Source organism: Tenrec ecaudatus, chromosome 6 (genome assembly GCF_050624435.1).
Source record: "Tenrec ecaudatus isolate mTenEca1 chromosome 6, mTenEca1.hap1, whole genome shotgun sequence".
Classification (NCBI taxonomy): Eukaryota; Metazoa; Chordata; class Mammalia; order Afrosoricida; family Tenrecidae; genus Tenrec; species Tenrec ecaudatus.
The window spans coordinates 84001461-84141230 of record NC_134535.1 but is presented as its reverse complement, the minus strand read 5'-3'; the positions used below and the strand labels follow the sequence as shown (position 1 = coordinate 84141230).

Here is a 139770-nt window from a genome sequence, read left to right as displayed (position 1 = left end):
CATCCTTCTCCTCCTCCTCTTCCTCCTCCTGGGCTTCACAGCACCTGGGGGTGAGGGCAGGACAGAGACCCAACTGGGCCAACCCTGGGTGCCAGCCCTGCCACCCCTTTGCCGGGGGAAGTTTTTAATTAACAGTGTGTAATCTGATCTGGGCCTTCTCCCCGCTGGGCACTGCCTTCAATCAGCGGAGCCATCTGCAATTGCAATTCATAATTCTCCAGAAAAGGAGGGGGGCTCAGGCCGGGTGCCCTGGTGATTAATACAATTAGCCTTTTATGTTGATGATTGTCTTAGCAGGAGCAGATGAGGCCAAGTGCTTGGGGCCTGGGCTCTGGCTTCCCAGTTGGCTGGCATGTAGCCCCTCTCCGCCCCACACCCGTTTCCTTTAACCTGCTACCCCCAGGCAGGAGGAGGTCAGACCTGCTTTCCCAGGGCCAGATGGGAGAGAGCAAGGTCAAGACCAGGAGCTAGAGACCCTCACTTCCCAAAGGCGATCACATGGACCCAAAGGATCCTGTGCACCCACAATAGAGAGACAACAGGAGCCTAAGGTGAGTTACAAGGGTCGGAGGAGCTTAAATGCAGGCTCACACGTGTGTGTATGAGCTGTGTGAACTTGAGCGAGTTAGTCTAGCGGTCTGAGCTTCACATGCCTCACTGGAGTGTGGGGCGATGCACGCACACTCCCCATGGGCTTGTGCGCTACCATCAGTGGCATCACTGAGGTAGACTGCCATCCCTCTGCCAAGGAGGCAGCTGCCCCCCTGCCGCTTCCAATGAGGCTCAGGCTATTACTAAAGAAGTGATCCCATCCTTCCTAGGGTTGGGGGGATTGGGGTCCTAGAGGAAAAGAGGCGCTAAGGCCCAGACACAAAGAAAGGGGGGCTTCTCAGAACACAGGAAGCGGGGCACTGCAGGAGTAATAACAGTAGGGAGACATTCGGGAAATGAGGGCAGGGGTGGAGGACGAGGAGAGAGGATCAGGACTTCCAGGACTCGGAGGTGGCTGGCTTTCCCAGGAAGCTGAAGCCCTTAGCAGAACTGAAGGTTTTCAGAGGTAGCACTGAACAGAAGCACTGACATCATCCAGGGACTAGTGAGGCCAGGTGGTCTCCAACAAGCTGTTGGGGGTGGGAGTGGGGGGTTTAATGGGTGGCAGATTCACTCTTTGTAGTGATTCTACAGTGCTGTCCCTTCACAACCTGGAGCGGTTCCTGACCATTTGGGGGACAGGCTGCGAAAGAAAAGAGGTCCATTATCAAGAGAGACTTTGCCCTACAGTGAAGGAACACCAGGCCCCAGCAATGCTGGAGAAGGCAGGCAGGCAGGGAGGCAGGCAGGGAGGAGGGAGGAGGGAGAAAAGAAGTTAAGGGCTAACCAAAATGAAGCTTTGGCCACTCTGGGCAGCTGTGGCAGGGGGTTAGCAAAGCCAAGATGTGTAATCACCTCTCAGGGAGAGGCCACACAGAGCATGAATCCTCTCCCCCTCCCCCCGCCCCCTGCTGCAGAGGGGAGGCAAGGAGGGTGGGGGCGGAAGAGGCAGGGCATTAATGAACAGGCTGCAGGGAAAGCTTCAGAGCTCAGAGCAACTAGAAACAGCTACTGGCAGTCAGAATGGGAAAGGGCAGAGCCCGAGGCAGGGACCTACCCCGGTGGGCAGATGGAACAAGGCCCAGACTGGCAGGCCGGAGCCCAGCCTGGGTCAGAGAAGAGCCAGGATAGCAGTCAGGAGGCTTCAGCTCTAGAACAGGCTGGGCTCCTCGACCCCCAAGATTCCGGGTCCTCTGACTATCTCGCTCACCCTTAGGGGACAGTTCAGATGTCACCACCACCCGAGGGGAGGCTCCCGATGATGCCTCCTGGGAGCTCCCACGGCACGCTGCGCCCGTCCCAGTCCTGGCGCTGAGCTCCGGACTTCACTCTGAGCACTTCTCTCCACCACAGCCCGTGACCCAGCCAACTTCTGGGGACAGAAGCTTCCTTAACTTCTACCTGTCCCACGAGTTAACGCCTTCCTTTGTCCCCAAGCCATGACCTTCTACCTGCAAGGGAGAACTCGCTGGTGTCTCTGGTGAATCAATGGGACAAAGCAAGGCTCTCAACTCTCCCAGCTGCCTGCCCAGAGGGACCGTCTGCCACCTGTCTTCTGTGGTATTCCAGCAAGCACCCTGACTGCTTCACTCCTAGTCTGTCATTCAGAACCGATACCTGACCTGTTAGCGGAGCACCACTGATTCACAAGACTTTGTCCTTCTTTGCATCAGAGGTTCACAGGTCACGGCCCTTGGAGGCAAGCCTGGGGCCAGTTTCGGGCCCATTGCATACATGGCTTGGGCAGAGCGTTGGTCTGAGCCTTGGTTCCCTGCTCTGCCTGCATTGCAGTTTCCCCAGGACCTGCAGGCGGGGGTGCATGTGGCACAGGGACTCCCTGACCCCGCAGGCTCTGGGACGGCCACATCTGGTCCAGCCCACAGTCTCTCTGATATGGGCAGCAGATACTCTGGGTGTTGATTCGCAGACACACACACCCCACTGCTTTCTGAGACAGGCACCGCGTTATGTTTGAGACGCCACTGACTTGATGCCCCGATTCTCAGATGCTAAGAAGTAGGCAGCAGCATCCTCGGAGCCACAACTCCATGGATCGTGTCTGGCTCTTCTGGGCCTTGCGGTTTTCTGCCTCAGGCAGCGTGCAGCTTTTCTATCGCACACTGGTCACTTGTCACGGACAATGGCTGGCTTCCTTTTCTGACAGGTTCCCGCCTCACACAGGTCCTCGCTTCTGCAGGCTAGGTTGCATTTTTTTTTCTTCTCCAAAGTGTTTCTTACAATCAATCAAATGACCTTCACATCTGAAGACTTTCTGGATTGAATTTTCACACTGGGAGCTCTCCAGTCTTCTTACAACCGGAGGGGATCCCGTGGCCCTGAGTGCTCTCCACGTCCGGTTTGCAGCAACGCCTGCTTCCGAGTGTCCAGGTCACCCCTCCCCTCCCGGTGATGCACACCTCCTGACCCCTGAGTCAGGAATATAGCCTACTGGTGGGAGGGCCATCCGGGGGGGGGGGGGAACCCCGCTTCCTCTCCTCATGGAAGCAAAACAAAAAGCACAACCTGGCCAGGTTTGGGGGAGGGATTTGGGAGATAACGGCCTGGCCCTCTAGTATCCAACCACTTCCCAGCCCACCAGGCTATCATCCGTCCGTCCGAGCCTGCAGGCAGTGTCACGAGAAGATGCAGCGATTAGTCATTTCCTCCTAATCGGGCTAAGAGAGCTCCTCCGTTAAACTGCGGACTGCAGGCAGTTCCCGGTCAAGCAAAGCAGCTGGAAAAGGCTTAGCCCTTTAATGCCAGCAGCTGCATCTCCACAGTGCGGCTGCTCGGCTGAGGGGCTGGACTCTGTCCAGAAGCATGAGGCGTTTAGCCCCAGTCAATGTGTATTAGCCTGGGAGGAGAGAGCAGTCAGCTCTGGGGAAGAGGGGAGGAGGTTCATTTAAGCACCTCCACCCCTAGGCTTTGCTTTTCCCTAAGGAAGAAAATTCCCAGCCCCTTTGCTCCCCTAACCTCTGAAGGAACTGTGGCGCTCAGAGGCAGTAAACCACTTCCCTGTGGCAGGCGCGACTCCGTCCTCAACACTCGCCTACGGAAAGATGCACTTGTTTAAGTTTTGACAACAAAAAGGCTGGCCACTAACCTACCACCAGTCATCCTCCTCTTCCATGAGCTGACTCCTCCCTGCCCCCCACCCCACCCAAGGGCTAAAGCAGCGTTCTTCTGATGGCTGGTGGAGAGTGCTAAGCTCCGGGGTTGGTGAGGGGAAGGCTGCACAGCCCTCGGAGAGCGCTGGCATGGAGCGGACTGCTGAAGAGAGATCACTCAAAGACTTCTTACTCAGAGCCAGATGGCGAGCATGAGACAGGGCGAGAGCTAATGCCACTCAGGGGGAAAGCCAATAAACTAATCCGCTGACACGTTTCTAGGAGCAGGCTGATGGCCTTGGCTCAGACTCGTCTGTTCTTGGCTTTGGGCTTCGGTGCACTCAGGATGCACACGGGCGGCCCAAGAACACACTGGAACCGCCTGGGACGTACACACACAAGAAAACAGCCCAGGCCCACCAAGTCTCCACAGGACAACCCGGGCCATTCAGAAACCCTGTCCCAAATGCCTTCCCCAGCCGGCTGGGCCTCCCTGCTCTTTCTGGATCATCTGTTGAGGGAATGATTTCAATTAGTAGTTGCTCCTGGAGGAGGGAAATACTGACTTTCTTAGCCCACGGAATGTAAACTGTTGACTGAGTCTGATAAACGGACGAAGATTCCGTGGTGTGTAGCAGAGCTCAAGTAAAGCAGATCACTCACTTGCTTACTGCCAGTTCTAGATGCCCTTCCTCCCCTTCAGAGCGGTGCCTAAGGACACCTCCGCCAGCACTGTGGCAGCCGTGCTCTAGGCAGGATGGGCCGTGCAGTAGTGGGGAGAACTCGTGACTTGTAAATAGTCCTCTCTCTCTCAACAACTTTATTCACTTTGTAGCTGGTCACTGCAAAAGAACAACGATCCTTTCTTGTGTGGGATTCAAACAACGCTGGCTCAAGGCTGTGTACCAGGTAGCATTTAGATACCTAATGACGCATTAACGGCGAAGACACTGGGGATAGCAAAGCACTGGGGTTGAGCTTCAAGACTAGGAGCTGTAATTCCCAGGTTTGAATCCTAGCTAAGCGACCTACCCTACCTGGGTGTGGGAGCTGGAGTCGAATCACTCATCTGAAATAACATCATTTCCCCCCAAACAGCTCACGTGAGTGTGGTAAGATCAAATAAGATGATAAATGAAGACAACACACATTGAAAATCACCTGTTACACTGCCTCAAGGCTTTGATTCCTAATTCCGTCTGAAATGACGAAAGACATTACCAGGCAAGCGCTTCACAAGCAGCCTGTGTCTGTTTACATGGTGTCCAATTTTGCGGGCTGGGGGCGGAATGCTGTCGAAGAACAATGCGCCTAAAGGCAAGCCGGCTGGCGGCGAGGAGGGAAAAATCCAGGGAGATGAAAGGGAAGTGCCTGCACAGCAGCCCGAGGGGCCCAGGGCTGCAGAAGACAAAGCTCCCCACAAGGTCATTCCTGGCAATGTCAAGCTGCCTTCTGTCTGACTTCATGAACAGAAACCATCAACAAACACAGCTCTGAGAACCAGTATAAATGGCACTAGTTAGGGACTTCTGGCCTGGCTCCTTCACTATTTACAAAATATGCATTACAGGGATTTAAAAGAAAAAAGTCTGAGGTTGTGACCATTTTCCACACCCTGTTTACATTGAAAGCACAGGACAAGCATGCCTCAGCTCTGCCCGCTGCCAAGCGTTTCGCAACAGTGGCTGAAATCCAAGTCTTCCCCCAGTCTGTCATGGGAAAATGGACGGTGGGAGCAGAGGCTGAACTTTAGTCGGCCTTCTCTTCAGATGGAGACTCCCACGACTGCTCCGACTGATTAAGGAAACCAGGCACAGCAGAGGGTCTTGCAAGTGCTCTCTTCCACAGAAAATGCTATGGCCCATCGGCATACGCAAGGGTGCCCTGGTGGCACCGTGGGTCAAGCATCTGGCCTGTTAACTTGGAGAAAGATAAGGCATTCTCCCCTCATAAAGATGTATGGTGTAGAAGTCCCATGAGCCAGCTCTCCTCTGTTCTACAGGGTTACTGTTAGAATCAATTTGAAGACAGTGTTGTTCCTTTTTTAATGTGTATGTGTGCACATCCAAGGGACTTGAAAAAGCTCTTGGAAAAAGTCATTTTCCCATGAACTTTTGAAGGTCCCATCATGTGAGATAAAGTATATATGTATACACACACACACACACACACACACACAAAATCTGAAGCTTGCCACCTTAAAAAGCAAAACAAGAAGCCTACTATCTGTTCCTCCACATTCTTAGGCAGTTCGACAACCTAAGCACACATCTAAGGATATAAACCCGTGATCTGAAATGTAAACCCACCTAATGCACAAGTTAAAAAAAAATACACAACCCCTTTTAATGCCACGAATAGGTTCATAGTTAAAAATATGCCTAAACTCAATTACCTTTTTACCTAAGATACAAAAATCTCACAGCCACTTCCTAAAGATATACTCTGCTCGCTCTCCTCTCTCTCTGCAAGCAATGAATTCTGCTTCCTGGGGAAGGGAAGAGATCGCTAAACACCTAACAATAAACACAAGTTGTTGCTGCTGAATCAAACCATGAAATGCTCGCTCAGTCATGTAAATAAACCTCAAACTCGAGTCTTCCACAGATTTGATGGAGAACAAGAAAGGCAAATGCAATGGAAAGATCCAGGTTATCAGCAACTGCTATAGGAGAGTTAAAACATGGTATCGATGTGGGGGCAGAGGCAGTATCCACAAGGGTCAGGAGCTGGTGGGGTGACAGTCACTCCAAATCCCTGGACCCCTTTCCACAGATTTCATGTCAGGGAAGCAAAATTTAATCAAGACAGCCCCGCAAAAGTCAAGCTGTTCCACATGAAGTACCATTAGAGAAGCTGAAGGCAGGTACATATTTCCCTTAGCTAATCTCAGAAGCGTTTTCAGGGCTAAGGTCTCTTGGTCTAGCCCCAAAGCTGCGCAAACGTCTGCCAGCATTTGGCACACAGGACCTTCTCCTGTTTTCCTTAACAGGCCATCAGTTCCTACACAGGGTAGGCTTGCCCTCACTAGCGTGACACATCCATTTACTTCCTCTGCATTAGTGACTTCAAATGCACCTTGGAGACATGCTACAGAAGAGCGAGTGTGGCGCCAGTCCAACACTAGGCTTACAAAGACATGAGAGGGCATCTGGACAGTTTTTAAAAGACCCCAAAACCCAAGGAGGCAGTGTGTGTGTGTGTGTGTGTGTGTGTGTGTGTGTAGGGGGGGTTGGGGGAGGGCAGGGAGTGGTGAGGGGAGATGGGACCCATTTGCTGTCCATTTGCTGAGGCAGCTGGGACCTGCTGTGAGAGCTGCCACCTCCTGGGAAAAAAGCCAATAGGTTGCCTCTGCTCCACAGTTACATATTAAGCCTGCAACTGTTTATGTTCAATCTCAAGATACATTCTGTTCACCAGCTTCAGAGTTGCAAGTGCAGGTGCCCTCCGTTAATTATCCCAGCTCTCTCCAGAGTCGCTTCCAGTAGTGAAGGATCTTCCAGGAGGGCTTCAGATTGGTCCGGTCCACAGCCCTGCTGAGAATGTCCCTTCCTACCCGATACACTGAATCAAAAGTTACGTTTTAACAACATCCCCAGGTGAGATTTCTGTGTACACAAGAATATAGATTCTCAGGCATTCATATTCCCGTTCCAAGTGGTCAGCTAGCCAGAGTTAATTTTTCATCAATCTGTACCATTTGAGTTCCAAGACTTGTTTAAGAAGTTTGCCTTCACTTGTTCGAACAAGACGGTGGGTCATAAGACAAAGCTGTCCTCCCCTTTAGATCATGAAAGAGACTGAATAAGATATGAAACCGACAGTCTCTCTGGGTGGTAATAAGGTTGGGTGGGTGCAACCAAACCCAACTCATTGCCACCAAGTCAGTTCCAACTCATGGGGACTCTACAGGAGGAGCAGAATGGTCCCCTCGGGTTCCAGAGGTGTAAATTACACAGGAGCCGACCGCCACAGCTTTCTCCCGAGGAGGAGCTGCTAGGTTTGAACTGCTGGCCTTGCCAGCCAAAGGATGAGAGAGTGATTTACTTGAAACACCTGATGAAGGAAAACATTTTCTAAAAGGCATAGGTAGGTTACTTCTCAAGACAAGGAAAACAACCTCACACTCATTTTGAAAAAGCTATTTATTTTCTCTCCAAATATGTGTTTTACAGACAAAAGTCAATAATGGGTCAGAAACGTTTTATAGAAGAGATCATCTTTACAGACATCATGGGACTAAGCAGCAGCTCACATTGATAGACATGTCTGTGGCTGTGTGCCGGGGGAAGAATTCCAAAACCAAAGTGCACGACAGGGCGGCTGTGGCTTTCCGTGCCACCTTCCCTTACAGCCTACTTTTCATGGTTGGTTGAGATGCCACAATGACCTTGGAAAGTAGAGCTCCACTGGACAAGGTAAGGGTGAAGTGGGGTCAAGCATTGGAATGAATTCAAATTTAGAACAAACTAGATTCAACCTCAACCAAACCCAATGTCCAGTCTGAGACTTATCAGAAATAAATACAAGTTTTAGTATCACATTTACAAGGCCTGTGGCTATTAAAACTACTAAAAGCTAAATTAAAGCCAAGCAGACTACCATCAACAGTTCCAGCCTGGCCCTTTTTGTGAAGCCTCCACTCAAAGTGAGAGAAGGGGAACTGGTGAGTCCTAAGAGAGAGCTGTCCTTCATCCTCTGTCCAACCCTTTCTTTCTACTGCCCTCCCTCCGCCCACCCTGAGACAACAAATCTCTTTACCAAAGAGGTCGGGTTTGTGTCAGAGTCTCGTGGAAATTAGTTCGAAATGACATTCCATGAGCAGCAATTGACTTTAAGCCAAAAGACATTTCCCACCACCCCTCTGGCCCCTCCAGTTAGAATCACAATGAATCCCACACTACCCCTCTCACGCCTGCAGATATCTTCCACCTAAAAGCTTGAAGCAACCAGCATAGGTGTTGATATGTTCCTTGAGGAGGAGAGGGAGCTATATATAGTTTGAATAAAACCCCCATGCACAATTAAACTTGATTAAAAGCTCGGCGAATGCTAAAAGTAGTAATAAGTATAGGAGGCTGCAGAGCAGAGAGTACAGGTGCACCCTGTCTTGCAGTCAGTAAACACTGCGGACGTCACAGGCAGACACGACTTCACTTAAGCATTGGAGAAGCAAAGAAGTTGCCTTGTCGTCCAAGATTGGTGGCAGACTTGCTTTTGGTCCCGAATCTACAGAAAAAGAGCATGAAGTGGACAAGTGCTCTATATAAACTGGTGAGCAGTCAACAGCAATTACAACATGGCATGCTACAGCCAACCGGAAGAAGAAACTCACATGTTCTGCTATGTGGAAGGGTCACTTGAAATGAAGAAGGGGAAATCGTAAAGACCTTTTAGATCAGAGGCTCTCAATCTGTGGGTCGCAACCCCCTTGGAGGTCAAACGACCCTTTCACAGGAGTCGCCTGATTCACAATAGTAGCAAAATTACAGTGATGAAACAGCAACAGAAACAATGTTATGGTTGGTGGGGGGGGGGGGTCACCACCACACAAGGAACTGTATTAAAGAGTCACGGCATTAGGAAGGTGGAGAACCAGTTTTAGGTTGGTTTTTTTTTAAAGGATCCTTAAGGTTCTAGGTTGCCTTTTCCAGTGTGGTTTCTAGCTAAGATCTATACCAATATCTCTTTCAGGAAGTGTCCAGGGCTTGTCCATACCTGGGAGTGCTCTTGGTGAGGGTGGAGCGCACTCTCTGTGACAGGGAGCTAGAGGAAGGTGTCTTGAGGAGCTGGTGCTCAGGAGTGGTCACAGGCCCCAGGAAACTCACTGCAATGAAAATTTACAAATATATTTAGAAGCAAAAAGGAGAAGAAATATATTTAGCAGGGAAGCAGGAAATGTAGCCAGCTTTAAGCTGGGTCCCTGTGAGGCACCCAGAGGTCATGCAGAGACCCCAGAGCATTTCTGTGTCATCGTTATAACAGATCAGGACAATATTTGAACCACACAGGCCACGCAGCAACAAAGAGTTGAGATGTAGCCATCAGCTAAATATGCTCCAGGTCACCCTCCAACCAATACAAAGTGACATCCCAATATTTGATTTTTACCTGTGCTAGAATAAACAATATGCTCCTCAGAAAAATAAGTTTCAACAATGAACGAATGAACAGGCTTTTAATTTAGTGCCACTGAGGCTAAAATGAAAACAACCTGGTCGTGCATTACTGATGGTAACATCAACTGGCAAAAGCCTTGGGGGGAAAAAAAAAATCAAGCGACAATAAAAATATTCAAGTCCTTTCTAATTCAGCCATTCACTTTTAGAAGTTAATTATTAAGGGGAAAATAACTATATACATATAATGTTGACCACAGCATTATTTATATAAAAAAGGGGGCTAATAGTAAATTAAATTCCAGCTTGCAGCCATAAAAATGCTAACATATAGTAACAAAGAAAACATTCTCAAAATATACTAAGTGAAACAAAAACAAATTGTATCTAAACTATTATGACATTTGTATAATATCACATAGGCAAAAAGAAGAGAACTTGGAAGGGAAAAGTCAAAAATTTCCTTTATGTTAGGACTTTGCAAAAAATTCATTTTTTCAATCAAAGAATATGAATTTCAAACAGTCCTAACAAAGGCAGGTCATGGGCTCGTGCCTGAAACTAGAGGGGGCGTTCGTAACCTATGAAGCATCCCAAGGCCTTACCTTTAACGTCTGGTGTCTGTGGGGTCGAGAAGGCATTTGAGTTTTCAATGACGTGCATGGGATCGATGTTCTCTTGCTCTACCATCATGAACTGACTCCAATATTCCAGTGGCAGTGCAAGCAGGCGCTCTATCACCTGAAAGTCACCAGATTTATTAGCTTATCTTCCAAGGCTCAGCTCAGGCTTATTTCCCAGCATTCCCTCCACATGATCCCATCGACAGATAAATCTTAGCCCCAACTTACCTTACTACTTGGGGGCTTTAAAAAATGTGTGGGAACGTTCCAATAAATTTTAATTTCATTATTCCAAGAGTTTTTTGAAGCCCCTTTGAATGCAAACCACATATATTCATTCACCCTTGCTTACCTTGGGTTGACGCTTGATGTCCTGTAACATTGTCACTGGGTCTGGGTTGGGCACAGCATGGGCAACTATTGTAGGGCCGAAGACTTTAGCCAGATTGGCAATATCCATTTTAGTGGTTGGGCTCTGAGCCACTCTAAGCAAAGAGCATTAAATTAGAAGGCTCCTCTCCGGCTTAAATATTTCTACAAGAAAGTCAGTCTCTCATACTTCCACCTGACACCCAGTCCACCACGCTCTTCTCCTTAGAAAATTCTCTACTCCCAGAAACAACTTTCTGCTGCACTTACCTCTGCAAGTGAATCATGAGGAAAGCTAATGTGTCCCTGTTGGCTTGGGGCAGTTCACTCACAGCCTGGTACATGGCAGCCACGCTGTTGTCCTCATCTGTGATTTCTGTAAATGAAAAGAAAGCACCAACAGGCCTAGACTGCTTTCCCTTAACAGCAGGCTTCCAGCTATCGACCACAAAGCTTCATCTATACAGTAAGCTTCTGAAACGCCTGATTAGGTTCATGTCTGCATCAGACCCTTCTTTCATTAACACGCAGGACACTGGCCAACAACTCAATATTAGAAGTCAGAACTTAAAAAAAACAAAAAAAAACCCCAGCTCTGCAGCTAGGAAGCAGCAAGACACAACACATGTGTTTGGAAGCAACATACAACTGCAATGACGATTATCCAGAAGGTATTCATTCATTTGAAAAACGCATGTGAGGGCCTACTGTGTACCAAGCATTATTCTAAGTGCTGGGAATAAAGCAAAATTAACCCAGTCTGCCTCATGGAACACACATTCTGCTGGAAGAATGAGTGAAAACTAGAAAATAAATGCCTCTCAGATGGTGCTACGTATGAAAAGGGAACCAGGTGGCCAGGAGAGGTGTTTTAAGGCCACGATTCTTGGGGAGACATGTGAAAAGTAAAGCAGAAGACCACACAAGTCTCTACGCGCACCCCTGGGTGCGCGGTAGGGCAGGCCTGCCAAGTTCTAGGAGCTGCAGTCTTATAGTACAACTGGAGAGGGAGGAAGAAGGGAAGGCTGTGGACTGAAATTATGTTGGTACTGTCACCAGGAACAGCTTCACGGAGGGTCTTTCGGGTCACCATATAAAACATGCCTCCTACTCTGAAGTGACGAGAAGCCACTGGGGGATACTAAGGAGAGAAGGAACGTTATCTAATTTAAAAGGATGGCGCCAGAGCGTCTTTGTGAGGAACATATTGTAGAGGGCTATACTCAAAAGTCAGAAATGAGTTAGCAGGTTCTTACAATACGTTGGTGTGAGCCAGTAAAAGTGGTAGAAAGTATGACAAAGCAAATTTGAAGATACACATTAGAAGACTGCTGACAAGATTTATCAATGGGTTAGAAATGGGGTGTGAAGAAAAGGAGCAGAGGATGCAGCTAAATTCAGAACTTGAGAATTCACCAAACAAACAAACAACCACAAAACTTCATGAGAAATCCGTTTAGATGAAGAGAAGCAGCAGGGGAACAATGTATATAGTTTCGGGCATGGTACTAAGCACAGTACAGTGCCCATGGGCCTTGCACTCCACCATTACCGGCTGCTTCCATAAAGGTCTTGTTTAGCCGAAAGGTCAGCAGGGGTTCTTTGAGGTTGCGCAGGAAGTCTTTCAGGAGGCTGCAGATGGCATGGATGTCGTCCACTTTGCTGAGGAGGGGGACACTTTTCACCCGCAGGAATTTCTCTTTCAGCTCTTTAACGGTCCGGTCACAGCCGGAGATCCTGTACAGACCTGTCTGTTATCAAGAGGACATTTTCATTTAAGAACCTCCGAATTATGAACACAAACAATAGATCCTCCTCCTGGAGCTGATTCTTACCTCAGTCAGTCCTCTCTGCTCAATCTCATTTATGCAATGGACAACAATGGAAGGGATCATTGGAGAAGTCTGGGACACAAAATCTGCCAGCATTCCCTGAGAGGGGAAGAATTTAGAAGTATTATTAATACCACTTATACCAACTAAGCCCTCAAGATTGGGTTATTTATTCCTGAAAATCGAAAAACTCCGCTAAAAGTTCGACAAAGTAGCCCCCATGGCACCGTGGGTTAGGTGCCAGGCTGTTAACCACCAGCTGAACCACAGAAGCTCCTCAGGAGAAAGAGCGGTCTGCGCTTGTCCATAGTTACATCTCAAAAACCCCGAGTCAGACTGCCAACTCTGTGACACTGGGTTCTTCTCTAAAGGAGACGATGAGGACATGTAAAGAAACCAATCTCTAGACAAGGGGTCCTCAAACTTTTTAAATGGGGAGCTAGTTCACTGTCCCTCAGACCCGTTGGAGGGCCAGACTATAGTTTAAAAAAACGAAACAAACTATGAACAAATTCCTATGCACACTGCACATATCTTATTTTGAAGTAAAAAACAAAACGGGGCAAAACCACCTGGAGGGTCAGATCAATGTCCTCATCGGGCTGCATGTGGCCTGCGGGCCATAGTTTGAGGACACCTGCTCTAGACTAATGTGAGGGCTAGGACATCATGGATGTAGTTAAACGCCCATTCTCAAAGCATGTACAAGAGAGCTTCCAAAGTTCACAGTAAGATGGAATTAAAAGATAATGGCATTTCCCCACCATCTTTCTGAAGCTCCCGTTGAATAACAGAGACTCTCAAATTGTTCTCTCTCCACACCAGGTCTGATTGGTGGTCACACATACCACCCGTGCATGAGCAAGCACCAAGACCACCAGCTACAACTCTACCTCCCTTCTCGAGAAAAAGCAGCAGCAAAGAGCAAGTAATAAATAGTGAGATTACAGGTATCACCTTTAATACAACTGGTTTATTACTCTAAAAAAGGAAACTTTTCACTTTAGTTATTTTAGTAAGAAAAATTATTTAACACACTTCACAGTTGATCACGAAACAAACCAACCTATAGGGGAGAACGTCATGGTACAGGAAAGTTCATTTTACACACACACGATGAAGATTGGGGGAAAGAATGTATTTTTTATTATTGTTTTTTGCTGAGGGTTGGTGTCAGCAGTCATTTTATTTTGAATATTACTAATGTAATTTGTGAGACAAAATAGTTCTTAAAGGAGTTAAATGATTTTCAGGAATAACCAACCTAATCTTTAAAGCTAAGTATAGAATATCTTTAACATTTAAAAAAAAGGAATATTCACAGGTGAAATTATATGGTGATTGGACTCTGTGCCACAATAATACACTAGTCGAGGTTGGGAGAAAGATGGGTATCAAGATTGGGCTGGAGTTAGTACTTGTTGAAGTTGGGTGACAGGGACCAGCAGTTAATTACACTTTTCACTGCATTTCTGTATATGCTTTGAATTTCCTTAAAGAGAGTACGATGGGACAGTAAAGGAAGGGAGGGTGAGGAGTTTGGAACTGTTATTAAACAGAGAAAAAATCCAGACAGAACCCAGTGCGTTAAGCCTCGGCCTACTAACTATAAGGTCAATGACTCAAACACATCCGCTGCTCTGTGGGAGAAAAAGCTGAGGCCGTCTGCTCCAGTAAAGCTTTAGCCCTGGCAACCAGAGGGCACATTTATTTCTACGCTGTCTCACAGGGGCCTACACGTTGAAATCGACTCCTTTGAGAGCCTAAAGAAGCCACAGCAGGAGGAGGGCTCCTCCAAGTCCTACCTCTCCGATCTTGACAGGTGTTCCCATCAGGGTAGGAATGCAGGGAAGGGGACAGCGGTCCCGACATTCTGGATGAGACACCACTCGACAGTCTCGACACTTCAGGGATAACTTGCCAAATTTTATCCGCTTTCCACAGGGAACACAAGATTCTGGTTTGATAACCTAAGGATAAAACAGGGCCAAAGGAAGAGAGTGGTGGGAATTTACCATGGTCACTGCCTTACAACTGTCATTCCGATGACTCCGCAAGATGATTCTGATGGAAGTTGAATACCTCAACTGCTTGAATTTTTATTGTCATTGCCTTTCCTCATTAGTACCAGCATCAGTGGCCGAGCAATAGAGATGAAGCCATTCACAACTATCGAGCACATGCACAGTTCAGTTGTAGTAAGAGTTCCACACTGTCCAACTTTCTGTTTTGTCTCCTGACTGACCTCATTGTTGCACAGCATCACGGGTTCACAATTTGAACAGTAAGCTGCGAAATCACGTGTCTGCGAGTGAACATCTGTGAAGGATAGCGTCAGCAAACCTCACCCAGCAACCCTGTGTGCACTGCATATTAGGGACAGTAAGGTGTTTAAAAAGTAAAGGAGGGGCCATGTCCAAGTGTAGTTTGCCACAACGCAACTACACCATTTTCTTCATTTAAGATAAAAAAATGGATGCACAAAGAGATTTAATAGCATGCCTAAAATCCTCCAATTAGAAGGCAGCAGTGTAGGGTAGTAAAACTTCCCAACAAGGACTCAGGAAAGCTGGATATTAAATCTGCTGCTCACTTTCATAGGACTCAGACAAGCCAGGATGCTGGTTGATACACTCAGCCCTGTCAGGTTTTGATGAGGAAATCGATTGATACAGAGTGAAAACATTTAAAGAATCTAAGAGGCTGTGTTCTAGCATAAAAATTTAAGCATGAATCACTAAAAAGCACAAATTCTTCTGAAATATTGCTTTTTAAAATATTATTCATAGAGTAAAAGATAGAAACTTACTGTCACCTGCAGTTACCCTTGGAAAATGAACTAGGACAGGGAGAAAAATGTTTTCCACATCTACCTTTATAACACTAGATTACTTAAATGTGTTCCTAATGTATATTGCTTTTGTTATTAAAAATTTTTAGTGATCAATGATTCACGAGGGTGGGATGGGGTGAGGGGGTGGGCAAGGGGTAAAAAGAGGAGCTGATACCAAGGGCTCAAGTAGAAAGAAAATATTTCGGAAATGTTGATGGCAACATATGTACAAGTGTGCTAAATACAACTGAATAATGGATTGTTTTAAGAATACCCCAATATGATTGATAAATAAACAAAAATTAAAAATAAAATTTAAAAAATTGTGTCCAAAAGAAAAAGGAGCCAAAGGAGGTTGTGTTAACAAACCCAAGGTCAAGGGAACAACAAGTGATCCAAATCCATGGTGAGGAGGGTGTAGGAGGCCTGGTAGGGCGTGATCAAGGGTAATATAACCGAGAGGAATTACTGTAACCCAAATGAAGGCTGAGCATGATAGTGGGACAAGAGGAAAGTAAAAGGAAAGAGAGGAAAGAGGTAGGTCGCAAAGGGCATTTATAGAGGTCTAAATAAAGGCATGTACATATGTAAATATATTTATATGAAGGTGGGAAAATAGATTTATGTGCATATATTTATAGGTTTAGTATTAAGGTAGCAGATGGACATTGGGCCTCCACTCAAACACTCCCTCAATGCAAGAATACTTTGCTCTATTAAACAGGCATTCCATGATGCTCACCTTCCCGACACAATTGCTGAAGACAATGCCGGTACATAAGCAAATGTGGTGAAGAAAGCTGATGGAGCCCGGCTATCAAATGATATAGCATCTGGGATCTTAAAGGCTTGAAGGTAAACAAGCAGCCATCTAGCTCAGAAGCAACAAAGCCCACATGGAAGAAGCACACCAGCCTGTGATCACAAGGTGCCGAAGGGATCACAGAACAAAAAATCATTTATCATTGTGAATGAAGGGGAGTGCGGAGTCGGGACCCAAAGCCCATCTGTAGGCAACTGGACATCCCCTTACGGAAAGGTCATGGGGAGGAGACAAGCCAGTCAGGGTGCAGGGTAGCAATGATGAAACATACAACTTTCCTCTAGTTCCTAAATGCTTCCTCCCCATCCACTATCATGATCCCAATTCTACCTTACAAATCTGGCTAGACCAGAGATGTACACTGGTACATATAGGAACTGGAAACACAGGGAATCCATGACGGATGATCCCTTCAGGACCAGTGGTAAGAGTGGCGATACCGGAAGGGTGGAGGAAAGGTGGGTGTAGAGAGGAGGAACTGATTACAAGGATCTACATATAACCTCCTCCCTGGGGGGTGGACAAAAGAAAAGTGGGTGAAGGGAGATGCTGGATAGTGTAAGATATGACAAAATAATAATTTATAAATTATCAAAGGTCCATGAGGGAGGGAGAGCATGGAGGAAGGGGGAAAATGAGGAGCTGATGCCAGGGACTTACATGGAGAGCAAATATTTTGAGAATGATGAGGGTAACAAATGTACAAATGTACTTTGTACAATGGATTGTAATAAGAGTTGTATGAGCCCCCCATAAAATGATTAAAAACAGAAGTGAAAAGAGCCTTCCTAGATTTACCGTCTTGGAGACAAAGTCATGCAAGCGCATTCCTCCATTACTCTGGGGAGTGCTGGCACTGTCTGTCTCGGTTCTGGGCTCCGGCGGCCGGCTGCTCAGGGTGGAGTCACTATTCCAAGGTTGTAAAGCACCTAAAAATCAAGGAGCCTTAAGCTTTGTGACTCAAGCATTGGGTTCCTTCTGAATCCTAACCCATATTTTAATCAATAGATAGCAATGTTTGTATGACCATAACCAAAGGTAAGTAACAATAACCATGCAAAAAAAACAAAACAAAAACCTAGGAGTTTCATAATACGTTACTACATAAGTAAAGCCAAAGATATCAATTCCAAGGTAAAGCATGACACAAATAGTTCTCAGGTCCTTACTAAACAGGTGAAAGAAGCTACTTAACATGTGAGAGAAACTAATATATACGATACCCGGATCCTTCTTTATTTCTTCCCTCCCCTCCCCTCCCCCATCCTTCTTTCTAAGAAACCAATTCTCCCAAATTTCACCAATTGTTGTACACAAGCAATTAACACAAAGCCAACAGACCTGTTTTCCTTCGGCTCCTGGTCCAATAGGGCACAGTCTCAATAGTAGACACAGCTTCAATAGGCCCACCATCATTGGGAACAGTTACTGTAGTCTTTGCAACTATGGAGTCATTCCCCTGAAACAAAAGTAGCCACAAAGGGCAAGCAAACATCAAGAATCAAATGTCTTCCTCCATTACCAGGTATGTTGGAATGGTCAGGACTTAGGACGTACAGGGATAATTTTTATTTAAACGATTGCCAAAAATTCATATAAACCTTTATTAAACAAATGATCACAATGTGATGCTATTGTTTCTCAGCATAGCCTTCATCTAGATCTATACACTTCTGAATGCAGTGTTTCCACATCCCTAATTCTTCCCAGAAGAATTCTGTGCTTTTCAAAATGGCAGTTGTGGCATCCTTGGAGGCGGACTCAAATCTCCTAGGACAGTCCTTGCTGAGTTCTAGTGAGTTAGTATGGCCCTTCTAGTCATAATTCCTTATGTGACATATAACAGTTCTGGGCTTGACACATCTGTGGCTGTGCTCCCATTTCGGAGGGCATTCTCTACTACACTAGTGGCCAAGATCGCAGTGGGATAAAACTCCGCCTTAGCTCAGGGTGCCACTTAACACACCATCCTTTCTTTTCCTTGAATGGGGACTATGCACTGGTGCCCCACACAGCTCTAACACACATCACCTCACCTCTATTTCCTGACTGAGCTGTGGGAGAAGCAAGAGGATCTGCTGTGACTTTGGGGCATTTTTTGGTTTCTGGCTCTGGACTCCGCCCGCATTTCGCTTGCCTCCACCCGAGTTTCAGATTTGGGATTGCAGAACACTCCCACCCCACGTGAGCTGTTGCCTTAGTTTCCTGTTGCTGTAGGATGCTCCAACAAATTGCAAACTCCAGGGGTGTAAGGGACTACACACACTTAAGGGAGCGGGGAGGGGCCGCGGATAGAGCCAAATGCCATCTCCGAAGAGTTGGATGTTTGGGACATCTTTCACCTCGAGCTCTTTGGGACTAAGCAGGTATTACCTTTCCTTAAAGAACTTATTTCCGAGGGAGGGAGGGTGGAAGGGGGAACTCATTACCAGGATCTACATACAACCTCCTCCCTGGGGACAGACAAAAGCCGGTGAAGGGAGACGTTGGACAGTATAAACTATGACAAAATAATAATTTATAAATTATCAAGGGTTCACGGGACGGGGGTTGCAGTGAGGGAGGGGAAAAAATGAGGAGCTGGTGCCAGGGGTTTCGTGGAGAGCAAATGTTTTGAGAATGATGAGGGCAATGAATGTACAAATGTGCTTTACACAATGGATGTCTGTACGGATTGTGATAAGAGTTGTAAGTGCCCCTAATAAAATGATTAAAAAAAGAAATTATTTCCATACTACTCTCAAAGAATGAAAAAAAGTGCATTGTTGTGATGGAAAAACAAATCCCCCTTTCTCACCAATGCAATTCATTTGCCTAAAACTTCTTCCTAATAAGCCTCTAAACAGCCTTTTGAGAAAATAATATCTAAGTTTCCCTTTGGTAGTTCCCCAAAGCAGTTGCCATAACCTTGTTAGCTGACGTCTCTGCCTTGACTTGAACTGGCCCAGCAGATCCCTCAGAAGCCAGTGTTTCATGGGACCTTTTGGTTTCCTTTCCTTCAGGCACCTTACCGAGCCTAAGTCAAGTGTATTACTTAGAGAACTTGCCTACCGGCACCCACTGATTGCAGAGGCATGTTTAACAAGGTTTTGCTTGAAATAAACTGTGCAAGTATGAGCCAGAACTCTGGTAGCAGTACTTTCTGTCTTGCCCTTCGTACATACAAACAACCTAAGAACCAAACATAAAGCCAACAGATGTTTACATGGTCAGAGTAATTTCATGCGTTATAAATGAAGAGCATACTACTACATAGAAAACTCTCCCCAAAGAGCTCTCCCAAAAGAACACTGTGAGGCCACTAATCTCAGCTGTGTGCAACAACAGACTTCTCTCCCCAGATGTCTGACTCGTCTCACCTGGTCTACAGTGGAACCAATGGAACGAGTTTTCTTTACAGGTCCAGGTGGGCCGTCAACAAACTGTCGGCTATTAGAGCGCTAGAAAGGGGACACAAGCAATGATTTTAGTGCCAAGTAGAAGACATGAAGAACCTAAGACAAAATTATCCCACCAGGCAATTGAGTATGCAAGTCCCAGTGACCGGGACAAGAGCAATGTGCTCTCTTCTATATTGCCTATTTCCGTAGAAAGTTTAAGTTATGCCAACCCAAAAATGCCCCCAGTGCCCAAAAGAAATGAAGCAGCAAATGTAGATGACAGCACTAGAGAAGCAGAGCTGTCATCCTACCTAAGGACATGAAGTCTTTGGAAACACATTGTGCACCCTCAACATGCACACAGATCTCTGTAGATCCCGTTATGCACACATTTCATCTGAAGCTTACATTAGAGCACAAAAGTCTTGCATAAAAATTCCTATGACAACACAAAACAAACTTAAATATATCCTTTCTGGTGTAAGGATGAATTGAGATGCAGCGCAGACCAGTAAAATAGGGCAGACTCCTTTCTAGGACCCTGTATCAAGTTACTACCTCAATCTTCCCACCAATATCTACCCACCACGCATTAATGGATTAATTCATGACATTATGTCAAACAATAATAGCTAAAACAACACGTCAGGAACATGGTATCCCAGCAACATTTCCAGAGAAAATGCTTTTATTGTTACTTTGTAAATAAATGATCAAAACCAACCTACCCTTTTTTGTCTTTTCTTCAGTTTGAAAGTCTTCACCAAAGAAGAATCCCAATCCTGTTGACAATTACATCGTATTAATTTCTCTCTTTGTCTAAACTTGTCCTGAATGTTGTATAAATTTACAAGTAACTTCTTTCAAGGCTTCTTGAGTCAGGTTACCTAACTTACAATTTGGGGGAAGTGGGGACAGATCTCAAATGTTGTAGCTATAAAGCTTTAGAAAGTTAACATGCTTTCTTTCAAAAATTGAAGCTATTATAATAGAATCATGAATCAATACTACAGAGGCAAGGAAAGGTTAAAGAATCATCTTGTGCCGTGATTAGATCTAGTGCCTGGTCCCTTATTTCTGGTTATTTTTGCAATTAGCTTTAGAACTTACAGAATGTTAGGTGTGATTCCTGCCCTCAAGGGACTGCTACTATCTAATAAAATGGTCTGTGCAATGTTACCACATAAACAGTTCTATTTTAAAGTTTTATGTCTCTCAACCATTCCGCTTCTCTAGGCCCTGAAAAACCGATGTTCACTACTGAAGAATTGTCTTGCCGCTGCAAATGGGAACCAGAAAAGAATAGCCTTTATCATCACATATTCAATAGCCTACCATACGTCTTAGCTAGAGCTAAACAGAAGGAAAAAAGAAAAGAAATCAAAGGTATCCATATTGACAAAGAAGACGCAAAACTCTATTTGCAAATGATATGATTCTACATCTTAAAAACCCCAAAGAGTCAACAAGAAAACTGTTGGAACTGATCGAAAGACCCAGCAACACTGCACAGTATCAGATCAACATACAAAAGTCAATCAGATTCCTGTATAATAAAGAGCTCTGAGCCAATCCACACAGAAGGCCACATGGTCGGCCCCACTATGAGATACAACATCCCTCACTGACCCATACATAACCCTACAGGGAACAACACTGGAGACACAGTGTAGGAATTCCACCCCATCTGATCCCACCACACCGAGGCAAAACACTAAGAACATGCAACAGAACAGCAAGGGGAACAGAGCAACGACGTCCCCCAGGGAATACCCCATCAGACTCAACTGGAAAAGGTCAACAAACAATCCTTGAACTAACTACAAGCTTTTCCTTTTTGTTGTTGTTGTGTTGTGTGTTTTTGTTATTGTGGTTTTTTTGTCATTGGCTTTTTGTTGTTTTGTTTTTTTCTTTTGTTGCTTGGTTTTGCTCTGTCATGTTTTTGTGCATGTTATTATCTCCGCAGGTCTGTCTAAATAAGATAGGCTGGATGAACAATCTGGAGGAGAAAACAATGGGACTGACAGTTGGGGACGGGGGCATGGGAGAGGGGAAGGGGGGTAAAGGATGTGGTGTTAACAAACCCAGGGACAAGGGAACAAGTGATCCAAATCCATGGTGAGGAGGGTGTAGGAGGCCTGGTTGGACGTGGTCAAGGGTAATGTAACTGAGAGGAAGTACTAAAACCCAAATGAAGGCTGAGCATGATATTGGGACAAGAGGAAAGTCAAAGGAAAAAGAGGAAAGAGCTAGGAGGCAAAGGGCATTGATAGAGGTCTAAATACTGGCATGTACATATGAGGATGGGGAAATAGATCTATGTGCATATATTTATAGGTTTATAAGTATTAAGGTAGCAGATGGACATTGGGCCTCCACTCAAACACTCCCTCAATGCAAGAATATTTTGTTCTATTAAATTGGCATTCCATGATGCTCAGCTATCCGACACAATCACTGAAGACAATGCTGGGACATAAGCAAGTGAGCTGAAGAAAGCTGATAGAGCCCAGCTATCAAAAGATATAGCGTCTAGGCTCTTAAAGACTTGAAGGTAAACAAGCGGCCATCTAGCTCAGAAGCAACAAAGCCCACATGGAAGATACACACCAGCCTATGTGATCACAAGGTGTCAAAGAGATCAGGTATCAGGCATCACAGAACAAAAAAGTCCTATCATTGTGAATGAGGGGGGCGTGCAGAGTGGGAATCCAAAGCCCATCTGTAGGCAACTGGACATCCCTTAACGGAAGGATGTCGGGGAGGAGACAAGTCAGTGAGGGTACAGTGTAGCAATGATGAAACGTACAACTTTCCTCTAGTTCCTAAATGCTTCTTCCCCACCCACTATCATGATCCGGGAGAGTGGAGGGAGGGTGGGGTAGAAAGGGGGAACTGATTACAGGGATCTACATGTTACCTCCTCCCTGGGGGACGGACAACAGAAAAGGGAGGGAAGGGAGATGTCGGACAGTGTAAGATATGACAAAATAATAATTTATAAATTATCAAGGGTTCATGAGGGAAGGGGGGACCAAAGAGGGAGGGAGAAAATTGAGGAGCTGATGCCAGGGGCTTAAGTGGAGAGCAAATGTTTTGAGAATGATGAAGGTAACATATGTACAAATATGCTTTACACAATGAATGTATGTATGGATTGTGATAAGAGTTGTATGAGCCCCAAATAAAATGATTAAAAAATAAAAGAGCTCTGAAAAGGAAATCTAGAAAGCAATAGCATTCACAAAAGAATAGTTAGGAATAAGTCTAACCAGAAGAAAAAAACACGTACACACACACACAAACCCACTAATACAAGTCACCAAGAGACCTACATAAATGGAAGAAGGTACCACGTTCATGGACAGAACTTAACATTGTGAACATGTCAATATTAACCAAAGCTATATACAGGCGTAATGTAATCCAAACTAGATACCAGCATCATTCTTTAAAGAGATGGAAAAACTAATTATCAACTTTGTTATGGAAAGGAAAGAAGCCCTGGGTAAGCAAAGCAGTACTAAATAAGGAGAACAAACTAGGAAGCTTCTCAAAGTTCCTGATCTCAAAATCTATACTAGATAGCCCAGTAGTCAAAACAGCCTGGTACAAGAGAGATACACAGGCTAATGGAACAGGATCGAGAACCCAGAAATCCATCCAGCTTCAGACAACTAATTTTTGAAAAAGGATTGAAATGTAGTACCGTATATACTTGAATATAAACCGACCCGAGTATAAGCCGAGGTACCTAATTATTACTCGGGAAACCAGAAAAACTGATTGACTCGAATATAAGCCTAGGGTGGGAAATGCAGGATGTGAATTAACACAAAGACCAGAGGGGAGAGACTGAGCGCAGCCACAGACGCATCTTACCAGTTCAGCTGCCGCGTAAATGAATCACTACGGGTGCTAGGACCAATTGGTGCCGTCCACATCATAGGAAGGCTCTGATTGGTTAGATGTGAATAAGCAAACATTCAAAGTCCTGCAGTGTCAGCGGGACTTTGAATGAACAGCGGAGGAACAGCAATCACCCGCAAGATGTCACACCTTGCTGGGGTACCAATGACCCGTGTATAAGCCGAATATACGGTAAATGAAGAGATTGTCCATTTAAAAACAGTACAGACAAAACAGAATTTCCATTTGCAGAAGAATGAATCAGAACCTATACCACACTCCATATATAAAATGAACTCAATATGGATTAAAGACTTAAGTGAAGACCATAGAACTGTATAGATCATCAATGAAAAAAATAAGACAAACTTAATGGTCCTACGACATGGCATAAACACAGTATCAAACTTATTGGAAAACACACAGAAGATAGAACAGATGCCTGGGATCTCCTAAAATTAAGACAATTACGTACAAAAGATTTTATCAAAGGGGTAAAAAGAAAACTCACAGACTGGGGAAAAGAGTTTGGCAATGACAGAGTAGACAAAAGGATTTGTAATCCCTAAAGTCTATTTTAAAAACTTCAACAATCCCAGGGGGACGAATATCAGAAAAATGGGTGAGGGGTGACAGAGAACAATTTAAGATATGGAAAAAAATAATCTGTAATTTATCAAGGGTTTGTGAAGGAGGGTAGGTATGGGAGGGAGAGGGGAGAAATGGGGAATTGATTATCAGGGCCTCAAATGGGAAGAGAATGCTTTGCAAATGATTATGGTGACATGTGCAAATGTGCTTGACACACTGGAAGAATGTAGGGATTGTGATAAGAGATGTAAGAGCCCCCAATAAAAGTATTTTAAAAAACCAAAAAAAACTTCAACAAGATGAATAGCCTAATTTTAAAATGCGCAGAGAATATGGACAGTTGACTAAAAGACATCCAAGTAACCAACAAACATGGAGAAATGCTCATGATCACTAGTCATCTGAGAGAGACAAATCAAAGCAATTATGAGAAACCATCTCACCCCAAAATTGATAGCAAAGTTCAAGAAAGCAGTAACAACAAATGCTGGAGTGGGTATGGAGAGACTGGAACCCCATCTGCTGGCAGGGCTGTAAAACAATACAACCACGGTGGAAAGTGGTATGGTGGTTCCTCACACAACTGACAGTAACTGAGCAATGGTGCTACTCGGCATATATCCTACAGAAATTCTAAAACACTTAACATGGACAGACATATGCAAACTCATGTTTATAGCAGCACTATTCACAAACAGCACAAAGATGGAAACCTAAATGCCTACTGGTGGAAGAATGAATAAACAAACCTTGGGACATACACACAATAATAAACTACAGATACTACAGACCATTAAGGAACAATGATGAAACTCTGAAGCACCTCATAGCATAAATGGATTTGGAGGATAGTATGTAGAGTGAAGTTAGTTAAACCCAAAAGAGCAAATATTTATGAAAACCACTGTTATAATTTTTTTTTAATCAAGAAAATTTTCATACCAAAAGAAGTAGACTTTGATGGTTCATTGTGGATGGACTGGTGGTTTTGAGCCTCAGCCCTCAGCCCACGAGGCCACCAGAACTCTCTTATTACAAAAAGGTGCTATCTCATTTTTATGCTTATGAAATAGCAATTATTTCTCTAAGTCAAACATTGAATTTGGACAGAAGAAAACCCTACTCGTACATAACAATTAGATGGCTACTTGTTTTGCCATCATTAGAAAAGTAACCACCAAAAACCCCTATTAACCTACTGGTTTATTTGTTACACAAAGCAATGAACCGCCAATGTCTTGATTATCTAGAAATACCACACCACAAATGGGTGGCTTCAACAAAGAGAAATTTAATCTGTCCCAGGTTAGAAGGCTAGAAGTCCAAATTCAGAGTTCCTACTCAAAGGTAAAGATAAAGGTTTTTCTCTCTGATCAGCTGATTGTATCAGATCCTATCATGGGAGGTCAATTACAGCATTATTTAATGGCCAAATCAGACCATTATACACTTCCCAAGCCAGCGAAAATCATGGCCCCACTGAACAGACAGATATTTTGGGAGGAAACAAATCAATCCATGACAACCAGTCCCTTGAATATCAAAGATTGAAATATCAGGAGATGTCCCATTATGTGGAGATCTCACCTTCAGTTAAGAGAAATGTACTGCCCCATAAATGTAGAGTAACACAGCAATCATTTTCAGTTAAAGCAACATGTAGGCCTAAAACTCTCATCACAGTCTTCTGGTTAAAGTCACAGGGGAAACTTCTAATTGTGAATTACGTCTAAGTTTCAAAGGACCAAACTAAATCAGAAATAAGGCACAAGTCCATTCACCCAAAGAGCCGAAAACAAACTGCCTAGATACAGTCTTGCTAATTCTTTGATTGCCTTTTTGTTAAGTCAAGAAGTAATCAATTAGTACATGCAGCTTGGAGGTACTTTAAAGTAACCTCATGACAAATAATGGGTTCTATATTCATACTTCTAGAAATGAAATCGATTGGCCAGTCTCATACAGCTTGTATACACTTATTTTTTTAAGTGCTAGGCCAAAATCTATAACATATTGAGTATTAAAAGCAACAAGATGTTCAGAAGAAATGTTCCTAAGGGAGCAAAGGTGAAAATAGTAGGTAATTCCCAGAGATCAAATGTCCATTACCAGAGATTCATCAGTCTTGTCAAAGCTGATATCTGATAAAATGGAACCAGATTCATCAATGGTCGACAGTCTAGATGAACGAAACAATACAGTATTAGACACAGAAGAACGTTTTAAGACCCACCAACAGTCAGAATAAGTCCTGCCAGTCAAGTAACTAGTAACTTCAGAACAGTATTTCCTTCATGAGAATCACCCATGCAAACCCCAGCTGAGATGAGTTGCTTCCACGGCGTCCATGGGGGAGGGTGTGTGTGTGCCCTGGCACACATAGAGCCCAGCTGCTGCATAACGGAAGCCTTGTTAACAGTAGTTGAAAGTTACAGTTGGGTACAGGTGCTAATCTCTGCTGAGCCTGTGCAATAGGCTACTAAAAATTCACAAGGTAGAGGAGTGAAGTTCCATTTGATCCCACTGTGGATGCTGTCTGCGACAGAGTATCAGCAAGTATTGGCTTTTTTCAAAATTACATATGCTCATACATCTTCTTAGGTATAAAGATTCCCCATAAAACAACCAGGTGGCAAGGTAAACTGCCCTAAGAGTGCTGACCTTTCCCTACTTACTGTATTAGGGGGTTAAATTCAAAGGCTGGTTGAGGCCGCTTTAAAAAATTATGCAGTGGAACCAAAATTATTGTCTGGTTTTGGTCACAGAAGCTTTTCTCAACTATAAGAAGCTACAAGAGCTCTCTGGAGAGTAAACATGGGAAGTACTGCTGAACTGCCACTTTCACCTTTGGGTTTCCTAGCAATATGCAGGTTTACTTAGTGATGTGCAAGGTAGCACTCACATCCAAGTTTTACCCAGGATGAAACAACTTCCTACGGGGGGAAAAAAAATTAAAATAAGAAGGTCTCTGTGTCTTTATTTCCAACCCTTCCCCCAAAGTCTTTCTGCCTTATTCAGCACACATTTCAGAAGCAGTATTTTTCAGAGTTCAGATAACATGAACTTCTGACAGCTGTGTTGCTCACAAGATCAGATAACAACAGATGCAGTTCCCCACCTTTTGTTCCCGGCATTGCCATTGGATGGTTGGCCCCTGTTGAGAAAAGCCAGAGCTGATTTTTGCTCCTCACTTAGTTGAATGCTGCCAGATGTATCACACATGAGCATCTCTCGAATCAGCTGAATCTGTCGTTCCTATGGACGACAGCAGGGTAAAACATCATAACTAGCCAGGGAAGAGAGTTTCACCTCAAATTTATGGGACAGGCAGACCAGAAGACATTAAAATACAGCATTATGCAAATGGGCCTTCAAGAAGACTGCTACACCAATAGCATATTAATTCACATCAAGCCCAGATTGTGCCTCTGATTTCTGACTGGTGAAAATGAACTCCAATTAGAATAGTGGGGTTTCTGCCATAAGATTTCTAAATCGATCTGCTAGCCCAAGAGGCAAGGAATGCAAAATGAGAGCATCAAATAGATTCTGTGTAACAAAAACACTTTAGTGTCATTTTATCAGGACAATTATTGGCTTCTCCTATGGCTCAACGCAGCCACCCACCTGTCTAAATGGAGGAGCAAAATGAATTAAAATGGATACAAAACTGCAACATACTAGAACCAGACAATATGTGCTTACTGGGACACCTAACACTGTACCAAGATGGATTAGTCCCTCCTAGCAAAGGCTTCCCTTTGCACCATGACTTACACCAGTGTATCAAAGTGATGGTGTACTATGTCAGTCATTGCGTTCCACTGGTGGAATACATCTAGCCCTTTACACTGAATTGGAGAGGGCTGAGGCGAGATTTAGGCGTTGTCAAGGCTGATCAATAACAGACTACCAGCTGTTGACAAGAGAGGAGGAGATTCTGAGTAGCACTTAGAGTCAACAATGGAGAATGGTCAGTATCTGGGACAGGTCAAGTACACAGCATTTCTCTGCCTTCCCTCCAATTTTAATTTTTTAAATTCTCACTTGAAATCCTGCCTATTAAGTATTATTTTTAAGCTTAAGGAAAAGAAAAGGAATTTTACACTTTGAAGAACAGGATTCCTAGAGTAGGATTTCAACGTCAATAAGTTGTCAATGGGTAAGTAGCTTTCAGTTCTTCGATGTGAGAGAAGAGACCCGGACAGATCTGGCGTCTCCCTCTCCCACCATCACACAGAAAACATTACACACCAGCTTCTCACAGTCAGCCTCAGCTCGCTGCCTCCGTTTGATCTCTACGTCCACCTGATTGCGTGCATGCTTCAGCTTAACATCCAGAGCGCTTCGCTCAGTCTCCGCTTTCATCAAAAGATCCTTGTATTTCCCCAGCTCTTGGTCTGTTCTCTGCCATTTCTTACGAAAATCCTCAAAGTCCTTTGCCAATTGGATGAATTCTGAGGAGAGAAGGAAACTTTAATAAATTCAAGTACCAAAATGAGTCTAAATGCTCTAACAAACGAGTCCTATGGTTAGCTTTACTCCCAAGACAGAAGACTGGCTGAACGATAGGCAAATTCAACTGAAAACAATCAGGAGCAGACCCTGGGACCCTGGATATATATTCATCACTCCAGATGAGGGTTTTGTAGAGAAGAATTTCAGCTTCAATGGGCCACTTATTTTTGGCTTAGCCAGTGGCATCTGCTATGAAATAAGTAACTCATTAGTCACCTGGCTCCAGATGTAACGCCAACACTGAAAGCTCCTGAACAGAAGGCAATCAAAGAAGGGTACCTTTGGGGCAGCTGTCACGCACCAGGACAGTTACAGCTATAAAACAAAAGCCGCCTCCTTCACAGTCATGCATTGCTGCGCCAGAGAGATGTTAAACAGCAAATTCAAATGTAACTGCTGTAGTATGCTCCAGTAGATGTGGATTAATATTATAGATGTCTAGGCTTGCAATTCCATCCAGCTACATAATTATACAAATATTGATTTGAAAGTAAAGAGCCAATTTGCTTCTGCTGTTTAACACTGCCCAAAGGGTATGTAAACATTCCAGTTGGAAAGACACAGAAAGAGAAGATACCAGCTTTTGGTGAATCACTGATGACAGAGTTTGAACTCTTTTGAAAGTCTGCAAGAGAAACCATGGCTTGCTTCCCAGACAGAACTTTCTTATTGCTTGCTATTGGCTAAGACTGCTTTTCTACAACATATTTGCAAAAGCACCTCACAATTTTCTAGATAACCTCAATCTATCTTTAAGCATCACTCCCCACTAGCATCATGGAAAAGGTTCCAACGTGTACATCTGCTGTTGGTCAAACTAACCCAATTCACAGCTGCAACTAGGCCAACTTCATACAAAGCTTGCAAAGTCTTAGGTATTAAGGGCATTTCCCCACTTGAATTTAACCTAAGAATATGGGAAATAATTAACACAGTGTGCTTAAGACATTTTTCAATTTAACTAAATTTTAAACTTATAAATTAGTATACAAATTCATTCTTGATTTCTTGAGAAATTAAGTCTTACATAAAATACAAGTTTTTAGCAAGCAAGGACATTGTGACCTAGTTACGTTGTATCTCAAACCTCAAACAAAATGTTACTATAATTCAAATAGGCTTAAGTGATATGCTGGTTTATTTAATAGTTTGGAACACATTATCAGATTTCTTGTTTTCCTTTCAAAGAAATAAACAATATATCCCCTATGAACTTAACAATTTCAGTAGGGGAAATTTTAAAGTAACCAGTCACAAGAGCTGGTTACTTGGATATTTCTTTTTTTACTTGGATGTTTCACTGGCATTTCCATCAAAGTATTCTTCAGATATTGGAATATGTCATTTCAAAAAATAAAGAACACATAAGAAATACATTTTCAACTAACCCAGCCTTAAAAACTTTCTAGCTCCACACTGTGGCAATTAAGTGATATTTCTAGTTAAAGTGTTGCACATACTCAAATATTTTCTGAATTGATAAACAGTAAAATCATCTATCTAATTTTGTTGCTTGTTTTTTAGAAAGAGATACTCCATTTGGGGAAGTCTTAATTTGAGTTATTATTCTTATTCATTGCTAATTGGCACACAGTAAAGGTAGACACAAACTGTTCCAATATGAAACTCAAAACTAATTAATCCATTTCAAAGAGAAAATTTCTATTTTAATAAACAAATGATTTAATTACTGGTTAAGTTTATGTTAGACCAAAACCAGCATTTGCATATCTGCTTATTATTTTTACATATAACTCTATTATAAACAAGTTTTTAGTATTGGGTCATTTTTATATCAGTTTGTAGCTAACAATCTAGCATGGTATGCTCAAAATACTTATTAAATTCAAGTAAAATACATGCATATACATATATGGCAGGGCTTCAAAAAGTTGGTGGGAAAACTCCATTCTCTTTTTATTCTATTCTTTCACATACTTGTTGAAGACACTTCACAAATTATTAGACCAAAAAATAAAAGATGTCTATCAAAAAAGAAGGGAAATTGCCCTGAAGCAGAGAAAAACACTTATTTATTTAAATCCTAAATAGATAATGTAATTCCAGAACCCTCTTTTGTTCAGTTTATTCACCCTAGGGCCTTTGCACAGGCTCCCCCACCCCACCTTTGTTTTCCTCACTACCCTCTAGCTAACATTCATAAAGGCAGAGAACCTTTTTGTTCTTTTCTCTCAAGTACCCTGCATCTAGCCTAGCATGTGACAGCCACTCAATATTTGCTGAATGAGTGATTGCCATTCAAATTCAAACTCCATGTATCCAAGCCCATCTCACCAATCTAATCTCAGCTCCCCTGACTATACAGTAAGACCCTCTCTCTGGTCATACCAGTTGGTCCCTGTGATCATTTTTGCCTTCTGACTTGTGATCAAGGTATGCATTCTAATTGGAATACCTTACCTCCTCACCTATTCTTCTTTATGTATCCATTTTTCAATTCTATATGCTCCAAGTTCTTTCCTAATTAGTTTGGACCACATTCTTTCTAGATTTCACAAAAGCACGTACTTTGAAATTAGTATTATTTTATGCTTCATGACAGTGAAGTCTGTCTCCAAAGCTTAAATACTAGTCTTCCTAAAACAAGGGACACAGAACATATACTTTAATATTTCCTGCTGTACATAGCATAACACAAACCTAGAATAGTGTTGATACACAAAAGGCATCTGATATTATTCCTAACTTATATATCATAATAAAAAGTTTAAGTAACTTAAGAAATATAGAAAACAAATATCATATAGTTGAAGAAAACAAATTTAACAAAATAGTTCTATTAAAGTAATTTTGTTTTAACATTAAATTTCACTCTGACATTTCAGTAACCTTAGACTTAATTTAAAAACAAAGCAAGACACTATTGCTGAAGACAAATGGGCATATAAGCAAATTGGTGAAGAAAGCTGATGGTGCCCGGCTATCAAGAGATAGCATCTGAGGTCTTACAGGCTTGAAGGTAAACAAGCAGCCATCTAGCTCAGAAGAAACAAAGCCCACACGGAAGAAGCACACCAGCCTGTGTTGAAGGGATCAGGTATCAGGAATCACAGAACAAAAATATATCATTGTGAATGAAGGGGAGTACAGAGTGGGGACCCAAAGCCCATCTGTAGGCAACTGGACATCCCCTTACAGAAGGGTCATGGGGAGGAGATGAGTCAGTCAGGGTACAGTGTAGCAATGATGAAACATACAACTTTCCTAGTTCTTAAATGCTTCCTCCCCTTCACTATAACGATCCCAATTCTATCTTACAAATCCAGTTAAACCAGAGGATGTACACTGGTACAGATAGGAACTGGAAACAGGGAATCCAGGACAGATGATCCCTTCAGGACCAGTGGTGAGAGTGGCAATACCAGGAGGGTGAAGGGAAGGTGGGGTAGAAAGAGGGAACCGATTACAAGGACCTACATAACCTCCTCTCTGGGGGACGGACAACAGAAAAGTGGGTAAAGGGATAGGTCAGAGAATGTAAGATATGACAAAATAATAATAATTTATAAATTATCAAGGGTTCATGAGGGAGGGGAAAAATGAGGAGCTGATACCAAGGGCTCAAGTAGAAAGCAGATGTTTTGAGAATGATGAGGGCAACAAATGTACAAACGTGCTTGATACAATGGATGTATGTATTGTGATGAGTTGTATGAGCCCCCAATAAAGTGATTAAAGAAAAAAATAAGTGAACAATAAGAATAAAGTTATGATGAAAGGCAAAAATGAAAGCCAAGGTGCAGCTATTGGTTTCTCCCTGTCACAAGGAAAGAAGAGTGATGAAAATCAAAGACACATGCAAACAATTAGCCCAGTGACTAATGAATGGGCTGTGCCAACTCCAGTCTTTCCATGACCCCGAAGTCAGAAGATCAAGATGGTGCCTGGCTACCACTACCAACTGCTCTGAAAGGGATCACATTAGAAGATCCTGGATAGATTGGTGGGAAACGTACGAGGCCAAAATCAAAACTAAAAAAGATCAGGTTTACTTATTAAACAGAGACTGGTGGAACAACTGAGACTATGGTCCTTAATCACTCTTCAGGTCTGCAAATTAACTCACCTCTGTGACTTACTTTTCAGTCCAACAAAAGACAGAGAACAATAACATTAGTGAGGTATATACACCTTAGAATAAACAACCTTCTGAAATCAAAGGTGCAGCATGTAGGAACAATCAGAAGAATTATGGAAAAGGGGCGGGGCGGGGAGAAACAGGACACAAAGGGAAAGAAGTAGGGGGAATGCTACATTGTAGGGTGGCAGCAATCAAAAAATCAAAATTCAGTGTCCAATGGAAAACTGATCCGTTCTGTGAACTTTCACCCAACTCACAATAATTCTCTTTGTTGCTTTTTAAAGGCATTTGGGATATTAAGGCATGTGAAGAATTCTTTCTAAGGGGAGGATAGACACTGGAGTCTAGAATTTAGAAAACATTGAGCGATTTTAATTTCTTAAATGCAAGCATTTCAAGTTAGAAACTAGGGGGGAATGTAATACAGCTCTAATTTTACAATAGAAAGCAACAGACAGAATTTGCTTAATAGAAGTTTGCTTATAAAATAAGGATATCTACAAAAATAAGAATCTTGTCTTTTTATACACCATGACTTCCAAAAGTATTTTCACAACTAATATTTTGTTTTATCCCTAAATCCTCATAGCACACCCACAAAGAGACTTTTAAATTTCTATTTTACAGATGGAGAAATAGGCACAGAAATAGTAGTTAAAAGCCAGCATTCTTACTTAGACTTCAAACCTCCGATGCTTCCCACATCTATTAGCTGCCTCCTCCTAGTGCTCTTATCACAATCTCTTCCACCCATTTTCCATAATCCTTCCAAAATTCCACCATAATCCCAATTAAGGCTTTTCCTGCTTCTTCCCTGAGCTACTGGGAACTATGCTCCAGTTGTCCAGTCTCTACTTCTACTGCAGCCTACACCTCTGCCAAGTTAATCTTCCAAAAACCCAGCTCTGGTTATACGTCACTCCAAAATGATACGTTCAAGTCCTAACCACCAGTGTGAATATGACTGTGAACTGTGGATGTGACCTTTATATGGAAATAGAATTTTGCAGATGTAGCCAAGTTAACATAATATTTAAATATATGGTATTATATAGGAGAGTAAGGTGGGCCTTAAGTCAGTCTGACTGGTAGAAACGAAAAGACAGGCAGAAGAAAGTCATGTGAAAACAGAGGCAGAGATTAAGGAAATTACCAGAAGCTAGGAGAGAGGCCCGAAAACAGACTATCACTGGGAGCCTTCCAGAAAGACCCAACCTGGTCAACAGATTGATTTTAGACTTCTAGTCTTCAGAATTATGACAGGATACATTTGTTACAATACTTTGTTACAACAGCCCTGGGAAACTAATATACCTCCCTCCCCGTATTTCCTACTCCCCTCAAACAAACTCTTGTCTCCACTCCTATTCTTTCCAGATCTAAACTGTCTTCTCATCTCTGCCTGTCTGGATCCTACCCTTCAGTCTAAGGTTCAACGCAAGCCCAACTTTTCCATCTATTTATCCTGTTCCCTCAACTCACTGCCACTGAGTCGATTCCTGCTAATAGCAACCCTACAGGACAGGGTACAACTGTCCCTGTGGGTTTCTGAGACTAACTCTTTACAGGAATAGAATATCTCATCTTTCTCTCTCGAAGCAGCTGGTGGTTTTGAACTGCTGACATTGAAGCCCAATGCTTAACCACTATGCCACTAGAGCTCCTCCAGCATGTGCTAGAAGCTGACAGGGTCTCACTAAATATTTGATTTTTAAGATCTCTAATCCAATACCCTTCCCACTGGACTCTGGAGTAATTCATCTTCTGAAATGATGTGACCTCAAAAGAGAAGTCTAATTAGTATGCCAGGATGGTTACTGAGATGATAGGGTCATGCAGCAGCTATTAGAGAGAGAAAATAGAATATTGTTTTGAAAGGCCTGCAAGTGGATAAGAGCTATTAAAAACATCAATCAAATTAAAGAAAATATTGAACAATGTAAGACACCACACTAAGCACTATAGAGATAAAAATTTTAAAGCATAGTTCTTATATTACTTTTATAAATGAGAGTGAGGATGATGAGAGCAAAATTTACAAAATTGGGTATCAATAAAAATCTGAAATAGAAGAGTGGCAACACAAAGAAAAACTGGGATAGAATAATTCTCAGATCATAGGTCTTAGATCTTGCTTAATCTCCTTCCCTTTATCAGCATCACCTCCTTTTCCGCCCCAATCTCAGTCCTTTCTAACTGCTCATCCATTTTCTGAAGCAGGTGAAAAGTACATGACTGGGCCCTCCTTCAAAATGAAATGCCATTTTTCCTTTCTTCAATTAAAAATGTTTCCTAACATTTTAGGGAAAGCCCAGGATGAAACATAGGCAACTACTATCCTAAAGAAAAAAGCAATGCCATTAAAAATGCAATAGATTTCACCCTGTTTATGTACAAAAATGAAATTGGCAATGAATGCTAGTATTCGGTGGAAAGAGAACCTTGATAATGAAAAAAGTCTAGGTATGATCCATTTAAGGGCAAGTGTAGAAAAAGAGGAATCAAAAACAGAAAAAGAGGAATCATTTAGTGTAAGTATCTATTAATAAGCTTTGGCCATGGATAAGTGACCATGATTTTTCTGTTTTCTTCTCTTTCCCTTTATTTTAAAGATAACCCCACTGAAGACCTATTTTCAAATGGGAATACATCTAAGCTTTATAGAAATCCCAATCTGTTCTCTTTGCACAGGCCAGCTCAGAATGACTTACGGAGTTCATTTCCTTCACTGAGAATCTCCACCCGGTGTACAAGCTGCTCAAACAGATTCCGCAAATTCAGCATTGTAGACTCCATCTTTCTGCCAAGAAATCAAATACACATTAGGGGTCCTGCCCCCCCCGCCCCCACCCCCACCAAAACACACAAGAGATTCAGCAGCAGACCAGAACAGTCACTGGTGACAAACATCTGGACTCCTCCCTTTGTAGCTATTATCATGAGTTTCAAGCCAACAATTGAGGCTTTGTGTGATACTTATTATAACAACAAATTTATTATGTTGAGGGCTTATTTGAAAAGTATTTCACAGATCTCTGAATATACTACTTGGCCTCCACTGCAATCACCCTGGGTCGGAGAAGCAAACACTCAGGAACATGCATATCATTTGATTACTAGATAATCAACTACAAAATATGGTTCTTAGTCAAGCCTCTTGACTAATAAAAGACTTCTGCCACTTTAATCCTGGACTTTGATGACTTTCCATGTACCTTAAAAGCTTTATTTTTATTTCATTTTTAGCTAGTGCCCCTGTTGCAACTCCCTTTTAAAACGCAGGACATGGTCAGCACATTTTCTACCAACGGCACAGATGACGTCACACAAGTGATTAAGTGGGGAAATCGCCAGCTCAGCAGCACAAGAATTATTTCTGTAATGCAGGGCTCTCTGCTGGACTGTGTGCAGGGGCTAGGTCTAATAAATTTATACTAAGTATAGGCAAAGGATTATGTTGTACCCACACTCTGGCATCAGAGAGACAATACGCCACCTTCACAGTTAGAAGGGCAAAGGAAAAATCATTTGCTACTGTGTTCTGTATAGTGAATTTCAGGCTTCATCTTTTCCCCAAAGACCTGCTGATATTACATTAAAAACGGTCTTCTTACAGGCAGTTTGGTTCCAAATGAGACTTTAACTGGGAATACTTTGAGGAAATAAGATCTTCGTTCAACAGTCAGGAAAAAACAGCATCAACTGTACAGTATAAAAATTATCTCAAGGAAATAAAATTAAAAATCAAATTTCATTTGAATATTTAAATGTCCTCAGAAATACCACTAAAGGATTCTTCTTATGTTCCTACTAAATGTCCTTTCAACTTTCTAGTCCAGGTCTTTATTTTCTGCACCTAAATAAATTTTAAGAATTATTTTATGGAGGTTCTGTGATTTCACAATATTTATAAGATTATATCCTAAATTGTGAAGGCATGAAAGGGACTGGGGAGGACGGGGGACAACAAAGCACAAAGAAATATATATGAACATAGAGATATTTTCCATTAAATGCTATACGATTACTCATTCGTACTTCTCTGATAACCACGCTAAGAGCAAAAACGCTTCCAATTCCCAGTCTGGATGCAATATATACCTGAATCAGGGCCGGAAACCAAGATTTCCAAATGGTAATGTATCTGTTCCAAGCTACATAATCACAGCAAGCTGCTAAGCAACCAGACCAACAAATGTATTACAAGGCTCTTTCTCTAAACTAAGAACCAAACTAAAAGAATTGCATTAAAACCAGGAGGAAGGAATCTGAAATCATGGACTTATGGCTATAAGACAAGACCAGCAAGCAGACACAAGTGCTTCAGGGCAAACGCTGGAGCAGGGCCTTCAGGAGTAGATCCAAATGATTGATTTCCTTTGGATTCCATTAGAAATGGTAGCCACTTATCAGTAATTTTAACCTAACATTTTAGCACTTATCTGAATATTCTAAAACTATACAACAGTGAGCTCATTCAAAGGAAAGTGTCTATTCCTAGAAAAGGGACTTTTCATTATGCAATTAAAATACTGAAAACTAATGGCTAAAAAAGGGATTTTCTAGAGGGTTTTCATGTCTTAAATGATAAAACTACCTGATCCTTGTCTCCCTAACAACCCTCATGTATTTTCTCAAGTTCCTCTTTTTCTTTTCATTTTTCCTTTGTGTGCATCATTCCTTAGAGTTGGTAAAAGGGAGAGGCACTCTTCTGAAAAGGCTAAAGACACGGAGAACCTACACTGGGGAGATGAACCAGGAGAGAGGAGGGAGAGGAGAAACTCTTTACCATGGTAACTAGTATTTCATACAACCGCCAGCTACACTGTTCTAGCACAGTACAGAATACCCAGGAGATAGCTGTTCAGCTGAACTCCTAAGGGATTAACAAAGAGGCAACCCTTAATTCTGTCAGATCTCCAGTCTCTCCACATTTAGTGTTAGAAATAGCTTACTCCTTTTTCTTTATTCTTGCCTCTCAACACTACACATTCCTCAAAGCTCCACCCTCTATTCTCCAAAGACCGCATCACATTAGCCCAGTGGTTCTCCACCTTCCTAATGCGGAGACCCTTTCATATACTTCCTCATGCTGTGGGGATCCCCAACCATAACATTATTTTTGTTGCTACTTCCTAACTGTAGTTTTGCTACTGTTATGAATCAGGCAACCCCTATGAAAGGGTCATTCGACCCCTAAAAGGGTCATGACCCACAGATTGAGAGCCCCTGCTCTAGACCATTATCTCTCCAGCTCTACCTCTAAGCTGACAGCTCCAGCTCTCAACTTGTTGGCTTCCCTAGATGTGTGCTTGGTTTTGAAACATTTCTCTACACTTGACCCTAAATCAACCACCCTACCACAAAACTGATTTGATTTCCTTATTTCTATCATTGTCTCAATCATTCAGTTCCAGATCTCAGAGCTATCATCCTCCCTTTCCTACAAGCACAGTCATCAAATCGGTAGGCGCATCTCTCTTTGTATATTACACCCTCTCATCACTTGCAGGTTTGTCATCCCTACAGTCTGTCCCCCACTGCTTTACTCAGCTGGCCCTCAGGTGCATATACATAGCGCTCTCATTTCACTTCACCCTATGCCCTAGGCTGACTGTAAATTCTTGAGAGAAACCTTACATTTAGCACTACTTAAGACATGTAAATACATACCACACAAAATACATATTTGATAAATGAAGAGAAACACGAACACACACAAACCCATGATGTTTATAGTCAAAAGAATGTCCATTCTATGAATGGCCATGTGCAGTATGGAGTTTGGGGGGAAAAAAGAAAAGGGGGGAGTACAAAGGGGGTAAGTAGAGGACAAAAGTCCTAGATAAAGCTTTAGCCCTTCTATTTCCCAGCAGTACAAACGAGTAAATTACTTATATTCAGGAATCTATTAAAAAGTAAACAACACTGTTGTATTTCCCTCAAATATTATGAAGTTAATGTAGATGCAAATGTTGTTTACATTAAACATTATAAAAATATAAAGGGAACTGTGGTATACAGAAAGATTTCTCCCAAGTTGTCTCCCCCAAATATATGCCAAACCCAAAATGCTGCTTGCTACATGGTAAATGAGTATGCATTAGGAGGTCAATGAAAGTCGATCAGAGGTTATTCTCCTTAAGGGTATCAGCCCTATAGAGCAACCAGCCTGTATAGTCTGACTCACCCTAAGCAGGGCCTACTCCCTTTTGATATTGTTCCCTTGAAGGAGTGCCCAAAGGCAAGTCCAGGACCACTCAAGATTGACTAAGGTTAGGCTACTCTATTGAGTCTAGGGTCCGCCCATCTTGCCACATATGTATACCCCCATTCCCTCCCTTTACTGTTACACATACACCCTAGGTCATCCCCCTCCTATTGCTTGTATTGCCTATGTTACAACCCCTCCCTATGACATAGATCATTATCTGTAATCAGGGGCTTGCAAAGCCCCAAAGATATATAAACTCTGGTTAGAAATAAAACCCGAGGAGAGCTCTCTCCTGCCCTCTCGTCTCCCACCTCCACGTGTACCACAAAGAGGAGTTGAGATGAGCATGCTACCATGAAATGTGTCTGAAGTCTTTATTTTACTCTCTCCCATCTCTCCCATTTCTCTATGACCTTACTAGGATCTTTATATATCTTAACTGTACAGTTGCACCTACCGAACCCATTAGTTGTGGGAGCGCTGGCTACCCCCACAGGGAACCTTGGTGGTGTTGTTTGATAAACATTAGACTTCTAAGTCCAAGATCAGTGGTTCAAATGCACCAATCACTCCAAGGGAGAAAGACGAGGCTCTATATACAACTGCAGAAACCCTATATAACGTTGCTATGAGTTGGAATGACTCAATGGCAGTTGGTTTTGGTTTTCTGTAAATGAGCCCTGGTGACTTGGTCAGGTAAGCATTGGACTGCTAACCAAAAGTTCAAATCCACCAGCTGCATCATAGAAGATGAGGCAATCATCTCCTGCTATATACACTAGTAAATAGTCTTGGAAACTCACAGGGGCAGTTCTACTCTGTCCTATAGCGTCACTAAGAATTGACATCAACTTGATGGCAGTGAGTTTGACTTTGGTTATTATTAGAGTGGGGAGAAAATGTGGAGGTTTGGGGGTAAATATTACTTACATTTAGAACCCTTGTTGGGTGTTATCAATTGTGACTCAGAGCCACCCTCCAGACAGAACAGAAATGCCCAGAGGGAATTCTTGGCTGTCATCTTTAGGAAGGCACATCACCAGGTCTCTCTCTCTTTCTCTCTCTCTCTCTCTCTCTCTCTCTCTCTCTCTCTCTCTCTCTCTCTCTCTCTCTCTCTTAGTTACTTAGCCATTACGCCACCAGGGCTCCCCTCACCCCCCCCCCCACACACACATCCTAGAACAACCCAACCAAGCCCAATGTACTGCTAACAAGTCAGTTCTACCTCAGACCAAGCTGTCAGGCCGGACTAGAACTGCTCCTTTGGGTTTCCAAGACTATAAATCTTTACCAGAGCAGACAGCCTACCTTTCTCCCACGATTTTGAACCACCAACCATGCAGTAGCAGGCCAACAATTAACCCATTATATCAGGATTCCTTGGATCCTAAAACAGTGATTCTCAAATTCAGTTTTTCCCCTTAGGCTGTCTAGCCTGTTTCCATATAAGATTAACACTAAATTCAAAATTTTAGATTTTTTTTTTTTGGTTTTAAAAAATCATTTTATTGGGGGCTTGTACAATTCTTTTTTTTTTAACAATTTATTGGGGCTCATACAATTCTTTTCTTTTTTTTAACAATTTATTGGGGCTGATACAATTCTTTTCACAGTTCATACATATACATACATCAATTGTATAAAGCATATCTGTACAGTCTTTGCCCTAATCATTTTTTTCTCTTTTCTTCTTTTACATTTTATTAGGGACTCCAACAACTCTTACCACAATCCATACATATACATACATCAATTGTATAAAGCACACCCATACATTCCCTGTCCCAATCATTCTCAAGGCATTTGCTCTCCACTTAAGCCCCTTGCATCAGGTCCTCTTTTTTTTCCCCAAAAAATTTTAGATTTTTTTAAACATCACTATTTATATTAGAAATATTTACTTGATATCTTCAAAGGAATTCAGGCAATAAATTAGAAACTTCACATATATTTCTTCTTTAAATAAATTTTAATGACTTATACATCTTCATTTTACAAACAAAAGACAATGAAGGAAGGGTCAGAGGCTTCAAATGACTAACAAATACTGAGTTCACATGCAAACCCAGGTCTGAATGCATGGCCTATGTTCTTTCCACTCCAACACACTGAAGAGATCATGTTACACACACACACACACACACACACACATATTTTAATCAAGAAGATGAAAACTAACTGTCAACTGTATAAGGACACAAGACCTAGCTACACAAGCACTACTGAAGAGGATAAAGTAGGAGGTATCACACTTGCTGATCTTGCCAGGAAAGCCAAAGATGTACAAGGCTGGTACACTAACAGGCACACAGACCAGTGGAACAGAATTGAGAATTCAGAAATAATTTCATTTACTTATGAACAGCTTATCTTCCATGAAATTCATTAAAGGTGGAAGTGATCATCTCTTTTTCTTTTTAACCATTTTATTGGAGGCCCTTACAGATCTTTATAATAATCTACACATCGGGGACGGGGCCTTTTGTTTGGAGCAGCTGCGGGGGGGGGGGGGAGAGAATAATCTATACATCCATTGTGCCAAGCACATTTGTATATACATTATGTTGCTAAAAACATTTTCTTTCTACTTGAGCCCTTGCTATCAGCTCCTCTTTTTCCCCTCCCCCTCCCATCTTCCTACCCTCATAACCCCTTGATAAATGATAAATTATTATTATTTTCTTATCTTAGACCATCTATCTCCCTTCACCCATGTTTCTGTTGCGCATCAAGGGGGAAGAGGGAAATATGTCCATCAGATCATCATAATCTGTTCCCTTTTCTCCCCCCACCCTCATGGTCTCACTACTTCATTATTGTTCCTGAGGGGTTTATCTGTCCTGGATTCCATGTGTCGAGAGCTCTTTTCTGTACCAGGGTACATGCTCTAGTCTAGCAGGTTTGTAAGGTAGAACTGGGGTCATGATAGCAGGGGGGACAGGGGTGGGGGAAGCATTAAAAAGCCAGAGGAATGTTGCATGTTTGTTGGTGCTACACTTCACCCTGACTGGCTCATCCCTTCCTTGTAAACCCTCTGTGAGGGGATGTTCAATTGTCTACAGATGGGCTTTGGGTCTCCACTCCACCCACCTCGTTTGCATCCATCAATATGAATGTTTTGGGTCTTCTGATGCCTGATATCTGATGCTGTTGACACCTCAAGATCACACAAGCTGGTATGCTCCTTCCACTTGGGCTTAGTTGCTTCCTAGCTAGGTGGCCGTTTTGTTTAATTGCAAGCCTTTAAAATTCCAGATGCATATCATTTAATAGCTAGGCACCATCAACTTTCTTCACCACATTTCCTTATGCACCCATTTTGTTTTCAGCAATGGTGTTGGGAAGGTGAGCGTCACAGAATGCCAGGTTATTAGAACAAAGTGTTCTGAAAAAAAAGTGTTCTGTATTGAAGGAGTACTTGAAAAGAAGCCCAATGTCCATCTGCTACCTTAATACTTTTTAACAAATAAAATGCAACTCACTACCATAGAGTGATTCCAGCAAAGGTGACCCTATAGGGTAGAGTTAGAACTGTCCCTATGGGTTTCCAAAACTATAACTCTTTACAGGAGGCTCAACTCGTTCCTATGGAGCACAGATGGTTTTGAGCTGCTGACTGGGCAGTAGCAGCCTAAAACAACCACTACACCACCAAGATCCATACCGTACACCATCAAGGTCAAGGTGGCTCAAAGGTCTAAATATGAAACTTACAACTATGAGGGGCTTCAAAATGAGATATTATATGATCCAGCAATCCCATCACTACACATACATCCCAGAAAAATAAGTCATGACACAAATAGATATATGCACATTTGTGTTCACCATCGTACGATTCACAATAGAAAAAAGATAGAAACAACCTAAGTGTCCAGCAGTGGAGGAATGTATAAACAAATTATGGTACATAAATACAACGGAATACTACCCAACACTAAACACCTCCTAATATGGATGAACCTGGAAGACATTATGCTGATGGAAATAAGGCATTCACAAAAGGACAAATAATGAGACCACTACTAAAAAAGTCAAAAGAAAATTACAGAAAGTAATATTCCTTGATGGTTACCAGGGATAGGGGGGAGAAAGGAAAATCACTACCCAGATGCAAATATGCATAACTTGGGTAAAGGGAAAGGTAACATTCAACAGAGGGGGTTCAGCCCAACATGACCAAGGTAAGGGAAGACCCTGGGAGGTATGCAAGAGTAAAAGGCAACAACTCTAAATACTATTTATTACATATATAATCCTGCAGTAACAGAAACAACAAGCAATCGTTTACAAGTGGATACACAGGTAGATACGTAAACTGAGCATGTGTGGGATGGCATATGGAAGTATACCCAGGAACATATACAGATTTGCCAAGGGCTATTTCTACACCCACTTGTATGAGTTGCAAGTACGTCCAAATGTAGTAGACCATACAGAGGCAAAGTTATGCAAACTTCTTAGCCTTAACCAAACGCCATGAGGGACTGAGTCACTAGGATTGAGAGCTTAGGACCATAGTGTTGGGGCACATCTAAATCAACTTGCATAATGCAATCTATAAAGACAATGTTCTACAGCCTACTTTGCTAATAACTGGGGTCTTAAAAACTTGTGAATGGCCCCATGTGAGATACAACTATTGATTGGTCCTTTCCCATTCTGTGCAAAGTAAAGAAAATCAAAGGTTCAATTAAACAATCGAAAGGGCTAATGAACCACAAGAACCACAGCCTCCACTAGCCTAATGCCAGAAGAACTAGATGGTGCCCAGCGACGAACAGTGTCCTAACCTCTTTGATTAGGAACACAATAGAGTCCTGGACAAAAGGGGGAAAAATATAGAACAGAATTCAAGAATCATAAAAAAAGACTAGACTTACTGGTATGGAATAAGCTGGTGGAGCCCCCAAGATTACAGCCCTTAGATACCTACCCTTCCAAGATAGAACTGACCAAAGATCACCTTTTGGTCAACGGTAGACAGGCCTATACAGTGAACATTAGCAGCTGTGAGAAACATGTTCCTCAGGATAAAAGAACCATACAAGACCAAGAGCATAGCATTTGCCCAAATACAAAGGTGAGAGCCAGGAAAAACCAGAAAAGATGAGTGAATGGAAGCAAGGAAGAGTACTGTCACATTAAGGGGATTGCAACTAATGTCATGAAACAACATGTGAATTGAGGAATGGGAGACGAATGGGAAACTAATCTGCTCTGTGAACTTTCACCCACAGCACAATACAAAATTCATAACTCATTGCACATTCTCAGACCCCTTCTCCACATAACCCAAAGAGCAATGCGTATTAAATTCAGACAAGAAGAATCAAGAAAATAGCAAAATTTGAACAGATCTTGCCTATTAAACAAGTTCCTAGGTCAGGGGTCCTCAAACTTTTTAAACAGGGGGCCAGTTCACTGTCCCTCAGACCCGCTGGAAGGACAGACTATAGTTTTTTTTTAAATTATGAACAAATTCCTGTGCACACTGCACACACCTTATTTTGAAGTAAAAAATCAAACGGGGCAAAAACCCCCGGTGGGCCAGAAAATGTCCTCGGCGGGCGATAGTTTGAAGACCCCTGCCCTAGGTAGTACCATTTGTATTCAACTGTCTAGTGGCTCACAGCCACCCAGAAGTACACAGAAAAAAGATCTGGCAATCTGCCTCTGTTAAAATTACAGCAAAGACAGAGGGATGGATGGATTGTGATTATAGAAGCCACCAATAAAATGATTTTTAAAAAAAGATTACAGCAAAGAAAACTCAATGGAGTTTTATGACACCTGAGATTGTCAAGAGTCAGAATCTACTTGACAACAATTAACAAGCTCTGAAACAGGGAGTTCTGGAATGTGGCTGGTTGATTCTTAAAAAGTAATTCTAACACAGGTTTGCTTAGAGCTACACTTGCTAAATATAATCATCTTCTCTATATGCTGGAGGACCATATATTTTTATTAACACGCTACAAAATTGAGTCTCGGGAGTTATTTATAGATGACTATCTTTCAGCATCAGTACCAACGCTGCCATCTCAGCCAAATTATAACTCAAAATGCTAAGATTTACTCATCCTATTCAATGTCAATTGAAAATAGTCTTAATATTCCTGGTGGGCCACGTTTTCATCCTCTTGAATACTGGTATTTCTCTCCCTGTCCCACCCACCCCCTTTTTTTTTTAGCTCTACAGCTAGGAGATACACTAATGTGAAAGGAAAGAAAAACAAAGTCATATTGTAGCACATTGCTTTGCAGCTGTAAAACAGCTGCCACTTCTCACAATGGAGGCTGCTGCCTTTCAGGGAAGCTGGAATGATCCCTATGTGTAGCGATGAAATCCGTTTGTGAAGCCCTTTAAACAAAAAGGTGCTAGGAAATCTCAGCAGTTATTGATGCGGAGCCCTAGAGGTGGGAAGTCACTATGTTACAGATTCCCGATCTGTGAGTATCCCTAAGGGAGCAATCTGGCACCACGATGAAAGCATCTCAGCTTGATGTGATTGCTTTGAGCCCCCAATTTAATTTCAATCACCCAGCCAAGAGACAGACATCGTCCTTCAGAATAACAGACTATTACAGCTCTTACAGCAGGGTATCCTGGGAAAAGTCTCTAACCCTTCTCCCCCGCCCCCTACAAACAACATTATTAAGAGACCTACACATCAGGTTTTTTAAGATGCATCAAGGGTGTTAAATATTGTAAGAGAAACCAAAAGACAGGGTTGTTTGGTTTTTTTTCAAGAAAGAGCTTTAATGAAAAACATTCTCACAAACATTGCTAAATCTGGAGATTCCTAAGAAGTCAACAATATGGGTTCTCTGCTGCCAGGGAAAACCATTCCAAAAGACAATCCCAATACGACAACATTCTTTCACATGAAAGCATTTCAGGACAATTACTCTCCCCAAATGCCCAGCTTCTGCTCCACCATATCGAAAGCTTCTACACAACTGGCAGGCAGAAGGAACCTCTTGAAACCAAATGTTCTTATGAGCACATCAATTACAGAAAGAGTAAACAGAGCATCCTCAGTCCAACACGAACGGTTAAAATTAGGGAAGAGCGGATTTTTCAGAAAACAATTGCCAGTTCCCATACTAAACTCTTTCTTCCCTCTGTGAATTCTTCCCACTCTGAAGTCTCCCATCCTCCAAACCCCAAAACCAAACTGACTGCCCTCTAATCCTTTGCAACTCAGAGTGACCCAATATACGGTTTCCAAGATTGCCAATCTTTAGGGGAGCAAACAGCCTCCTCTTTCTCCCACAGAGAAAGGTGGGTTTGCACTGCCAACCGTGCAGTTAACACCACAATGCCTAACCCACAGCGCCACTAGGGTTCCTTCCTAAGGTTTACTATAAATCCAACCAATTCACTGAAGCCTTCCCTACCAGTTCAGCCCAAATGAATTCTTATGACCTACAACACTCATTTGGCAAATAAAACACTACCTTCTGTTTTCCATGTCAAAAAACCTTTTTTAGAGTGTAAGCAAACCCACTTGCACACCTCTTCCTAATCCTCTAATGTCCATGGTGGTCTCATATTTTATCAGGTTGGAATCATATTATATAGCTTTATGCTTTATTATTTTTCTAATCATGTTTCCATTAAAACCCCAAAAGTTGATGGCCTATGATTTGCTTAGCCGTTCTCATCTTCAGACGGTAAAGTCACTTCCAATTTTGTAGTTCCTCTTCCTGGACTCTTGTGCATGATCACTGCCTCATCTCCGTAAGGCTACTTGTCCAGTGTGGTCTTTCCTTGCCTCTTTTATCGCAGCCTTTCCCTCAAACACTTCTCTGCTTTATTTTGCTCCAAAGCACTTTTCTCCATCTAACACTTGAAGAGAGCTTCAAAAAGCTCATGGAAAAATGAAGTTAAAAGACAATAGAAGTTTTCCATGAAATTGTTCCCTCATAGTACATGGGTATTTACCTATTTTCTGTCTTCTCACTTGAGTTTCTGTTCCAAAAAGACAAAGATTTGTGTGTTCGGTTCATTGCTGAGCCCCCAGTGTCTGGTATAGTGCCTGATACTTGGTAGAGATTTAGTATTTAAGCAATTAATTCAAAAATTCCTGCAGCGAGTTTTTATAGGTAGGAACCTATTTTTCATCAGGTGACTGCTTTATGATAAATTTCCACTGACATCAAGTATCTCCACCCATAGCAACCAAACTTAGGGTTTCCACATATTTACAGGTGCAGACAGCCTCATCTCTCTCCCCTTGGGCAGATGGTGGGTTTGAACCTCCCACCTTCAAGTTAGCAATCCAATACCTAGCCCACAGCGCCACCAGAACTCCTCAGCATTATCATAGTAGAGAGTAAAAACACTTTCTGGCTCTTGATAAATATTGTTAACATATTTTCTCCACCTTATCTAAGCCTACCAGATTCGTCACATTCAAGTATCTGTTTCGTAAGTTCTCTCACCCCAGCATATACTGCAAACTCCTTTGGCCTCCACCCGGGGGGGGGGGGGGGGAGTTGTCCTAGATCAATGCTTTGCACGTTATTAAATACCTGTTGAGTGATTCACTATAGAAAAGGCGCTTTCCCAAACACCTCAATAATTCCAAAGGCTCAATTACCTACACGTATTAAAGAGAACGAAAATGCCATTCCTTTGCTTTAAAAAAAAAAGTCTTATCTATCCACCCGCCGGCCCCACCTGCTACTCGACTCTCTTCTACTACGGAAACCCAGGGGCGAGGAGCGCACGTGAAAATGTGCTGGGAACTCTAAAGACCCCGAAGTTAAGGCTAGGACCTGCAGCTTAAACTGGGGATGAAGACAACCCGTCACTGCCACGGTCAACGGCCAGCCCACCTAGACACACAGCCCAGAGGGGAGTCCCCCGGGAGGTCGCCGCGGCCCCTCACCGACCGGACGCTGACGTTCCGAGAAAGCCCCACTCATTCCCCAACTCGTTATCTAAGCGACAGCCACCTTTGCGGGGCGGCTTCGGTCCTGGTCCTGCACACCACCTCAGAAAGCAGCCCCGGCTTTCCCAGAAACACGGCGGCCCAGGAAGAAGCCCCCGGCCCTCCCCGCCGCCATCCCAGGCCGCCCCGGCTCCAGCAAAGCCCCCGCGGAGAGGTTCGAGCTGCCGGCCTTCTGACCAGGACCCCGCAGTGGTCAAAGGTTACGCTCTCGGAACTCGCCCTCCTACCACAAATCCAGTGCGAAACACACCTGTTCTCCGCAGCCCCCAGCTGTCCCTTCGCCGGGGTCCGCCAGGCCCCACCTGGGGGGCCTTCCACTTTGCCGCGCCTCACCCAACGGCAAAGCAGGACCGCGCCGCCAGCTCCGGTTTGAAATCCTGCACCAACCAATCACAGAGAAGCTTGTTCCGCCTACGCTCTCTTTACGCCGTGACGCCCGCTCCAAGGCTACGGAAGCGGGCCGAGACATTCGAGAAGGCACATGCGCATTCTCGCAGAGAGACGCCAGCAAGGGAGCCATGTTTACTGAGGTCAATCATTTCCCGGCGCCCTTTCCTGAAGTCATTCATGATGCCATGTTGACTAAGGGCAAGTGAGACTTCTTGAGGGAAGCAAACGAATCCTGGTCTCACTACCTCCCCCATTCAGGGAAATATGGCTTTTGGAAAGAGTGTGAAAAAAATTCCAGGTGATAAAACCGCGGTCACTCTCAGCGGGAGCCATATTTACTGAACCGTTTTGGAATAAATGGGTTTTGGAGTTTTTCGTACCCTAGTGAATTTACTCCTCAATCAGTGACTACTTACAGTTTGAAAACATGGCTAGGGCATCCCAAAAGCCCTGGAAGGCACACCACTGGCGTGTTTGGTTGCTGTCAAACAGTTGATGGTCTGCACCTCACCCAGCGACTCTGCTGCAAAAAGACCGGGCAATCTAGGTCCTACAGATGACAGCCAAGAACACCCAGGGGCAGTTCTCTGTGATACGGGGGTCAGTCGCTAGGAGTCGGAATTGACTCAGTGGGTACCCAACAAGAGCATACAAGAAACAATGGGGTTCAATCAGAGCTTTTATAATCAGAAAACTTGACTCCGTTTTTACAAATACTGAGAACTTCTTGTCTGACAGGCAGACCCCAGGACCAGATAGATGCGTGTTCACTTTTTAACTCTCTGTACCAACCTCCTTCGGCTGCAAAACAGAAGTAACACCATCCCCGTCTCACAGGTTGACTCTGAGATCCAGCTAGATAGTACGGCTGGCAGTACTCTGTAAACTGTAACGTAGTTATTAATATTACTAGAAAAGGGAGCAACAAAGGGAATATTATTACCTGTACATATATTATTCCATTTAATTCTCCTAACGAAGCTCCAGGACAGAAAAGTTCACTGCATTATCCTGTGCAGCTTTGGACACCGATAGGAAGGAAGTAGCAGAACACAGGTATATGTAAAGAGCTTCAGGAGCACAGAGAGAAAGCAATTAATTCTATCTGGGGAGTGGACACGTTAGAAATGCCCACAGAGACTGATATCTGAGCTGGGCACCAGTAGGAATTTACCAGATAGAAAGTGTCGGGGGGGGGGGGGGGGGATTGCTAACAATCGGAAAATCATGTGATCAGAAAACCTCTGAGGAATGGGGCAGGTGAATGTTTAATAAATAAACAAGCAGCCTGGTGAAGGTTTTCAGCTGTGAGCAAATGCTCAGGTGAGGGGGTTCAGCGGATGTGAGACTCCTTTTGACAGCTTTGACCTGAAGAGTGGAAGGAGAAATTAGCAATGATGGTTAGGCTAAGAAGGGATTGGACTTTATCCTGTAGAATACACAGTAGGATACACAGTCTTTTTACACTGAAGACTGGCTGGACCAGATTTGCATTTGAGATAGGTCTTATGCTTAGGCAGCATGGACAGGGATCTGGAGAAGGAAAATGTGAAGGCAGACTCACGACCATAAAGACAGAGAGAGGGTGAATTGGGCCAGTGGCAGAGAGGAAGGAGACAGGCAGACAAGACTCTTTCAGTTCATCAAATCTAGTGGATGACGTTAAACAAGCCGCCATCTTGCTCAGAAGCAACAAAGCCCACATGGAAAAAGTACACCAGCCTGTGTGATTAGAAGGTGTCAAAAGGATCAGGTAGCAGGCATAAAAGAACAAAAAATAATATCATTGTGAATGAGGAGAAGTGCAGATTGGAGACCCAAGACCCATCTGTAGGCAACTGGACATCCCCTTAAAGAAGAGTCATGGGGAGGCGATGTCAGGGTACAATGTAGCAACGATGAAACATACAACTTTCCTCTAGTTCTTTAATGTTTCCTCCCCTACCCCCACTATCATGATTCCAATTCTACCTTACAAATCCGGCTAGACCAAAGGATGTACACTGGTACAGATAGGAACTGGAAACACAGGGAATCCAGGACAGATGATCCCTTCAGGACCAGTTGTGAGAGTGGCGATACCGGGAGGGTGGAGGGAGGATAGGGTGGAAAGGGGGAACCGATTACAAGGATCTACATATAACCTCCTCCCTGGGGGATAGACAACAGAAAAGTGGGTGGAGGGAGACATCGGACAGTGTAAGACATGACAAAATAATAATAATTTATAAATTATCCAGGGTTCACGAGGAGAGGGAGGGAAGGGAAAATGAGCTGATACCAAGGGCAGAAAACAGAAAGCAAATGTTTTGAGAATGATGATGGCAACAAATGTACAAATGTGCTTGACACAATGGATGTATGCATGGATTGTGATAAGGGTTGTATGAGCCTCCAATAAAATGATTATCAATCAATAAATAAATAAATCCCTGATAGATGGGGGGGGCGGGGAAATCTAGTGGATGTATTTACTGATTGAATGTTGGTGATGAGGGAGAAAAGGCGCCTCCTCCTCTCCCTCACATTCCATATCCAATTCCTGGGTCCTCATTGCAGTGACACGGGCAGTCCTGGTGGTCTAGTAGTTAAATGCTAATCTGCTAACTGAAAAATCAGCAGTTCCACCTACCAACAGCTCCATAGAGGAAAATAGTGGCCGTCAGTTTCCATACAGATGTCAGCGCTCAAAAATCAAACTCACTGCCACGAAGTCCATGCCAACTCATCTCGACCCTATAGGACAGGTCAGAACTGCCCCCGTGAATCCCCAAGGTGGTAACTCTTCACAGGGGTGCAAAGACCAGGCTTTCTCCAGAGGAGTAAGTGGTGACCTTGGACCTTTGAACTGCAGATGTTTCAGATCCCAGACCATGGAGTAACCACAGCCTTGAAAATCCCACCGGGCAGTGCTCTCTTCCCACTCCGGGTCAGAATGGGCCTACAACAACTCGAAGAACTCTTGTAGGCACCCACTGCGTCCTCCTTATTGCCACCAACCCCCCCTCAAAAAAAAAAAGCAATGTCTAATCCACAGCACCCCAGGGCTCCTCATTGCCACCACCCCAGTCCCATTCAGTAGTCCAAGCCACAAGTAAAATTGTTCACCTCTCCCATGCATTCTTTCCACCTTGAGCAATTATTTAAACATGCAAGTCTAATCATGCTTTGTCCTGGCTGAAAATCCCATGACTTCAACCTGCCTCTGGGAGGAGAACCTACATTCTTAGCAAAATTCTTCCTGGAGCTTGTTGGCGCCTCCAGGCACACTTCCTGCACCTCTGGCTTTTGCAGTTTCTCCACAGCGTCCAGTTCCCACCCGAGCCCTTACCTTTCCTGCTCCATCTGCCCCAGCCCTCCTCCCCCAACTCTTTTCCCCTTCCCTCGGCTGTTTCACTCATCCTTCTTGTTGTTAGGGGTTGCCATGTTGGTTCCCAACAGCTGAATGAAACACAACCTTGCTAGCTGAAAGTGAGGATGACCTGACGCACATGCTGATACAGATTATACATGAGCCAGTCAGGGTGCGATGTAGCAACGATGAAACATACAACTTTCCTCTAGTTCCTAAATGCTTCCTCCCCACCACTATCATGATCCCAATTCTACCTTACAAATCCTGCTAGACCAGAGGATGCACACTGGTGCAGATAGGAACTGGAAACACGGGGAATCCAGGATGGATGATCCCTTCAGGACTAGTGGTGTGAGTGGCGATACTGGGAGGGTAGAGGGAGGGTGGGTTGGAAAGGGGGAACCGATTACAAGGATCTACATGTGACCTCCTCCCTGGGGGACGGACAACAGAAAAATGATTGGAGGGGGACATTGGACAGGGCAAGATATAATAAAATAATAATTTATAAATTATCAATGCCTCATGAGGGAGGGGAGAGCAGGGAGGGAGGGGGAAAAATGAGGACCTGATGCCAGGGGCTTAAGTGGAGAGCAAATGTTTTGAGAATGATGAGGGCAATTAATGTACAAATGTGCTTTACACAATTGATGTATGTATGGATTGTGATAAGAATTGTATGAGCCCCTAATAAAATGATTTTTAAAAATCAGGGCTTGTAGCTTTCAGTATGGATTACAACTCAATGTCAAGAAGACCAAAATCCTCTCAAGAATGTGGCATCAGGATTGGAGGAAGACTTATTCTAGCATACCTCTGATTTATTAGTTCCAAGTGCATTTCTAAATTTTATCTGTAGACTGCAGTAACAATTTTCACTTTTGAAATTGAAAAATAGTAATTCTATATACATATATGAGTTTTTATATGTATATACACATACATATATGTAATTTTAAATTTCAATGTTCTTTGGAGACATTACTTTATCAGAAAAGTAGCAATTTGCCTGGAGATGATATAGCCACTGTCAGTTATGCTATTTAAGAGAATGTTTGTGTTATGATCAGAAAATTTCCATTGAAAATTTGCGTTATTTTAAACAGAATATTTTTATTTATTAATTATAACTTGATCCTTCCTGTTGGATGATGTTGAAAGATTTTTTCCACAGGTAATTCTGATATGCAAACAGGCTTAGGCCCCACTGGCCTTCCACTGCCCCTCATCCAAACCCCACCATACACACACACACACACCTGCCCACCTCATCAAACTAACCTTAAATAAGGGACATTCCCTGTGTGGCAGTTATATAATCTGGTGTCAACTTGAGATTATTAAGAGTGAAGGGGTGGAGTTTAGCCTGTCAATCAGGTCCCAGCTTGATGACCTCATTTGGAGGCACTTCGAAGTTAAATAGCTCGCTGGAGGCAGGACACACAGATTCTCCCTGTGAGACATTCCTGTTGCAAGCCACATGGAGCTACGCTAATGCAGCCAGAGCCTTGGAGCTGGAGGAGCCACGTGGAGACCCACGCCAGCTCTAAGATGCTGCCACCGCCACTGGATCCACAAGACTTTCCACCCACTGGCCTGTGATCGTCCTGCACTCAGCATCATTGCATGTGCTGCATGAGTCTGAAGAGGAATTTACAGACTAGTTTTGAACCTATGGGCTAATACTGGATTTATGGACTTGATCTGGACTGGGCTGGAAAGTTTTCTTAATGTACAATGGCTCTTGGATATAAAGTTCTCTCTTACGCACATAGGAATCTGCCTGGATTTGTTGCTCTAGTCAACCCAGACTAACACATCCTGCCTGCACTTTTCTCAGGGGTCGCTTTGGGTTCAAGGTGTTTGAAACTGTGGGGAGACAACCTTCAAAGAGGAAAAAATTGGCTGATTCGGAAAACTACACACCAGCCATCCACTGGCTGCTGGGTCCTCAAAGTCTGCCAAAGAGCGGGACTCCAGAGTGAGCAGACAGACCCGAGTGAACTCTCTCTCAGCTTCCTCCCTGTCCACACAGCCTCCCCTGGGCTTCTGATCCCAGGAGTGCTCGGCCCCGAGTAATGGAACTTACTGCAGAGAATTCAAAGGAAGATTGTGGATACAAAGTTCTCTTCCTCACTCACTTTGCTATTATCCCAGACGCTCATAAACATCCTCTCCCTGGATTCTCCAACCACGGTGTAGGATAGGAAAGGCATTATTTATTCTAGTCCCCCAGGGAAGGATAGGTTCAGCTGAGGCTTCCCTTCTAATTGACCGATGAGGAAGCTGCTCTCAGAGAAGAAAAATGACTTGTCTAAAGGGAGCCCTTCTGGTGTAGTGGGTCACCAGCTGGTCTAACTTTAAGGTCGGCGGTTAGAAACCACCAGCTACTCCACGGGAGAAAGATGAGGCTTTCTACTCCTGTAAACAGTTACAGCATCAGAAACCCTTTCTTATAAGGTCGCTATGAGTGGGAATGGGCTCACGGCAGCGCGTGGGGAAAGTCTGGGTGTGGGGCGGGGGCTTGAAGAGGAGCTGATCGCTTCTCTGTGCTCGTGTCTTTTCCTGTTCTTTGGATACTGCTTCGCCTCCTGTCCCTTTGGAAGCCGCTCTGGGCATGGTTTACCCACAGCCAACTGGCAAGAGGGCAGGATTGGGGCTCCCTGCATCTTCTGCGATAGTTCTTTCCCAGCGCCCCTCTCCCCCCAACACCACATGCCTCAGTTCATTACTTGGAATGAACTTCCTATAGGGGCTTCTACCATCACATGAGGTGGTACTCACGCGGACGCAAACTCACTGTCATGCCGTTGACTCTTAATGGCCCTCTAGGGCCTAGAGTTTAGGACCACCCCGTGGGTTTCCAAGACTCTAATTCTCATCTTTCATGTCATTCAGCAACTTAATAAAATAAGGGTATTTATTTGCCTTCCAAAAAGAAAGGACGTATCATCTTTCTCCAATGGAGTGACTGGTGGTTTGGAACTCCAGACCTTGTGGTTAGTACACGTAACCCACTATGCCACCAGGGCTCCTACATGGGATGTCACACTGCCGTCGAGTCAATGCTGTGAGCCAAAAATGTATGTACAAAGCAGGGTGCACCCCTCCAAACATCTGACACCTGTCTGAAATCTTTAGTGTGGCTGTACAGCATAGACAACTAGCCAACAGTCCAATCCAAACTCTGCTTTGCAAGACCAGTTCTTCATTTTCATGGAAGACGGACTTTTTTTTTAAAGACCGGCTCTGGAGAGGTGATGTTCCCCATGTGGCATAGGCCCTTCTCATGCCTCAGGTGACTTTCCCTTCCAGTTTGGGGGAAGATTACAGTTGGAGAAAATTGTATCTAGAGACATTTCAGGCCCAAAGAGGGCATTCGATGTGAAGGTTGTGGACGAGAGACTTGGGTCAGGGCTCTTAACTAAAAAACTCCCTGCCATCAAGCCGATTCCCACCTCTAGTGACCCAAAAGACACGGTTTCTGAGTCTGTAACTCTTCACAGGTGGAGAAAGCCTCGTCTTTCCCCCCACAGAGTGGCTGGTGGCTTCCAACCCTCGAGCTTAAGGTTGGCAGCCCGACTCATACCCCACAGGGCCTCCAGGGTTCCTATGAGCAGGGCAGCAATGCCAGCTGGGATGTGGAGGTCTCTGTGGAGGCCACGGAGTTGCAGGAGCAGGGATGGGCAGGTGGGAACGTCAGGCAGGCACTAAAAGGGGGCTGCAGGAGAAGAAAGCCCTGCCGTCAGGGAAGGGTTCTCCAAGAACAAGTTTGGGTTTTAACTTGCTGTAAGATCCCTCACAGGTAGGTGGCTTTGGAAACTGCGGTCAGTGGCACCCGGGGCAAGGGCCTTACGTGCCACGTCTCAGAAAGGCCTCTGCTCACCGCAGGCACAGCAGCTCCGATGCTGACAGTCCCTGTCTGTGTAGCAAATCCCCATCCTGAATTCATACTTGGGTGCAGCCCTCTGCGCGCATTCGAACACCTCCCTTCCCCTGGCTGGGCTTCAGTCTCTTCATTTACAACAGGCGTGCTGGTGTCTTCTCCTCCCCTGACTACAGAGACCTGGGGTGCTTGTCAAAGAGGACAAGAGAGTCGCCTTTGGCCTGGACGAGCACTCTGTGTGTAACTGATTTACCCGTGTCTGGTTGCCGGAGGGGAGAGGGAGCAGATAAAGACACAAGAGCAGATAAAGACACAAGAAAAGAGTTTCCATGGCTTGATCCAGAATTCAGTCATTATGTATTTTCTCAATCAAAAGATACTAACAAATACCCCTCCTGCTGTGTCAGAGCTGGGGAAATTGTTTACTCCCCCGTCCCCGAATTAAACATGTTGGACGGGGCTGGTCTAAATATCTCCTGAAACTCCTGTAAGCTGTCATCCTACACACTCACCAAACTCCAGCTGCCGGAGAGTCCATGCCAACCCAAGTTGGCCCCATGTGTGTGCCAGAGAAGCGGGCGCCCCAGGACCTCCAGTGGCTGATGTTTCAGAAGTCAGGTCTTCCCGGCCTTTCTTCCGAGCTGCCTTTGAGAGGTGGCAAATGCAAAACCCACTGCCATCGAGTCCTCATTCTGACTCAGCGCGCCCTTGTAGGACTGGGTCGAATTGCCCCCTGTGAGTTTCCAAGTCTATAACTCTTGATGCGCATAGAAAGGCCCCATCCGTCTTTCTTCCATGGGTGTGTGGTGGAGTAAAGTTTCTTAATATGGCTCTTCTGTTCATATCCCACCCAGCTGCTTCATGGGAGCAAGAGCAGGCTTTCTACTCCCATAAAGAGTTACAGTCTCTGAAACTCACAGGGACAGTTCTACCCTGCTCAATGGCAGGGAGTTCCACCGAGGTCTTTGTAACGCCCATCAAATCATTGGGAGGGATTATGCAAATAAGCATGTCACTCCCCAGGCCACAAGGATAGAGAACTCCCAGGACCATTGGAAGAAGTACCACCAGTGCAGCATCTGTCCGGAATCTCTCTGAAGCAGTGGAGTCTGAGACCACAGGTGTCAGAGGATGGAGACAAGGAGCAGAGGAGCAGCACTGAGACTGTGAGGCCTTGAGGTGGAGCACAGGGGGGGCTTCCTGGCCCACTGAGATTGAGGCCACGTGGACCAATGCCTACTTCCTGTTGACCAGTCCAGCCTGTGGTAACCTATGAACTCCTCTCCTACCATCCAAACTCCCGGCCATCGAGTCAATTCTGACTCATGGCCACCCTGTATGGGAGGGCTGAACTGCCCTGTGGGTTTCCGAGACCAACTCTTGACAGGAGCAGAAAACCTCATCTTCCTCCCTCAGAGAGGCTGGTGATCTCCAACTGCTGACCTCCTAGTCAGCAGCCCAACAGGTAACCACTGTGCCACCAGGATTCCCTGAGCTCGCTAATGCTGCTGTTAGGTGCCATCCAGTGGTTCCGACCCATAGGAACCCCCCCTGCCCTAGAGAAGGAAGCGCTTCCTGCGCCATCCTCCCATTTGTTCCCAGGCTTGAGCCCAGCTCCTGGGGGGGGGGGCCTTCCTCTCTTTTGATGCCCCTCCACTTTACAGGCATGAAGTCCTTCTCCAGGGACCATCTGTCCCAACGACATGTCCAACACATGTAAGATGAAGTATCCCCATCCTTGCCTCTAGGGAGCCTTGTGGTCATATTTCTTCCGGGACCGTCTTGTTTGTCCTTTGGATAGTCCGGGCCACTTTCAACATTCTCTGCCAGCACCTCGATTCAAATGCGAACTCTCCTCAGAAACGCCGTGATTGTGAGTCGTGTCTGCGAGTTCGGTGCGTCTGTTGCGGTTAATTACAGGATCCGGCATAGATGCCGAGTGCCGTGGGAGGCAGCATGGAGTCGGACTAGGGAAAGATGGATGGAGGTGGAAGCATGTCTGACCCCCGTCTCCTGGCACAGGGAAGCCAGAAGAGGTCAGAGGTGGCCCTCCGTCGCACTATTTTCTCAGGTAGACTCTAAAGTTGAAGAGTCTGAACTTGAGGAACAGAGCTCATTAACCATTAATACTTCCCAGGGACTCAACAGAGCCATAGGACACGTGAGCCCTTGGAAGCTGAGGGTCCTGGGCAAGAAGACTGATCTAAACAGGGCAAGGGGTAGAGCCAAGCTTCTGCTCGTGGGACTGAGATCTCAAACACCCAAGGCTCTCTAAGGGAGTTGATGTCCAGCGTGAGGGTGATAGGCGACCTTCCCCGAGTCACTCAGCACTGTGGACACCCAGCTACCTCTGCGCTACTGAGTGGGAAATCCTTCATTCGGTTAGACCTCGAGTTCCGGCTCCAGACCTGCCACATAGAACATTTCTCAGATGCCACCTGACTGCCCATCAACAAGCAAGAAGCACTAAGAGGAGAAAGGGCACCTCACAGGGTAAACGGCGCCCATGTGCACGGTGGGCTTTCAGGGACTGGTTGGAGCCTGTGGAGTCAGGGAAGTAGGCTTGGAGGTGGAGCTGAGAACAAAGGAAAGGGACAGGGACTGTCACTCAAAGCAGGGAGCTCAATCTGCAAGGGGGTGATCATGAGAAGACCTTGGCTGACATTCCAGGCCTGTCTTGCCTGGTAGCAGTGGGCCGTACCCAGAGGCCAAGGTCAGAAGGGCCAGCAGGAGAAGCCAGGACCCTCCTCTCATCCCTCCTCCCTGCTGAACTAACCTTCCTTCCTTCCTTCCCTCCTGTTTCTGTTTACAGCATCTTGTTGTGCTTTAGGCAATCGTTTACATAACAAATTCATTTCCTACACAAGTCATTCTAGATTCTGGTTTCTGTCCCCACTAAGTGTCAGCACCCTCCCTTATCCTCCATGGGCTCTCCGTTTCCATTCATCTGGTCTCCTGGTTCCTTCCTGTGTCCTCAGCTTTGCTTTTGCTCTTTGGTTCCCAGTAGTGAATGGTGGTGTTTGTTTTGTGGGCCTGACTAGTACTTGGCTGCTAGGTGACCTCAGGGATGCCTTCAATGTCAAGAAAGAAGGTTTTCTCAGAGGGATCGCCTGGGGTGGGGTGGGGGGATTTCTCTCTTCTCTCTCCCACCAGTAAGTCTGGTCTTAAAAAAATTTTTTTTTCTTTTTTTGGCTTTGAATTTTGTTCTATATTTTCTTTTCTTTTTTAAAAAGATAATTTTATTGGGGGCTCTCACAGCTGTTGTAACAATCCATCCATCAATTGTATCAGCATGTTTGTACATATGTTGCCATCATCATTTTCAAAACATTTACTTTCTATTTGAGCCCTTGGTATCAGCTCCTCTTTTTTCCTTCTTTCCCCCTCTCCCACCCTTGTAACCCCTTGGTAAATTATATATTATTATTATTTTCATATCTTACACCTGCTGCTGTCTCCCTCACCCAGGTTTTTATTGTTCACCCCCCTTCTTTTTTTATTTTTAATCCATCCTAACGGGGACCTTCTACTGAGGTCTAGGTAGGAGCAACTAACTAGGTGCCATCTAATGCAGGAACCCTGGTGCTGTGGTGGTTACACAAGGTCAGCAGTTTGAAACCACCAGCCACTCCTGGAAAGAAAGATGAGGCTTTCTGCCCCTGAAGAGCAAGTCTCAGAAATTCACAGGGGCAGTTCCACCTTGCCCTACAGGATCTCTATGAATTGAATCGACTCGATGGCCCCGTTGTTGCTTTAACTGGGACCTTCTACTGAGATCTCGGTAGGAGTAGCCAGGCACCTGCTCTCAGCCCAGCACCCGTCTGAAGCTTGCGAAGAGGCCTGGGAGCTCACTGGCAGAGAAAACCAGAGGATACATACAGGTCGCCCAAGCCGCTGGGAGCACAGGCAGCTCCCTCAGAGCCCCAGAGAGGACAGGGAGACCAACAGGCAGGCTGGCCAACATGAAGGTGCGGGCACCCCCTGTCTTCCTGTGCTCAACAGACCCGCCTCCTACATTTGGGATCTGGGCTCTGATACAGGGCAGGCACAGGGCCCTGGTGACACCACAGTTAAGTGCTCCGGTGCTTACGGTGCAAGCTTGGCACTTGGCATCCTCCCAGCCGCTCCCCAGGAAAAAGGCCTGCCAAGCTGCTTCTGTAAATATGACAGCCTAGGAAACCCTGCGGGGCAGCGCTCCTCTGCCGCTTGGTTCTCAATGAGGTGAGAAATCCACTGAAGGGCATCCGCCAACACAAGGCGAGGACACACACACACACACACACACACACACACACACACACACACACGGGCTCTGACCCCTGTCTGCCCTGCAGAAGCCTGTCTTCCCTGTCAGCTCCTGGGGGCCTATACCTCATTACCCACCACGCTGCTTTTCCCCTCTGCCTTCACAGGGCCACGCTCTGTCATGGGCTGCAGAGGGGCTGACCTCCCAGAGACCAGACCCACCATCACTACCACCAGGCTCTTTCAGCCTCCTCAAGACAAGGCCTGCTGGAGGCTGAGGTACCAGCAGCTGCCCCCTCTAGGCCCACCCCCCTCAGCTCCTTCCCACCAGGGAGTTCCTCCTGCTCTGCTGCCTCCCCCCACCCCCCACGCTGCCTTCAAGCCTGGGAGGGAGGGCACAGTGGAGCCCATCCTGGCAAAATGAGAAAAGATTAGAGCAATACATTTGCTGTCAATGGCAATAAGGCTGTGTGAGCAGGGAGGAGGACGATTTGATTTCAGGCTCTCTGGGGCTCTTGATGGAAGAGCACTGGCAGCCGACAGCCCCGGGCCTGGTGGAGTGGGGAGGGCTGGTCCCAGCGCCAGCCAACTGGGGACCCTGGAGTCCCAGCCCTCCCATCTCCAGATCGACCCTGTCCTCAGTCCTCCGCAGTCACCCGCAGGCTTTCAACTCCCCCACCCCCGCCCTCCCCCAACTCCCTTCCTCTCTTCGTTTCTCCCCCTCCACCGCCAAACTTGTTTCCTGCAGCAGTTTTCTGCCCTGTGCAGGGTGATGGAGCACAAAGAACACTGCTCTGGGGGCTGGAGGGGCCTGGGTTCTAACCCCCTACTGCTTCAGAGCACTGAGGGGCTATGCACAAGTGGAGGGGGGGGCTCTCAGAGCCTTGGGGCAGCAGGTGTGGGGAGAACAGGCCATGTGGCATCCCTGGGGCCTGGGCGCAGCTCAGCCCTGCTCCTGGGAAACATCACTTAACCTCCCTGCGCTCCTGTTTATTCGACTCTAAAATGAGGGTGAAGCAAATAGCAAGGCCCATGTCCTCCAATGGCGGTGAGTCCCAGCAAAGCTATAACCAAGCTCGAGGAGAACATTGTCCCCTTCCCACCAGGGCACTGGGCTGGGTACGGGTGAGTTCTTGGTCTCTGGAGCCAGTGTTGAAGGGAGCAACCATTAGCCTTCCTCTGACCAGTCCTGAAGGACATTCTGGAGGGAGAGGTTTTAGAGGCAACTGGCCACCCTGGTATCCTCTCAAACTCCTCCTACCCTCATGCCCACTTCTGAACATCGCCCCTGCAGGTGTGCCACAGGGTGGGAATGGCAGCGCTGGACCCAGAGGAAAACATTTCTCCCCAGCCTCTCAGAGAATGGGCAAGATGCTGGGGAGGATGAGCCACCCTGGGCCAGACCACCCAGCAGCTTCAGTGTTTTCCAAATAGTACAATACTGCCTGCTGGGGGCGCCGGAACATGGGCGGGGGGTGCGCGTGCGCACGCACAAAGGCAGATACCTACACTTTATGCGCTGGTGACAGTCTTAGAAACCCACAGGGACAGCTATGGGCTGTCGTATAGACATTGTTCATTGCCAGGGGAGTGCCGGGTCATTTTTTTTCTCTGCAAAGGGGTTGGTATGTGGATGAATTTTGGAACCTAGGATACACAGTATCTGGTCTGTAACTGCCAAAAGACAGGAAGAGTAGTGGGGGGCAAGAAAGGGCATCAAAGAACTTGCTCATTGTTACCAGGTAGAAGGAATTCAGGCTAGCCTATCCCATCACTGCACACCTCCTCCTGCTGCAGTACTGAACTCAAAGGCTCTAGTGGTAAATGTGGCCAATCTTTTTTTTTTTTTCATTTTATTGGGGGCTCGTGCAGTTCTTATTACAATCCATCCATGCATCCATTGTGTCAAGCACATTTGTACATTTGTTGCCCTCATTATTTTCAAAACATTTACTGTTTACTTGAGCCCTTGGTATTAGCACCTCATTCCCCCCCTTCCTTCCTCATGAACCCTTGATAATTTATAAATTATTATTTTTTCATGTCTTACACTGACTGATGTCTCCCTTCATCCACTTTTCTGTTGTCCGTCCCCCTGGGAGGGGATTATATGTAGATCCTTGTGATCAGTTGGTTCCCCCTTTCTCCTCCCACCTTCCCCTTCCCCTCCTGAGTGGCCAATCTACCTACTGTCGTTACCCTGTCAGACACTTGACCTGCCCACTGGGTTTCTGAGACTGTACTCTTCATAGAAACCCACTGCCACATGTGGGTTTAAATCACAGGTAGCTGGTACCTGAACCATTGAGCCACCAGGGCTCCTAGGCAGATTAAAATCTCTTTTAACCATTGTTTTCCCATGTTGTAGAGAGTCACTACTTGACTCCCGTAATTTAGAGACTGTATTGTGCACCAGACCTCCGTGAAGAAGCCCTGCCGGCAGACTGGTTAAGCATTCAGGTGCTGACACCCACTCCACAGCTCTGCAGAAGAGAGACCTGGTGACCTGCGCCTATAAAAACTTCACTGGGAATCGGAGACCTGCTTGATGGCACCGTCTGTCAGTACCTCCAAGGGCGCCTGTGCCCACGCCAGCTTCCTTTCCCATGGCGCCCCTCCCAGCCAGAAGACCTCACGCATCTGAAGAAGCATCCAGCTAGCTGGTGTCTTCTTCCTCTTGACCCTCTGCCCACCCAGGTCTAACCAATCTCTCAAGGCCTGGATTTGAGGCTACCTCCTCCAGGAAGCTTTCTTACCACCCTAACCCACAATGGCAATAAGTAACCATTAGCCTTTTGGTTTGGTTTGTAAATGTTATTGTGGATGTGTGTGTGTGTGTGTGGGTGTGGGTGTGGATGTGTGTATGGGTGTGTGGGTGTGGGTGTGTGTGGGTATGTGGGTGTGTGTGTGTCTGTGGGTATGGATTGTGTGTGTGTGTGTGTGTGGGGGTGTGGGGGTGTGTGTGTGTCTGTGTGTGTGTCTGTGTGTGTGGATGTGTGTGTGGATGTGGGTATGTGGGTGTGTGTGTGTCTGTGGGTGTGGATTGTGTGTGTGGGAGGGTGTGTGTGGGTGTGGGTGTGTGTGGGTGTGGATGTGTGTGGGTGTGTGGGGGGGGTGAGTGTGGATGTGTGTGTGTGTGTCTGTAGGTGTGGATGTGTGTGTGTGTGTGGGGGTGTGTGTGTGTGTGGGTATGTGTGTGTGTGTCTGTGGGTGTGGATTGTGTATGTGTGTGTGTGTGGGTGGGTGTGGGTGTGTATGGGTGTGGGTGGGTGTGTGGGTGTGGGTGGGTGTGGGTGGGGGTGTGGGTGTGGGTGGGTGTGGGTGTGTGTGGGTATGTGGGCGTGTGTGGGTATGTGGGTGTGTGTGTGTCTGTGGGTGTGGATTGTGTGTATGTGTGTGTGTGTGTGTGGGAGTGTGTGTGTGTGGGTGTGTGGATGTGTGTGTGTGTGGGTGTGGGTGTGTGTGTGTGGATGTGTGTGTGTCTGTGGGTGTGGATGTGTGTGTGTGTGTATGTGTGTGTGTGTGGGTGTGTGTGGGTGTGGGTGTGCCCTGAAGGCATAGTAGGTTACGTGTTGGGCTGCTGTGTCAGTCCGTGTAGACTAGAGAAACAAATTCACAGACACTCATATGTATGAGAAAGAGCTTTATAGAAAGGAGCAATTGTATCTTGAGAAAACATCCCAGCCCAGTCCAGATCAATCCATAAGTCCGATATTAGCCCATAGGTCCGATACTGGCCCATAAATTCCTCTTTAGACTCATGTAGCATCTGGATGATGCCAAATGCAGGAAGATCACAGGCTAGTGGGGAGAAGGTCTTGTGGATCCAGTGGCAGTGGAAGCATCTCAACGCTGGTGCGGGTCTCCACACGTCTCCTCCAGCTCTCAGAGTGCCTCAATAGCAGGAAAGGGAAGGCAGAGAGAGTGGGTCTGGCCTCCAGTGAGCTATTTATCTCCATCGCGCCTCCAAATGAGGTCATCAAGCTGCGAGCTGATTGACAGGCTAGACTCTACCCCTTCACTCAAGTTGACGGAAGATTATGCAACTGACACAGCTGCTAACTGCAAGGTCAGAAGTTTGAAATCACCAGCTGTTCTGCAGAAGACAGATGAGGCTCTCTACTCACATCAAGAGTTGCATCTCAGAAACCCAAAGCAGCAGTTCTACCGTGTCCTATAGGGTCACCAGGAGTTGGAAAGGACTTGATGGCAGTGAGTTTATTATATGTGTGTACATATATTACCTATTAATATGTACCTATTAATTAATACCTGACCCATATCGTGGTATTTTCCAAAGTGCACCTTAGAGGCAAGGCTGGCAAGACTGTCTTCCACTCTTCGGGGATGTTGTCAGGAGAGAGCAGTCCCTGGAGAAGGACGTCCTTCTTGGTGAAGTGGACGGGCAACGAGGACAAGGAGATGGCCTTCGTGAAATGGGTGGGCACAGTGGCTTTTTACAAGGGACTCCAACCTAAGAACCATTGTGAGGATGGGGCAGGACTGACTGCTGGTGATTCCGATGGACATGTGGCCGGTGTCAGGCACAACTTACTGCATGGTGCTCGACAACAACGTGTGTGTGTAGCAAAATGTTGGTTATTTTAACCTTTTGTGAAAAAAAAACGTTTTACATTTTAGCCATTTTTCACGCTTGCAGGTGAGCAACAGCAATTACACGGACCCTTCTGAGCAGCCGTTTTCATGGCCTTCTCTCCCTACGCAGGAACTCAGAACTCGTTCAGCAATCGCTCCCAAATGCCCTTCTTCTCAGCTCAGGTAACCACTAATACACGCTTTCCATATAGATTTGTCTAGCATAGTGGTGACACCTTGAGCTCCCACCTACAAGGTCAGCAGTTTGATTGAACCTACCCACTCCACCCCACCCCACCCGCTCCTTGGGAAAAGACGAGGCTTCCTTCCCCCTTACTCAGTTATAGTCTTGGAAACATGGGGACGGTTCGACACTGTCCTCTCAGGTCACTATAAGTCACAATTAACTTGATGGCAGTGGGTGATTCTCACCCCCCACCCCCCATGGATAGGCGCCTTGGTGGCAGAGTGAGTTGTGCGTGGGTGATACCACCACGAGACCACCAGGTAGTTCAAAGCTACGAGCAGCACCATGGGGGAAAGATGAGGCTTTCTAGTCCCAGAAAGATTTACAGCCTGAGAAACCCCCAGGGGCACAACTGCTCTGTCCTCTCGGGGTGCTATGAGATGGGATTTACTTGAAGGCAGTGAGCTCTATGAGGAACCTCCAAAAAGTTCCATTGTCTTCCCAGCCCACGTTGACGCAGCCTTTTTTAAGGCCCCTTGTGGTCTAGACCGCTCATGTAAATGGGATCAGACGGTATTTTCCCTTGGATTTCTGACTTATTTCACTCAGCTGTATATATTTGTTACATGTACATGACTGTATATAATAAAATATAACTCTCTCTATGGCTGAACAATATTCCATTGTACATATGCACCACATTTGATGTACCCAGTCCTCTGCTGCTGGACACCTGGGTTGCTTCCACCTGCTGGCTGTTGTGAATAACGCCACCATGAAATGGACCTGTTTGAGTCCCTGCTTTTTATCCTTTCAGGTGATGCCTAGGATGGGAACTGTTGGGTCACACAGTAACTTGCTGTTCAAAGCAATCACTTTTAATGACAGGGTCCTGTTCCCTCATTAGCGTCCCTGATTCTTTGAGACCGGAAATGGTGTCTTCTATCACTTTGCATTCCCAGGGCTCCCACAGGATCTGGCCCAAACTGAAGGCGAGAAAGATTTTTGCAGCTGGTGCTCATGAGTGTGGTGGTGGTGCTCAGGGTGGAAGCCGCAGTTGAAGTTAGAGCAGGGTGCCCGTAGCAATGGCTGTGGTGGCAGGGACGGGTGTGACTTTGAAGATGGTGATGGTGATGAGGGTGATGTGTGGAGGGCAGTGGGCATGGTGGTAGTGAAGATGACCGTGGTGCTGACGGTGGCAGTCAGGGTGACAGTGTTCTTATCCACTCGCTGAAGGAACAAACTACTGCCCCAAACGCAGCAGCTTCCAGCAGCCTGCTTTCTGTGGCCCAGGGATCAAGATTAGGCTGCACAGTTAGCTGGGTACCTCAGGCGCAAGGTCTCTCACAATCTGATGTCAACTGAGGTGTGATTGAGGAGTTAGCAGGGGCCACGGGTGCATCTGGAGGATTCTCTAAATTCTCTCAGCTGACTGCAGGCAGGATTCAGTGTCTCGGGCTCCGGGACAGGGGGCTTCATTTCCTGGCTGAGTGCGGGCCCAGAGGCCCTCCACAGGGCATGTGAGAGTGCGTCCCTGGGCTTCCTTCAGTGCTGGCAGGGCACTGGACATGGGAGGGTTTTGTAGCCTGGTGGTGAAGCCACATTCCATTATCTCTGCCAACCTGTATTTGCTAAAAGCGAGTCACTCAACCCAACTCACACTCAAACGAAGAGGAGTAAACAAGGCATGGGCCCTAGGAGGCAGGACTCATTGGGGGCCCGTTTTGTAGGCTACCTGACTCCATGTTGCTGATGACCATGGGGGAGGCATGTTGGAGAGTGATGGTCACGATGTGGATGACGGGATCAGGGATGGCAGCGTCTTTGAAAGTCGAGGTGGCTGTGGTTGGGTCCTTGCATTGGTTTCCTGGTGACCCCCTGTCTAACAGAACACAGCAGTGGCTGGTCCCTCACGGTCCTCATGATTGTTTCCATGTTGGAGCCCATTGTCGCAGCTGCTGGGTCATGCCTCCTGTTAAGGGTCTTCTTTTATACCGACCCTTCACTGTACCAAGCAAGACACCCTCCTCCGGGATCTAGTCCTTTCCAGGGCCAGGGACACATATCAACATCTTCCCTTCTAAGGAGCATTCGGGTCGTATTTCTTTTCTTTTTTAATCATTTTTATTGGGAGCTTGTACAACTCTTATCAAAATCCATTCATCCATCCAGTGTGTCAAGCACATTTGTACATTTGTTACCATCATTTTTCTCAAAACATTTTCTTTTCACTTGAACCCTTGGTATCAGCTCATTTTCCCCCTCCCTGTCCCCTCTCCTTCACAAACCCTTGATAATTTATAAATTATTATTTTGTCATGTCTTATACTGTCTGACATCTCCCTCCACCCACTTTTCTGTTGTCTGTCCCCCTGAGAGGGGATTATATGTAGATCCTGTAATCCGTTTCCCTTTCTACCCTACCTTCCTCTTTTACCCTCTTGGTATGGCTACTCTCAATATTGGTCCTGAGGGGTTTATCTGTCCTGGGTTCCCTGTGTTTCCAGTTCTTATCTATGTCCGTGTCCATGCTCTGGTCTAGCCGGATATGTAAGGTAGAATCGGAATCATGATAGTGGGTAGTGGGAGTGGGGGGAGGAAGCATTAAAGAACTAGAGGGAAGTTGTATGTTTCATCGTTGCTGCACTGCACCCTCACTGGCTGCTCTCCTCTCTGCAACCCTTCCCTAAGGGGATGTCCAGTTGCCTACAGATGGGCTTTGGCTCCTCACTCCGCACTCCCCCTCATTTACAATGATTAGGGTGGTATTTCTTCCAAGACAGATTGTGGAAGTTGTGGTATCCATATGAGAGATGTAAACTGCTTCATCCAAACTGGATCTGGGCAGAGGAATCTAACTGGCTGAAGCCAGCTATATAAGAATCACCTCCTCCCAGGTAGACACTGGGAGATTGGCAAGCACTAAAGACAACAGAGGCAACCATTGTCTTCAGAATTCTGCAGTAGTGGTGATCTGCGAGTAGATGCTCAGGTAGACATGGAAGTTGAACAGGGGAGAGAGGGATAGTTGGGATAGACACGGTGAAATACGCAGGTTTGGCAGAGGGTAATTGCGCATGTGCATTTGCCTTAGCTACAAATTATCCTGGAAGGTGGTGGAGCAGACAGGGGACAAAGTTATAAAAATCCTCATAGACATAACCAAACACCCCGAGGGAACGAGTCACTGAGCCTGGGGGATCAGGACCAATGTCTCCTGACACATCAAGGGCGATTGGCATAGCATAGTTCACAACGACAGTGTTCTACATCCTAATTTGGTGCATAGCAACCAGGTCTTAAAAGCTCAGGAGCAGTCACGTGAGATGGTCTCTCACCATGTGGAGGCAAAAAGAGGGGTAAAAACCGAAAGACACCTGGGTCCAATGAGTCCCGTGGGCTCACGAACCACGCCAATACCAGTCTCCGCAGCACTGAGACCAGAGGAACCAGATGGTGTCAGGCCACGGCCACCAGCTTCTTTGAAAAGGGTCACATTCGAAGGTCCTGTGTTGAGCGGGAGAAAGCTGTGGCTAGAACTCAAGCATCATGAAAGAAACGAGGGGCATTGGTTGGATGGGGACGGGTGGAAACACCACCCCCCGTGGGAACACCCCCCCAAACACACACACACACACACACACACCCCCAAGACTATAGTCCTAGCCCTTCAGGTCTGGAACAGAATTGACCTCCATGTGAGAATAATCCACTCTGTGAGATGGAAAGGACTGGGAGGAATTGGGGTCAACTGTACATACTGCAAGGCATGAAATGTCGACTGTGAAGCTATGCGCGGCTTGTAAACATTTCTCTATTCACAATCAAAAGTTTCAGAAGAAATAATTCCCCTCCTCCACCACACCCTAGACCAATTCCAGGTCCAGATCTACTCCCACAGAGGCCTCCCTACCATTACTTCCTCGACAAACACCCCACCCTCGGCTGCTGCTCTTCCTTTGACCACTAATCAAGAAAAAGAGAGCCATTAGCACCAGCAATCACAAGGACGCTGAGGAGAGTAGTCGGGGTCCACAAGGGGCTTCCAGTTTGGGGCGGGGGTGTGGCTTTCGAAAAAGCCACTCTAGCCGATACTATGGCGTGTCCTTGGTCTCTAGCTGCCCCACCTCCCATAGACAGAGCCCATCACCCCATTCCTCTCACTCTTAATTCTTCATGGGCTTCAGGCCAGAGCTTGGCTGGAGTCTGCCTTCCCTAGGGCACCTCTGCCTACATCGCTCTGCCTACAATCTCTCCCCACTTCTGACGATATTGTCTTTCGTTAAACTTCCCCAACACCACCTCTGTGATCAGCACAGAAGGAGCTCATCTGTTCTGAAGCCTCACCCCTACACCCACGACCACCCAAACTCCTAAGTCTGTCATCACTCCACAGCTTGGAGGCCTGTCAAGCGCTAACACCACCTAATTATCTGGACCTCTCTAGGCGACGACATGACAGGAGGATCAGGAGGGCCAAGTCTTCTTACAGGAGGATCACGAGGCTAAGGGACAGGTGCTTAAAAACAAAACAAAACTGGATTTCAAGTTAGGAAGCCAGGAATTGAATCCCAGCTTTGTCGTTCAGTAATCTCGCCGCTGCTGCTACGTGGGCTTCAGCATCCTCATCTGTTAGATGTGTGTGTATGGGGGAGGGGGGCAGTGTTTAAAGACCCTCAGTGAATGAGACGGATAGGCACAGTGGCTGCAACCATGGGCTCAAACGTAACAATAGTGAGGATGGCGCAGGACCGGGTGGTGTTTTGTTCTGTTGGGCACAGGGTTGCTCTGAGTTGGAACTGACAACAGTAACCAGGGCTCTGATCCTTCTAAATGGCCATGATTCGGATTCCCATGAAAAGGGTGAATGAAGGTTGAGTGGAGGGTGGCAGCTCTGATGGAAAGCCAAGGGCCGCATGGCTGAGACAATAGTATCTGCTTGCAAAGCACAGCTAAATCTGGTCCCAACTGCTTTCATTCTGTGCACTGTAGTTGCAACCCAAGGCAGCCCCAACCTTTCTTTCCTGCGTTGCAGTCTGCCCAGGCCCCAAGTGTATAACCTTGGACTCACCAGCTTCCTCTCTCTCTCTCTCTCTCTCTCTCTCTCTCTCTCTCTCTCTCTCTCTCTCGTCAGTACGTTCAGTCCATCACAGTCTGTCAACTTTGAGACATGACTCACCCCTTGGGTTTCCTTTCTCTCTTCCCACATCCCACCCCCCATCCTCAACTGATTTGAAGGACTCACCCCTCTGTCTGGGACCTCTGTGATCTGCAAGGAACTGTTCTTTTGCCACGCCCCCTCTTGCTCTCAGGACACGGCTTCCCTGGGTCTCCTCTCATCTTCTGGACGAGTCCTTCTTGGTTCATTTTCTCTTTTCAAACTCCCCTCTTGTCTCCTTCCCTTCTGTTCACCCCTTAAATCTGAGTGCACCCCCTAAGGCTTTGTTCTTGGTCATCTCATAGTGGTAACATAATAAAAAAAGCAAAGCAAAAATACAAACAAACCTCAAACAGAAAGAAAATGTTTTGAAAACGATGATATAACTGATGTATGGATTGTTATATGAGCTGTAAAAGCAGTCAATAAATTATTTCTTTAAGATTAGATTAAATTAATTTTTTAATGGAGAACTAGAAAAAAAATACAGACAAAACTGTGTCTCTAAAGCACAGATGTCGCATTGGCGGCCCCTGTAAAGATTTACAGACGCAGAAATCCTATGAAACAGTTCTGCTCCATCCTGTAGGGTCGGTATGAGTCAGAGTCAACTGAGGACTGTGTGTTTAGTTTAGGTGTTTATAAGGTACAGATAAGCAACAAGCAATGTCATGAAACAAATACTGAAGTTGTTGAGGATTTTATTTTACTTGGATCCACAATCAATGCCTGTGGAAGCAGTGGTCAGGAGATCAAATGATGCATTGCATTGGGAAATCTATTGCAAATGATGTTATCTCTAAAGTGTTTTAGAACAAACACAGCACTTTGGAAACCAAGAAGTACCGCACCCAAGCCATGGTGTTTTTGACAGACTCCAATGCGTGCGAATACTAGACAATGAACTAGGAAGACTGAGAACTGGCATATTTGACTGCCAGGAACCCAAACCAACCGACCCAACAAACGCAAACCACTGCCAGAGAGGCAGTTCAGACTCCAACACATCTGTCGTGGGAGGAATGGAGGAGCCTTAGAAGTGAGGACGGCAAGACTTCCCCTTGGGTGTTTCAGACACGTCATCAGTGGGATCAGTCCCTGGAAAAGGACGTCATTCTTGGTAAAGCAGATCAGCAAAAAAAGAGGAAGGCCCCCAGGGAGATGGACTGACACGATGACGGCAGCAACGGGCTCAGACACAGGAAGGATCCCGAGGAATGTTTTGTTCTGTGGGACATAAGGCTCCTAGGAGTTAGAAGCAACTTGAGGACACCGAGCATAACAAACAAACAAACAAACATACGGTACAATAGGGGCCCTGCTAGCGCACTGATTGAGTGCTCTGCTGTTAACAGGAAGGTTGGCAAGTCAAACCCACCAACCCTTGAAGGACCAAGCTGTGACCGTTTGTTTCGGTCGCGATCTCTAGCCTTGGGGCAGTTCTCCTCTGTCCTGTGAGGTCATACGAACTGGAGTGGGATCCACAGCAATAGGTTTGGGTATATAAGGCACAACAGGTCTTCACGCGTGTTTCCATTCGATTCTGCTATCCCCCATCTAACAGAAGTCAAGTCGAACTCCATGGAGTCTCTGAAAACATTCTCTTTCTATTTCCATTGCCCTACTTCAGGCCCCTAATACCTCCTCTTAGGCCCCTGCTTCAGCACCCTAGCTGACAACGAAGTAGGTCTTAGTGGGCAGCAAGAAGGAAAGGATGTAGTTCCAGTCAGACAATTGACCAAGGGCTTTAGACTTAACTGAGCCAGCCCAGGCTCCATTCCACACAGTGGCTACTCAGTGGGCTGTGCTGTGAAGATAAGGCACTCAGGACGGGAGTCATTTTAAGGAAAAGATTAGGGTCACATACAGAAAAACCAGGCTCTCTGATTGGTGAGGGAGTAAAGAGGATAGTCCCTGTTGGGGAAGGGCTACATAATAACTCCAGAAGCATCTTTTTGGAAACTCCTCCTCCCAGACTCACATGACCAGTCCCATATCAGGTCCAATCAGCACCACCTGATGTCTCAGCCTATTCAAGAAGGGACAGTTCAACTCTCCCATAGAAGCCAGGAGAATCCCACCCCTGGAGGAAAAGAACAAAGAAAATATTAGAAATGTTAACAATATATATTAAAAATGTTGAGCAAAGAAATCTAAACTTATGGTATTGTTTTTGTAATGAGCTTGTTAAAAGATAATAGAGTAAAAAAAAAAGATAATAGCGTCATTGTGGATATTATGTGTTTTGTCAGCTCTTAGGGGTGTTTAAAGCTTTTAAGAAAACGATATATTAGGTTGGCGAAGGATTTAATTGATTTCATTTGCAATCAATGTTTAAATATTTGGAGAAATATAATTTGCTAAGTTCATAAGTTTTCTTGATTTATTGGTTGTATAAGTAGTATGAGAATATTTAGGGGATTGTTAATAATTGAATAGAGATTAATAAATTGGATGGCAAAGTACAAAAACTAATGAGCATTCCGCTCCATGCCCTGCAGCGCATGAGACAGGACAGAATCCATCATCCTAAACTTTCCAGCTCTGATGCCTGTGGTCCTCCATTCATTTCCATTCTACAGCCAACATCTCTGGGTCTCCATTTCCTGGTCCCTGGAATGGGATGATAATGTCATCTACCTTCTCAGGTGGCTGTAAGGATTTAAGGAAATGGTCACCTCTCTTTATCTTTCCCAAATAGTACTTTGAAGAAACCCCAGTGGCACTGTGGGTTAGATGTTGGGCAAAACCAGTGGTTCAAACCTACCAAGCTCACTGAAGGAGCAAGATGAGTGAGGTAGTTTATTGTGCCAGCCTGGCTGATAAACACATGTGGGGTTAATTGAAGGGCGCAGGGATAAATGGCTAGGTGAGCCTTGCCTTTCTAGTTCTCAGGTCTCTTGCTTTGTGATGGTCAGATCAGGATGCAGCTGTCTTAGAAGTTCCCTGTTTCAGCTTGCAAGACTGATTTCCTGCAAGACATCCTCAAGGAGAAGCCACATGGACCTACCCTGATGCAGCCCTGGATGCTGGAGCAGCCATGTGGAGACCCCTGCCAGCTCTGAGATGCTTACATGTTCACTGATTCAGCTTTCCTCCTGCAGTCGGCATCATTGTGTGTGTTTTGTGAGATGGAGGAGGACTTTGTGGATTGGTGTTGGACATGTGGGTTAACATTGGACTTGTGGGCTTGGGCAGCATTGGGTTGGGAAGTTTTCTTGATGTGCACTTACCCTTTATATAAAACTCTCTCTTATACATGAGTTTCTGTGGATTTGTTTCTCTAAAGTACCCAAACTAACATAATGAGGCTGCCTGCTCCTGTAAAGACTGACAATCTTGGAAACCTCCTGAGATTCAGGGGCCATATGAAGAGGACTTGATTGGATGGCGGTGGGTTTCTTGTTCATGGCTTAATATCACTTCCTCCTGCCACCTTCAATGACTCCTCAGCGGCCCCAGGACTAAGCTCAAGCTCCCCACGGCCCACCCCCTAGGACATTCCAAACCTCCTGCTGCGCCCCCTGCCATCTGCCAAGGCCACCCGCCCTCGATGGCGGGCGCAGGCAGCGAAGGAACGCAGTAGCCTTGCAAGTGCCAGGGCCCCTGGGCGGGTGGCAAGAAGGTGGCAGCGTCAGTTTCCAGGAGCATGTGGAGCTGGAGCGGGTGGGGTGGTTGGAGTTCTGCTCAGCTCACCTCGATTCGCCCAGCCCTGCAGCCCCTCCGTCACTCAACATTTTTTTTAACGTTAGGTAAGGCCAGAGCCCCTATGCGTGCACATCCCAGTGCCTGCGTGTGCGCACACCCCATCACCGCCTCCCCCAGGCCGGGCCCCGGGTGCCAGCTCTTGACTCGCCGCGCCGTCTGGGCTCGGAGGCTGAGAGGGCCGCCTTTTACCCTGTTTCCAAACAAGTCCCCTTTCCGCGCCAGCGCCGCTGCCTCTCCCGTCTGCCTGGCCCTCGCCGGCTCCTCTGTTGGGGCTGCCGCCGAAGATGGGATTTGGCTTGCTACACCCTCGTGCTCCCCTCTCCAGCAGGCCTGCGAGCGGATTAAGTCGCTGGAGTCTGAAATCGGAAAGATCCCAGCCTGTGCTCCCCAGCACCTCCCACGCCCCCTCGCCCTCCCCGCCCATGCAAAACCAGAAAATTAATCTCCCCTTCGGCGGCGATATGGCGGGCTGCGTTACAAGCTGGGCGTCGAGATAAAGCGGGGAGCCGCGGGACGGAGGCCCAGCGCCGGGGCCCCGGGTGGGGCCGGCCGGGGAGATAAAGGCCTCCCAGGCCCATGAATTATTCACCGGCGCTGCCTCCTCCGGCTTGGCGGCCGCCCTGGGTGCTGAGATTTCGCCTGGGCCTGGGCCGGCCCAGCGGAGAGGTTGGAGGTGGGGGCCGGGCGGTGGAGGGGTACCCCTGTGGGCGGGGCGGAGGAGCGCTGCGCCGGGCTGGAGACTGCTCTAAGGGGCGAGCGCCCGGCAGGACTCACGGACCGACGAGAGGGAAGGGGTCCCCAGACCTAGAGGACAACCAGACCCAGCCACAACCCGCCTGGACCCCCACCCAGGGGGTTCCTCGTGTGTACAACAGACTAAAAGCGGGAACCTACCCCCACACCCCACCCAGCACTGCAGCTCCCAGCTCCCCTCTGCACCACCTGCTTTGGTGGCTAGCTTCTGGAGACCCTGGCTGCCACAGGGGCAGGTCTGTGGTCTTCTGTCCTCTTCCCACCCTGCATCCACGGCAGGGTGCTCCCGCGGACTGGGTGGGCCTGTGGCTGGCTGGACTCCCACAGGATGAGGGAGGTCATACTGTGGACTCCGCAGGCCTGGTGAGTGCACTGTGCTCAGATCCCAAACGCAGTGTCCAGCGCTCAGTCATAGCACCCTCCCCCCCTCCCTCTTGTCCGTCTCCCCGCGCCCCCCCCCCAAGACTGAATCTCTGGGGAGTTGGAAGCAGCAGTGTTGGGTGGGGGCTGGGGGTAGGTTCCGCGGCAAAGATCCCTGCAGAGGAAAATCCCCCTGCACTCCACCAACGTTTCATTCCACCCCTTCTCTCTTTCCGTTTCTCGACACCCCTGTATTTTGAAGCACCCAAGAGGGATAAATCTGCCACCAGGTTTTCATCTGACCCAGTGCCTCTCTCTCTGCTCAGCCTGTCGTTCTCCATCCCACCTCCCTCTCTCCCTCACGGGGTTGTGCACCCTCTGCCCTGGTTCCTCCACATCACCCTTGCCATCTGTCTGGCTCACTCTCCCGGAATGTGTCCCTTTGAGGATAACCTCCCTTCCAAAGCTGCGACTCCCTGAATGACAGGGTGACACACAAACCAGAGGACTTGGTTCTTTATCAGTCCTTCCTGGTGGTGCTGGTGGTGGTGGTGGTGTACTACCAACTTCCTTTGGACTCATTTTGAACCCATGTGTGCAGAGAGGTTCTTTACAGGAACAGATTGCCTGGGCTTTCTCCTGCAGAGCCCCTGGGTGGGTTTCAACTGCCAATCTTTTGGAGAGAAATGAAGGGTCAGAAATGGCCCTGAATGCCAAACCCCCAAGAAAGACAGCATGCCCCAGAGATGAACAGGCCTAGCAAGAGACCTGAGACCTGCAGATAACTAGGGGAGAGAGCCCTGGAGATAGTGAACTCCCCGCTCCTGGGGACCCCCTTCCGGGCTGCAGAGGCAGGAATGCCTGATCCCACCAATTCCTGTAGCAGATATGGAGCCTCACTCTGTGACCCCCAAATCGAAGCTGGGGAGAGATGGAGAGTGATGAGAAGAGTGGTGAAGTGGGGGAGAGTGAATGGGGGGGGCATAATGGAAAGAGGAGGGGGGAAGAGGGAAGGGAAAGTGCCCAGGGATAGGAAGGCAGTGGCAGAGGTTGGGCGAGAGGAGGAGAGGATATTCATCCCAAGGGGTAAGGAGAAGGGGAGCAAGGATTAGAGGAGCAGAAAATAAAGTGAAGGAGCATTTGGATGGGAGATGGCACCAGGGAGAAGATGGGTCACAGGGGCCAGGTGGGACCCAGAGTTGGGGAGGGGTGCATTTGCTGGGTGTCCCCAGCCCCTCTCCACCACAGCCTGCTAATTAACTCCTTAATTGTCTCTGTTTGCTGAGCTGGCAGAGGAGTGGATGCAGACAGATTGGGGAGCGTGTGATTTCACGCATGGGGGAGTGGAGAAGAGCTGTTTGGGAGTCTCAGGGGGCCTCAGTCTCCCCCTCCTGGGTCTTCAGAGGCTTCTGCACCTACAACAGATGGGGCCATCTGCAAGGGAAGTGTCCACCAGGAATTCACCCCCATCAGCTTTTCAGGACTGATCATAATACTCACCACTACAGGACACCAACTTCTTGCTAAGCACACATTGCTTCACCAGGGTGGGTCTTAAGCTGGCTTTAGGATTTGTGGAGAAAAGGGGAGACTCAGACAAGTTAAGGAACTTGCCCAGGATCACACAGCATGGGTGCTATGGAGCTCTGGAGGTGAACCTTGGCCATCTTACTGTAAACCCCCAGGCCCGGTGCAGACTAGATGGCGCACAAACAAGACCCATGACCTCCAGGTCCATTTCTGAATTCTTAGCCTTGGGGCAGGGGGATCCATCGGAGGGGGCTTCAGGGACCAGAGGTGGGGAAGGAAGGATGGAGTTTGGAAGGATGCCGCAGGAAACAAGATCTGCCACAAGCTGTGGGTGCCTCCGGAGAAGCAAGAAACAGCCATGGACACTGACCTTGGGCCTCAAGAATCCTCTCACCAAGGTCCCAGCGATGGCAGCTTCCCCTTTTCCTTACCCTGGCCCCACACACCCTTGTCAGAATGACTTGTGCCCCCTGCCACTCTACACTGGCGGTCCAGGTCCTCCACTTTGTCCTCAGCCTTTGCACTGGGATGCATGGTCCTCTTCTCCCTTTTTGACACTTCCCTCGCCCTGGCACTTTGATTTTGAGCGCAGGGATTAAGCTAGCCCCTTGCACCTCCCCCTGCCCCCTGAATTGGTGAATGGGGGGGGGGTTCACCACAGGAAAAGCTTAGGGGGAAGCCTGCTGAAATGTACAGATGGGGAAGATCCTTCTTCCCCAAAGAGGAGTGGAAAGGACACCATGGGGGATTGAGGCTGTGCTTGTGCTTCAGAACACCAAAGGTTCTCCGAAGGGACCGGTCTTCAAAAGTTGGGCTATCTGAACCCTACCCTAGAATCTCAAATAAGAGATTCTGATTTAGCATCCAAAGAGAGGCCACAGCATCAACATTTTAAAAAAGCTCTCTCGGGATGATTTTAAATGTAGCCTTGGCTGCTGCATGCGAAGCACTGTCTTTAGATTCTGCTCCGACTTGGCTGAGGCTCGGTGCTTTACCATTGGCTAGCTCTTCTTTGTTGAAAATTAGCTAAGCTAAGTGTAAGCCCATGTACTGAGCCCAGTGACACAAGTTTTATCCCCATTCCATCAGTGAGGAAGCTCAGGCTCAGAGAGCTCAAGTGACCTAGCCGTGCTAAGGAATGGCAGGGCAGGTCTCCAAGGCTCCATCGCCAGATCTACACCTCTGATGTGCGCCCTCGGATGCCCCCAGGAGCTGCTCCTGGGCCTCCATCAGTCCTTGCCTGCCTCCACCTCACCCTCACCTTCCCTCCACCTCCGCTGCTGCTCCCTCTGTAACATCCCAGGTGACTGAAGTAATTTGCAGTCATTTGAAGAGGCTCCCTGTGTCACTCAGCCTGCGAGGGTGGGAAGGTGAGGGAATTACAGATACGCTAATACAGCCCCCCTCCCCCAGAGGACATTTAGGGTTTAGAACCGACTCTTTCAGATGCTCCCTGGGGTCCCTGGGTGGGGCCATCCTAGGCCGAATTCCCAGTCACAAATGCCCCCGCAGGTTGTTTCTAAGTATTTGGGAGCGTCCTGCCACCCAGTGGCTACCCAAGGACATGGCGAACCCCTGCACCGCTGGAACTGCTGGACTGCCCGCAATTTTAGAATGGGATACTTACCCCCTCCTTTTTGGCTGCTTCATGCGCAGGATCCCAGTAAATGACCCCAACCCTGCCTTCTCTCTCTTGTCCTCAGCCCGCACGTCTCTAAGACCCTCAAGTTCCCGGCCTGCCCCCGCTTCCCAAGTGCCTCCCGCCCCAACCCCCTCACAACTTCTCATCCAACTTCCTTCCATTGTGCTATCGCCGGCTATCTTCTACCCTAGAGCCCTGGCCGCGTGGCTCTCACCTGCCTTCCCCCAGCCAAGGATCTGGAGAAGGAATCCTGGCACCCCAGGCACCCACCCCCACCCCATCATCTGACACCATCAGACCTCAGCAGCCACCGTGCTAAGAGCCCCTAATGAGCATCAGCAAATTAACAACTTCCCCTTGATTGCTCCTTCTCTGTTAATTGGATAGAGAGCCCCCACCCCACCCCCAGACCTCTCCAAGGAGAGGGAGGGAAGGAGCCGGAGAGCACCAGGGAGCAGCCCCCCAGTGGAGGTTCAGTACTCCAGCCTCCTGCTCCATCCCTGAGGCCAGCTCCCCTGAGAATCTTTCCCTCCCAGCAGCATCTCCCCACTTGGGTGCAAATTCCCTTTGACCTCTGGCTACTTCTCCTTCCGTAGAGACTTGGGGTAGAGGGTCTGCAAACACGCCCACCCCCACCAGGGAGACCTAGGGTTACAAGGATGAGGTTTAGGTAGAAGTGTCTGTGTGCGTGTGCCAAGTTAGTGTGCACAGGAATACGAACAGAACAGGTAAACCAGTGTCTGCCTGTGTGTGTGTGTGTGTGTGTGTGTGTGTGTGGCCTCTGGTCTCCCGTGTGTGTGCGCGCGCGTGCGTGTGTCTCCACACGGGCAAGTGCTCAAACCAGTCAAGTGTGACTGGAAGCGTGTGTGTGTGTGTGTGTGTGTGTGTGTGTGACCAAAGGAAGCAGCAGCTAAGAGGCAGGAGCATCGATCCGAAGGAGACAGCGCGGGGAGGGGGATGCTGGGGGCAGACACCCTCCCTTCCCGCACGCGCGCGCACACACACACACACACACACACACACACACACACACACACACCACAGTCACACACACACACACACACACACACACACACGCTGGAGGGCCTGAGAGGCAGGGACGTGGGACGGACCCGGGATCGCAGGGAGGCAGAGAGGCCGAGAGCGGCCGGGAGGAAGGGGCGCGCGGGCGGGGGCATCCCTCAGTTCCGCTCCCGGTCCGGGGGCCCCCCGCGCGCACCCCGGCCCAGAGACACCCTCGCAGACACTCGTAGGCGCGCACGCGCACCCTGTCCCCTCCCCCGCCCGCCGCCTCCCGGCCGGACGATGGATCCCTGCAGATCCCGGGGCTGAGAGCACCGCGCACCTCGCGCCGCGCCGCGCCGAGCCGGCGGGCGGACGCAGCCGAGGCCAGCGGGCGAGCGCGCGCGGACGCCGGAGCCGAGACCAGCCGGGCCGGGCGGGCCGCTTCCCGCAGGGCTCTGCGCGGCGTGCCGCGGCGGCCGCCGCTCCAGTTCCCGGCCATGAGCCCCTCAGCGGCTCGGCGCTGAGCCCGAGCCCCAGGACCCGCCGCCGCCGCCGCCGCTCGCCGCTCCCCAAAGCCCCCTCAGGTGGGTCTCCGACGCCCCTGCATTTGGCCGCTGGGCTCCGCAGCCACCCCGGCTGGGTCTCTCCTCCCTTGTCGCGTCCCCCAGCTGCTGGGGCGGCGCGGTGGCTGGGGCGGGGGGGCGGGGGCCGGGCCGAGCCGGGGACCAGGCTGCGACGAGAAGCTGGACAGTGGGGGGAGGCTGCGTCCGGGGCGGGGACAGCTCGCTCTCGTAGGGAACCGCCCCCCACCCCCACCCCATTCGGTCCACCTCAGACTGTTCTCCCCTCACACCCCCAGCCCAGGCCCCCGCCCCAAAACACACACACACAGCCTGCGCCAACATGAGGACTGGAGGCGCCCGCAGGTGAGGACCCAGCCTGGACCCCTCCCCAGATGCCCCTCACCTCCTTGGAGTGGGGGTGGGGGGAGGGTTTGGGCCCAGGTTTAGTTAATGGAGGGGAGTCCAACCCCAGACCAACATCCTTGATCAAGTGCTCTTGACCCCACGTTCCGCCCCTCGGGGAGTTTTTCTCTCCAGGATGGGTGGACATGCCTGTCCCAGGGTAACCCCACATCTGGAGGGAACTCCTGTGCCTGCCCGCCTGTGGGAACATCGGGACTTCCCTCTCTCCTCTGCTCTGGCAGAGGATGATCTTAGCCTGATCTGGCTCCCACCTCTTAGCAGGCGCCTGCATCAGGAAAGAGCCCGGCCTGGGAGTGTGTCCCTCGGTTACCACCTCTGGAAGCACCCAGCAAGGCAGTCCTGCCCCACAGGCTGGGATTCTGGATGCATTCTGAGGGGCCTCTTGGGGGGGGCAGTGGGGGGGCGGTGGCAGTGACAGACTCCCCTCATTGCCTGCCCCCACCCACCCAGGATTTCCTTGGCCAGGATGGAGCTGAAGGCCGAGGAGGAGGAGGTGGGTGGCCTCCAGCCTGTGAGCATCCAGGCCTTCGCCAGCAGCTCCACGCTGCACGGCCTGGCCCACATCTTCTCCTATGAGCGGCTGTCTCTGAAGCGGGCACTGTGGGCCCTGTGCTTCCTGGGTTCCCTGGCCGTGCTGCTCTGCGTGTGCACAGAGCGGGTGCAGTACTACTTCCACTACCACCACGTCACCAAGCTCGACGAGGTGGCCGCCTCTCAGCTCACCTTCCCTGCCGTCACACTGTGCAACCTCAACGAATTCCGCTTTAGCCAAGTCTCCAAGAATGACCTGTACCATGCAGGCGAGCTGCTGGCCCTGCTCAACAACAGGTGGGCTGCTCCCAACAGCTCCGCCCCTGGACTTGCATGCCTGCCCCCTGCCCCTCCCAGACACCCATCCAATGTACTTCTTGCCTAACCCATCAGAGATTCCAGCCAACTCTGCCTCCAGCCCTCCCCAAACCCAGCAGCCACCCTGAAAGAGTTGGGACCCTGCTACCAGATCTCTGAGCAGTCCCAGTAGCTCTGCCCCTTCCCTGGCCTGAGCTGAGAGACAGACGTCCTCACCCTCTCTGGAGTGCCATTTGTGTTCCCTCCCCAGCCACTGTGTTTTGAAGGGCTCCTCATTCCAGGGATTGGGAGGGAGGAGGGGACAGACCATCTTTAAAGTGGAACCCTTCTCTCTGCCCATTCCTCCTACCTTCTCGCCCCTGTGCTAAGATGCTCAGCAGCCGATGAAGAGACTCTTATTTTCTCAGACCCCAGATGGCAGGTCCCTGGACTTGTCCAGTTCTCTTTCCTCGACCAAGCCCAGGCCTGACTCCCCTACCCTCAGGAGAGATGCTTTAACCCAGCCTCCCCCCGCCCCCGCCCCTACCCCTGCCTGTCACCACCCATCCCCAGGTAGGCATGGGATGCTAGAGGCCACAAGGTGGCAGGAACCAGCAGTCATGCTGAGCTGTGCACTGCTCACCCTGGGCTGCAGGTATGAGATTCCGGACACACAGATGGCCGACGAGAAGCAGCTGGAGATACTGCAGGACAAGGCCAACTTCCGCAGCTTCAAGCCCAAACCCTTCAACATGCGCGAGTTCTATGACCGTGCGGGACACGACATTCGTGACATGCTGCTCTCCTGCCATTTCCGGGGGGAAGTTTGCAGCGCTGAAGACTTCAAGGTGGTGAGTGAGTGCCCTGGTATAGACCAGGCACCAGCCTAGTCCTTGGAGGAGGGGGAGAGGAGGAAACCCTGTGTCTCCCTTCAGACAGAAAAAGACATTGCCCTGCACAGGGGCACGTTTGCTCAGTGAGCATGCCTGACCTCAGCTTTGCATCCATAATGGCAGGAACCGAGTTTACAGCACACACACACACACATGCATCCCTCACAAGTCTTGCCTTCTGAGCCACGGGTGCCAGAGCTGGAGGTAAGGGTGTATTATCTGAGGCCTGGGGACCTGAAGCATCAGCACTGGGTCAGGGAGCCTGTAAGAAAAGATTTTTCCCCTACTACTATCTCAGTCCTTATAGGAGTCCTGGTGGTACAGTGATTACAAGCTGGGCTGCGATGCATGTGGTCAGTAGTTTGAAACCACCAGCTGCTCAGAAGGAGAAAGGCGGGGCTTTCTACTCTCCAGTTAAAACCGCAGGGTCTCTAACAGGGATGCTATGAGTAAGCACTGAGTTTTTGAGAGTTCCCCCATCCTCAGTCTTACTGAAGCAGAATCTGCATTTTAACAGGACCCCCGGTGAACTGAATATACAAAGCACCAGAAACACTGGGAAACAGGAGGGAAATGAAGAGCTCCCTCTTAAATAGACAGTAGTTCTTTCTGTACTGACCCACCTTCTCGTGTGTACACACACACAGAGTTTACTTAGGCTCTGCACACACACACACACATACACACACGCGCACACACCCCTCGCCATCAAGAGCCCCAGAGGCAGGCCCTAGGATGAAGATGGTGCAGGCTGCACAGTCATAGTTGAACTGAGCAGGAGGCGCCTGTCGCTTCTTAAGGTGGAGGTGTCCCACTCACACCCAGGCCCCACAGATGGGGGTGCCTCAAAGTGAACAGACCAGGGAGGGTGACGAGGAGCCTACCTTGGCATCTGATGTGTCAGGTGACACTGGGCAAGACCCACAGATTCCCAGGAAGGAGGGCTAAGAGTCAGGCAACCTCTGCCGGAAGGAGATGTGAGCTGGAGCTGCGCATGAATAACCACACAGGGGAGGGAGACATTGTAACTCCGAATGATTGCCAGGCCCGCTCTCCAGCCCATAGATGAGTCTGAGAGTGAGGCAGAATCTGCCCTATTCCCCCCATTTTATAAATGTTCTGTCCCAGACAGAGTTTGGGGGAGCTGCCCAAGTTCCCAAAGGGTGTTAGCAAGCGAGAGTCAGTATTAGAATTCCGTCTTGGTGAGGCCCCGGGCAGTGTGAACCTTTTCATTGGTAGTGCGGTTTCCCTCCCTGGGCTTAATTTGTCAGCTTCCATTGCTTTTCCAAAACCCAGCCTCCAGGGCTCTCCCCCCCTCCCTCCAATCCCACCCCTACTCCCAACTCTCCACTCTCAGGTTCTCCCTCCTCTCCCTGCTCATTCCCTTCCAAACTGGCTTGCCCCTGTCTGGTGCTTCCTGCTGTGATTGCAGGGGAGTTCCCAATCTCCTGAAGCCCTGCTTCACGGGCAGCCCTGTTTCATGGGCCTTGGCCAGTCCTACTGGACAGAGGTGACAGGGCCACCAGCTTTCCAAGCCAGGAAGATGGGGGAGGCTAGCTCAGAGGCAAGCATAATTCCTTCACATCTTGTCCTTCTTCACCCCGGCAGGCTCCTGAATTCACCAGCCATGCTCCCAAGGATAGTAGAACTATAGGTGCAGGTGGAGGTGAAAGCCCTCCACGGCCCGTCCCAAGCATACCTCCTTCTGTGTGTGTGTGGGGGGGGTGGTGGTGGCGGTGTATCATGGTAGGGGTGTGTGTGTGTGTGTGTGTGTGTGTGTGTGTGTTAGGGGAGGGAGGGAATTGCTTGACTCTGCCTAAGAGAGAGCTGAGACATAAGAGTGAGGACAGTGATGCTTGTTGCTAAGTGCTGTCTAGTCGGTTTCGACTCACAGAGACCCCACACAACAGAACACAGCAAGGCCTGATCCTGCGCTGTCTGTCCTCCTGGTCCTTGCTGTGCCTGAGCCCAGTGCTGCAACCCCCCTAGGGTTAATCCATCCCTAATGACAGATCTCCCTCTTTCTTCGCTGACCTTCTCCTTCTCCAGACACACATCTGTCTTGATGTTATGTCTGCAGTATGTAAGGTGAAGTCTTGCCGTCCCTGCTTCTGCGGCGTGCTCGGGATTAGTCTATACAATAATCCATAAAGTGTTCTCTGTGCGGCTACTATGTCCAGAGGAACTGCAAAGGGTTAACACGAAGGCGGGTTCCGTTTGTGGTGATGGAGATACTGAAATGTGATTGGCCCGTGTTGTCTGAGAGGACAAGGCTAAGTAGCCAGGTGGAGATAAGATTACTTCACAATGCTCTGAAGTTATCTGAGTTCTTCCTTGTGCTTGTGGGTGGAAAGATGAGGAGCCACATGAGCTAGCGCCCTGCAGGCTCCACTGTGGCTCTGTTCAGCTCCCAGCTGTCAGAGAAGAGCAGGTTTCCCCGGATTCTCAGTCCATGTCAGAGACTTGCCCCTGAATCTGGTTAGACCTATCTTCTCCCTCCCCCTCCGCCCTCTCTAGTTGACCTCCCTGGCCCAGCCCCTTCCATTTCAAGGACTCTACCACACCCACCAGCGGTGTGTTCCAGATGTGAGCCCTTGTCTGATATCTCAGTGCAGAAGGAAGGGTTGGCTTCCCCGTCTTCGTGGGCTCAGATTCTTCCTGCCTGGTACTGCCTGCTTCTCTCCTCTCCTTGGTCTCATCATTAGTCTCAGACTCTCTTATCCCTTGGCCTTCTTCTGCTGCATCCAGGTGTGTGCTAGCTAGGGATGTGTGTCTAGCCCCTGGGCAGAGGCGGCACAGACAGGGAGCACTTCATGGCAGTCTGGTACAGTCTGGAGAGCAGATGTTCATAACGGGGTCCACACTCTCTCTGAAAGTGTTTGCCAGACAGAGTGCTCATGCGCACCCAGACTCTTCCATAGATTCCCAAGGACACTACCCATCCAAACAACAATGACGCCCTTCCAGGGCAGAGAAGTTGTAGCTGGAGGCCCGGGTGGCTTAGGCTCCTCAGGACCTCAAGGTTTCCCAACTGGGGTCTGCAGGGCAGGGAGGTGTTTCTGAATCCCGCTCCCCACAGGACATGGCCACACGCTCACAGACTATTTGACCAGGGTCCACCCCTTTCCTGCCCCCATGTGTCTGAGTCTGCTTTGGGCAGAGGGCTTGGATGTGAGGAACCTCTGCTAAATCTGAGAGGAACTGGTTTCACAGTCCTTTGGGGGCTGAAGCAGGGGAGTATCCCCACAGCAGCCCAGCTGGGTAGGTCGCCCTCTAAGCAACCAAAAGCCCATCCAACCAAGCTGCAGACCCCCCTCTTCCGTGGTCATCTCCCTTCCCAGTGGGATGCTCGGTTTCCAGGGCAACAGGGTCCTAGGCCCCTCTCTCCCACTCCCACCTTGAGGCCAGCCAGACCAAGGTTAGGCAGGGGGTTCCCTGGAGGAGGGCTAGGGACGCAGCTGTCTGGGCGGGGGGCCGAGGGAGTGAGCACAGTCGCAGCTGGTGCCAGCCTCCAGCTGCACCTTATCAGTCCCTGGCAGTGGGAGCAGCAGATGTGGCTGGAATGCTGAGCAGCACCGAGGGGAGGGGGCTGACAGATGGTCGCCCAGCCTGCCCTCTGCCACGGCCCTCCTCCAGATGAGCCCCTGAGCCTTTGCTTTGGGGAGAATGAGGTAGGAGCTGCTGTCTGGACCCTGGCGAGGAGGCAAGACAGGGCAGAGAACGGACATCAGGGGCTGGGGGTCCCGTGGAGAGAGTAGCTCTCAGAATTTGGGGACAATCTCTCAGATAGGGGACAAGAATCCAGGGAGGGCCTACAGGCCTTGGACTGGGGAACAGGAAAGACCCAGAGTGGAAGAGGACTGAGGCCTCCGGGCACAGAAGTCCCCCTTGGACGTAATATTTCTGCCCTGTCTCCTGGCCCCCTTGGGAGGTGAACTGCTGACAGGAGAGGTGAGTGTGGGTGATCCTGGGACCTAGAGGGAAAGGGATAGAGAGGTCATCTGACACCAAGTAGAGGCAGAGAGTGGGGGTCCCAGCATGAGGGTGTCCTCATCCAGGGTCTGCTCACCCCTTCATTTCCGCCCACAGGCAAGGAGACCCCAGCAGGGGCCTCCCCAGCTAGGCAGGGAGTGGGAGCCCTGCGAGGGGAAGCTTGTCCAGAAAGCACAAAGGGTCCTGGGCCAGCCCCCCGAGGCTGGTGTCCTGTGTCAGGGAGAGCAGGGCACTCCCCAGACCTCAGAGGGGTAAGAGAGACTGAAGTGAAAGAGATTCCCTTTAGAGGAGGGAGCTCCCTTGGCCTGCTTGGATGCCCTCCTGCCTTACCCTGCCCATCTCTCATCCTGCCCCAGGGAGAGGCTGAGGTTGGGGGCAGGGAACTGGGAAGCAGACAGAGCCAGTTGCTGGGGCCCAGGGGACCCATGGTTGGGGTCTCCCTCTCCCACAAACATGTACACACATCTTTTCGGTAACTTTGCTTCCCCTCTTCCCTCCCTGTCCCTGCCACTCCTGGCTACACCTCTCTCCCAGGCTAAGAGGCTGCTCAGAGCTAATTGCTCTCCTGGCCCATTGGCTAAAGTAATAGGGAATTGATGTAAGTGTCTCTGGGGGCAGAGCCGGAGGAACGGAGGGGTGAGAGAGGGAGGATGGCTTCCAAGCTTTGGGCCTTTGTGGAAGTCTGGCCTGGGCAGGCCTCGCAGCTCCGTGAGTGGGTCAGGAAGCAGAGGGCAAGCTGTGCGGAGGGGTTGTGGACAGAACTGGCCTGTAATGGGGTTTCCATTGCCCGGAGAACCGTTTCAGCCCTGGGGGTAGTGGTGAAGGAGATGGGCTCTTAGGAAGGAGGGGCTGAGGTTGAGCCTCCCCTTATCGAGCTCCAACTAGATCCATTCCTGGAACAGACAGGACCACATCTCAGTGCCTGGCCCTGTGCCTGGTGCGGGGGTGCCAGAGTGAGTAGGGCTGGGCCTGCCCTCGGGGAGCTGAGAGTTCTGGGCAGCCTCCAGGGAGGCCCAGAGCTGGGAGGAATGAGGGTGCTTGAGAAAGGCATGATGGGGCTCCCCAGCAAAGGACTCACTGGTGGAGATGAGGAAACCAGGCCAAGCTCCCTGCCATCAAGTCGATGTCGACTCAATGCTGACTTACAGTGACCCTACAGGACACAGCAGTTTCTGAGTCCCCACTTCTTGATGGGAGTAGAAAGCCCCGTCTTTCTCCCTCTGAATGGCTGTTGGTTTTGAACTGCCAACCTCCAGGTTAACAGCCCGACGTGTAACCACTACGCCACCAGAGGACCTTTCATCCTAAGTGCGGTTCTGAATTTCCTTCTCATCTCCCCCAACCCACTTCAGTCTTTAGATAACCCATTTTCTAGAATATGCTAGCGTCTTCCCGAAGACCCCCCCCCCTGCCCCCGACCCCCAAGCTGGTGATCCAGGCCTCTTCTCTCCAGCACGATTCATCATCCTACCTTTCCTGGTGTCACCTGTCCAGGAGCCTTGGCTCTGGCTGAGAGGCAGACTTCCCGGTCCTCAGGACCATGGGTGGAGATCCTGGAAGGCAAAGGTCCCAGACTCGGTACCTGGTTCCAGTTCCAGGAAGGTTAGGCTGTGGAGCTGTGTTCTGTGTCTCAGAGGATGGAGTTGGGGCACGAGGACCCCTGGGCTCTCTTTGGGCAACGTTCTGACTGGCTCAATTTCTCAGTGTCTAGTTTCAACGTTCTATTTTGCAGTTGTTGGGGGTGGGGAGTAGGTAGCGGAGGGCAGGTTGCTAAGCACACCGTTAAATGATTCTTTATCAAAGGCCAGCCCCTCCTTCCACCTCCAGGCAGGAGACCCTCTCTAGGGTTCTCTGGCCAAGCCCATGCTTGTCCGGGTGTATGATGGCTGGCAGGGGGGGCGGGGAGGAGGGGGTGTTTAATTGTGTCAGGCCACATCTGCCTGATGGAAAATCTGAAAGTGAGCACAAGATGACTGTGTACTCGCCCTGAGGGGAGGATCCCTTGGGAAACCCTAAGGACAGGGCCTCCACCTCTGCAGATGTCCAAGGCCACTGCTAAGGCACGCTGAGACCCTTCTCTGGTGGCACCAGTTCTTGGAAAGATAAGTCTTTCCCACCCTTCACTTTGTCGCACACATGGGCACACATGCACACACACTTCCATGTGGCTGGCAGTCCTGAGGGCCTAGGGGTTTGGGCGGTGGTGCTGGGCATTGGGTGTCTCTAGCTGACGTGTGGCATCAGCATGCCTGCCCGGGAGCATCCCTGGGAGAGAGGCTCCTGCAGTGGCCTTGACAGGGACAACAGCCACCGCAGCCTGCTGGCAGACAAGCTCACTGTGTGAGCGTGTGTGTGTGTGTGTGTGTGTGCGTGTGTGTGCACGCGGGGGGGGCGATTGTGGGTGGAGGTGAAGGTGTGGAGTGGAAGTGTGTGGGTGCACATGGCCGTGGGCGACAGCGTATCTGCAGGTTAGCCTGGGACTGGGGCTCGTGCAGAGGCCCAAGTGGCACAGGGACCATCGTGGTCACTGAAGCTTTCTCCAGACACTGTCTTCCAGTCATCCCCGACCCCCCGGGGACAGAAGGGTGTCGGTGTCTTCCTTGCTGAGGAAACTGAGGCTCCGAGAGATGATGTGCCGTACCTGAGGTCACACAGGAGACAGTGACGGGCTTCAGAGATGCTAAGTGCAGCTTCTCTGTGTGTGGCTGTGGGGGCAAGAGCATGTGTCAGGGAAAGGATGTCCTGGGCTTCCCAGCTGCCCATCGTGCTCTGTGGCGAGGCAGGTCAAGACGAGGAGCAGAGGAGCCCACGGGTCCTGTCCCCAGCCTGAGCACAGGGAGCCTCTTGACTTGTCTGCCATGGCATGGCACCGGCTGCCCCCAGTCAGCCCCAGCCTTGGAAGGACGCACCCCAGGCTGGGCACCGGCACAGACTGCAAGAGCAGCAGCACTCCACAGTGGCAGCTGCACTGGCCACCCCCCCGCCCCCGCTCCCGCCCATGCGTTTCTTTCCCATCAGCATCTTCTCCCCAGTGACCACTTCAGACCGCTCTCCTCCCCTCCGACACCAGCCACCTTCCCCAGGTCCCACCCCCGCCCCCATTCCCTCGCAGCCCCCTTTGCAGGGGAAATAGAAATAGAAAGCTTCAGACTAGCTCTCCCTCTTCTGAGAAGCAAACCCAGGGGCACTGTCCTTCTTATCTAGGACACAAGCTCATCCGAGGTCTGTCCATTCCGTCCCCTTCCACTTTTTTAGGAACTTTCCTTCAAGAGTATGTTTCTTCCTGTTCTCATCAGTTGTTCCCTCCCAGGTAGAACCTTCCCACTGGCCCGGGAATGTTTTAAGGAGCCCTTGTGGCGCTGTGGGGTAACAGTGGGCTGCCAACCTCAAGGTGGCCAGTTCAAGCCCAGCAGCTGCTCCACTGGAGCACAATGAGGCTGTCTGCTCCCATTAAGACTTGCTGTCTCCAAAACCCTGCATAGGCTGGCTCGGAGTCAGAATCGAAGCAATTGCGGTGGGTTTTGCAAGTTACGATTCTTAAAATACGTGACGATTATGACAGCTGACATCTGGGAGTACTTATCACGTATGGAGGACCCCTGGCACTGCGAATGGTCTGTGCGCCACTGCCACCTGAAAGGCCCGCAGTTCAAAACCGCCTCGAGGCACCATGGGGAAAAAGGCCAGGTGATCCTCGGCCACAGAGATGGTCGTTATGGTTGGCTTCCATGACCACCGTTGTTGTGACCTGGATGTCAGCCTACTCTGGGACACGGTTGGAATCAATGGATGGTAACAGGTTATTTTTTTTGGGGGGGTGTACTATGTATCAAGTTTGGAGCTACGATAAAGAGTCACAGTCACACCTCTCTCAACCCCACCTCACCCTCCAGCGCCCACACTCTCCCATCTTATCATCTCAAGTTCTCCTGAGGGAGGGATACCTCTGTCTCTCTTTATCTCTCCCGAGCTCTACTCTACTCCAGGCTGCCTCCCCCCGCCACCCCCCAGCTGTCTCCAACAGGTTGACAGCAAAGGGATTTAGTGACCCTAAATTTGTGTGATCAAATCCAGCGAACCGTTTTTATCCATGATCTCTTAGTAGCATTCCGGTGGCTGCCTGGTGCCTCTCCCTTCAACAACTATCTTTCCGACAGTCACACTCATCCCGGCTTCCTCCTGCTTTGGGCCCTACTCTTTCTCCCTCGCTGCCAGTCCACTGCCTCCTACTCGGCCATGAAGTGTTGGCACGACTCAAGGGCCCACTCCAAGTTTTCCTCCTCCTTTCCAATCTTCTGAAGCTCAAGGAATTCTTACGATTGGTCTGTGTCTTGACATTGGTGTGTCTCACCATGTCAGAGGTTCATTGGGGTATGTTTTACAGTTGGCATAGGGATACAGTATGTCGTCAGCACCCCATTTAAGGTGACCAGATTTTAACATTGGTAAAGCGGGACACCATTGATAAAACTCATGTCCTGACAAAATAGCCACATGGCAGCAAAAAACCGTATACCCTAGCTTGTCATGCTTTCTTTCCAAAAACTGGGATTTTTTTTTTAATGCCGCAGGACGCGGGAAAAATTGTTAAAAATCAGGACTGTCCCGCCAAAAGTGGGACATCTGGTCACCTTACTTAGGTTCCTTTTGGGCCAATACAGCTCCCCCGAGAGTTCACCACTAACTCAGGCTGTGTCTCTCTTCTTTTAGTTGTGCTGAAAAAGCTAAACTCACTGTCATTAGTCCAGGCCAACTCATAGTGACAAGGTTGAACCGTCCCTAGGGCTTTCTAAGACTGTAACTCTTTACGGGAGTAGAAAGCCTCGTCTTTCTCCCTCAGAACAGCTGGTGGTTTTGAACTGCAGACCTTGTGGTTAGCAGCCCAACATGTAACCACACCACCACCAGAGGTCCTCTAAGTCTGTGGAATTCAGCCACACGGTTGTTTGTAGCGGTAGTTGGTTCTCTTTCAATGCTGCACGGTTGGTCATTGTTTGGATATGCCACAGTTTACCATTTCTTCTAGACCACTGGTTCTCAGCCTTCCTAATGCCGCCACCCTTCATACAGTTCCTCCTGTGGTGGTGACCCCCAACCATAACATTATTTTCATTGCTACTTCATCGCTGTCATTCCTAACAGTAGTCAGGAATCAGGTGACTCCTGTGAAAGGATCATTCAACCCCCCCACGCCCCCAAGGGGTCACAACCCACAGGTTGAGAACCACTGTCCTAGACATTATGTGGCTCCTAGAGTAGGCCAGTAAAGCTACTAGGAACCTTCTCGTGTGTGCAAGTAGGTGCTCTGGCTAAGTCAGAGGGCAGGGTTGTCGAGCTTCAGGGATACTGCCGACTCAGGGCCTCCTCGCTCTCTCCTTCGGCTCTTTAACTTGATCGCCTATTCTTGGGCAGCCACAGCTTCACTCACGACTTCAATTACCGTCTACACACCGACAACTGCCAAACTTATGTCTCAGCCCAGCTCTCTCCTCTTAGCATCGGTCCCAATAGCCAATTCCTCACTTTACATCCCCACTTGGACATCTCAGGGCTCCTCAGATCCAGCGTGGGCATGATCTTAGCTCCCAAATGAGTCCTGTCCTGCGCCGGTGTGCCTGAGCTGGTGAGCTACCTCCCACCCATCCGCAAATGGACCGTCCAGCTGACAGGACCTCTCCGCTCTACCTCCTAACTACCTCTCCACTCTCACTCAACCACCCCATGGTCAGCTGGGCCCCGGCAGTGGCGGTGGCTTCTCAACAGGCCTCCTGGGAAGCCCCTGCTTTTCTGGCCCATCCACCACTCAGTAGAGTGGCCCTCTGCTTTCACCGTCCCATCCCGTGGCCTCTGAGGGCCTGCTGCATGGTGCAGGGCCCGCCTGCCCTCACCACCTTGCCTCAGGGCCTTTGCATGGATTCTGTTCTCAGTTGGGAGTGTCCCCTCCCTGCCACACGCACACACAGGTCTTTGCCAAGCTACTTCTGCTCGTTCTTTAGACTGCAATTCAAGCACGCCTGCCTCAGCGGACTCTCCACGAAAGCACAGTACGTTGCTGTATTCATTGGTGCTTGCTTATCAGCATTTGTAATGAAGCGCTTTATTTTTGTGATGTGTGGGTCCCCCATTTAGACTGTCAACACCAGTCTGGCAGGGTCTGGCCCCCCGTTTGTCCTCCATGGGGTTCCTAGCACCCACTCAGCAAACACTTGAGGGGTACACGAAAGCAAGGGACGGGGGGCAGGGGGGACGAGTGACCGAATTCCTGCCCCACTGTTCACTCTTGGTGCTTCTGGGTCCTCCACTGGGAGGAGGTGGGGGGGGGAGTGAACTTACTCCTATCGGCCCGTTCCACTGGGTGCAGCCCTTCCATGGATGCTGAATGAATGAATGGGTGGGGTTCGGGAAGAAGCGTAGGGAGCCCTGGGATAGAGCAAGAAGTACTAGGTGGGAAGTGACATGGAGTAGGGCTCCCTCCTGGACAGCAGGGTCAGAGCAGAAGGGAGTTCTATGGGGTCCGCTGTGTGTGCTTGGGGGCGGGGTGTGTGCTGCCGGGCACATCCTTGTCTCCCCATGACTGTGAAAACTGTGTCCACTGGAGTTGAGATGGGGGTGATCGTTGGAGGGGTGAAGGTGGAGGAGGGCACAAGTTCCAACGTTGTTGTGTACCTTCAAAAGGCTGTGTGTCTGGGTAGGGATGTGTAGGTGTGCAGGGAGGTCTTCACGTTACCAAATTCACCATTCTCCAAGTGGGTGCTTCCCTTCCTGTCCCATGGGGACCTCTGGTAGGCTAACAGCTCCTCCAGTGGCAGTGCCCTCTAGTGGGTGCAGAATGCAAAGGCCGCCACCGGCTCTGCACATCAAGCCTCAGCTTGGGTTTGCAGGCTGGAACATCCTTCTAGAACGTGTCCGGGGAGATGTACAAGAGGTGTGCCCTGCCCTCTGGAAATCTAAGGTCTGGTAGGGAAGACAATGCTCATAGGCTGGGAAACAAGGGAGAACACAGCAGGAGTGGGTGGGGAAGCTGTCTCTGCAGGGCCTTGTCTCTGGTCACCACGGGAGGGCATGCCTCCATTCTGACTGATCTATTGCCAGCCACCAGGGCCTGGTCGCCCACTGTCCCTGTTGCTCCGTATGGCCTCAGACTCTTACTCTTTCTGTTATTCCTGCCCCGGCCCTCACAGAGCTCCTGGCCACTCACTAGCCACGAGTAAAGGGCTCTGAACCAGACTGAACCCAGGGGCAGTCTTTCCCCTGGGTGGGCACTCACTATGCCCATCAGGGTCAGGGAAGGTTTCTTGGAGGAAGTTATAGGGGGATAGGGTCTTGGGAAGCAGAACAGGTGTTTTGCAGGTGGTGTGGACCAGTTATGTGTTTGGGGCGAAGGGCTTGGTGGCCAGACTCTGCATTGGGGGTCGATTGGGGGGAGGGACTAGAGAGGAAGGGCTTTCAGCTCACAGGGTCTCCTGGGGCTTTGAGTCTTATCTGGAGGCCCTGCCAGTGAAGAAGGTCTTAGAGCAGAAGAATGCAAGGTATGGGCTGGAGGGTGGGGGGACATGGGGGTAGGGACTAGGGGGACAGAGCAGTTGGGAGAGGGTAAGAGCCCCGGAGGCCAGTGTGGGGTGAGTGTGGGCAGGCTTGGGGAGAACCGGCTCTCCGGATCTTCTTCTGGGGCCTCTGTGTCCCTGGTGGCAAAGAGAGATGGCCCTAACTTGGCCCGTTCTATTATAACCGGGTGCCTTCCCTGCCACCCCAGCACCCTCCGGGGGCTCTGTGTGTACCTGGAGGCACGAGGGAGGGTGTGTGGGAACTTTGGGCAGGAGAGGGACCCTATAGGGCTGTGGGGCAGGAGAGGAATGAAGAAACCTCAGGGGACCTGCCTGTCCAGCCACCTGACCCCTGCTCTGGCCCTGCAGAGGAAGGGTTAAGCCATTTTACCTCCCCCACCCTGACTTAGGTCACCTTCTCAGCCCTGGAGACTTGGCTGGTGGTTCAAGTTCCTCAACCAGTGACCCTGAGTAATCAGAGCCAGGGGGCCTGGGTTGGCAGGGAGGAAAATTAGGAGTGGAGGAAGCTTCAAGACCTAGGGGGTGGGGGGCAGTGAGGCTGAGGGTTTGGGGTGACCCTCGATTGAGTCCCAGAATTCCTCACCTGACCTAACGTCCCCGCCGCCCCCCCCCCCCCCCCGCCAATCTCTTCTTCTCCAATGTCAGCTTCTTCCCCACACTGGGGGAGAATTCCTCGAACCCTTCCCCTGGACTGTTGGGGTACAGGTGAGCAGGTCCTGAGCGGCAGTGGGAAGCTGCCAGGAAGCTTTTCAGCGGAAAGAGAGGAGACTGAGGAGGCCCTCCCCCTAGTGCCGGGAACAGGCCATAAATGGGTCTGTGGTCAGCGAGAAACCTCTGTTAATGGACCTGGGCCGCCCCACAAGCCATAGACAGGGCGGGGGGGGGGGGGAGTCGCCAAGGAGGGAGATGACCTAAGTGCAGCGCAGCATGGGGGAAGGGAAAGGAGGATGCAGCAGAGCTGCAGCAGAGAGCTGGGGGTCAGAGGAGGGAGGAGGGGGGCATGTGGGTATCATGGACTGGCTAGTCCCCGATGGAGAGTCAATTACAGGGGAGTTGGGGTCTGAGGGAAAATCAACTGGGATCTGGAAGGTGATTGGATGGGAATTGGCTGGGGTCACTGAGACCATCAGAGGGGGACTACAGGGTAAATGACCCACAGGAGAGTCAGGCTAATGAAATAGTTGGGGGTCATGGGTCAGGGGATCTGAGAGAGTGCCTGCAAGGTAATAGGGGGCTCTGGATCACCCAGAGGGCTAACTGGGTCAGGAGAGTCAGGGGGTCCCTGGGGTTGGGGGGAGGGAACGAATGGGGGCAGTGAGGATGTTTGGGGTGGGAGGGCACCCTGGGAATGGGCACGGAAGCCTATACTAGACCCCTCTGGCCTCCAGGTTTTCCATTCTGTGCTCAGCCCTGGCTGTCCTGCTGGAGCCTGGGCCAGGGAAGGGGCTCTGGGCCCCCTCCTCCCAGCAGCCTCCCTCTCTCTCTGCATCAATTATTCAGTAGCCAGCAGCCCGCCCTTGCTGGCAGGGCTCTGGGCCTCCTCTCCATGCCCCGCCCCAGCTGGCTGGCCGGCCACATTGCTAGCCAAGGCCCAGGTGAGGAAGGACGGCCAGCCGGACGCAGGGACCCCGCAGACACGGCCTGCCTGGGACCCCTTCCCTTTCTCCAGACCCTCACCCCTTCCCTAGGAGAAGATGCCCATCCAGATCTTCTGTTCTCTATCCTTCTCCTCTGGAGAGGAGGCCCCAGGGCCCTTGGGAGATGTTTGGGGTCCCCGCCAGCAGCAGCATCAGGATAACTGGGGGTCTGAAGAGGAGGAAGACGAGGAGAAGGACAAAGAGGTGGCAAAGGAAGCAGCCAGCGAGGGGGCGCTGCCTGTGGACTTGGTGGCTTTCGCCAACAGCTGCACCCTCCACGGTGCCAGCCATGTCTTTGTGGAGGGGGGTCCAGGGCTGAGGCAGGCCCTGTGGGCGGTGGCCTTTGTCCTGGCACTGGGTGCCTTCCTCATCCAGGTAGGCGACCGCGTTGCTTATTACCTCAGCTACCCGCACGTGACGCTGCTGGATGAGGTGGCCACCACGGAGCTAGCCTTCCCAGCGGTCACCCTGTGCAACACCAACACCGTGCGGCTGTCTCAGCTCAGCTACCCTGACCTGCTCTACCTGGCCCCCATGCTGGGGCTGGACGAAAGTGATGACCCTGGGGTGCCCCTTGCCCCCCCAGGGCCCGAGGCCTTCTCGGGGGAGCCCTTTAACCTGCACCGATTCTACAACCGCTCCTGCCACCGGCTGGAGGACATGCTGCTCTATTGTTCCTACTGCGGGGGGCCCTGTGGCCCTCACAACTTCTCGGTGGTGAGTGGGGGGGCCCATGTCCCACACAGCACCCAAGGGTGCCCACCATGGCTCCTCCTAGGGGACTGGGGACACAGCTGGCCCAGGAGCCACAGGGGCTAGACTGCCAGGCTCAGGTGCACCTCAGCGCTGCCCTCTCAACTGGACCTTGGAGATGCCTCTGTGCTGGTTAGTAGTTAGCCGCTTCTGGCTGGTGCCTTCGGGAATCCCTGACTCTCCCCAGCTGCTCCTGCCCCTCTCCAGACCGCTCAGACTCCCGGGGGGGGGGGGGGCAGGGGCCTTGCTTGCCTCTGACTCAACCTCTGATCTGTTTGGGAGGTGTACACGCCAGACTAGCCATTAGCTACTTAGCTACTTCCCCATGGATTGGACCTGGGTGGGTGCCATCTGGTCAGTGGCAGGGAGGGCAGGGCAGCAGGGGGGCAGCCCCACCTATCCCCCACTCCACCCCTTGTTGGCATGGCTGGTGGCAGCTCCCACAATAGGGCGCCCATCCTTACTGATTCTTCTTGTGTGGACTCCCCCAGGCTCCCTGTCCCCCGGTGTGTGTGTGTGTGTGTGTGTGTGTGTGTGTGTGTTTGATCGAGTGCCTGTCTGAGGAGGACAACAGGACTCCCCTAGATTCTTCTCCCACTACCTCCCCCAGGCTGGCTACACTGGGGCCCCAGTAGAGCTGACACTTCTCACCCACAGCCATCAGGTGGCAGCAGCAAACCTCCGTTCCTGAGCACAGCCCTCTATTAAAGCTCCCCAGGGTTTTCACCACCCATGTCCCAGGGGAGGTGCAAAGCTGGGGGAGGGGTGGGGCAGCCTGGAGCCTGTGGCTGGGCGCCATGAGACCTGGTCGTGGGTCCAGGCAGTTGAAGACCTCCGAGTCATCTCTCAAGCTCATCTCTGGACTTGACTCACAAAATGGGGGAGACTAGGATATTTCTAGTCAGGGGGGGGCAGGGGCGGGGGCGGGGGGAAAGATGCTGCTCTAGCAGGGGGAGGGGCAAAGCCTATTTCCTAGTTGCCCCTTGCTCACCCCACTTCCTTGGGCCTCCCCTGAAACTGGCTCTGGTTCTCTGGGCTGTGTCTGAACTCACCTTGTGTCCAGGCCCCCCACTCATACACTCTGTCTGTGGGAACTTGGGACACGGTGGGAAGCTGTGGCGACCAGACCTCGGAGCATCCATCCATAGTTTCTCTGGGTGGCGCGGTGGCAGGACTGTGGATGGGATGCACGGGGTAGGGTGGGGGGCATGGGGCCAGAGAGTGATGAGAAGGCTGCCCCAAGGCTGGGGATCCCTCAAAGCCTCAGTCCCTCCCTCTGGGCACATGTGCTAGTCGGGGGTGGGTCAGACCCAAGTGCTGCTTGAAATGGTGCTGGAGCTCGGGGCTGGTTCATGGCCTGGCACCTGGGTCGGTTTCGGGGCTCCATTGACTGTGGGACAATCAGGGGTAGAGGCTGAACATCAGGGGTAGAGGCTGCAGGGGACCAGAAGGCAGAGCTTGCTTGGGGAGTAGCTCTGGGGTAAGAGGACATGGAGTAAATTCCAGGCGAAGAGGGGAGGTGAGATGCCTGAGGAGGTCCCCTGAGCTTGGGCCTGTGGGGAAGGGTCCAAGGGGGGAGCAGGAGTCCAGAAATGATAGGTTCTTGGGAAAGGAGGCATGTGTGTCAGGGTCCCTGCAAGGGGAAAGCTGGCCCTCAGATAACTCACTGCCGTCCAGTCCTTGCCAACTCCTAGTAATCCTATAGGACAGGGTAAAACTGCCCCTGTGAGTTTCTCAGATGGTAATTCTTTTCGGAGGTGGTAAGCCTAGTCTTTCTCCCTCAGAGGACCCTGGTTTTGAACTGCTGATCTTACGGTTAGCAACCCAACACATCAGCACTACACCACCAGGGCTCCACACTCAGCTCTCAGCTAGTTCCATGGAAAGACTTGAACAGGGAGGCTGAGGCACTGGCAGCAACGGGAAATGGTTACCTTTGCCTCCAGCTGTGCATGCCTTGGAGGAAAAGCCTCCTGGCAGGATCTGTTGATCTGTCAGCAGAGCAGGGTCAGCCCCAACCTCAACCTCTCCCCAACCCTTGTATCCCATCCCACTGGCCAAACCCCTGGGATGCTCTGCACTTGGCGAAGGCACTGAGGCACAGGGGCCAGTTTCCAGGGCTTACATCAGTCAGGGCCTGCCAAGGAGGTGGGAATCAGGGGGCCTGCAAGGAGGTGGGAATCGGGGAGAAGAGGTACGTGGAGACAGTGCTGCACACAGGAAAAATCATTTGGGGAGGGGTTTGAGGGTTCTAGTAGCTGGGGGTTGGGGTGGGGGTGCTACGTGGTAGGGAGTGCTGGCAGGACTTCAAGCTCTCCACTCTGCACCCCCACCCCCCACCCCTCACACACAGGTCTTCACAAGGTATGGAAAATGCTACACATTCAACTCAGGCCGAGATGGGCGGCCACGACTGAAGACCATGAAGGGTGGGACGGGCAACGGGCTGGAGATCATGCTCGACATTCAGCAGGACGAGTACCTGCCCGTGTGGGGAGAGACTGGTACGTCATCCTCCTCAGGGACCCCCTCTCTTGTGGCTCGAGGCTCTAGCTTCAGCCAGGACCCTCCTGGGCTCCACTGTGGGCACTGCAGCAGGCAGAGCTCAGGCCCTCCTCTCTTCCTCCCTACATCTTGCCACTTCTGTCTCCAACCCTACCTGCTATCCACACTCGCAGCTCTCTGGCTCCCCCTTCCTGGCTCAGTTACTCTCCAAGGTAACCAGCCATCCTTCTCCATCAGTGGCGGCCAATAGCTCTATAAATAACTCCTCTCTTCTCAGCCTGCCTGCTGTCTGTCTGGTCACAGGTGCCTTGGGGCAGAGAGAGAGAGGAGGGGGGGGAGAGAGAAAGAAAGAGAGAGAGATAGGGGGAAAGGGAGGGAGAGAGTCTGAGATATTGACTATCTGCAACAAAGAATGTGAACCCCCAGATGTACAACAGACTCCAGATTAGGCTAGGACTCGGGGTGTTGTTGGACACAGAAGGAGGCTAGGGTGAACTAGGACCCTATAGACCTCCCCACCCCCACCCAGTGTTTGCAGTGCTTGTTCCCAGGAAATATAGGCTGCCCAGCTCTGAAGGAGATTCAAAACTCATGCCATTGAGTCGACTGTGACTCACAATGTCCCTACAGGACAGACTGGAACTGCCCCTGGGGGTCTCTGAGGCAGTATGTCTTTGGGGGACGAGAGAGTCTGCATCTCCCCGGAGCCTGCCCCCCACCTCTCACCCTCCCGAATTCCCACAGATGAGACCTCTTTCGAGGCAGGCATCAAAGTGCAGATCCACAGTCAGGATGAGCCTCCTTTTATCGATCAGCTGGGCTTTGGCGTGGCTCCAGGCTTCCAGACCTTCGTGGCCTGCCAGGAGCAGCGGGTGAGAGGCTCACAGGGGCTGTAGAGGTGGAGGTACCTTGAGGGTGGGGTGGGCGGTCAGAAATGGGAGGGGCTCGAGAATAGGCTGGGGAGGCCACCTGGCTTGTCAGCAACATGGGTGGTCTACGAATGGACCAGGAGGCCTTGGGATCTTGGAGAGGGAGAAGGGGCAGGGCTCCAGAGCTCTGAGTCTTCTCCGAGAAGCACATCAAGGTGACTCTCGGAGCAGTCCCCCCCTCACACACACACCCAGCTCCCTGGCTCTCCCAGCAGCTCATCTACCTGCCCCCGCCCTGGGGCACCTGCAAAGCTGTTACCATGGACTTGGATTTCTTCGACTCCTACAGCATCACCGCCTGCCGCATTGACTGTGAGACGCGCTACCTGGTGGAGAATTGCAACTGCCGCATGGTACACATGCCAGGTCAGCTCACAGCGCTCTGCGCTGATCAGCTTCCTCCCAGACCGGAAGCCAGGCACCGGAAGTCAGGCCAGCTGGTTCTCCCCACCCAGTCTCTGGTCCCGTTTGCCTGACCATCTGGCCCATCTTGCTCTGACCTCAATTATTGCCTGTAGCAGGGAGGGTGGGAAAGGTCCAGGAGGGATGGATGGGGGCTGGGGCGGGATCAACTCCAGGGAAAGCTGGGAGCCGGCTAGTCCTACCTATCACCCTCTGCCAGCTTCCAACCATCAAGGCTTTTGGTACTGCCACCACTGAAACCTCACTGTCACTAATAGTGACCCCAGAGAAAGGGGGAAAACTGTCCCCTGTGAGTTTCCAAGACTATCACTCAGTATGAGAACGCAAAGCCCATCTTCCTCCCAAGGATCCGCTGGTGGTTTTGAACTGCTGACTTTATGGTTAGCAGCCCAACTCGTAATCGCTAAGCCGCCAAGAGATCTCATCCACCTCCACCCCGAGTGCACCGCTGTTCTCTCTCCTCTGTAGGGGACGCCCCATACTGCACACCAGAGCAGTACAAGGAGTGTGCAGACCCCGCGCTGGGTGAGTGCCCCTGCCCGGAACAGACAGGGGTTGGTGGGGAGGAGGGGGAGGAGCAGGTGCTGCCCGCCTGGTGCACGTGGTCTTCAGATGGCCCCTCCCTCCCACCAAGCGTCCCCCTCCCCCGTGTTTGCTTTGGCGAGGCTGGGCATAGCATCTCCAGAAGCCTACCCCCCCCAAAGGTTCGTGGGGTCACCTGGGCGGGGTTCCCCCCTCCCTCATGATCAGCACCTGGGCCGGTTTACTCTGAGGGCAGGGGGATCAAGGATAAGCTGGGAGAGGGAGGATGATGGTGGGGCACAGGGAAGGAAAAGGGATGGGGGTTGGGGAGGGGGCCTGGGGCAAAGGCCAGGTTGTGCTGTTGGGAAGGTGGTGGTAGAAGGGTGCCACTCAAGGGGCGCCTCCCGCCTGGCTGGGGCACAGACTTCCTGGTGGAGAAGGACCAGGAGTACTGCGTGTGTGAAATGCCGTGCAACCTGACCCGCTATGGCAAGGAGCTGTCCATGGTCAAGATCCCCAGCAAGGCCTCAGCCAAGTACCTGGCCAAGAAGTTCAACAAGTCTGAGCAGTACATCGGGTAAGTACGTTGCCCAGCTGGGACCTTCAGCTGGGGCGCTGGAGGGGATTGATGGGGGGCAGGGCGGGAGCAGTCAGCAAGAGGAAGTGGAGGAGAGCAGCGGGGGCATACTGGGAAGGAGGCAGAAGCTGGGGGGAAGACCCCTCTCTCCCTTGCCCTCTCCCTGCTTGCTTCTGTCTTCATCCTCATCCTCACCTCAGCATCAAGGATCCCTCACACGTCCCAGTGGGCACCACGTCTTTGTGCTGTAGCATCGCATCTAACAGCCCTGCAAAGCGGGTATCTCCCGTGAGCACCCCACGTCACAGCGGTGGAAACTGAGGTTCAGAGAGGCCTGCTGCCAGTAGGGGGTCGATATATGACTTGATTCTTGAACCCAGTCTCCCCCCACCACCCCGCTGCAGGGAGAACATTCTGGTGCTGGACATTTTCTTTGAAGTCCTCAACTATGAGACCATCGAACAGAAGAAGGCCTATGAGATTGCAGGGCTCCTGGGTGAGCGGCTGAGGGCACCTGGCCCCCTCCCAGGTCATGGCTGTGGCCAGACTTCCCACTGCGCAAAGCGGGTGCTCTGCCCTGTCATATGATGTTGTCTCCTCCCCACCCCCAGACACCATTAGGTGCCTGTCCCCAAAGCCTGCTATCCCTATGTGGGGAGGAAGGAGAGGAGGCTGAGCTTGCTCTTAGGTCAGCCTGTGGGCAACTGGACTGGGGGAGCAGCGAGGACTATTTCACAGGCCCCTGAAATCCCGCCCAGCCTTGAGAGGGCTCCAATATTTTGTAAACTAGCATTTTTTCCTCCTAAAATAATACCCGTTGGTTCATTCTAGAAAAGTAGAAGCATGCAGAGAAACGTAGGCAAAGGAAAAACAAAGCAGAAATCCGCCAGAAGCTGGCTTTGCGCTCCTTCTGTGCGAAGGTTGTCAGTCCCTGGCGCAGACGACCTCCCCACGCCCGTCCCTGACCCGGTGAGCCCTGCCAGGTCCTCCCCTCACCGACCTCCCTCCGCCCGCCTGCAGGTGACATCGGGGGCCAGATGGGGCTGTTCATCGGCGCCAGCATCCTGACAGTACTGGAACTCTTTGACTACGCCTACGAGGTGAGGGGGCGGGGCCGCGGGCGGGGCGGGGCCGCGGGGCGGGGCCTCGGGAGGTCCCGGGCCGCCCACCCCACCCTGTCCCCACCCGACCCTGTCCCCACCCGTGCAGGTCATCAAGCACAAGCTGTGCCGGCGAGGGAAGTGCCAGAAGGAAGCGAAAAGGAGCAGCGCGGACAAGGGCGTGGCCCTCAGCCTAGATGACGTCAAGAGACACGTGAGGGCACCCCCAGGGGTGGCCTAAGGCCCCACCCCTCCCCCAGCGCCCCATCTCGGGCTCCCATTGGCCCCAAGCTCCAGCACCCCCGGCGGTCCTTTGGGTGATCGGCCCGTGCCCTGTGCCTTCCTTAGAACCCGTGCGAGAGCCTCCGGGGCCATCCCGCCGGGATGACGTACGCGGCCAACATCCTACCTCACCATCCGGCCCGAGGCACGTTCGAAGACTTTACCTGCTGAGCCCGCAGGCCGATGAACCAAAGGCCTAGATGGGGAGGACCAGGAGAGCAAGGGGGACCCGTTGCCCCTATCTGCCCTGGGGACTCACCCCCAACTCCCAGGGCAGCCTCCCCCTGCTAGGCTGTCCTTTTCTCTTGTCTGTGCTGAGAAAGGAGTCTTCTCCCGGCCTCAGTCCCATTCTTTTTGTTTTTAACAAAACTCATCTAAAAGAGACTAAAAAGAGAGACGGGGCAAGGGACCTCAGGCCGCCCCCTCCGCCCCATGCTGCCTCCCCCAGCTCCTTGCCTGAACCCTCTCCTCTCCTGTCTGAGGCTCCGCCTGCATTGCTGCCTCCAGTCACCAAAGCCCCTCCCAGCGGGGGTCGAGTCCCGGGGAAGCGGGTGGGGGTTGTTCATTTTGCCCAAACCAGAGAATGTACTTGAGGGGGAGGGCTAGTGGGGGGCTTCCCCAGCCTTAAGAAACCCTCTCAGCCCAGTGACCTCCCCCAACCCCAAGGGTTTCGGGCAGGAACTAAGACCCCAGTCCCATCCCCTCACAACATGTGGAGTTCTTAGGGGGGGTTGGGTAGGAGATATCCCCCTCCCCACAAGAAGGAGAGATAGGGACAGGGTGTGGCCCTGGTGCTGTAGGCCACATCCTGATACCTACAATCTCACCCTCACCCCAGAACCATAGCTGTTGGAGAGAAATTCCAAGAGGCAGCCCCTCAGCCCCACCCTTGACCTTCCCAGAACAGATCCCGCTGGTTGGCTTCCAGCCCGGGGAGAGGGGCACTGGTGCCTAGTTCACTGGTCACTCCCCCAGGGGCCCCAGCAGAGGGCCGCATCCATAAATTTTCTTATGGAACTCCCCCAGTCCTCTTCCCCAACTCCATTTGCTTCTCAACAACCTCATCTGCATTTTCTATTTCTATATGATACAGACTCTATATTGCTATATCTCTGTATATACTTTCCCCCCAGCCTTGTCTGTTTCCACCCCATCCCTTCTTGTCTCTGAGAACCAACCCCCAAGCCCCCCTCTGTGTCTCTTTGCCCACCCCAGTCCACCCTGGCCCCGTCTCTGAATGCCTTCGCCTGTATAAAGAGTTGGACTCTCTCCCCTGGTGTTTGTACTGTGTACACACATCCCTCTGAGAAGCACAAGGAGACGACACACGCATTGTAACCTTCGCACTGTCTCGGTGGCAACATAAAGGAAGCTGTGAATCACAAGCTCTGCCTCTTTCTGGCCTCGCCCCCCCCACCTTCACCCCCTCTGACCCGGGCACCCTCTGCCCTCCCTGCAGCCTTAACATTTCTGCCCCTGCTCTGCCTACCCACTGCCCTTTGCCTGGCTGACTGCTGCCTTCCCGGAGAAGGGGTTGTTCACAGAGCCAGCTCCTACCCAGGAGACAAGGTTGCTCTGAACACCAAGGCAAGAGGAGTTCCTCCCAAGCTGGCAGCCAGAATGTGGAGCGATGAGAGAGACCTGGGGGTTGGTGACTCACAGTTAGGGGTGGTGGGATGCTGACCAGCAGAAGGAGAGGCTCTCAGTCACTGGCTGCCTTTCCTTCCTCAGGCTGCCCAACCCCCTCTCCTCACCTCATCTCCAAGCCCCACGCTAGGCTTTCCTAGTGAGGTGGCATTTTGTAGTGGGAGGGAAGTGATAGACCTAGAGTTGGAGTTGAAAGCTGGGCTGGTCGTTCCCTCCCGTTCCCCTAAGTAAGGGAGGGGGCCTGAGCCCCAACCCATTCCTAGGCCTTTTCTGCCTGCTGTCTCTTGGTTGCAACCCTAGGACAGACTCTTGTGGCGTGAGCAGGTTACCTGTGTATTGGCCTGGGGCTGGAGAGTAAGGCTGGGGGCTCTTTGGGAACTCTTGGTTCCTAGGAATTGTGTAGAGAACAGAACTGCCCACAGGGAAGCAGTAGCAAGGCCAAGCAGTGTGCCACCGGATAGGAAGGAGCAGGCGGGGCTCTCTGGGTGACGCATGCCTCTGGTCTAATAAACTGGGTTTCAACCATCTCCTCTTCAGTGTTGTTCTTTATGTGACTGAAAGCAGTTGGGTCCTCTCACCCAGTGCCTAGTGCTGTGCTTGACTTGGGCCCAATCAGAGGGAGGGATAATTAGGGTCTGAGTAGGGGGTTCCTATCCTCCAGACAAAGGGGTGGGGTTGAACTACTGGGCAAGGAGGGAGGGGTCAGAAGTAGAAAAGACCTCAAAGGGAAGCCCCACCCACAAAGGATACTTTGGGGAGAAAGGCGGATTACGAGTCAAGAGGAACTGGAACACAAAACCTGGAAGCAGTAAGGTTAAAAGGTCAGGGACAGACTTGGGCCGAACTTCTAGTGTACGGTGTTATAAGATCCTTCCTCCCGACTAAGAGGCAAGACATCTGGATTCCAGGAAGGAATTTGCCGAAAACTTGCTGGTTGACTTCTGGGCACTCAGTGTTCTCATGGGTAAAATGTAATAACCACCGTGCGTTCCTCTCCCTCTCCAGCGCCTGGATTGATGGCAGTCAGGGAATGAAACCTAGAGCCAGCAAAGCTCTTTGGGAAGTTAAAGGTGCTGTGCCACAATGAAGCACTGACGCCACCACCCTCTTACAGAGGACTAGGGTGGGGGCTGTGGTCCTCCTTTCCCAGGGCCTGCGCTTCCTCCCGTGGGCTTGGGGGCGCCCGCTCTCCGGGCCTCTCTAGCCCGGCGCTCGTCTCTATGGTCCGCCCTCCCGGACCTGAAGGCGGGAGGGAGTGGTCTGCACAGCCCTTTCCGCTAGTTCCCCCCCACCCCCCACTCTAGCCCGCAGTCTCGCTGCCCTGAGCCTCCCGTGCCGGCCGGCCGGCCGGGAGGACAGGCGGGCGCTCGGTGGGCGCGCAGGGGGCGGGGGAGTTCCGGTTCCGGTTCTTTGTGCAGCTGCAGCCGCGGCTCGGGGGAAGATGGCGGCCCGGGCAGGCTTCCAGTCAGTGGCGCCGAGCGGCGGCGCCGGAGCCTCAGGAGGGGCGGGCGCGGCGGCCGCCCTCGGCCCGGGCGGGACTCCGGGGCCCCCAGTGCGGATGGGCCCGGCGCCGGGTCAAGGGCTGTACCGCTCCCCAATGCCCGGCGCGGCCTATCCGGTGAGCGGGGGCAGGAGGAGGGGCGCGCGGGCGGAGGCGGGGCCGAGCGGGGCCCGGGGAGGGACTCGGGTGCAGGGAGAAGTAGGAGGGACTCCCGGGGGAGAGGCAGGCGCGGGTGGGGGTGGGAGAGGCAGGAGGCGGAGAGGAGGGGGAGCAGTTCGCATCCCCACCTGCTGGGCGTAGGGGGGAGGGGAACCTTGTCTCCCCGCGAAGTGAGAGTCGGGGAGCAGGGTGGATGTAGGGGGCCCAGGGGGCGACATGTGAAGTCTGGGGTGCAATAGGGCTGGAAGAGACCCCGTGTCCAGAGGACGTCTGAGCTGCAACTGGCCAATTGGGGTCAGTGCCTACTGAAATAGTAGTTCCGAAAAGTGGGCCGAGAGGAGGGCTGTGAATGTGTTCCATCCAGATCGGCTGGGGAGAATTTTAGTATAGTCGAGCTGTTTCTCAAAGGGCCTTACTCTCCTGTGGATGCACAGTTGGGGTGGGGGAACCCCCAGTTGCCGGGAGCTCTTATCACTGGGCTCTATCCTTTTGCTCCAGCTCAGGCCCCCAGTCCTGTTTCATTCAAAGCCCTCAGGTAGCCCCTGCCTGCCCTTTGCCTTGGCCAAGACCATGACATCTCTGGGTCTTCTCCCTTCTGTAGAGACCAGGTATGCTGCCAGGCAGTCGAATGACACCTCAGGGACCTTCCATGGGCCCCCCAGGCTATGGGGGGAACCCTTCAGTCCGACCTGGCCTGGCCCAGTCAGGGCTGGACCAGTCCCGCAAGAGACCTGCGCCTCAGCAGATCCAGCAGGTCCAGCAGCAGGCAGTCCAGAATCGAAACCACAAGTAAGAGGATGCTGGGGGCGTGGAGGTGGGGAGGGAGGGAAGAAGTCTGAGGACACAGGTGGGTGGACCACCCACCAAGAAGTGGTGATAGTGGTGGTGGTATGTTAGCAGTCAGGCCTGGGGGGACCCGCCTGAGAAGGGCCTGTGCTGCTGCAGGGAGGAAGGCAGATCTCTGATTTGAGAGAAGCTTTGCCGCCCTACCACTTTACGTACATGGAGGTGCTGACGGCCTGTTTTCTTGTTCTGACTAGTGCCACCCCAACCTAATAACAGTATTCATTCCAAACAGTGCAAAGAAAAAGAAGATGGCTGACAAAATTCTACCTCAAAGGGTGAGTCCATGCTGTAGACTTTGTTGAGGGCATTGGGAGGATAAGGACAGAGATGGTCAGATCTGGGTCCCAACGGCCTCTCTCTCTCCCCCTAAGATTCGGGAACTGGTACCAGAGTCTCAGGCCTATATGGATCTCCTGGCTTTTGAAAGGAAGCTGGACCAGACTATCATGAGGAAACGGCTAGATATCCAGGAGGCCTTGAAACGGCCCATCAAGGTAACGCGGGAGATCTAGGCAGAGAGCCAGGAGAGAGGAGTCGGGAACCTTCAGCAGGCTGAGGATGAGAAATTAAAGGCACAGCACTGCTCTCCGTGGCATTTAAATTACATCTCTCCCTTCCGCCTACAAACTGAGAATTAACATTAGGAGCCTAGGAACAGAACAGCAAGAGGGAGGAGCTTTTGATGGCTCTGCCACCAGAAAGCACCCGGCCCCGTTTTTTGCTGTAACTCTTCTGCTGCCTTTGGGACCTGTTACCCTGCATGACGCTGTCCATCTGGCATCCCAGTGTGCGCCCTCACACTCAGGCCAGTGGCCTGGTCTTCCCTTTGTGAGGGACGCTCCATTCACCCACCCCAAGGTCTGGGTAGACAGCAAGCCAGCCTGTTATTTAGGAGTCATTTCGGGGTTTGGGGAGACCCTAGTCTTCAGTATCAAACCACTGAAGCTCCCCCTATCAATCCTGTTTCTGCCTTCCTCAGCAAAAGCGGAAGCTGCGAATTTTCATTTCTAACACTTTCAATCCGGCTAAGTCAGATGCCGAGGATGGGGAAGGGACGGTGGCTTCCTGGGAGCTTCGGGTAGAAGGACGGCTCCTGGAAGATGTGAGTTGAAGGCCCACCCCACCGTGGTCGGTGTTTGGGGGGGAGCTGTCGGGAAGGAGCAGTGTTGCCTGCTCAGCAGGAAGCCTGGCTGGGGCATCCTGCTCCTATCCGGAGCAACAGGGAGCAAGACACTCTGTTCCCTGCCCCGGAGACAGTGGTTCTTTGTGTCCGGCTCCCATGCTTGGGCCCGCACTGGGGCATCGTCTCGAAAGCCTTACTGTCCCGGGATCTGGTTTGTGGTTGACCTTCTTCCTGGTGCTGCTGTCCATCAGAGTCATTGGAAGCAGCAGATTTGTCTTGTGTATGTTATTCTAATTCAGTATGTAATCCAGTGAGTTTGCATTTGGCATTTGCAGCCATGATTTTTCTCTGAGACCTTGAGAGTCCCTGAGTCCCCCTGAGCGGGCTCCCTCTTCCCAGCTCTCAATGGGGACACCTCACTGCTTACCTTAGGTACATTTTCCCACAGGCTCTTGGTCACTTCCTGAGGAGCAGCAGCTGGCAAGTGACAGGCTCCAAACTTCCCGCTCCAGCAGCTCCTTAGAGAAGCTCACCTTCCCCTAACTCCCTGATAGTCTGTAGCGCTGTATTTTTAGCTGCTCATAAGTTAACTTCTTGGAGGCAGGGTTGTTTTTTGCGGGAAAACCAGGGCTCCGTATCAGAACCACCTCCTTCTCTTTATAGGTCCCATCCCTCTGCTGATGTTGTTATTCGTCCACATAAAGCCTTTTGTTCTGGTCGCTTCTTGCCTGTGATGTCAGGCTTTTCTCTGTTCAAACTTGCTTGGTTGTTAACAGGCAGTGATTTGGCTTAACTTGGCCCCATTTCCCTTGGGGAGAGGCGGCTAAGTCAGTGACCCCGTCCCTGCGTGCATGCATGGGCCAGGCTGCTGCCCCGGAGTTCCATTGCCACCATGACTGCCTTAATGCCCTCCCCTAAGAGAGCCTTAGAAAGTAACTCTGGACCTTGTTCCCATTGCCGTCCTGGGTTCCCTTTCTGTGGAACCTGGTCGTAGCGAGTGTCCTCTGGTCTCTTCTAACCTGACCTCCTCTCTCTCTCGTCTAGTCCGCCTTGTCCAAATATGATGCTACCAAACAAAAGAGGAAGTTCTCGTCCTTTTTTAAGTCCTTGGTGATTGAGCTGGACAAAGACCTATATGGGCCAGACAACCATCTGGTAGAAGTGAGTAGTTCTGCTTTCTCGGCCTGGGAAGCCAGAGGAGACTGTGGAGGGAGCGGGGGATAACAGGGTTATTACATAGTAATAACACGTGGGAATAACAGGGTTATCCCAGGTGTTCGGAACCAGCCCCCACTGCAGTTTGCACATCGGCCTCCAGGGGGCACGAGCGACCTTCAGTTCAGGTGCTGGACCCCGCCTTCTACCTTGCCCCCCTTTTTAGAGGATACTGTTGTGGTTGCACAGATAGCTCGTTTTTCTGCTCCCCTTTTCCCAGGGACATCATCACGGAGGCCTCTTGTACATCCCTCTGCGTCTAGCTTGTTCATAATCATGAGACCTGGTTGACCCTACCACATCCCTCTTTTTCCTGGGAGCGGTTGCTGTGGTTACAGAGGCAGAGGAACAGGATTCTCGTGCTTGTCAAAGTTACCTTTTAGAACAGCCACTTCTTGTCGGTCCCTGTGCCATCTAGATTGCAAATTATTTCCTGGAATCCCTCCCTGTGCCACATTGCATCATGTTCTGAAGAGCGTGTCAGTGAGGGCATAACTATTGTAGACGAGCCTGCTGGTAAGGAAACGTCGTTGGGGAAGAATTAGAACCAGAATGAGGCAGTCCAACACTCCCAAGGGCTTGCTGGCTGCTCCTCTTTGCCAGTCTCACCACAGCCCCTTCCTGCAAGCCAGTGAGAGACGAGGGAAGCCGTAACATTGAATGTAAAGGGCAGAATTAACGGCAACATGTGACCACATTGAACTCCTTTTGAAGTCGTAGAGCAGAGTGGCTGAGGGTGGACTGTAGTGGCAGGCACACCAGCAGGCAGCTGGCAGTGCCATGGCTTCCTGGCTGTGTGACCTTAGACAAGCGATTGCCCTCTCCTGAGAACTGGGTTTCTTGCGTGTCAAAGAGGCTGCATAGCGGGCGACTCCCCCGTGGGTGTTGCAGCCGCTGAAGGAGCTAATCCAGGTCAAAAGCCTGGCATGCTCTGTTCAACAGAGCAGATACTGAGCCAGTGATACCTGTGTCATGCTGCTTTGTGCATGTGTAGTATCTACTTTGTGGATATCATCATCACTGGGAATTCAGACTTATTGGGATGTGGTCCTGAACATTCAGACTTAAAAGGCTCATCTGAGGGGGCTTTTCAAAAAGTTAATTGAAAAATGGAATGAAAAAAATCAGAATTTCCCCTGAACCTTTTGAACCTGTCCCCCTCCACCAGCATAGACATTCAGCTTAAAACCATCTGTAATTAAAAACAAACAACCCAAGTCTCATGCTATTGCTGTCCTCCAGTAGCCTCGGTAATCAAAACTTAATGTACAGAAGCTCTTCCCTCACACCCCCCCCCCCCGAGCTCTTTCTCTGGTAGAGCACCCCCTAATATCTTCCTCTCTAGTGGCACAGGACCGCCACCACCCAGGAGACTGATGGCTTCCAGGTGAAGCGGCCGGGAGACGTAAATGTGCGCTGTACTGTCCTGCTGATGCTGGATTATCAGGTACATGGGCCACAGCCCAACAGCAGTCTTGGCCTTGAAGGGTTTAAGTCTGGTCGGGCATGATTTCCCACCAGACTTTCCAACTTCCCTAAGTACAGGGCCGGGATCTTAGTCATATCTGGATTTCTCCTAGTCTGTTTCTTGCTTCAGGGAGAGTTCCCCACTAATGTTGATTGCATAGGTTGGATCAACCTCGTAACGAAGTGAAGTGCACTTGAACGCAGATCCGGGTAGCTCTCTGACTTTATCTCTGCAGCCTCCCCAGTTTAAATTAGACCCTCGCCTGGCTCGGCTCTTGGGCATCCACACGCAGACCCGTCCGGTGATTATCCAGGCCCTGTGGCAGTATATTAAGACACACAAGCTCCAGGACCCTCACGAGCGGGAGTTTGTCATCTGTGACAAGTACCTCCAGCAGGTAAGGTACAGCCCCTTTCTCTTGCTGGAAGCCCCGGAGCATTGGTGGGGCTCACCGTGTCAGATCCTAGTTGCTGCTGCTGCTGCTCTTTCCCACAGATCTTTGAGTCTCAGCGTATGAAGTTTTCAGAGATCCCCCAGCGGCTCCATGCTTTGCTGATGCCCCCGGAACCCATCATCATTAATCACGTCATCAGGTACACACAAGGCGGGGGTTGGGGGGGGGGGCGGTGGACTCTCGGGAACCAGTTTCCCAGGAGCACGTTGGTAAATAGCCATTACTTAAACTGTATAAACTGAAACACATTGTATTAAAAGCAAAGATAACACATGAGGGGCCTTCCAAAAAGTTCATGGAAAGCCATTTTCAAGGTCTGGTACATTCTAGAATAGAAAACTGATGCTCTGCTCTGTAACCCTTCACCCAATTCCAGCACAAAGCGTCAAACAGAGAAGTTCCATTTTCCCACAACAGCCTCCTCGAGAATTTAAAAGTCATCACTTCCTCCTTATTTCACCATGCCACAGTTGTCTGCCTCAAAGTTGCTTGTGTCTGTTGTCTGTGTAGTGGAAGAGTCCCGAGTGGCCCCTCCTGCCCCTGTGATCAGGGACCCACTCGGACTGTGTGAAAGTGGAGTGTGTGGACTGCAGGCTTGGGCAGTGCTGCAAACCAGGGCCGCTTCCAGCCCTCGGGGCCCTCGCAGCATTCCCCAGCTCCTCGCCGACACAGGAGGCCGCCCGCCTTCTCTGTGGAGAGCAGGGCCTACCCACGCGAGACTTTGTCTTAGAGCAGCCTCTTGTTCCCGCTGCAGCTAGTCGATTTGTCCTCTCTTTCTTTCTTGTATGCATGCTTGTCACGAAAGACCCTTTTTCAAACATGAGACTTTCACTCATCCAACCAGTTAACAGTTAGTCTGTCCTGGATTCTTCATAGAAGTTGGACGTGCGTGCGTGCGTGTGTGTGTTTCAGTCAACATTCAGTTATCATAAGTTGCACCTGTATAAAGTATAGTTGAATGACTTTTGACACAAGAATTCGCCACGTGGCTGCCACCACAGTGTCACGCACACAAGTTCTCTCGTGCCCTTTTGTGGGCAGAGCAGCCCTTTCTGTCTTCATCCCAGGACGGGCATTTCAGATGCTGTAGAGGGAGGCTGCAAGAACACACCCTTTTACTAGGCCCCTCTGGTTTCCCCTCAGTGTTGACCCCAATGATCAGAAAAAGACAGCTTGCTACGACATTGACGTGGAAGTGGATGATACGTTGAAAACGCAAATGAATTCCTTCCTGCTGTCCACTGCCAGCCAGCAAGAGATCGCCACTCTAGACAACAAGGTAAGGGCTCAGCCCTGGTCGCGCTGCCACCAGCCCTTCGGAGCTGCCAGGCTCTTTGTCCTCAGGAAGCACCGCTCAGACACGCTTAAGTTCTGGTTCTTGCTGTGATGGGGAAGCGGAGCCCGGGCTCCTCTCCCTCTTCTGTGAGGTCGCTAGGAGGATCTGATGAGGTCACAGGCTTGGGAAGCACTGACCCTGTGCCTGCCACATGGAAGTCAGGTGGTAGCTGCCGCTGTGGTGACCGTGATTGGTGACATCCTTAGGTATGGCCCCAAAGGTGCCTGCACCACAAAGGGGCACAAATGGAAATGTCCCTTGGAGAGATGATACGGCAGCTACATCTTGACGGACAAAGGGGGCAGGGGGAGCTTGAAAAGAAGGGGGATGGGTGTGAGGAAGAGAATGGTCTGTGTCAATGAGATAGGAAAGCTCCTAGGGTATCCCAGAAATTCCGAGCTGTGTAGCGAAGCATGCTGGATACCGCACAGCGTGTCAGGAGGGGACATTTGGGGAGAGGAAGCCCGATAGGGAAGCAGGAGCCCAGTCATCCAGGGGCTTTGATAAGAGGACTGCCGGTAATAGTTCACGCTGGAGGCTCGGGAGCTTGTTGAAAGACCCTTTGCATTTTGAATGGCCACGGGCAGGAGGGTGGAGAATGGAGTGGACGGAGGCAAATCTGGAAGCCAGGGCCCTGGCTGGGAGGCTGGCACAGCAATCCCTACGAGCTAGGCTGAGGGCCTACGCCAGAGGTGGAAACATGTAGGCAGCTCCGTGACTCACAGCGACCCTGTAGGACAGGGTAGAACTGTCCCTGCAGGATTCTGAGACAGCACCTCTTCACTGGAGTAGAAGCCCCATCTGTCTACCCTTTGAGAGGCAACAAATTGGAACTGAAGGCCCTCGGCCCGTGTGGCTGGGGTAGGAGGTGAGGGAGAAGGGGCTCCTTTCATGGTGACTCCCAGCTTTCTCGTTTGGCTGTGCAATACTCACTCAGCCAGAGGATGGGCAGAGGACGAAGAGCTGGCGGGGAGCCATCTGGTGTGAAGGGCCTGGCGGTGTCACAAAAGTGGTGGGGTGGGCTGGCGTGTAGAAATAGGATTCTGGCACAGAGCAGCCTCGGGGAGAGTGCGGACGTGCACGTAGGCCGAATTGTCGGTAGTCTTTAGAACAAGAACCAAGGGCTGAGGACACAGGTCTGGGAGCCACCACATTCAATACAGCCCGTTTGGACCCCTCTTTCTACTAGAAACTTTCCAGAACCATCTGTGCTGTGAATTAAGTTTCCACTGTATTGCTCTGCTCCGTCTGTGACTAAAAAGAAAATTACCCTCTCACCCTGGACAGACCCATGGAAGCAGGAGCTGCTTTCCTACGGACAGGGGGCATGTGCACCCAGGAAACGCTGAGGGTGGCCTGGGTGCTCACCTTGGACGAGGCGTGTGGAGACCCCGTGTGTGTGTGTGTGTGTGTGTGTGTGTGTGTGTGTGTATATGCATGCTCTGATTTCCCTCTCCCTCTTTCAGATCCATGAGACCATAGAAACCATCAACCAGCTGAAGACCCAGCGGGAGTTCATGCTAAGCTTTGCCCGAGACCCTCAGGGCTTCATTAACGACTGGCTCCAATCCCAGTGCCGGGACCTCAAGGTAGAGGCCTGCAGGGAGGGCTTTCTGTAGCAACCAGAGAGCCCGGGGAAAGTGAGGGGGGCAGGGTTTCAGCATCCTATTTTCGGGCTCACGTGCAATCACATAGGGAAACGGAGGTGGACCCATCAAGTGTCCAACCAGTTCTTGCTGTGGGCCAGCTTGCAAAGCAGTATGTGCCCTGTGGGGAGACCAGGCCCCACACAAGGGAAGGAGGTCAGTGATACGGGACATGTAGGAGTGAGGCTGAGGTATGTCCCGGGGTGGGAGCATCTGAGGCCAGGCAGGACGGTGCTATGGGAGTGAGTGGGCAGCATGGTATAACCCGTGCCCTTTGTCCTCCCCTGCGGTGAGTGTGACTGCAATCACAGGCCAAGCAAGCAGACTCCTGAGCGTGGCAGGGTGTGGAGGCAGGAACCGAGTGTGGTGTGTGTGTCCCTCCTCCCCACCCCCACCCCCCCTTAGACCATGACGGACGTGGTGGGTAACCCAGAGGAGGAGCGCCGAGCTGAGTTCTACTTCCAGCCTTGGGCTCAGGAGGCCGTGTGCCGCTACTTCTACTCCAAGGTAGGTGCCTGGGATGGTGAGGGCAGGGCGTCTGCGCCCCATCAGGGCTGGGGCCAGTAGGGTAGGTACCAAGGGCTGGGTGTCTCATCAATGCCCCTCGATGCTGTTCTCTCCCCAGGTGCAACAGAGGCGACAGGAACTAGAGCAAGCCCTGGGGATCCGCAACACCTAGGAACCCCAGCCACCTATTCTGAAACCGGGCCTTGTGCTGCCTGCCTCATTGCACCCGCCTTGGCCTTGGCTGGGGCCTTCCAAGGGATGCTGTTGGTTCAAGACCACCACCAGAACGAAGAGGATCTCACACATGTGTCTTACCAGACACCTGTTGGCCTCTTCCCCCACCCTAGCCTTTCCTAATCCCCAGATTCCCTTTGCCCGCCGAGTTCCCATGTGCCTCTGCCCGCCCTCTAGGTAGCGTTAGAGAGAACCTGTAGTGGGACTCAGGGCTCTGAATGGACGGGCCCCAGGCCAAGTGGTCTTCAAGGGGACCAGCTACACTGACCCTGCCCTCAGAGACCTGGGTCCTTTTCCCCGGCTCGGGCCTGAGGGCACTCCGTAAACTCCTGGTAACTGAACCCAGTGTCCTTCCACCCTGAGCAGACTGTCCGGTGCCTGCGCCACCCTCTAGCACTAAAGGAAGCCAGGCCCTGGGCTGAGTTGAGCCCGGTCTGTCCCTGCCTGGGAGGGCTGCCACCTTAGTGCTCCTCTCTCCCTCCGAGGGCTCCACAGCAGTATTGGAGTTGACCCCCAGCCCAGCACATTGCTCATAGCAGCCTGTATTAGGAACCCCTCCTATTTGCCCTCACCTGGCTGGGGAGATTTTGCCTTTCCGGGCAGAGCCCCAAGGACCTCACCTGGAGGACAGCTGGTGCCAGAAGAGGCTGTTCCTACTGTTTGCTTGGACTGACGCCTTCACTCCATCCTGCTTCCCCTCCTCCCCCAGCCCCTTTCCTTACAGGAGAAACAGGCCTACAGTCAAACGGGTACAAGCCCTGGGCCACCCCGTCTTCCTATCCTTTTTCTGCTCAGTTGATGCCCCAGGCAGCTTCTAGGGCATTGAGGAGTGCAGGCACCTAGAGCTTGGGTTTGTGACTCCCTGCCCCTCCCCTGTTCCCCAGGTCGGGATGCCCCGCCCTCAAAGCTTCAACCCCCTCAGGTAGCAGCAGGATCTTGCATCTTGGCCTCTTGGAGCTGAGATGGTTTTGCATCTTTGCAGGAGAGCCTCAGATTCTTCCAGGTTGTATCATCCCCCACCCCAAGTTAGCATAACCCCCAGGCTCGCAGACTCAACACAGCAGGTGGGAGATAGCTGGCACAACGGGGGAGTCTGTCCCACATGGGCTCTGACCCCACAGAACTGACAGTCCTGCTTCCCACCCCCTCCTCAGGCTCCTGCGAGCACATCCTCATGTCCCCTACCCCTGCCTGCTCCCCACCAGGGACAGGACTTTTTCCCCAGTCGCCCCTCAGAGGCTCTCCCCACAGTGGCACTGGACAACTGTTGTCCGGCAGCTGAGCCCTGGCCCAGCTCCTGGTGGGAACCACAAGAAGGAAGCTCAGCACCCCTGTGGTGTCTTGTTGAAGATCATTGTTTTTATTAACTGAATGATTATGGTTTTTTTTCATGGACCAAAATTTTTTTTGTACTGTCCCCTTATTGATGTCACCCAGTTTTAATAAAAGGATCTTCTGAAGGATGGGGTGCCCCTAGCTATGGGGGGAGAGCCCGGCCTCGAGCTCATTCTCCCAGCACCTTCGGCCCTACTCGTGCTATGTGCAGTTCCTTGACAGACATCGAGTCCCAAGCACCTGCTGTGCCGAGGGAGGGACCCTGCTTGTGAACTGGCTATGCACTGGGCTGCTCACAAGGTCATTTCAAAACCACCAACTGCTCTGCCGGAGAGAAACAAAGGCTTTCTATTCCCAGAAATGATTAGTTTGGAAACCCTGTCCTGTAGACTCAGAGTCAGAAGCCACTCATTGTCATTGAGTTTGTGGTTTTTGGAGTTTTGTGTGCTTGGCATACTACTATGTGCTGGGGAAAGTGGGAAAGCAGGCTCTCACCCTGCGAGGTTGCTCCTGCAGTGCTACTGGGCTGAGCAAGCCAGGTGCCTTCACTGCACCTGTGAGGCCTGCCCCACTGCCCAGGTTAAGCAGGCATCTGACAGCTCTCTCCTGGGTTCCCTGAGGGCACAGAGGCCCTTGGCAGCAGCTTGCCAGGGCTTGGAGAACCCTAGGTTTGCTTTCAAGTGTGCCAGCCCCTCATTGCGAGAGACTGGAAGCCTTGCTTGGGAGCAGTGGCTCCCAGCAGCAGAAGCACGACCCGTTTCCAGTGTACTGTCTACCTGCTGCTCCTTTGCAGCGTACCCAAGAAGGGCATCTGAGCACACACAATATGTGCGCAGGCACATTTCCGCCATTCAGTGATTTTGCCTCCAGGGATGGGAACAAGCAGGAATTGCCTGTAGCGTGTGATAAAGCCACCATTCCCAATCCAGAACTCGGGACTTGATCGGGGTTGGGGAGGGAGGTGGGTTGATCACTTGGAAGTGGAGAAAATGGGTGTTGAAGGGCATTGGAATTGCATTGGGTTTAACCCAGGCTAATCACACAGGTAATGAATGGCTGATGAGCCGTGAGGAATCTCAAACAAATGTACAGTTTGCTCTTGGGAAAAGAGCCCCGCTGGGACAATGCTCTGACTGGCCCATGTGGAGTCTGCATTCCCTTTACTTCTGACATCCATGAGCAAAGCCTTTGTCTCCCCCGAAAACTAACAGTGGGACAAAGTGGGAAGCGCATTCCGCCAGAACAAGGGGTTACTGTATGCATAAACATTCTCTGTGCGGGGGCAGCAGCATCCTTCCTAGTTGCCTGCCATCAGGACTCCAGCTGGCAGCCTGGCACAAGTACCATTCCCTCTAAACCAGTGCTGTAAGGACTCGGGGAGGCAGGCTCTATGTGGATGTAACTGCCCACTACTGGTTTCTCTTCTTAGGTGAAGACCCTGGCCACGGAAGGAGAATATGGTAGGCTTTTCCTGGGCAGTCCCTGGAACTTAGGAAACCTCTCCTGCCTTGACCTCCTGCCCACTTCCCTCACCCAGTGGTTGCGCACACAACTCCCTCTCCCCTAGTGCTGACTGCTGTTAGGCCAGCCACAGCCCAGGAGAGCAGGAACGCCCACTCAGCAGCCAGCCAAGCCAGGAGGGCAGAGCGTGAGCAGTGCACAGTGGTGCCTGCCCTCTAGGCCAAGGTGCACTCGCAGCTGCAGTGGGGCCTCCTGCCCTGTTCTCCATGTGAACCTAGAAACCAGCAGGTGGCTGGGGCAGGGGAAACCTCAGTTACAGCACCCTGAGGCCACCTGCCTGGGTACTCATGGTTATATGGCTATGTCTGTCTTCCCCACCACCCCCTGTGAGCCCACCCCCCAGAGAAACTGCTGTCTCAGGTCTTGCCGCCCACCTCCCTTTTTCTGGCTTCTACAAACTAGCCAACAAGCCTGAGGGAGGCCCTGCAGCAGGAAAGGAATGTTGGTGTTAATGGCTTCTAAGGTTTGGCCATTTCCATTCCTATCTTCTTTAATTAAGCACCCCCATCCCAAAACACACCCAAGTAAGTCAATTCTGACTCATAGGGACCCTGCAGACAGAGAACTGCCCTGGTGGGTTTCTGAGCTGGTAACTACAGGAGTTGACATCTTCATCTTAACCTCCAGTGCAGCTACCAGGTTCAAACTGCTGACGTGCTTGGCAGTCCAATGAATAAACCACTACACCCCCCTAGGGCTCCTAGCCTTGAGCTCAGAGACTGCCACAGGAGAACTGTGGGCCACTTGGCTTCAGAGCCTTCCAACTTGAGCCTCCCACCTCCCTGGAGTCACTCAGGATCATTTGAAGTGGAGAGGCAGGCCCATTGTTGAGTCCCTGAACTGACTACTGGGGGACAGGTGAACTTGTCCAAGATGTCCTTGTCTCTTGGGGATCCTGGAGCCTCTTAGCTTGACCTTTATCTCATCTCATCTTTCAACGTGGGCGCTGCAGGGGAGCCAGTGAGGTTGTCCCCCTCACTGTCCTGCATGGGGGTTGTGCCTACCACTGGGGAAGAAAAAGCACTCCCATGTCTGCTGCCTGGCACAGTATAACGTATTCATGTTGGGGACAGCAGGGAGTGTGGAGCAATAATCAGTCACATTTCTTATCTGGGCTATTTCTTGGCAGACCCCAAAATGAGACCAGGAGGCAAGTGGGGAGGGGTGAGCTGGGCAGCACTGTTCCCCTTCCCCTTCCTGAGGCTTGGAGCTCAGGAAGGAATGTCCTCAGCGCCATTCCTGGTCCCTACCTGCCCCTATCCCCCTTTTCTCCCCTTTCTCTGCTTCCCTCTCACTGGGCACCCGACTCTCCGCCCACTCGAGGGTGGGGCTTGGCTGCACCCACGTGTGGCAGAGTTAAAGGCTCCTCTCAGCACAGGGAGCTGGTGAGTGTGGCACCCAGCCGGCTGGGGAGAGAAGCGGCACCATGGCTGGCAAGAAAGTCTGCATTGTGGGCTCTGGCAACTGGTAAGCTGAGCCCAAGCCGTTGCTTTGCCAGGCTCCAGAGCAGAGGGTGGGCTCCGGCAGGCAGGGGGCTTAGGGAAGGAAGGAGGTGGAGTGGGCAGTACTGTCTACCCTTGCAGCTTCCTGCTCCGAGCTTATCAACACCCGCCACCCCCCACCCCCCAAGGCAGCCAGTGTCCCAACCCCCGCTGGCTCTGGCTGGGCAGCTGCACCTGTTCTCCAGAGCTCTCCCTGCCTGGAAAGCTGCTTGGGCTGGGGGCACCGGGAGGGGGGGGTGCGGGACGGGGTGTCTGGAAGGGTCAGGCCCCCTACTCTAGGAGCAGGCAGACAGACTGAGGCCAGGTCACAGGGGGCACTCTGACGGGGGTGGGGGTGGACAAAGAAGGCAGAAAGAAATAATCTGATGAGCTGTCTGAGATCCTAAGCCGTTCACCCACCATTCCCTCCCTGGACGCCCCCTTTCACTACACTATCACACCCCACCCCCCATCACCATAGGGGCTCCGCCATCGCCAAGATTGTGGGTAGCAATGCTGCTCAGCTGGCACGCTTTGACCCCCGGGTGACTATGTGGGTGTTTGAGGAAGACATCGGGGGCAGGAAGCTGACGGAGATCATCAACACGCAGCACGAGAATGTCAGATATCTGCCTGGGCACAAGCTGCCCCCCAATGTGGTAAGCCCCGCACCCTGAGTGAGTGAGCAGAGAGCAAGCGAGGGAGGGAGGAGCGAGCTAGGGGAAGGGAAGGCCAGGCAGTTGGGGCACAGTTCTTACTCACCACCCGCTGCCTCCTGCTATGGGCTGGCTCAGGTGAGAGTCGCCCGCTGTGAGCCCCTTCTCAGGAGGGCTGCCCCAGGCTGAGTGCCTCAGTACAGTTGCCCGGTGGCTCCCTGGGCCTCTCTGGGACTGAGGACCTGTATGCACTTCCCTCCCTCCTCACAGGGGTGGGTTACTCAATTAGCAAGAAGAGGCGCTGCCTTGGCTCCCTCCTGAGAAGAGGTCTGACAGTAGCAAGGTGCAGCGGCCGCTGGCAGAGAAGGCAGGCCAGACTTAGAGGTGGTATCTCAAGTTAACGTGACTTAGAAAAGGAGAAATTGTTCACTGCAGATTAGTGAACCCAAGTAAGCCTGTGCTTCCCGTGCTCATTAGACCCCCAAGGAGGGAAGGGAAGAAAGATGCGGGAGCTGGTCTCCATGGCAACCAAAGATAGGTTCTGGGGCTCCCAGACTCTGGGTCCGCCCATGACTGTCCACCTTGGGCGAGAATCCAGTTACTCATTCACCCGGTTATCAGCAGGTCTGGAGACCGATTCTTGGACTTCGGGTCTTTAGTCAAATCCATGAGGCTCTCTAACCACCTGGAAAGGGGGAGCAGGGGAGAGAGCAGGAAGATCCAAGGTTCCCTGCTCCCAGTCGGGGCCCCTGGGGAGCAGGGAGGCACAATCTTACTTGGCCTTTCTCTGCTGCCAAGCCAGGGCCTCCTTTGGCCTCTGTCACTGTCTCCCAGCCAAGGGCCAGGAGGGACCTTCGGAAGGTTCCAGGAGCCCAGGACAGCTGGAGCTGAGATGAGCTGTGGTTGGGGGGAAGGGAGTTGTACAGTCCGGCCTGCCATTTCCAAATTCAGTCCCCACCCGCCCTTTCTTTCCTTCTCTGCTCCCCCTACTCTTGGGCTCCCAGATTTCCCAAATGGCTCGGGCCCACCCATGAGCACTCGGTCACCCCCACAGGTGGCCATTCCAGATGTGGCCCATGCTGCAGCGGACGCCGACATCTTGATTTTTGTGGTGCCCCATCAGTTCATCATCAAGATCTGTGACCAGCTCAAGGGCCACCTGAAGGCAAATGCCATTGGCATATCTCTTATTAAGGTGCTAGCAAGACCTTCACGTTGCTGGGGGAGGTATGGGAGCAAAACGAGAGCCAAGTGTGTTCACAGAAGAGTTGGCTTGGAGACTTGAGCAAGCCGACTGAGGTTGGGGTCTGCTGGACAGAGAGGAGGCTGGCTAGGTGTTGATGAGAGGTTGGTTTGCAGGCAGGGAAGCGTGGGGGCGGGGGGGGGGGTAGGGTTAGTTGGAGACCAGTGACCACCAAGATGACTGCTCGGCTGGGGCTCTCAGAAGGGGAGTTAAGGCTACATGGAAGGGGAGTTTTCAGGTGAATTCACTTCCCATCCTCCCAGCGAGCTTTAGCAGGGGTGGGATGGGCCAGATCCTCTGGGCACAGGGGCACAGGCGTTACTAGAAGGGGCAGGATGTCTGGGCGGGAAGCCTTCACATGGGTATAAAGGGCCCCTGGCCTGAACTCCATCCCGTGCTCAGGGGGTAGACGAGGGCCCCGACGGGCTGAAGCTCATCTCAGAAGTGATTGGAGAGCGCCTTGGCATCCCCATGAGTGTGCTGATGGGGGCCAACATCGCCAGCGAGGTGGCCGATGAGAAGTTCTGTGAGACGACCATTGGTGAGAGCCCCTCCCCACCAGTGCCCCCAGGAAAGGGCACTGGAGGTCCTGCCGTGGGCAGATACAGAAAGAACAGCCGGCGTCCTCCCCATTCTAGGCTGCAAGGACCCTGCCCAGGGACAGCTTCTGAAAGAGCTGATGCAGACGCCCAATTTCCGCATCACTGTGGTACAAGAGGTGGACACTGTGGAGATCTGTGGAGCCTTAAAGGTGAGAGGGGCCCAGAAGAAGTCACTGGTGGGGAAAGGGGCCCCAAAAGGGCCAACCCCCAAGGCTGCCAGTGCTCCAGACATCCACTCTCAGGCAGTGATTCAGTTGCTCCCTGTACCCAGCAGGTCCCACATGCATAAGGAAGGACAAAATAGCAAGGCCAGGGTCATCCAGGCCTGCCAACTATCACCATCAGGAACTTTCATTCCTTTGCCCTCTAGCCCTTTGTGTGTCACCTGACCCGAGCCCCCAGGCTACTGAAATCAAGATGTCCAGGACATCCAAACAGTGCCGTGGCAGGGGCTATGGAGCCTGGGCACTCCTTCAAGCTGCAGCCATCCAGGCATGAATGGCAGGGTCAGCTGGAGAGAAGTGTGGTTTTGTCTAAACATCCTCACGGATGGAGTGTGGGGCAGGACTGGGCGCCCGGAGGCACCAACACAGGCTTACACAAGCAGGGACAGCAGGTTGGAAAACCAAGTGGTGACAATCGCTTAGGGACCCATATTGCGCCCTTCACTTCTTGGGCAGATGACCCCTAGCTGTGGTGAGGCTCCACATGCCAAGGAGTCTTCTCACCCACAACTTCTACCCCCGAAAGAATATCGTGGCCGTGGGGGCTGGCTTCTGCGACGGACTGGGCTTTGGCGACAACACCAAGGCTGCGGTGATCCGCCTGGGGCTCATGGAGATGATCGCCTTCTCCAAGCTCTTCTGCAGCGGCCCCGTGTCCTCGGCCACCTTCCTGGAGAGCTGCGGAGTGGCCGACCTCATCACCACCTGCTACGGCGGGCGGAATCGCAAGGTGGCTGAGGCCTTCGCCCGGACAGGAAAGGTGCGGGCCTGCTCAGGGTAGAGGGGCCAGGGTTACCCCTCCTGAGCACCAATGGTGAAACCACCTGGACATTCTCACCCCTTTGTTCCTCCCAAAGACCCCACCAACCAGACACTCCACCTCCTACTGACGACCCCACCCCCTGCCCCCATATTCTCTACAGTCCATCGAGCAACTGGAGAAAGAAATGCTGAATGGGCAGAAGCTGCAGGGGCCCCAGACCGCCCAGGAGCTGCACAGCATCCTCCAGCACAAGGGCCTGGTGGACAAGTAGGTGTCTCCCGCAGCCCCGGAGCCCTCCACAGGCTGTGAAGCAGGAACTGTCACCTGGACAAATAGTGCAGCCAAGAGGCCAGAATACCGAGAGTCTGTGACATGTCCGTTGTCCCCTCAGGGGCACAAGTCCCCTAGATTAGAGCCTTCTGAACAGCACTCACTTGAGCGCTCTTCCCAGGGCAGCGTGTGGCCCCTCTGCACAGCTTCCCCCTCTGCCTGTCCTTCCCTCTGGGTCCTCCGGGTGGGGGTGGGGGGGTGGGCAGGGAGGAGGCTCAGTGCTGGGTCCGGCCTTAAACTCAGCTCATTAGGACGTGTCCCTCGTAGCCCAGCCCTAGGCAGCCTCCTCCTGGAGGCGCATGCTGGGTGTTGAAGTGTGAGGACCATGCGCTTTTTCAGGGGACACAGAAAGTGGAGTGACTGGGTTATGGGAGCTGAGTTCTGTGGGTGTGGAGCAGAACGCTAGGTGAGCAGAGTATCAAACCAGGCTCATGAGGGCAGCTGGTGGCCAGTCAGGGGAACCCATTGGCATTGAAAGGCCTCCCTTGGGGCAAACTACTGGGTGGTGCCACTGAACCTGTGGGTAGCAGGCTGGTTCTGAATCTGAGATGTCACCAGAGCTCCCAGTCAGGGGCACAGCCTGGGCACAGGGGTGGGGAGGAAGGGGCTCGCAGTCACTGAGCACCTTCATGGACAGGATTCTATCTTCCCCACTCCTGTCATTCTGTGGGCCCTGGAGTAGTGGATGACAGTGAGAACACCCCACACCCACGGCCATCGCCTCAGTGCCAGTTCATAGCACCCCTGTGGGACAGGGTGGAGCTGCACCCATGGGTTTCTGAGACCAACTTTACAGGGGCAGAATGCCTGGTGGCGTAACCACTATGCCACCAGGGCTCCTGAGGCACAGAGAGGTATGCCAAAATCTTTATCCCCACAGACTCATGCAGTCAGACAGGGTGCACAGAGAGTAGCAACCAACCCTGAGGCCCAGCCTCCAGTCCTCAGCCAGTGGGAACTGGGAGCTAGAGTGAGGGGGGTGCGGGGAATAGCTGGAAATGGGGTGGACCAGGAGTGTGTTTGGCAGGGAAGGGACGGACAGGGAGTGGTGAGGTTAAGCTGAATGTATCTCTCCCCCGATTCTAGATTCCCCCTGTTCACGGCTGTGTACAAGGTGTGCTATGAGGGCCAGCCAGTAGCTGAATTCATCCGCTGCCTGCAGAATCATCCAGAACACATATGAGGTGGGGCCGGGGCCCAGGCCAGGATGCTGCTTTTCCCCAGTACAGACAGACAGAAGCTGTGGCACTTGGATCTCCAGGACCCCCCATGAAGCTGCCTCTGCTTGGCTTTTCACTGGGGCCCAGCTACTCACCCTGAGATCCTGAACCCCAAGAAGCCTGCAGCCTCCACATGCCACATCTTGGCCAGAAAGGGAGTGCCCTGTTTCTCCTCGGGTCGGGCTTTCTCCCCCATCCTCGGAGAGAGATACAACTGAGGCCCATGGCTGCCTGGGGGTGGGGGTGGGGTGGGGGGCAGGGCAAGGGCTGCCTGCTGCTGCCTCGCACAGACCGGAAAGCCTGCCCCTAAGCCCAGTGACCTGGCTCAAGAAGTCCCTCAGCCACAGGAGGGGTGAGGCCAGGGCTACCAGGGTGGGTCTGGGCTTTGCAGCTGACACAGGCCCCTTTGGCTTTGACCTCTGCCAGGCCTCACACAGCATAATAGATTTCAGTGTTTGTTAACAAAATACAAAGATCTCAAACAATCCCCTTCTAGAGCTTCTCCTAGCAACATCTGCGTCCTCAGAAACCTCTGGCCACCCCCTCTCCCTCCGGGCTGCCCTGGCACCACAGTGACTGCTAGGCTGGCATCTCTGGCCCCGGGCTTGCCATACTCCCCAGAGACTTCCTGGTTCCCACTTCTTTGCCAGCTCCTCCCCCCGTGTGACCTTTCCCTGGCCCTCCCCCTCTGCACCCTCTTTGGGGAGCAGGAACTTGATCTGCTGACAGAGCTACACCTTTTCATAGTAGGCTCCGCTGGCTCACTCGCTCACCCGGCTCCCTGTGACCTTTGTCTGTGCCCAGCCTCCCTTCTCAGGAGCTTCCAGGGGTCCCTCCTACTGTCACCTACCTCCCTGGGGACACCCCTAACTCTATGCCTATCCTCCCCTAAACCCTGAACCTCTTTCTCAGCTGGGTTCAGGGCAGCGGGGAGACCAAACCAGCATCTGATATCTGGAGGCCACCAGGACAGAGTGGCCCAGAGGCTGCACAGGGGCCAGGAAAGAAGTGGGGAACCTGACATTCCAAGGCATGATCGCCTCTGTCCAGTGAGGGCCTTCTCATGAGATACTTCCCCCCAGGAGCTGGGGGTGGGGGGGCTGCAGGGGGAAGGAGAAAAGAAAGCCACCTCATCCCTGGGGGCAGGGAAGCAAGACAGCAAGGGAGGAGAGGCATGTGCTTGGCACTGGCCTTCCTCCGGGCGAAGAGGGAATGTCATAGGTCAGAAGCCTGGGCCCCTGACTAAAAATAATCCCCGAAGTCTTAGAGGTCCTGCCACAGCCAGCAGAGGGTCTCAACTTCCTATGTGACAGCACTTGGCACACTGTGGCCCTTTCCTGACAGCATCATGTTAGCCCTCCCCTTTGCCCAGCCCCTGGCCTGTAGATTTTGTCTTGCAAGTGGAAGGCAGCAAGGAGCATGAGGGGCATGGCCACTGCCCCTAGGCCTCACTGGGCCCCGGTCAGGCACTGAAACCAGAGCAGCCTCCCCCAAAGGACCAGTTGGGCCCACAAAGCCCAGCTCTTTGCCCATCGCTGGAAACTCCATTGTCTGCGTCTGCTCACTCCAGAGCTAACTGTGAATGGCGGCCTACATGTCCACCTAATAAAACGTGGTTTTTCCAGAAACGAGGGGAGCTTCGTGCATGTGGTCATGTACCGCTGGCGGTACTGCGTGTTTGCCGAACTCACACCCCAGAGCATTAATATTTTGGGGGAAGTTAAAAAAAAGAAATCCACTTTGATAACTACTGCCATTCTTGAACCTCTTACTCCCAACCTCACCCCTCCGCAGACCCCAGACTTCCTAAACACAATCCCTACAAGTCAGGGTAGAACTGCCCCTTCGGGTATCCGCGGCTAGTGAATTTGAACCGCTGACCTTGTGGTTAGCAGCCCAACCTGTAGCCCCACACCCAGCAGGACTCCCAAATCTGGCGCATCCTCTGCGATTCTGGTTTCACGGTATGTTCAGACTCCTACCTGAACTCAGAGCGAACACGGACTACGGGGGAGAGGGCAGCTCCAGGCGCTAGGGGGCGCGCGGTCCACCTGAGAGAGTGAGTCCGAAGAACTCTACCCAGCTACCAGAGACGTCACAGGCTGAGGAGAGAGGGCAGCTCCAGGCGCTAGGGGGCGCGCGGTCCACTTCGGAGGGTGACTCCGAGAAATTCTACCCAGCTACTAGAGACGTCACCGCGTCGCAAGCTGGGGATTGGTTGGTACTCTCTAACTTAGAGCGAAAGATCAAATCTACCAAGAGGAGTCTTAAAAGTTCTGGTCCACAACCTGGCTCACGAAAGCCCCTCTCTCAAAAGAGAATAACTACAACTCCCAGAATTCAACGGCTTCTCAGAGAAACTTGCGTGAAGCTGCGCAGTAAAGAGGGCTGTTCCGGAAGCCGGAAGTGTCCAGGAGGCAACCAGCCGGTGGAGCCGCAGTCGTGGGTTCCCGCCTTAGTGGGCGGGCTTGTGGCTGTCCTCGGCGTGTGGTTGTTTCTCCCGGTAGGAACCGAATCCTAGAGGGCCGGCGGGGCAGGTGGGACGAAGAAAGGCCCGCTTTCCGCACCAATAGCGAGGGCTCAGGACTGTCCCGGGCCGCTGCCCGCCCGTCTCTGGTTCCGGCGCTGCGTTCGGTCACCGCAGGAAGCTACGCAGAGGAACAGGGATCCGCGCCCTGCGGAGGCCTCGGCTGGACTGCGGGAGTTGCAGCGTGCAGGTACGCCCCTGCAAGGGCCGGGCCTTCTCTCGCCGGTGCGCGTGCCCACTCGGGCCAGTCTTGGTTTACGACGCCCAATCTTTAGGCCCCGGTGTCCTTGAGGTCCCGGGCGGATCGTGCGAGGGCCTCGCGGTGCCCGACCCTCCTCCTAGCCGGCGCAGCGCTGATTGTGGGAAACCCTGACTCCGCCCTGGGACTTGACTTAACCTCTCTGCCTTGCCGTCCGCGCGCCGGGCTCTCCCGACACCGTCCCTGCTTATCGCCTCCTCTTCCATTCTTTTGCTGCGGTCTTCAACGTTTGGATCGCTCCCCTCCTCCCTCCTTGCTGGTGTAAATCTTGCTCCAACATTTTAAAAGGACACCCCCCCCACCCCCAATCCCCAGTCATATATCGGGTCCGGTGACCTGGAGCGATTGAGCCCAGCCAGTCATTACTCTAGATGAAAACCAAGAAAGAGCAAAGCCATTTATCCAGGAATTCGACCAACGGATCATCCTTTAGGGTGCGTGACAGAATACACACAAAAAAGAACTTCCTAACTCATTGTCTTTCCAAGTGTCCTCTTATCAGTCTATACAATAACCAGGAGAAGCAGGTCTATTTCAAAATTGAACCCCAATGGCAAGATATTTGGAGCAGGGAGCAAAATTAATTACACTTAAACATCAAAAGGACTGCAGCCATGCTCACAACCTTTCTGCCAGCTTTTCTTGGGCTCCTGGGGCTGGGGTGGGGCTCTAATCTGAACGTTTTTCCTGCTTCTTGGTTCTTCTGTCACCTGTCTTTGGCCCTGATTTTTGGCCCAGCTGTTCTCTTGGTACAGTTGCTAAGGATTCCCCTGCTAGCACAAGTCGCTGCTTGGGAGAAAGATGTAGCAGTCGTCCATAGGATTTACAGCTGTGGAAATCCTGTGGGGCAGCCCTGCACCTTCCTATAGGGTCACTATGAGTTGGAACAAACAAGTTTGGTTTTTATTTTGCGTATCTCCATCAAATCTTACCCTCTTTTGGTCTGAAGCGACAGCCCTCCCAGCAGTCCTCATAACACCATACAGTGTGAAGGATGGAGGGAAAGGATAGGGTACATCTAGCCAAAGTGGTTCCACTTGATGGAAGCTTTCCAGAGAAGACCCTGGTCCTTGAGGTCCTCCTGTAGTTAGTTAGCTGCCATCGAGTTGGCCGTCACTGACCCAGCCAACCTGCACCCTTCGCCCAACAGCACTCAGTGCTGCCCAGACCTCCATCGGCTGCGTGATGGTTACAGACCCGACATTGTGATCCTTAGGGGTTCACTGGCTGAGTTTCAGAAGTAGATCACCAGGCCTTCCTTCCTACTCTTAGTTTACTTTAGAAGCTCTAGTGAAACCTGTTTGCATGATAGCAACACACAAGACCACTGACAGGTGAGTGGTGCCAGGGGTCAAACCTGGGGCTTCCCTTAAAAAGCAGAAGCGGAAGATTCTCCCTGGAACTTCCTTATGGTAAACCAAACCCACCGCCACCAAGTCGGATCTGACTCATGTACTTCAGGGTCAGGGAAAGAAAAAACTACACAAGCTTGGGAGGTTCCATCTCTGCAGAATCTCTAGTAATACCCCCCCCCCCCGATGTCTCTCCAAAATCTGTAGTCCAGCTCTCCCCCACAGCACACTCAACTCTGTGTTTTAATCAAACTTGACATTTTAAAAAATTTATGTAGTTGGCATTGTTTCTTCTGTTGGGTAGCTGCCTTGGATAATCCCCAAATCCCGTAGTCCAGTTTGGTGAAGCTGCTATCCTTTGCACACTGACCGAAACGTGCCATCTGGTGCGTATTGGGGCCCTGTTTCCTGATCAGACCGTGTGGTTTGCACCCACACAGCAGGAGCAGGAACCCTGGCTAAATTCGCGGGTGGCACCCATAGAGCTGCTGGTGACCCAACTTGCCTTCAGAGTGTCTGAGGCAAAGGGAAAGAGGAACTCCGTGCTTATTGAGAAACTGGATGTTCCTTAGGTGCGAATGTTCTGCCAACCTCAAAAGTTACTTTCATTTCCAAGATTAATCTTTCTATTCAGACTTTTAATTTCATCTTTTCTTTGGCCAACTTGGGTTTTGGTTCATCCTTCAACCCCACTGCGTTTTTTAATCTTCAACTTACCTCCCTCCTGATAAGAATAAAAATTTCCTCTCATAAAGCAAACCCAAACTAGCGTTTACTTGATCTTGTTACCTTCCCAACAAACCAAACTCATCGCCATGCCATTGGATCTACTCTGATGTAGAACTGCCGCTGTGGGTTTCTGAGACTGTGACTCTTGACAGACATATCAAGCCTCATCTTTCTCCTGCAGAGCAGTTAATAGGCACCAACTGCTGACCTCATGGTGAGCAACCGGCTGAGTGAGCACTACACCACGCCACCCGGGCACCGCCTTTTCAAGATGCTAGCCAATGAGCGATTCTTACCTCTCGGGATTGGGGTTAGGATCCTTTTAATAATGTCTCTTTGTATCCTAGATAAATGCATGGGCACGCACTTAGAAGGCAGGGGTTGGGAGACGTAGGCACGGAGGATTCTAGGCCTGTTGGTGCCCTGTGTGAAAACGTACACTCTCGATGCTTAGGTTACCAGTTCCACTGCAGTGCATGAAGCTAACTTCGACCCTGCTTACCACCAACTTAGTGGCCCATCCCTCCTAGTTGTCTCGTCTTCATGGCACTTCACTCTGGTCCTCAACTTCTACTCTGGCCCATCACATCCAAAAGATACAGCGCACTTCCATTCGTGGGGGTAACTTGGTAACAGTGGTTGAGTTACATCTAAGGAAGGGGAAGTAGTTCAAGGAAAAACTTCACTCCCCAACCCCGATAGTTTCTGGGAATTCCCCACCTATCTGCTTTCCCTGTTTCCATTTTCAAACTGTTCCTTTGCCTCTATGATCCCAATCTCTAGCCTCATCCTTCTCCCGAGCTCTGGCCAGGTTTGCATTTCCAGCCAATAGATAGACAGACCCCAGCACACCAGTGTTGTGTTCAGCGTCTTCATTTTGACCTGTCCAAAAGCCAGCTCATGATCTTCCAACCGACACGGCCCCTCCACAGCAGCACACGGGAGGGTCTTATTGCTCCTAGCAGGAGCAGTTTCTGAATTGGTTACTTTTGATAGTGTTTCCAGTTCTGCCCTACCAAGACTCATCCACTCAGCTGATGGATCCTATTCTACTCCCAAATTAATGTCTGTATCTGTCTTCTCTGCTCCTGCCTTCCTGTGGTCCATGCTTTGTGAGTTTTTGTCAACCTGAAAGTAGGAGAAGCTATCTTCTACAGGATAGATGAGAGACCAAAACAAAGGTAGCGAAGTTCTGGACATTAATTTTTTTTTTTTAAAACAACCAAAAAGAACCCACTGTGGAGCCAGTTTCAATTCTTAGTGATTTTGTAGGACAGAGTAGAGCTGCTCCTCAAGGGTTCTGAGACTAAACTCTGCAGGAGCAGATGGCCTCGTCTTCATTTTGAGGAGAGGCCGGTGGATTTGAACCACTGACCTTGCCATTAGCCCACTGTGTGGGCCACTGCCCCATGAGGGCTCCCTTGTGTTATTCCATATCCTGCCACTCGTCCAGTCCCGCTGCACCTTCCTGTTTATGGGCTGCTTGGTGAGTGCTCCGGCCCTCTTCCTTGAGCTCCCAGAAGAAGTGGTCCAGTGACTACGTAGCCTCTGATCAGACTCATGTAATGGGGAGGAGCAGGGCCGAGCCAGCTGGAGGCTGCACATCTCTTCCCGGCTGCTCTGATCGAGCACCTGCTTCCTTTGCTATCCAGTGTACGGCTTTGGGGCCTGTCAGAGCCCAGGTGGCCTGAACATAGCCCTTTCGCTGACCTTATTTATTGTCCCTCCCTGCAGTCACTCGGAATGATAATTGTCCGGGGAAGCCAGCCCCTAACACATCATTACAGGTCCGGTAGGCGCAATTGCACAGCGATAATAAGTAAAGATCATAGTAAAGTTATAGAGAGCATGAGAGAGAGAAGACAAGTATTGAAATAAATGGAGTCAGACACGATTCATGGTAGCATGCTCACCTCAGCCCCACTCAATGGTCCACGTGGAGGGAGAGAGAGAGATTTAATGCTAGCCCAGGCTTTTTATATTCTCTGGGGACATGCAAGCCCCCTAATTATAGGTGAGGACATACGTCACTGGAAGGGGCTGTCCTATGGGTAATACAGTAATGAGAGGGGGTGGTCTAGGGACATACACGCAATAGGAAGGGGAGGGATTGGGGTATACATGTGACAAGATGAGCAGATCCTAGGTTTAGGATGGCGGCTTAACTTTGACCTATTCCCTAGATCTCAATAGGAACCATAATCAATAGGGTGTAAACCCCACCTACAGGAACCAACTAGATGACTGCAGGCGTCCTGTCCATGGTCCTTAACAGCAGGGAGTGGGGCCCCCTGCAGTCTGGCAACTGATCGCCCTCTGGGAGGATGCCTGCGAGCATCTGACCTCCCTCCACATATAATTCTCAGAAGCTGTGCTTCCATGCAACTTGGGGCTCACACTGCAGGGGTGGCACCAATGCACTGTTCAGCCTCTGGGCCCTACTCTGTGGCAGGCTGGCACCCTTTATCTGGCCTTTGCCCCCCCCCTCCCAATTCAACCCTTGAGGAGCTTTTTTTTCACATCCCTGGCATGTCAGGACTCATCAGTCAGTAATTTCATTTCAGTCCCCTTACAGACAGGACCTAAGAGCACATCTGGAGTCTCAACTCGGGAAGTGAGGGATGCCCATGCCAACCGCCCTCTCATCCCCTAGCTCGGATGAGCCAAGGCCAGTTACAATGATGCTCACTTACCCCGTGAGACTGTAAGCTAACCATTAGCAGGGGTCTAGTAATAAGTGTCTTTTTTAGCCCTGGGCTCAGGTTCTTGATGTTAAATCTGGAATTTAGTATTAATAGTATGATTAATTATAATTATATAAGTCACATCATTAAATTAATTGAGATTATAATTATGGAACAATTAGAATAAGTTGAAAATTGGTTATGTTATGATTGAAATAATAGAAAGTACTGTTGGCATGACTTCAAGCTTATTAGGGCTTGAACAGATGTTTGAGGGCTAGCCCAGGAACCTAACCCCACAGGAATGAGATGGTTTTTATGGGAAAGTAAATTGGGTGTTGCCTGGAAGGTTCCACCTTGGTCCTTCCAGCAAGAGTAATCCACCACCGCTGCTTAATCCAAGGAGGCTTCGTGGCACTAAAGGACTTGGCTGCCAACCAAAAGGTCAGTGGTTCAAACCCAGCAGCCGCTCTGAGAGAAAGATGTGGCCGCAGTCTGGGTCCATGAAAATTATAGCCTGGGAAGCCGTATGGGGCCGTGCTCCGAGGTCCTGGTGGCTGGCTAGGCGTGGGAGTGGACGTGGCAGTACACATCGTGCTGCTGACGGGCCTTTCATATCCTCTGTATCAGTCATTTTTTGTCCACAGACACAGAAGGCCAGTGTTGGTGGCCAGATGCACCTGGGTTCCCCCTTGAGTCCCCGACTGGCGTCTCCCTCCCGTGCGTCAGTCTTGAGTGCAGACATCCTAAGCACAGTGCAGAAGTTTGGCAATGAGTTTATGGGGAAGTGGGCCAGGCACGGAAGACTTTATCCTTGGGGCTGAATCTGATCTCTCTCTGTAGGGGACAGAGATGCCAACTGGCAAACAGCTAGCCGACTTCGGCTACAAGACCTTCTCCGCTTCCATGATGCTCCTCACCGTGTATGGGGGCTACCTGTGCAGTGTCCGAGCCTACCACTATTTGCAGAAGCGCAGTTCCCGGCGCCAGGCTGCAGAAGAACAGAAGACCTCGGGAGTCCTATAGAGATGGGGGGCTCTCTCCCGAGGTTGAGACGCCTGAGGTATGCTGCGGAAAGAGCCTGCCTGCAACCAGTCCCAAGTTAAGACGAGGGCCGCGATGGTTTTCCAACACTGCTGAAAGCAAACCGCCCGGGCTTTCTCTGCTGCTGCCGGCTTGTGAAGGCTGTCTGATCACTGCAGGACTGTGGGAGGGAGGTGAATCTGCAGACATTAAACATGTTCTCATGCCTGTGTCTTGGTGTTTTTGTGAGAACTTGGAATTTGGATCTATATATTTCTACCCCTTTTGATCTGAATTCTATTACAGGATCTGATCAAAATGTTCAGGATTGGGAAACCAGCACCATCTAGTTTGATTTCATGGCAAAGAAGGTATTTGTTGATGGAAACCATGAACATCAGGTACATTAAAAAAAAATCATTTCATGGGGGCTCTTGCAATTCTTATCACAATCCATGCATCCATCTACTGTGTCAAGCACATTTGTACATCTGTTGCCCTCATCATTCTCAAAACACTTGCTTTCTACTTGAGCCCTTGGTATCAACTCATTTTCCCCCTCCCTCATGAACCCTTGATAATTTATCAATTATTTTGTCATGTCTTACATTGTCCGACGTCTCCCTTCACCCACTTTTCCATTGTCCATCCCCCAGGGAAAAGGATTATATGTAGATCCTTGTGATTGGTTACCCCTTTCTACCTCACCTTCCCTCTAACCCTCCCGGTATCACCACCCTCACCACTGGTCCTGAAGGGATCATCTGTCCTGGATTCCTTGTTCCCAGTTCCTATCTGTGTCAGTGTACATCCTCTGGTCTAGCTGGATTTGTAAGGCAGAATTGGGATCATGATGGGGGGTGAGATGGGGAAGGAGGCATTTAAGAACTAGAGGAAGGTTGTATGTTTCTCTTCTAGGTGGTTTTTAATGTTTCCGTATACAGAAGTAAGTACATAATGTGGTGGGTGCATTCTCTTGTCTCCCTTCTATTTAGAGGCCACAAACCCAGGAAAGAAGCACTAAAGAAAGGCCTGGGATGCCACGGTTCTCCCAGGATGACCTTCAGGGCCAGGGAAGACCTTTAGTGCCAGGGCCACAGCGCATCCTGGGAAATCTGTTGGAGGGAGGGGAGAGTGGAGGAAGACAAACGGACAACCAAGAGCCACAACAAAGAAGCAAGACCATTATAATTGGACGACAATCATGTGATTGCCAAAAAAGTTTCACATTAAAAAAAAAGTAACTTTTTTAGAGCAGGGCAGAGCAATCATTTGCGTAAAGGCAGATGCAGATCCCACGTCTGCTTTTTCTTTTTAATTCTTGGTGAGCCCTGCCCAGTGAGAGGCCCTACAGAACTGCCCACAGATGGCAGTGTTGAAGGGGGTACACATAACCTTGCTATGTATTTGTTTATCCTCATACATCTAACGATCTTCAGGGAGTCAATTCATTGCCCCACTCCCCTTTTCTAAAGCCATTTTCCTTATTCCTCCAAGGAAGGTGGACCTCTTGTGTATGTGGGGTGCATCACATAAATAAGGTGTATGGAACTGGAACACATGTGAAGACTGACTAGTTTTGCCATCGCTAGGTTTAAAGTGAGCCACCTCAGAAGCAGAAGAGGGGTTCTTCGCCACCGAGAATGAGCGAGAATCGGTGTGCATCCTCTGGATTCTGAGATCCCTGCATGTGAGACCTTGGTTCAAGAGCCAGAGCTGGGACACCAGGGAGCTGAGGCAGCAGAACCAAAAGCCAGAGCAGTAGGCTCCTTTGGTCCATAGAGCAAGTAAAGCAGAGTACCTTTGGGCAGGATGCTTGTTTGCAGAGTGGGCTGCCTCCGGGCACTCTACTGACCCGTGGAGCTAGAGCTGAGTGCCTTTGGGCTGAGGCTTACAGTGGAGAGCCCTGTGGGCACTTAGCAGCAGTCAAAGGGCTTCTTAACATTGCCTGGGCAGGGCAGAGCTAAGGGGCTTTGTGGCTGACAGGCCAAGGACCAGAGAGAGGTACGCCTGTGGGCACAGCTGAGTGATCCTGACCAAAGAACTATATCCTAAGCATTTCTGATCCTCAATTATAACCTAACTTTCTTAATAACCCCTATAATTTGTATTGTCTATATGAGTTCTGAGTGGCCATTGCAACTGATTATACAAGGGGGGTACTCCTCTAAAACTAGGATTGTGCTGGGTGGAACAGCTTTCATAGTAGTGGTAGGCATTTTCCTGCTAGGTGAGCATCCAGCAACAACTTGCTCTGAGTGCACCCAGTGGCATTGCCTGTGAAGGTTCTAGTCATAGTGAATTTTTCATGAAAGCAGCTTCACTCAAACCTCATTTTTTTGTGATGACCAATGTAAGAGAACAGTGTGGTTGTGAAATTTTGTTTCCTGCTCAGGAAAAATGCTTTACAAACTGTTGTGATGTTGAACACAGCTTACAAGGACAGTGCTATGGGAAATATTCAAGTGAACAAGTGGTTTTCTTGTTTCAGAAAAGGTGAAATGTCGATTGATGACAAACCTCGTTCTGGATATCCGCCAAGTTCCCAAATGTTGACTTATAATACACTTGGAGTTAGTTCTGCCAGGTGAGACTGTTAATCAAGCTTTCTATTTAGAGGTTCTGAAACTATTGTGTTAACGGTGTATGACAAAAAGGCTGGATTTGTGGCTGATGGGGGACTGGTTTTGCCACAACAGTGCACTTGCTCACGCAGCCATCTCAGTGTGCCAGTTTTGGGCTAAAAACAGCATGCCTCTTGCCTCATGCACTTGACCTTGCTCCCTGTGCAACTTCCTTTGTTTCCCTGAATGAAGAGTTATGTGAGAGGACAGCAATGTGATGACGTAGAAAAGGTGAAGAAGACAAGGGAAATGTGTCAGCCATCCAAACAGTGGAGTTTGAAAAATGTTTCAATGAATGGAATTGCAGATTTGACAAAGGTATTACTAAGTGCAACGAGGAGTCCTTTGAAGGTGATAGGTTTTGAAGAACAGTTTAAATACACTCCACACATCAGGGTGAAATACAAAGGACACAACTAGAATAGTAACAGAAGCAAATTAACAAAGACCCCAAGGAATTCCCAAAATAGACTTCTGACTGGGAGGACAGGGGGGTGGTGTGGTCCAGGGCTTGGCACAGACCCAGTTGGAAACCATTCCTAAGGGTCAGTAGACAGACCTGGAACAATTTATAGACTTTTTTTTCCTTCTCTTTTTTCTTTCTTTTTCTCTGTCTATTTAAGATAGGCAGTAGAACAATCTCGAGGAGAAAACAACAGGGCAACGGTTCCAAGGGGACGTGGAAGAGGAGACTTCGGGGGTGGGGGTGGGGGTGTGGGTGTGGAGGAAGGGAGTTGGGAGCCAACAAACTCAGGGACAAAGGAACAACAAGGGATCTAAAATCAATGACAAGGAGGGTGTAGAACACCTGGTGGGGTTGGGTCAAGTTCAAAGTACCCGAGAGGAATTACTGAAAGCAGAATGAAAGACAAACATGATGGTGGGACCAGAGGAAAGTAAAAGGAAATACAGGAAAGAGCTAGGAGGCAAAGCTATTTATACAGGTCAAAATAAAGGCATGTATATATGTGAATATATTAATTTATAGTGATAGGAATATAAGTCTATGTACATATATGTTAAGTATTAAGGTAGCAGACAGACTTTGGGCCTCTATTCAAGGCCTCTCTAAAGACAAGAACATTTTGTTTTACTAACCTGGCTCTACGATACTCACCTTTCCAATACAATCATTGAAGACAAAATGAGTGCATAAGAAAATGTGGTGAAGAAATCTGACGGTGTACAGCTATCAAAAGATATAGTGTCTGGGGTCTTACAGGCTTGAAATTATACAAGCAGTGGTCATCTAGCAGGGAAGCAACTAAGCCCACAGGGAAGAGGCACATCAGCCAGTGTGATCATGAGGTGTCGATGGGATCAGGTATCAAAAGATCTTAAACAATTTTATTGAGGTGAATGAGGGTTGTCAGAGAGGTGACCCAAAGCCCACCTGTAGACAGTTGGACATCCCCTCACAGGAGGGTCACAAGGAAGGGACCAGCCAGCCAGGGTGCAGTATAGCACTGATGAAACACATTCCTCTAGTTCTTTTTTTTAAAAAAACTATTAGGGACTCATACAACTCTTATCACAGTCCATACATATACATACATCAATTGTATAAAGCACATCTGTACATTCTTTGCCCTAATCATTTTTTTCTCCTCTTTTACATTTTATTAGGGACTCATAGAACTCTTATCACAATCCATACATCAATTGTATAAAGCACATCCATACATTCCCTGCCCCAATCATTCTCAAAGCATTTGCTCTCCACTTAAGCCCTTTGAATCAGGTCCTCTTTTTTTTTTTCCCCTCTCTCCCCTCTTCCCCCCCCCTCATGTGCCCTTGGTAATTTATACATCGTTATTTTGTCATATCTTGCCCTATCCGGAGTCTCCCCCTCCCCCCCTTCTCTGCTGTCCCTCTCCCAGGGAAAAGGTCACATGTGGATCCTTGTAATCAGTTCCCCTTTTCCAACCCACTCACCCTCCACTCTCCCAGCATCGCCCATTCCTCTAGTTCTTGAATGCCCGCCCCCCGCCCCAGCCCTATCATGACCTGTTTTTTTTTAATCGTTTTATTAGGGGCTCATACAACTCATCACAATCCATACATACATCAATTGTGTAAAGCACATCTGTACATTTCTTGCCCTCATCATTCTCAAAACATTTGCTCTCCACTTAAGCCCTTGGCATCAGGTCCTCATTTTTCCCCTCCCTCCCCGCTCCCTTTCCCTCATGTGCCCTTGATAATTTATAAATTATTTTGTCATATCTTGCCCTGTCCAACGTCTCCCTTCATCCACTTTTATGTTGTCTGCCCTCCAGGGGGGAGGTCACATGTAGATCCTTGTAATCGGTTCCCTCTTTCCAACCCACTCCCTCTCCCAGTATCGCCACTCACACCGCTGGTCCTGAAGGTATCATCCGCCCTGGATTCCCTGTGTTTCCAGTTCCTACCTGTACCAGTGTACAACCTCTGGTCTAGCCAGACTTGCAAGGTAGAATTCGGATCATGATGGGGGGTAGATGGGGGGGAAGCATTTAGGAACTAGAGGAAAGTTGTATTTTTCATCAGTGTTACATCGCACCTTGACTGGCTCGTCCCCTCCCCTAGACCCTCCTGCACGGGGATCTCCAGTGGCCGACAAATGGGCTTCAGGTCTCCTCTGCACTCGCCCCCACCTCATTCACAATGACATGATTTTTTTGTTCTGATGATACCTGGTACTTGCACCCTTCGAAACCTCATCATCGCACAGGCTGGTGTGTTCTTCCATGTGGGCTTTGTTGCTTCTGAGCTAGATGTCCGCTTGTTTGCCTTCAAGCCTTTAAGACCCCAGATGCTATATCTTTTTTTTTTAATTGAAAAAGTTTATATTTAGCATTAGCCAGCTGGGCTCACTTTAGATGATTCCAATTTTGTTGGCAACATCTAAAGCGTTATAGTCAGGAGCCAGTCGAACATATGCCTTCTTCTCCCCATCAGGCCTGATCAAGGTGTTGACCTTGGCTACGTCAATGTCATAGAGCTTCTTCACAGCCTGTTTGATCTGGTGTTTGTTGGCTTTGACATCCACAATGAACACAAGTGTGTTGTTATCTTGGATCTTCTTCATGGCAGACTCTGTAGTCAAGGGGAACTTGATGATGGCATAATGGTCCAGCTTATTTCTTCTGGGGGCGCTCTTCCGAGGGTATTTGGGCTGCCTTCTTAGTCTCAAGGTCTTGGGCCACCGGAAGGTGGGTGACATGCGGATCTTCTTTTTTTTGTGGCTGTGGACGCCTTTCAGCACAGCCTTCTTGGCTTTTAAAGCCTTTGCTTTGGCTTCCATTTTTGGAGGGGCAGGAGCTTCCTTCTTTGCCTTCGGCGCCATCTTCATGAAAAGGCCCAGATGCTGTATCTTTTGATAGCCGGGCACCATCAGCTTTCTTCACCACATTTGCTTATGCACCCATTTGTCCTCAGCGATGGTATCATGGAGGTATGCACCCAATGATGTGATTTTTTGTTCTTTGATGTCTGATAACTGATCCCTTTGGCACCTTGTGATCACACAGGCTGGTGTGTTCTTCCATGTGGGCTTTGTTGCTTCTGAGCTAGATGGTCACTTGTTCACCCTCAAGCTTTTAAGACCCCAGATGCTATATCTTTTGATAGCTGGGCACCATCAGCTTTCTTCACATTTGCATATTCATCCACTTTGTCCTCAGCAGTTGTCAGGAAGGTGAGCATCATAGAATGCCAATTTAATAGAAGAAAGTATTGCACTGAGGGAGTACTTGAGTGGAGGCCCAATGTCCTTCTACTACCTTAATACTAAACCTATAAATATAGGCACATAGATCTATTTCCCCATCCTCATCTATAAATATATTTGCATATGTACATGTCTTTATGTAGACCTCTATAAATGCCCTTTGCCTCCCAGCTCTTTCCTCTATTTCCCTTGACTTTCCTCCTGTCCCACTATCATGCTCAGTCCCCACCTGGGTTTCAGCAATACCTCTTCTTTACCTTACCCTTGATCATGTCCTATCAAGTCTCCCACACCCACCTCACCACCAATTTGGATCCCTTGTTGTTCCCTTTTCCCTGGGTTAACACCACTTCCTTCCCCCCACCCACCTCCCCCTACCTCAATTCACCCCAGAACTGTCAGTCCTGTTGTTTTCTCCTCCAGATTGTTCATCCAGCCTATCTTATTTAGACAGACATGCGGAGATAATAACATGCACAAAAACAAGACAGTAAAACCAAGCAACAATATACAACAAAACATCAACAATAAACCACTGACAAAGAACAAAACAAAACACATCAAGAAAGAAAAGCTTGTAGTTAGTTAAGGATTGTTTATTGGTCCTTAGGAGTCTTTTCCAGTCCAATTTGTTGGGGTACCACACCCTGGCCCCAAAGTCCACCATCAGCATTCCCTGGGGACCTTACCGCTCCATTCCCTTACTGTTCCATTGCACTCCCCCAGTGCTTTGCCTCAGTGTGGCGGGAGCAGATCGGGTGCAATTCCCACTGTGTCTCCGGTGCTGTCCCCCGCAGGGCCATGGGTCAGTGAGGGATGTCAAGTCTCATAGTGGGGCTGGCCATGTGGTCCTCTCTGTGGACTGGCATCTCTAATTGGGGTCATCGTTCTCAAGGCCTGGTGGGCCAGGCTGTGCTCCACTCTCTCCTCCTCCCCCTCCATCTGCTCCTGTGTGCTCCGATCAGATATGTCCTTCTCCCGGAGCTGCAGATTCAATGCTGTCCTTCGAAATAAATTCTTCTGGGGGAAGGGGTAGGCGTCCACTTAGTATTTTGGACCGTGGTCAGGCCCCCAGACCTCTCCACTGGTTCCCTACTCCACGCCAGAATGTTGCATTCACAACATGGGGCACTGGGTTGAAATCTGGTCCCTCTTTCCCAATGGAGATATAAACAATACCCTCCCCTTGGGTGGGTTAGTGCCCCGTGGCCCCGCTACCCATTTCTTTTTTCATCATTTCTTTTTCTTTTCCCCACCTCCTCCCCAGTTGTCTACCATGTGCATCCCTGCATTTGATCTGGTCTCTGCCATACTACACGGTCCTCACCCAAGAATGTTTGTGTACAGTAGCTTTTTTCCTATGCCCCTTTTGCATTTTTTAAAAATGCTTACCTCATTGGAACTCATGTTGTACTTGTCCTTTTGTGCCTGACTTACTTCGCTTAGCATGATTTCCTCCAGTTCTTCCCATGCTGCTATGTGCCTCATACGTTCATCACTGCTTTTTAGCAATGCGTAATACTCCATTGTATGTATATATCAGTTTTTTAAATCCAATCATTAGTTG

The 139770-nt window shown here is 50.1% G+C and overlaps 6 protein-coding genes across 15 annotated transcripts in view; 5 read left to right on the top strand and 1 right to left on the bottom strand.

Moving 5' to 3' along the window:
- The window catches only part of AQP6 (aquaporin 6), a 6776-nt gene extending 4742 nt beyond the window's left edge, over window positions 1-2034 (top strand). The window contains exon 5 of the mRNA XM_075553294.1: window positions 1808-2034. Coding sequence (XP_075409409.1) covers window positions 1808-2034 — 227 coding nt within the window. The remainder of the gene's footprint in view (window positions 1-1807) is intronic.
- Window positions 2035-7825: 5791 nt separating this feature from the next.
- RACGAP1 (Rac GTPase activating protein 1) lies at window positions 7826-48348 on the bottom strand. Of its 3 annotated transcripts, none has more exons than XM_075551717.1 (17): window positions 48225-48342; window positions 35509-35597; window positions 28432-28634; window positions 27296-27432; window positions 26287-26356; window positions 20406-20459; window positions 19657-19737; window positions 17639-17756; window positions 17096-17226; window positions 14447-14611; window positions 12645-12740; window positions 12362-12560; window positions 11080-11185; window positions 10793-10925; window positions 10423-10558; window positions 9417-9525; window positions 7826-8927 (listed from the first exon to the last, which is right to left on the bottom strand). In XM_075551717.1, exons 2-17 carry the CDS (start codon window positions 35591-35593, stop codon window positions 8852-8854), a joined length of 1899 nt encoding a protein of 632 aa, XP_075407832.1. In that variant the 5' UTR covers window positions 35594-35597; window positions 48225-48342; the 3' UTR covers window positions 7826-8851. The 3 variants fall into 3 exon arrangements, with proteins under 3 accessions (XP_075407832.1, XP_075407830.1, XP_075407831.1); XM_075551715.1 differs by having other exon boundaries at window positions 35509-35593; XM_075551716.1 differs by lacking the exon at window positions 35509-35597 and having other exon boundaries at window positions 48225-48348.
- A 31893-nt stretch (window positions 48349-80241) lies between these two features.
- Window positions 80242-103882, top strand: ASIC1 (acid sensing ion channel subunit 1). Of its 3 annotated transcripts, XM_075552975.1 has the most exons (11): window positions 80242-80603; window positions 81259-81454; window positions 97798-97948; window positions 98694-98821; window positions 99094-99244; window positions 99770-99826; window positions 100247-100400; window positions 100805-100896; window positions 101421-101500; window positions 101610-101714; window positions 101849-103882. In XM_075552975.1, the coding sequence occupies exons 1-11, from the start codon at window positions 80242-80244 to the stop codon at window positions 101951-101953; spliced, it is 1581 nt and encodes a 526-aa protein (XP_075409090.1). In that variant the 3' UTR covers window positions 101954-103882. The 3 variants fall into 3 exon arrangements, with proteins under 3 accessions (XP_075409090.1, XP_075409089.1, XP_075409091.1); XM_075552974.1 differs by lacking the exons at window positions 80242-80603; window positions 81259-81454 and adding an exon at window positions 94749-95408; XM_075552976.1 differs by lacking the exons at window positions 80242-80603; window positions 81259-81454 and having other exon boundaries at window positions 97867-97948; window positions 99091-99244.
- A 293-nt stretch (window positions 103883-104175) lies between these two features.
- SMARCD1 (SWI/SNF related BAF chromatin remodeling complex subunit D1) lies at window positions 104176-115539 on the top strand. 5 transcript variants are annotated; one of them, XM_075551711.1, is made up of 13 exons: window positions 104176-104250; window positions 105691-105878; window positions 106168-106210; window positions 106307-106429; window positions 106915-107037; window positions 108103-108219; window positions 109619-109720; window positions 109977-110138; window positions 110237-110334; window positions 111339-111474; window positions 112998-113120; window positions 113583-113684; window positions 113803-115534. In XM_075551711.1, exons 2-13 carry the CDS (start codon window positions 105700-105702, stop codon window positions 113854-113856), a joined length of 1362 nt encoding a protein of 453 aa, XP_075407826.1. In that variant the 5' UTR covers window positions 104176-104250; window positions 105691-105699; the 3' UTR covers window positions 113857-115534. The 5 variants fall into 5 exon arrangements, with proteins under 5 accessions (XP_075407826.1, XP_075407824.1, XP_075407823.1 ...); XM_075551707.1 differs by lacking the exon at window positions 104176-104250 and adding an exon at window positions 104695-105047 and having other exon boundaries at window positions 113803-115535; XM_075551710.1 differs by lacking the exon at window positions 104176-104250 and adding an exon at window positions 105313-105383.
- A 2592-nt stretch (window positions 115540-118131) lies between these two features.
- GPD1 (glycerol-3-phosphate dehydrogenase 1) lies at window positions 118132-123445 on the top strand. 2 transcript variants are annotated; one of them, XM_075551713.1, is made up of 8 exons: window positions 118132-118241; window positions 118737-118914; window positions 120035-120106; window positions 120557-120695; window positions 120793-120905; window positions 121507-121740; window positions 121904-122010; window positions 123160-123445. In XM_075551713.1, exons 1-8 carry the CDS (start codon window positions 118201-118203, stop codon window positions 123254-123256), a joined length of 981 nt encoding a protein of 326 aa, XP_075407828.1. In that variant the 5' UTR covers window positions 118132-118200; the 3' UTR covers window positions 123257-123445. The 2 variants fall into 2 exon arrangements, with proteins under 2 accessions (XP_075407828.1, XP_075407827.1); XM_075551712.1 differs by having other exon boundaries at window positions 119966-120106.
- Window positions 123446-125706: 2261 nt separating this feature from the next.
- Window positions 125707-132093, top strand: COX14 (cytochrome c oxidase assembly factor COX14). The gene is made up of 2 exons (XM_075551706.1): window positions 125707-126010; window positions 131688-132093. The coding sequence occupies exon 2, from the start codon at window positions 131697-131699 to the stop codon at window positions 131868-131870; it is 174 nt and encodes a 57-aa protein (XP_075407821.1). The 5' UTR covers window positions 125707-126010; window positions 131688-131696; the 3' UTR covers window positions 131871-132093.
- The last annotated feature ends 7677 nt before the right edge of the window (window positions 132094-139770 follow it).

Excerpts from the sequence above, each read along its gene's own strand:
- ASIC1 (XM_075552974.1), top strand. The coding sequence starts at position 94,749 with ATGCCCATCCAGATCTTCTGTTCTCTATCCTTCTCCTCTGGAGAGGAG. Across the intron at positions 98,822-99,093 it reads TGGCCTGCCAGGAGCAGCGG|CTCATCTACCTGCCCCCGCC; the intron begins GTGAGAGGCTCA and ends CTCTCCCAGCAG. Across the intron at positions 100,897-101,420 it reads TGAGATTGCAGGGCTCCTGG|GTGACATCGGGGGCCAGATG; the intron begins GTGAGCGGCTGA and ends GCCCGCCTGCAG.
- RACGAP1 (XM_075551717.1), bottom strand. The coding sequence starts at position 35,593 with ATGGAGTCTACAATGCTGAATTTGCGGAATCTGTTTGAGCAGCTTGTA. Across the intron at positions 26,357-27,295 it reads GGCAATGCCGGGAACAAAAG|ACTGTCGACCATTGATGAAT; the intron begins GTGGGGAACTGC and ends TCGTTCATCTAG. Across the intron at positions 10,926-11,079 it reads CTCATGATTCACTTGCAGAG|AGTGGCTCAGAGCCCAACCA; the intron begins GTAAGTGCAGCA and ends CTCTTTGCTTAG.
- GPD1 (XM_075551712.1), top strand. The coding sequence starts at position 118,201 with ATGGCTGGCAAGAAAGTCTGCATTGTGGGCTCTGGCAACTG. Across the intron at positions 120,107-120,556 it reads TTGGCATATCTCTTATTAAG|GGGGTAGACGAGGGCCCCGA; the intron begins GTGCTAGCAAGA and ends TCCCGTGCTCAG. Across the intron at positions 120,696-120,792 it reads GTTCTGTGAGACGACCATTG|GCTGCAAGGACCCTGCCCAG; the intron begins GTGAGAGCCCCT and ends TCCCCATTCTAG.
- SMARCD1 (XM_075551707.1), top strand. The coding sequence starts at position 104,871 with ATGGCGGCCCGGGCAGGCTTCCAGTCAGTGGCGCCGAGCGGCGGCGCC. Across the intron at positions 106,211-106,306 it reads ACAAAATTCTACCTCAAAGG|ATTCGGGAACTGGTACCAGA; the intron begins GTGAGTCCATGC and ends TCTCCCCCTAAG. Across the intron at positions 113,121-113,582 it reads CCCAGTGCCGGGACCTCAAG|ACCATGACGGACGTGGTGGG; the intron begins GTAGAGGCCTGC and ends ACCCCCCCTTAG.
- COX14 (XM_075551706.1), top strand. The coding sequence starts at position 131,697 with ATGCCAACTGGCAAACAGCTAGCCGACTTCGGCTACAAGACCTTCTCC.